The sequence below is a fragment of the Halichoeres trimaculatus genome, unplaced genomic scaffold (genome assembly GCF_033239565.1).
Source record: "Halichoeres trimaculatus isolate MK-OKI-2021-1 unplaced genomic scaffold, fHalTri1.1 fHalTri1_scaffold_10, whole genome shotgun sequence".
NCBI classification, from domain to species: Eukaryota; Metazoa; Chordata; class Actinopteri; order Labriformes; family Labridae; genus Halichoeres; species Halichoeres trimaculatus.
Genome location: NW_027437187.1, coordinates 19,951,203 through 20,091,781, shown reverse-complemented (window position 1 = coordinate 20,091,781; position 140,579 = coordinate 19,951,203). Strand labels below are relative to the sequence as shown.

Below are 140,579 nucleotides of genomic sequence, written 5' to 3'. Positions count from 1 at the left end.
GTATTTTGTCAATTTTAAAATTACACCAAAGAAAAAATCGGTTCCTCCTAATTTGTTGAATGGATAATTTTGGAATTGCATTCCACATATTAAAATTACTTCTAATGAGGCGACATAAACAATTAATTTTGAACATATTATGGCAATGATGTACACGTTTGGGTCATTCTTTAAATGCGGTGCCTTTTGGGTCATAGAAATGGTAAAAACAAACAAACTTTTTTTTAATTTTATTTTGATGTTTCTTCTTAAAAATATGACTCTAAGCCTTATGAAAAGCATAAAGGTCAATTTCAATCTGCTGAATTTAATATATTTTTTAAAGTTTTAAAAATATATGTAACAATGAATGTGTCCATTGTGTTGTGTCCACCGTGTTATCCATATAAGAATAACACGGTGGACAATAACACGGTGGACAATAACACGGTGGACATTTTACAACAAAAATAGCTTTTAGCCTAGCTTCATTAGCATTTATGCTAACAGGATTTTGGATAGCTGACAAGAAATCAACATTTTTACCCAGGAACCTTTTAAAATTATGATATTTGATAATTTTCTTCATAAAACTGGGATAACACGGTGGACATTTTATGATTGACCACATTAGATCTTTATCATAAAAAGTAACTATAATCAAATTAACACAAGAAAAGTGAGTAATCTTATCACTGTTGAATTCCCCTCCTCTGGAATGACATCACATCAAAAGACTGCATCATGCTGATGTGGGTGGAGCCTTCTTAGAGGTACAGTAACTTAGGATAACACGGTGGACACAAAATCCAGGGACAAATATTAAACTGCAATTTTAGACAAAAATATATATTTTTTTGCTGATGAAATTATCAAATATATAAAGAACACCTTATAGCTGAATAAAAATATCCAGAAATATTTTGGACAAAACAACAACAACAACAACAACAACATAATTTTCTTGAACGAAACAGTGGAAAGGGCACAGGAGACAAGGCAAAATAGCACAATTTTCATTTTTTAAATGGTTTTTCAAATTTTTTTTTTTAAGTTTTATGAGTTATATCCTTGTGTTTTTAACAGATAATTAGTGAAATTTCACTAAAATAAAAAGTTTTTTTTTTTTTAAATTCTATTATTTTCAGAAAATACGGCAGGATTTAGGCTGGGGACGCAAAAGGTACCACATTTAAAGAATGACCCGTTTACTTTGATGGCAGAAACGGGCTTCCACAAACCGCCTCTAAAAACCTCCAGCGACATCTAGTGGCCGCGAAGCCATAAAACGCTCGTCATTACGTGTCCCCCCGGCTACGTTAAATCCGCTCCCTGCTTCCCGTTCTGACTCCCACAGGAACAGGCGGCGGCCACTCAGCGGTGTTGTACAGTCTTAGCGCCCAGCAGCTGAGCTCAAAGCTCAAACATGGGGGAAATCATCCTGCCACGGCGCATGTTCCTGTGGTGCATGGCGCTCATTTATCTGACAGCTTTTGTTTCCCTCTATGTGCAGATACCAGGTGAGGCTCCACTCTGTGCTGACTGTTCTGAAACTAGCTCTACACACATACTTCTGCTTGAACGTGTTAGCCTGTTAGCTGAATGCTTGGCGCACTTTCTGTGCTTCTTGCTGTCAAACATGGAAAAGAACAGTCTGGAAGGTTCTGTGCTTTAAATGGAAAGGCTACTCCTAATTTATCAAGCTAGCAGCTGCGTAGAGAGACTCAAGCGGTGGTCATTGCGCACACATGATGCCCGTGGTTTGCACTACATTACCCATGTCTTAGGATTTCAGGAGGCGTCGTCCACGCCCATGAGTTAAAGCAAACCGTGTAAGGAATACTGTAGCATTTTTAATATGTATTTGTTCACACTCAAACGCCTCAAACATAGTTTAGCTTCTGTTCTCTTGTAAATTCTATTATTTTAAGTGGCCTACAAACTTTAGAGACTTGGGACTTGTTGATGGAAATTAAGACGTAATTTTTCAGAGAATGCTGAGTTAGTAGAAACCATTGATAGCATAACTGCAGAAACACTGAGACTTGTTCACATTAAACTAAACTTGTATGTCCTCTCCATGTGAGGCATCTTTTACTATATGAAGCTGCACAGTGAGACCAATGCTCACCACAATGGCTTTAAATCATCATATAAGGGATTATGAATAGTTAGAAAGGTGTAAATCTCTTCTGACTCCTCTCCATGTTTTATTTCCTTGCAGGTCTCTATGGTAATGATGGGGTATTGCCTGCTCGCTGGCAGCTTCGATACAGTGGTAAACCTCTGTTGGAACAGCTGCTGTCCTCTCCCACCCTGCTGTGGCTTGGACCTCAGCTTGGCCTGGACACACATACCGCTATGGAGCTTCTGTGTCTCACAGGCGCTGCTCTGAGCCTCATAGCCACTCTTGTTGAGGCTTTCAGAGACAGTATTGTGTTTTTCTTCCTCTGGGTCTTGTACCTTTCAATGTATCAAGTAAGTATAGTCTGTTTATGTTGTTTTTTTTGTTTTGTTTTTTTACAGGTTTTTGTCATTTTGTTCCTTGTCTCACTTCTTATTTTGTTTCAGGTGGGGCAGGTGTTTCTGTACTTCCAGTGGTGAGTATTTTGTGGATTTGTTTTCTGTAATTAACACAGCAGTGCTCATAACAGCAGCTTGTTAGAGGATAGGTTTATGTCATTGTCAGCCCACTGTTTTTGACATTGCTGTGATGTTTGTTTCTGCTGCTGTGCAACAACACTGTAAACACCAAACTACAACTTTGGTTTCATTTCCTCCAACTCTTAACATCTGTTCTGTTGTTGTCTGTTCTGCTCTGTGTTCAGGGACAACTTGCTACTGGAGACAGGTTTCCTCTGTATTCTTGTTGCTCCTCTTACAATAATCAGAGGGTCACGAGGGGTTAGAGAACATGACCGTGTGACCTTCTGGTTGGTCCGCTGGCTGCTCTTTAGGCTCATGTTTGCATCTGGTGTGGTGAAGCTCACGTCACGATGTCCCACGTGGTGGGGCCTGACAGGTATATAAATGGATATTTTCATGCAAGTATGAAAAGATTCAGCCTTTCCATATTTTGTGTTTGATTACTATCGTGAATGAACAGGATCTGATGTATTTCATGTGATGTTTTCTGTGTGTTGACCAGCTCTGACATATCACTATGAAACCCAGTGTATCCCCACACCCGCGGCCTGGTTTGCTCATCAGTTACCAGTGTGGTGGCAGAAGTTGAGTGTGATGGGAACTTTCATAATCGAGATCGCCGTCCCTTTCTTTTTCTTCAGTCCTCTGCGCCGACTCCGACTCGGTGCCTTTTACCTTCAGGTTGGTAGAAATTGAAATGTTTGCTCCTGATTTCTACAGTTCATCCAGTTTTGATCAATTCATCATTTCTGTTTAGTACCTGGGTTATGTTTTTTTGTTTAGGAATTTATATTATTGTTTTCTGTGTGTCTAACTTCAAAATTATGCAGTTATTATTTCTTCAGGTGAAGTTGGTTGTGTGGTTAGACTTGTGACCACTGAAAGGTAGTGTAGAGAAGACGTGTGTGACTTAAACAATCCTCTCTACTTTTTTGTAGTTTTGTATTGAATATTGATTTGGAAAAAAAAAGAGCTGGAATCAGTTACTTGCTGAAATAGCATTGTTCCTGACATGTCATTTGGTTCATCCTCAGCCTTCAGCATTAGAAGTAGGGCTGAACAATTAATCGGTTTTAAACCGACATCGCAATATAACAGAATGCAATTTTCAAATTGCAAAGGCTGCAATTAGAAAAAAAAAGTTTCATGTACACAAACCTGTAGGAAATAAAGTAACTTGTAATTGTTCTCCCTTAAAACCAGCAAAAGTCAAAATGCTGTTTTTTTTCTGGCAACCCCCCCCCCCCCCCCCCCCCCCCCCCCCCGTGGGCTAAAGAGATCCATCCAGTAGATCGTAGAGCCATACCCCTTGGTCACTTTTTTCTGTATGGTTTGTTACTCTTACTGACAACTGGAGTTCAGTAAAATTTCACAGTGTTCCTTTTTCTTTTTCAATTAAGAAATGCAAAAAATACTTGTTTAAATGCTAACAGTATCTTTTGTTCGTTGGTCATATTACAAAATGACTTAAATCTTGTGTTAAGTGAACAATGTAGAAGATAAATGTCCCCCCCAAAAAATTGCATGCTAAATCGCAATCGCAATATTGGTCTAAAAAAATCGCAATTAGATTATTTTCCAAAATCGTTCAGCCTTAATGTGAAGTTGTCATTATTCCTGATATTTCCGTTTCTTTGTCTCGTAGGTGCTACTTCAAGTACTCATCATTTTGACCGGCAACTACAACTTTTTTAACCTGCTGACTTTGGCCCTGTGCCTGTCACTACTGGATGATCAGCATGTGAAGTTCTGGCTGCGGAAGAAAAACAAGAGCAGTGACAGCGGTATGATATGTGTTACTAGCTGTATTTCCATTGCACCCTTTTGTAAAATAAAAGTGATATCTCTGAAGTTTCGATAAAGTATGATTGCACCTTGCCGTTGTTTCCATTATGACTACAAAGTAATACACATCCGTCCAGACTCTGCACGGATGATGACGCCGATTCGTGAACATTTGTGTTTTTATTTACTGGTCAAACTGTTAGCACAGCTGTCACAATATGATTGGGGAGAACAGTATTTGTGCACCGTGTGTCATTCTCTCTCTCTGTTTATTCTGTCAGACTCCAGGCTGTTGTCATGGCTGTGTTACCTGCTGGAGCTGGCAGTCTGGTCTCTCCTCATCTTTGGATCAATTCTTTGCTTTGACCTTCAGCTGGGTACAAAGAAGAACATCATCACCTCCAGGACAGGTGTTTGAGTTTGTAATTATACAGGAAAAAAGAGAAACTACCACACTTTTCAGCTTTTATGTTAACATTAGATTACATGTCCTTACAGCTTTCACATATCACCAGTTCAACCATTTTCTGAAAACTGTCACCATCCCCTGCATCTGGATCGGCGTCCTCTCCCTCACTTGGGAGATGATCACTGCCATGTTTAGGTAGGAATCCTCTTATGAGCTTAGAAGCTGAAATATTCTTTCATTATTTTTCCAGATTTCAGTGTTATTGTGCAGCACAAGCAGGGTTGCAAATGGGCATAAGATTCCCAGTAAATATTCCCCAAATTTCCTGAAACCTTCCAGTGGAAGTTAAGGTCGGGAACTTTTACAATGTTTTGAATTGTTATGTCAAAACTTACTTGACTTTATGTAGTCCTTGGGTGGAGCCTTTAATTACCTTGTGCTGTGGGCATCATGCACAGTGCAGCTCTGCAGTCAGCAAAGTGCTGCTGTGTGATCAAGGAATGGCTTAGATGTTCAAGTCAACTCACATGAAAAACTGTCTGTTTTAGCCAAAATTGCGCTACAATGTAACATATTTAAGTTCCTCTTTATGATTTCCCAGTTTATTCCCATAAGTGCCTGTGCAAAGCTACTGACGTTGAAAATTCGTGGAATTTTGCAACCATAAACAGAAAACCTCAAATATTAAAATGTACTGTTTTTCTAGGTGTGCGTGTGTCTCTGGTTTCCTAAAGAGGTTTTGCGGAACTGTTCAGTGGACTTTGTTTGCTGCTGCCACAGCTGCAATGTTCACCGTTAGCCTGGTGGGTACTTTAAGATGAACACTAACAGTCTAATTTTATCTTAGGAAGTAAACATCCTTTGCTTTGACTTTAGCTTTCATCAGCTGCCATGTCACGTGTATCTCCAGCTTGGTTGCTTTCACTTGCATTACTGGTTAAAATCTTTATTTCAGGCCGTCACTGGTCATTTTTTTCTGTTAATGTCTTCAGTAATCATTTCACCAAAATATTTCTTCTCATACATCATTTTTACATGATCCAGGTTCCTTTCACATATATAGAGTATGACTCAAATGCCAGGCTGTGGCCAGGAGTACGTCAGGCCTATGACCTGGTGGATCGTTATCAGCTGGTCAACTCGTACGGTCTGTTCAGGAGGATGACTGGGGTCGGTGGGCGGCCAGAGGTCATTATTGAAGGAAGTAATGATGGAATCACATGGACGGTAAAAGAAAACAACATTTTTAATTGTTCATCCACTCTGAATTAGCCTTTAAATAACAGTATGTGATGACAGGATGGCTCTGCTTATTCTCTGTCTTCATGTTTGTGATGCTCTTTGTTTGCACAGGTTTTCACTGTTGAATAATACCTTAAAACTTTAAGATACTTATATCTGTGAGACTGCAGAGCAACTTTGCATGTTGATTTCTGTATTATGTCCTTCTTATTGGTGTGAATCTTTTTGTCCTCCAAGGAAATTGAGTTCATGTACAAGCCAGGCAACCTGAGTGCTCCTCCTCCTGTGGTGACCCCTCATCAGCCCAGACTGGACTGGCAAATGTGGTTTGCTGCCCTCGGAAGCCATACACATGCTCCATGGTTCACCAGCCTCATGTACAGACTGCTTCAAGGCAAAAGAGACGGTGAGTACACCAGAATCATTCAGAGGAAACTGAAAAGAGTGTTCAACGTAGTATTTGATGCCAAACCATATAGGGCAGAAAACCACCTCCACAAAGCTTATTATCGAGTCACACTTCCAGGTACGCTGCTCTTCTTGCATCACACAATTACACCAGTCCAGGGGAGCTTTTTCCACAAGAAGTGGTGTGTGCTGTTCAACAACATGCTTCCCTGAAATGGTGTACGGCCATTTATTTAGGACTTCTCTCTTGTGATTGGTGTGTCAGAGATTTTACCCAATCAGCAACAAGGTTTATGTAGCCCCCATTTCATGATCCATTTAGTTTTTGTTTTATGGGGCACGAATGAAGCCTAGATGTTTGGCCCACTGTTTTTGTTCAGCCACCATATCTATCAGTATGGATGTAATACTTGAACAGGCATACGCTGTGATTGGCCTAGGTATACATGTTTAATAGGTCACATGTAAACCTTTTGGTATGCTTGTTTCTACATCCAAATCTGAGCAAAGTCATGTCAGAGTGATGAATGAGGGTCAGTGTTTGGTCTGGATCAGCAGCATAACTACCTGTTCTTCTAACACTTGAAAGTTTTTCTGTGCTGCCCCCTAGTGTTATTATCAGGAAACAACAGTTACAGACATAGATGTACACCATACCGTGCTTTAATGTTTTTTTTGTTAAAAATTGAGCTCTTAGCTTAGAAAGCCCAGTGTACACTATCTCAAACCCACATCATGAACTTAGAAAAGAGAAATTAAACATTTTATTTTTTTAATTTTTCAAAGAGGAGACAGTTCTTTGACAGCTTTGTTTTGTGTTCTGCAGTGATAGAGCTGATCCAGAGCGATATATCTCAGTATCCGTTCCACCAGGAGCCTCCTGCCTACCTCAGAGCCCACCGCTACAGATACTGGTTCACTGAAACGAAGGCTGACGGGTCAGTGCTCTCGGTTTGAAAATTTATTGAAAAATATCTCTTAGACTTTGTATTTAAAACTAATCAGATTCAAAATAATTTCTGAAAGTATTCAGATTGAACTGAAATTGATGTTTTACTATATTTGTTGGAGTTATAAAATAGGAAATAAAACTGGTGCTCAGGGTGTCAGTTCTACCACCTTAAACTATCCGAACTAGAAACGCTCAGACTTGATGTCAGATTAATCTGCGGCTGGTATTTTTTTGCAGGTCTTTCCCACAGCGTTGGTGGAGGAGGGTCTATGAGGAGGAGTTTTACCCCACAGTGCACCTGGGCAACAGCTTTTTGGAGAACATGCTCAACCAGCATGGACTAAAGGTGAATTTATCCTGAAACTGATGTTACACTCTTAACCATAAATATTTCAGGCAGCAAAAGTCTGATATTGATTAATATTAATCATTTGATTATGTCCAGGACAAATCACCTTCACGAATGTCTAACACCGCTGTTGCCAAGGCAGTGAGGTGGGTACGCTCCCAGGTCAGAGGTGTTCCTGCTCACACACTAATCTGGACCCTGCTTGGCTGTGGGGCTATTATCTGTCTGCTTAGAGGATTACAAAACAAGGAGAAACATACAGAAAGCACACCTTTTCTTCCTGAGGACGCTGCAGCTGTGGGCGATCACAGTGAAAAAATGCCTGATGGGGTGTCAGACGAACAGAAGGTAGCAGAGGAAGAGGAGGAGGAGGAGGAAGATGGAGAGGACAGTGAAGATGAGGTTGAGGTGGAGGAGAGAGACTCTGCTGGTGAAGAGGTTGATGAAAAAGAGGAGGAGGAAGAGGAAGAAGAAGATGACATATAAAAATATTTTGCAGGATGCAGGTAATCCCGTAGCAGACTACTCTCACCAGCTGCCTTCATGAAATGTCCTCGGAACGACCAAAGAAGTTTTATCTGTGTACGTTTGTATTTCCTGATCAGCCAATTGTGGAAGAACGTTGATGGGCTGTCTTCCTCCAACTTCTGCTATTCACTTATTATTTACTGGATGTATCAAAATCAAGTAACACCAAATCATGTGCCCAGGTGTTAAAAGACATTTCAAACTTCTCTGGTTGGTTCTGACTCAGGTTAAATACTTTAATAAAAGCTTTAGTTGTAAAACTGTTAAAATGGAGAAAAATATAAAATTTGAGAAGTATGCTGGGCTCTCTTTGACACATCAGTGGTAGATGTGTGTCTTACTCCTCTTCTATTCATGGTGTGTGTTGTCACTCTTATATCTTTTTACATGTTTATGCACATGTGTGTGACTTCATTTTATTCTTCTTTCTGTGGTCTCTTGCTGTATGTACAGATCTGAAACAACTCTGCACTTCTTTTTTTATTTCCACTCAAGTGTCTTTTGTGTGTGTCAGTATTTGAAATGAAACATCACACGTTGATGTGATACTTTTTAAAGAGTTTTTATGACATTAAAAAAACAATAAAATATATGATCCTCTTATCTTATATGTGAAATTAAATTTGTTATTTTAGGAATGTGTTTTGAAAGGTAGCTGGAAAAGCCTGATGTCAGTATTTGCTAAGAAAACACAAATTATTGTCAGGAAATCATGAAACTGATCAAACTCAATAGATAGACTCAGCTGTTTACATTAATCTCTGTTGTCTTTTTCACCACTTCAGTATTCCAGGACAGTACTTGTCGATCAGAGACTGGTAGTAAGGCTTCAGCTTGTCGATGTCTGGCATGTCAGTTGTCTTTGTGTAAAGGTCAAATTTGCTGCGGAGAAGGTGGAAGATGCAGGGTCAGGCCAGAGGCAGCCAACAGGAGGATTTACATGTAAGAGGAAGGTACTCACTTGAACTCTTGCACCCAGGGCATCATGCGCACGTCTTTTTCATCACTCAGATGCATATAGTCTCCATGGGAGTGCCAGGGGTAAAATGAGTGAAAGCGAATCATGTACAACCCCTGGCAGGAGAAAGGCAGAAAGAATTGGTCCCCTCCTTTGTTTTTAGGCCCGTCAAACAATTTCAACGTGCTTTTAACAAGTGTACTTTTGTTTATGTGAAAACTGTTAAATTAACTTCTACTCATACTTGACTTTACTCACCTCCTCAGGAATGGTGCAGTTGTTGAACTTCAGAACCTGGTAAAGATACTCTGAAAGCAGACACAGGTCAAACAGTAAGGTTGATTAATAATTTAATTCATGACCATTGAAATATTATCATGCATCTCCTCATAAATCTGACCACACAACAAACATACAATCATTCATTAAATTTTGCATTGGATGTTTGCGTGTGGTGTGTAACAGCAGAGTCTGTGTGTGCTTGAACGTGTCTTACCATCGTGGCCCCAGGACATGAGGATATCTTTGAGCCCACAGTTTGGCTTATAGATCCCATATTCAGTGCTTAAATGAGGAAAAAACAATGAGGCAAATAAGACAGAAGAGACTTTTGAGCTTTAAATTAATAGCTTTAACATAAGCTTTAAAAAATTATCAGGATATACTGACTTGTATTTGGGATTATTTTCATCAGGGTTATCCAGAAAGGTAGTGTCTCTGAACACAATGGAGTTTTGAAACTTGCAGCCCACAGGAAAGGTGTCTCCCACTACAGCCCACTGAAGAGCGCACACACAGGCTGCTGTTAGATAATTTAGCTCTACAAGTAGATTTAATGGTGACGTTGTGATACAGCGATAGTGTTTGCCTACCTGAGGTTCATCCCAGAGAGCCATGATCTTCCCAACATCGTGGATCAAACCTACCAACTGGAACCAGTCTGGAGATGGAAAGTGAAAACGTAATCATCATACGTGTAAGTATTTTACATTTTGTGTGTGTGTGTGTGTGTGTGTGTGTGTTTCAATCTCTCTACCTTTGTCAGGGTGTGCTTGGCGGATTCCTTCAGCTGTCTGAAAAGCGTGGAAAGAGTTGGGGAAGTCCACATCAGGGTCAGACTCATCCACTAACTGGTCTAGAGACATGATGGCGTCCATCATCCCCATCTGGGAGTGGTTGCAGCATGACCATTCAGAGTGCTGCAAGAAGGTAAGAGTCACAGCCTCTTAATACTTAACAAAATATTTTCTTCAGTTGAATTTTCAGGGACAATTTGATCAGGTCAGTATTGATGTTTTTGTGCATCTGTAAAGAAAGCCTAACCTCATCCCAAAACACTGTTAAAACAGCTCACTAAGAGGAAACCAGGGCCAGGTCGTTGAAATAACAGCGTGTATTTGTGTAACCTCAGAAAACAGGTTTAATCAAACAACGCTGAGTTCTGACATAGCTCCTGAGGGCTGGGGGACGATTGTTTACTCAGTCTGGCAGGATCACTGTGTCACAAACAAACCAAGTTACATAAAACAGTCGCCTCATCTTTAAAACATGACAACAAGGCAGTTGACACTTGATACTTTGTTGATATTCTCACCTTTTTTTTCACAAAATCCAGCGTCTGGTTGGTGTGCATCAGCTTGTATGTGTTGAACACGCGATCAATGAGACTCCCACTCTGTAACACACATACAGGCACACATACAATACATTGAAGCATTGGAATAATTATTATATTTAAAGAAATTTAAAAAGTTTCTGTACCAGCCCAAACTACATGTTTAGCTGTGTAGGTAACTTTCAAAAACAAGAAAAAGTCACAAAAAGTTGGTGCACAGAGATGAAAAATTATCACACCAATCCTTTGGCAAATAACAACTACAATAACTGCAACCTTTAAAATTACTTGATAATTTTTCAAATGCATTTTTTAAAGTAGTAAACAGTACCCCTGCTAAATTATAAACATCATCACTTTTCTTAGGTGATTAAAAAAACAACTTTAAAAGCTTACCTCAAAGTTTCTGTATTCTTCCTTTCCTTTGGTTTCATTCTTCTCTAAATTTGGCCGATATGCCAAGGAAGGATCTGGACCCTGAATCAGAAATAAGAGACAGAATATATTTTCCAAAGATAGAAAACATACTACTTTTGTAATCCCAAAAGTGTCTTAAGGAGAGGAACGTTAGCATAGGATCAATTATGTCTCAGATTTGCAGGTACCATGTTGATGACCCTCATGGTTGGCAGATTAAGTCGGTGATGGTTTCGTGCAGCTGACTGCCCAGTCTCAGAGCTCCTAATATATATACACACAAACTGCACCGTACAGACCCTGCCCGCTTAAACTGTAATACACCTACAAAAAGTCTGCCCCAGTCTCTGGTCACACTTTAACTAAACGTCTACTAATGGGGTGCCCTGTGTTGAACCTTGGCCTTGTGTACGTGCTCTTGTGTATGTGCGTACATCACAAAGTTTTCCCAGTGATCAGCAGGTTACAAATTTGAGCTGATGCAGGATGACACAGTACTTCTTCACTTCACATCTACTTGTTTATTTTAAATATTGTTATTTTCTTTTCTTAAAAATGTTTTCTTAAAAATATACATAACTAACATTAAAAGAAAATAAGGTTAATATTAATTTAAGGTGAAACCGACCTATTTAAGAATATCTACACATGAAACAAAACTCTGTCTCTCACACACACAAATGCACATAAATAACCCCCAATTTTTAAATCTTTGTGTCTAATTGCTTGGCACAGAATTGATTATGCAAGCCATTTCAACTCTTCAAAATCAAATGTTCTAGTTGACTATTGAAAAAGATCACACACAGCAAATGATTGGAAGAAAATCTACTCTGTTTGTTGATCCAAAGTTGACAAGAGTTCAAACAAGCTTGATGTCGATGACCCAATGCTCTTACTTCATTAATTCCTTTCAGATATATGTACCAAATGCTACAGGCATCTCCTACAGCAGGTAATCATGATCATGGTACACCTCTCATACATTCAGGACCAAATGCAAAAATTAGATATCCTTGAAAATATCTGCTTGAACACAGTGAGAAAATGCGCTCTATATACAAATCTGATTAAATAGTTGATGGATTTATTTTAGATTTTAAAAGATTTAGTATTTTGTTTAAAGCTTTTGTGCCTTCACACACAGAAACAAATATCTGAAACAAATGTGTGCTTCATGGCATTTCCTGATGTTGGTAGTAGGGTTAAGTAACTTGCCAAAAACAGTAAAATCTAAGCTCCTCCATGCACACAATTTAATAAGAACTTTTGTTTTTTGGGCTATCCAGGGGTGGTGGTGAGCTAGTCCAATACTGATAGCTTGTTGTCTGACTTAGATGCCTCGTACAGTACTAACTTCCACATTTCTATGGTTTCATTTAGATGCTTTTTTTTTTTAAAGCAACATACAACACGCTAACTTAGGTTAGCGCTTGACCCAGAGCTGTTGAGTGATAGTTGCACAGAGAGATAAATAGAAAGAGTTTGTGTGGAACAATAAAGAAAGATACCTCTGGTATATTTGTGCTAATCAAGACTGATACTCTGAAAACAAGTGGCCAAATTATGAAAAATATACTTTGATAACATGGATACAGCTTTTTTTTAAAGACCAGCTATATCTCAACCTCTGCTGCTTTGTGCCTTTGTTATGTCTTTTTGTGTGACCATAAGAATAACACCTAAAAACACTAAATATAAGAAATAAAAATGCTTTGCACTGTTTTGGTGAGGCTTTGTGCTTTTACACCAGTTAAGAGACATAAGCATGTCTTCCTTTGCAGTGGTTCACACAAACAGCCACCCGCTCACACACTTGTATATTGTCACTTTCAAGGTACTGCAGAGTTTTTGTTACGGTGAATTTGACAAATTCTGTGGCCATAGTTAGTTATCACTTTTACATGCTAACATTAGAATTACTGTACATTACTGATGTTTAAACACAAAGACATTTGATTTAGACATATGACTTAGGAGTTTCCAGTAGTTCAGTGGTTTGTACTCAGAAACGCTTCAGCACCTAGCACCAAGAGTCAACTGTTTAGTTTCACTGCAGGTGGCCTTTTAACAATGTGTGTGTGTGTGTGTGTGTGTGTGTGTGTGTGTGTGTGTGTGTGTGTGTGTGTGTGTGTGTGTGTGTGTGTGTGTGTGTGTGTGTGTGTGTGTGTGTTAGTGTGTGTGTGTGTGTGTGTGTGTGTGTGTGTGTGTGTGTGTGTGTGTGTGTGTGTGTGAGCAAGATTAAATACACAGAATGTTTGTCTGGCATTTTATTACACAACACTGTTACTGTAAATACAAAATATTTGGTTAAAGCGACACACTTTTGTTAAAGCTTTTTGTCCTCAGCAGGGGGCTGCCTGCACTGGGGGCCGCTGTTGGCTCTGGCTGGGATGTCTCTGTCTGTGGCGGGCGTCGTCTTGGCCAGGTGGGGGTCTGCAGCAGCGTTTTGCTGCAGTGGGCCCCTTGCTGGTCCTGTAGCGAGGCATGCCCGGGTGGAGGCGTCCTGGCTTTAGACTGTGGACGCCGCCCAGTGCAGTCGGCCTCCTGGCGTTTCCTGACCTGGCTCCTCTGTACTCAGCCACACGATTTTTTATCTACACATTTAAAATCATGTATTGTGTGTGCATATGTATGTGTGTGTGTGTGTGTGTGTGTGTGTGTATGTGTGTGTGTGAATGTGTGTGTGTGTGTGTATATGTGTGTGTGTGGGTGGGTGGGTGGGTGGGTGGTGCTTTGGGGTGGAGTTTGAATGGGGGGGCGGGGACTGTTTTTAACATGTATAGCACTTTGTGCTGCATTTCTTTTAATGTATGAAAAGTGCTTTATAAATAAACTTGATTTGATTTGATTTGATTTGAAAGGACACTTGTACAAAGAAATGAAGATTTAACCAAAAGTATATTCACAGTTTCACGGTGTTAATGATTTTAATTTAAATACAGCATCAAATTCAAGTTAAAATATAGGAAAAGAAAATAAAGTGCTCAATAGTTCTCTCTGATTTTTTTTACCTCAAAGATTGAGTGCAGAGAGAAAAGTAGGGGAAAAAAAGCTTCAAATAACTCTTTAGTAGTCAACATTTACTGTAATGCTAAATTTGAATAGTTAAAAGACAAAATATCATGAGTCCTCATGAACAATTTAACAAAATAGGGCTAACACAGACATTAAATATGCATTACAGCAATCACAGAAGTACAGTTTGTAGGTGAAGTGATCCATGGTGTATTTAATTGCTTTCTGGGTTACCTGTTCTGAGCCAAGATATCTGTTAAGAAGCAACCAGACAGTCGAAGGATTAGGGTTAGGGATAGGTTATTTTGACTAACTGGGCACACTCTAGGGTTTTGGGTGAAGGGTTAACTGGGTTTGGTTGGAGGTTATTCTTAGTTTCTGTTCCCATAGACGTAAAGCTACTTGCCCACAGGGGGAGATGATGGTACTTTTGATGGACACAGTGGATTAGCTCTGAGCTCCGGTTAGTTAAGATCAGCAGGGTCACGAATGATGACGACAGTGGACGTTGGTCAGGAGGGTCAGTCTGATGGCTGTGGTTCACATACACAGCTTCTTGTTGGTGTGGTCTTTAAGAGAACTCCTGATCTCAGACTTATAGATAAAATGATCCAGACACTCTTGGGTATACAACAAATATTTTTATTGTGTTGACTCTTGTAGCTAAAGCTATGACACTTTACTCTCCAGAAAATGCCAACGTTAGACAGAGAGAGAGAGACTGTTGAGGCATGTTGGGGGTCTTTCTGGCTACTCTGTGAGTGATGAGTAATTATCATCACAAAGCTTCTTACACTTATGTTTAGTCAGAAAACATGTTCTGACAGTGGTCTGGTTTAAATCCAAAAATACCAGATGCAGAAGCTGAAGGTCTGCCTGCCATCAACCCACATTTTTCCTGTAGCACTTCATTCACTCAGAAAAAAAGAGTTGCGTCTGAAAGCAATCCAGCTGCTCTTACATCCAACTGCAATAATTGCTACTCCGTACACAGCTCAAAGAATCCATCCATCCATTATCTAAACAGCTTTTCCCATTCAGGGTACGGGGGCAGGGGCCTATCCCAGCTGTCAGTGGGTGAGGTCTCCAGCCTATCACAAGGCCAAAATAAAAAACAAACAACCACCCCTACATCTACAGGCATTTTAGAGTGACCAGTCAACCTGACAAGGATGTTTTGGACTTTGGATAATGTCTGAGTACCTGGTTAAGAGAATGCTGTTTACTGCCCACTGACATGACAGGCTGATTACATATTATCGCCACCTCCTGGGGCAGATTGGAAAAGGCTGTTTTTAGAGATGTCCCAGTGTGTGTCAGCATGGCCTTTGTCTCCTTTTTGTTGCTAATGCAACTAGTAAATGTTTGTCATTTAAAGCATTTTGCTGGCTATAAACTACAGCCTTAGCCATAACTGTGTGGACTCCGAGGGTTTATGGGGGAGGAGTCTTCTCTCCCCCTCTGTCCAATCAGCTGGTATAGACGATGGCTGAGGTTTTGAACCTGGCAGGTGCCCAGGACACACCCAACCCTCATCAAGTGGCTGTGGCTCCTTGTGCCACCACTGTTTGCATGACGCCGACCCCGTGATCCACGTCGACTGACTGCTGCTTCTTGGAGTACAGCACCGCTTTCATCAAGTAATGGTTCAGACATCTTTGACTGGGGCTCTTTGTGCAGCAGAGCCCTCCAGATGATATGTCCGTCTCCATGGGTGAGGTGGTTGTCAGAGACGATGGAGAGGTCAGATGGCGTAGGCATGATGGTGGTGAATGAAAACTTTTGGTATTTACAGGGTTTGGAAACAGTCAGCCTGAGATGAAAACACACAGATGGACAGAGAGGGGCGTTAGATGCAATGTAAAAAACATACAACACTATTAAGAGACAGTTCACAGACACATTATACTGGTTGGTCATGTGCCTGCTCTGGTGTCTAACTGAGACTAAATTACTGCGAGAAGATGAAATGCCTCACAGGAAGTCAGGCTTGGACTCCAGGAATGTCCGTTCTGCTCTCTCTGTGGTTTGCTTTCATCAAACAGAGCACAGGAGGTCGATTAGGGAGAAAGTGAAGAGGTAATAAAGAAGGAGAGGTAATGAATAGGTTGTTCATAATACTATGCTAGTTTCTATATCGGTCTAATTGATAAATGTCAAACATTTAGGAGAAACTAACACTTTTGTATTAATCTATGTTACAAGCCAAACAGAAAACCCTTTGAACACTTGAGACAACCAAGTGCTGCTTACTCATCTTCACATGGACCTGTTGAACACAGTTAAATAGTGATGAGCTGACTCTTTTACATTTTTCCTAGACAATGATTACAGTTTTGGACCAACAGTACAAACTTCCCACTACCAACCCATTTTAGGGATAAATTGCTTCTAGCATCTATCCAGACTAAAGCAGCTTGAACCGACCGACAGAAAAAAACATCACAGCCTTCTTCACCATTACTGACACAGCTACAAAGTAATATTTCTGGTCAATCAACAACAGTGTCTGAGTTGACAAATCTTCCACCAGGGGAGCAGGAAGGCCAGGAAGTGACAAAAAGTGAGCACAGTGGTGATGATAAGAGGCTCCTCCACAAACACTCAGATGGAGTGTTTGGTAAGTACATTCTTTATCACCTCCCTGCTGCTCACCTTGCCTTTGTCTCACTCTGTTACAATACAGTTTTTCTTTTTCATTCATCCGGTCTCTTTCTCCACAGTGTCAAAGCTCAGGACATGTGACATGTCAAAAGTTATGTAATAGTATACATTTTTTTAAGCAACTGGGGTAATGATGTTACTTTTACTTTGTTATCAGGCTAGAAACAATTTTAGAAAAATACTGAATTGCCTTAAGAAAAAAATCATTTTGAATCCGCTTATTTACTTATTTCATACTGTGTATCCCAGACTAATCGTGTGCTAAAGAAAAGAAAAACAAAAGGTGTCCGGCTTTTTCTTCTTTGTTTTCGTCTTGTTACATTTGGACGGGTAGTTTTCTGATTTTAATGCAGAAAAGGATCTCCAGAGCTCATATAATAAACTACCTGATTATCAGCCGTTCAGTAATAGCTTACACTGTATGTGTCCTCACACAGGAGGGAAATCCTGTCAATAAGCCTGACTGGTATTCTGATCACTCTCCTGGCTGGGCACCTTGGGCTCTTACTGCCAACACATACAAATACACACACAAACACACTCACCTCCTCTGGCCAAGCTACTGTTGTGAATTTCGACCAGGAAGTATGAGTCATTTCTGGACTCATTTGGTGGGCTTTAATTTGCACACATGCAAATGACACGTGACTGCCTGGTAATGTGCACCACAAAACATGCCAAATCTGGAAACGGGCTCTTCCTGTGTGTCTAAGTTTGTATGCTCTAGTGCATTTTCCACGTGAACACTTTTCCCCACACACAATAACATACTTTCGCTCTTTCTCTCTCTCTCTCACACACACACACACACACACACACACACACACACACACACACACACACACACACACACACACACACACACACACACACACACACACATTGTTAAAAGGCCACCTGCAGTGAAACTAAAAACAGTTGTCTTTAAAGAAATTGGTGCTAGGTGCTGAAGCGTTTCCAAGTACAGACCACTGAACTACTGGAAACTTTAAGACCCACGTCGAAATAACAGTCTATGTCTTTGTGTTTTAGCATCAGTAATATACAGTAATTCTAAAGTTAGCATGTGCAAATGCTGGAATTGACTTTGAAAGCTGGGTGATGTTCAACAGGTGCAAAGTTGACCCTGCTCAACATCACAATAAAGCATGTGTGTGTGTGTGTGTGTGTGTGTGTGTGTGTGTGTGTGTGTGTGTGTGTGTGTGTGTGTTATTAGAAAGTTTGTGAACCTGAGGAGCCCCAGACCATGAGTATCTTCTCCAACATTCCTTCCAAGTTACAACACAGCATGAGGCTTTTCACTGTGAGAGACCCTGACACACACACACACACACACACACACACACACACACACACACACACACACACACACACACACACACACACACCTATACAGGTTACGGTGGTTTATCGGGGCACTTTTCTCAAACCGGCCCAGTGGTGGTTTACGGGGACCCACCTTTCCCTTTGTCCTAGAGAGGTGCAACAAAGAAAACACTGATCCAAAAAAATTGAGAAAAATTCCTGTCTATTTATGAGTTAAATATTGCGAAAGAATCTCAAGCTATGATCACCTGACATTTCACAGGACTACGAGGACGGGGCGGGAGGAGGCGTTTCCTAGCACAGTGGTGACTCATAGGGACACCCCGGTTTATTGGGACGTATACCACACACATACACAATCTGGACAAAACCCTGGTTTGTAAGAACTACCCTGGTTTGACTGGACACTACCCACACACGCACATGTACACACAAAAAGGACAGAGGCATGGTTTGTAAGGACTTCACTGGTATAACAGGGCACTAACCATACACACAAATATACACACACAATCAGGACAAAACCCTTGTTTGTGAGGACTACACTGGTATAACAGGGCACTAACCATACACACAAATATACACACACAATCAGGACAAAACCCTTGTTTGTGAGGACTACACTGGTATAACAGGGCACTAACCATACACACAAATATACACACACAATCAGGACAAAACCCTTGTTTGTGAGGACCTCACTGGTATAACAGGGCACGAACCATACACACAAATATACACACACAATCAGGACAAAACCCTTGATTGTGAGGACTACACTGGTATAACAGGCCACTTACCATACACACACACAATCAGGACAATCCTTTGCTTGTGAGGACCATACTGGTTTAACAGGCCACTAACCATGCACACATCAGGACAAAACCCTTGTTTGTGAGGATCCTACTTGTTCAACTGAACATTTAGATGGTAGTCTTATGTAGCAAACTTTTACTCAAAAAGTACCACAGCATTAGCGCCACAAGTACATCTTTGAAGGGTAAATCAGGAGTTCATCTGGATGAATCTGTCTCCATTTAGCACATTGCCTGCAGTCATGTTAGGCCAGTAGTTTGAGTGACACTGCAGACAAAATATTTTTAAGTGACCGATCAACATGGGTACAAGAAGAATGCAGGCTGGCATTGGTACCTCAGTCATCTGAATTTTCAACAAATGCCCAGAGGACATCATTCATCATTTTACTTCACTGTAAGGCACAGAAAGTGCTCTGGTGCAGAGAGAAATGCTCCCCAAAAGTAAAAGTAAAATCAGCATAAGATCCCCATTAGGTGCCTCCCATTGGCCACAAACATCTATGAGCGCGGTCACACTGGCCATCCAAAACGTGCCTAAGCACGATTGCCCCCATGCAGCGCTGTTCCCCAGCCAGTACGGCCAGCGGTCACACTACCCCAATATGAACCAGACTTTAGCGAGTATCACAGACGCTAACAGCCCGCCTTCGTCATCGTGAAGCATCTGTTTACATGAAGTGTGATCTCATTAGAGTCAGCACAATGAGACAAAGAGAGCACTGCTACAACTTTAGAGACTTTTGGACTTATGGTGAGTCGTTTTCGCCCGACACAGCCCTCACCACCGCTTTGTTTAAAATGATTGTGGTGAGATGCGCTCGTGGTGATTATACGTAATGGATCGCACGTGCTGTCCGTGTGCTTGTGCTCGTGCATGAAGTAAACCGTGCCGGAGCCCACCCCTTCGAAGCGTGCTGAAACACAGAAGGGAATCGTGCTTGAGCACGGCACAGTTGCGGTCACACTGGCCTATTCAAACGTGCTTTACGGCTGAAGCGTGCTTAGGCACGGCACGATTGGCCAGTGTGACCGCGTCCTTAGTCCCTCCCATATATATCATTTGTAGGAGAAGAGCTGCCAGTATTCTAAAGAACCCCTCTCACCTTGCCTATAGACAGTTGACTGCCCTCCCCTTAGGAAAAAGGCAGTGCAGCATCAGGACCAAAACAGCCAGCCTTCTAACAGCTACTCACAGAGGTTTTCAGAACGCTCAACCCTGCAAAACATCACACACATCCAACAAGGTTTATTTATTTTAAATTTCATATTTTTATGTCGGCAATTTAAGATTTACATAATTCTTTTTTTATTGCTATTACTTTTTCTGCTGCTTTTATGTGACCCTCAGTACTAATTTCCTTCCCTTTTTTAATCTTTGTCCTGGAATGACAATAAATACACCTTAAATGAGATGTGACAACTGCTGGTTTTACTGAGTATTAAACTGTATACAACAGCAGGGAATGTCCACAGTAAGAATCGTACAACTGTACAACAATGTAGTAAAGTACAACTGTTAAAACATACAAACTTAAAACCTTGTGCTCTTAACTGAAGGCCCCGGTTATTTACAAAATCCCAAATATTAAAGACTTCTGTTTTCTAAAACTGGGTGTTCAGTAATCTTACATTGTTGGCGCTCCATCTTGCTAGCTTTCTCTTTTCAATGTGTGTCATGAAGTGTTTCATCACAGCACTGATTTTGTTCTTGCTTCATGGTCTTTTCACACATTTTTCTGGATTTCATCTCTGTCAATCAGAAGAACATGCAATATGTTAAGATTGAAGAAAATAGTCGTTCAATGTATTTTTTTAAAGTAACATTTCAGCTACTAAAATATAGATTCATTATGTTATCTACAAAAGTCAAGCACTGTGATTGTTTAATTAAAATCAAAGTGAAAATAGATTATTGTGATGACACTTGGAATAACCTTAACAGCTGTGCATTTCTGGTCTTGGTGTACCACATGACTGCATTACTGACTGCAACATTGCTTTCCCTCAGATGCGCAAAAAAAGTTTTCTGCTTATCAAAGTAATGTGCTTTCAATAGTAACCATAGCAATTCTTGAAAAAGCCACATGAAAAAACAAACATCATATTTATTTGGCTACCAAGGACTGTTAGGGCAGAAATGTGTCTGTGACATGATATGTACTAAACTGAACTACACTTGAAGTTTTCTATAAACATTTTCTTATTTAACTGTGTTAACTAAATTAAGTTTAATCATCTGAGAATTAATGGAATGAATGGATGAATTCCAACCTTTGGAGCTGACTGCATCGGTCTTGGTTGCAAACTTTTCTTTTGTCCTGGAGAAGCAAGAAATGCTACTGTTAGAATAGCCAGTACAAACTTCAAACCACTTTTGGGGACATTCATTCTAAAAACAAACCACTTTACTGAAATAAAGCTGCAACTTGAACTTGACTCTGAAAGTATTTGTAGATGTGAAGAGACACCTCTTATTTAGGTAGACTAGATACACTCCTACAGTTTCATTTAGCAGACGCTTTTGCCCAAAGCAATGTACAACATAAGAAAGAATTTGGACAGAAGGGAAAGCCTTAGTGTGATAAAGTGCTAAAAGTTATTTAGCTGCTGGTGCTGCAACTAAGTGAAAGAACCACAATTAATCACTGCAGCAATATCATACAACCTTCAACAACATTCAATGATCAGTGCTGTAAATTCACTAAGAGCTGGGTCCGAGACCGTCTGACTTATTCTACCCCTGAGGACAAAGAATGGGAGGTGCTTAAGTGTTCCCTAAACAGATGAGTCTTCACACATCTCAGAGTAGAAAGGGAGTCTGGCCAGAGAGCACCAGGTGTCTTTCACAAGCAGATTGTAGTGGGCAAGAAGGAGTGTAGACCTGGATGAGGGACTCCAGGTAGGCAGGAGCCGTTCTTGTCAATGTTTTGTAAGCCAGAAGAAGAGCTTTGAATTTTATTGAAGCTGCTACTGGAAGCCAGTGAAGAAGGATTATCAGCAGGGTGACGTGCTGTTTTGGGCTGGTTAAAGACCAGACGTGCAGAGGTTTAAATGTACACGCAGGGAGGCCTGCTAGAAGGGAGCTGCAGGAGTCCATGTGTGAAATCACACGGGCCTGTACCAGAAGCTGTGTGGCCTGTTGTGTAAGGTAGAGTCTGATCCTCCTGATATTACAGAGGGCATATTGACAAGATTGAGCAATCGAGGCGACATGAACCTTAAAGGTCAGCTAGTCATCAATCATGACACCCTGATTTCTGGCAGAGTTTGTGGACACAAGTTGATTGGAATAAAGCAGGACACTGATCTGTGGTTGAACCGAGGGACATGCTGGGAGGACAATGAGCTCAGTTTTGGACAGATTTAGCTAAGGGTGGTGCTCCTTCATCTATGTGGAGATATCAGCGAGACATACTGATATTTGAGCTGAGACAGTCATTTCATCAGGTGGACTAGACAGGAAAAGCTGAGTGGCTATAACAGTGGTAAGAGAAGCCATGAGAGTGAATCATTGCACCAAGTGAGGTGGTGTATAAGGAAAAGAGTAGGGGACCAAGCACTGACCTCTGGGATACCCCTGTTGGTAAGCCATGTGAGTTAGACAATTCTCCTCTCCATGACACTCTGAAGGATCTGTCTGTGAGGTAGGACTTGAACCAAAACAGCACAGATCCTGGGATGCCAAGTTCAGAGAGTGTGGAGAAGAGGATTTGATCGTTAACTGTGTCAAAAGCAGCAGACAAGTCAAGCAGTAGTAGGACAGAGGACTGGCCAGCAGCTCAAGCCAGTCGCAATGATTCTGTGACTGACTGGAGTGCAGTCTCAGTGGAGTGGTCACAGCTGAAGCCAGATTTATAGGAGTCAATCAGGTTGTTTTTCAGCAGATGTTCAGAGACTTGGTTATAGACTGTTTGCTGGAGTATTTTTGACAGGAAGGGCTGAAGTGAGACTGGCTTGTAATTTTTAGCCTGGGCTGGGTTGAAATTTGGTTTCTTGAGCAGTGGGGTGACCTGAGCTTGTTTAAAAGCTGCAGGGAAGACCCCAGATTCCAAGGAGGAATTAATGTGTGTGGCTGCAGGTTTGGTTATGGGTAAAATGGTCTGCAGGATGCTGGTAGGTAAAGGATCTAGAGGACAGGTTGTGGGTTTGGAGTTAAGGAGAAGTCTGAAGACCTCCTCCTCACTCAGATGAGCAAAAGAGCAGAGTGAGGCATAGATAGCAGGTTGGATCTGACAAAGCTGGTCAGGCTCAGAGAACTGGTTGCTGATGCTGGCCACCTTTCCACTGAAAAAAGAGGCAAACATGTCCGGAGTCAGTGCAGAGGAGGACTGAGTGGTATTTAAACAAATTGTTACAAACATACCTTTGGAACTCGTCACCTCATCCTCATTCAATACCATTCTTTTTCTTTTCCCTAAATACAAACGACTTTCACTTCCGGTCAAATAGAGTGAGCAGCAGGTAGAGGCAGCTCTGTCCTACCAAATAACACGTAACTTTCTAGACCAGCCATTATACATGTATAGGATTGTTTTTTGACCCCGGGCGATAAGACAAGACAAAACATATTCTACCATGAAGAAGGACAGCAGTCGAAGACTCACGCAAAAAAACCTGTCCAAGAATAAAGGGTGTCTCCAATACAAAGATCCCCTGTTTACATCTTCCCCGACATGAGTCCCGAGGTCGGCCAGCTGTGAGCATCCTTCAATCAGGTAAAGGTCAAGCTATGGTCCTCTGGAGTCCCATACAGCCTGTACTATCTAGCAAGACTGATAACAGTGGACGGCTCCAGACGTACATTCGACAACCTACAAGTTAACAAAAAATTCATCAAAAACCTCCCCACTACACCTGGTGATGGAATGGAATAAAAACTGCATAATTAATCGGATTAAGAGGGGGCCAAACTGTTAACTATTAGACTGAATACATGGTCATCATACAGGTTGGATTTCCCCATAGATATGCAAGTCTCAGACGGTGTCTCTAAGGTCAGGTTAGTTGAAATGAAACACTTTTTGTTTTTGTTCTCATAATTACTTTCCTTTTCTTACTTATCTTATCCTTGAAAGGAGAAATTGAAGATTCAAAATTGTATGCCACTATTTACCTTTGAGACAAGCTTCCTTTTTTTGTTGTAGTAATAATGCTAATTTTTTATATTTAATTGACTTATTTATTTTTATTTATTTATTTTTGTCATAATCAAAAGTATGAACCTGGGGGAAAGGAATTCTATTTCATTTTTAGTCACTCAATTGCATTCCTGTTGGAATTTAAAAGGAGGAAAATGTCTTTGAAAAGTATTATTCACTTTCATTAGCTGGTCTAGAAACAAAAACAAATACACTTAATGAAGTTAAGTGATAAGTCATACATCCACATACCTCTTGAAGCAGCAGACACACTTGAGAGACAGATTTTGGAGTGTCCCTTCCGGTTGCTTTTCGGCTGTCTTGCTGCTTGCTCTTTAGACATAGAAAGGTTGTTGTTAAAATTGTTCTTGAATTAAATCTTAACTGAAGAAAAAAAACAAAGAAACAGACTTTTGAAATGTCTTTTTAAAAATCATGAAAATTAATTGGTTAATTACCAGCCAATTATTTATGTTTATGATTGATTCCATCCTAACCCCAAAGTAACAGGTAATCCCACAGCCACTGGGTGCACTTTAACACTGGATTCATATAAAAAGTACATGCAATTTTAAATAACACCATTGAACAAATTCTGAGTACAGCATGATGTATGGCAAATTCCCATTTCCACTATCAGACTTAAAGAAAAACATAAGTAAATAATAATAACGAATTTTTATATTTTAAAAGTGCCTTTCAAAACACCCAAGGACACTGAACATCTAATTAAAAACATACTTAAAAAGACAATGACATAAAGATAAATAAAACCAACAGACAAGCAGGAGTGACATGGAGTTAAAATGGCTCAGTGGGAGTAGAGAACGCAGTTTGAAACAGATGGGTTTTAAGTTTAGATTTAAATAGAGAAAGGGAGTCTATAATTTGATGTGCAGTGGGAGTAAGTTCCAAAGCTGAGATGGGCGGAGGGCACAGAGAGGTGGAGAGAGGAGGAAGACCTGAGGGAGCGTGAAGGGGCGGCGATGCAGATAAGTCCAGACAGGTATGGTGGGGTCAGGTTGTGGATGGCCTTAAAAGTATTCAGAAGGATTTTAAGGTGATTCTGAATTTAACCGGGAGCCAGTGAAGCTACTGGAGGACAGGGGTGATGTGGTGAAAGGAGGGTGTTCTGGTGATGATCCGGGCAGTGGAATTTTGGACCAGATGAAGCTCATGGAGGGATTTATTAGGGACACCAAAAAGAAGTGAGTTGCAATAGTCAATACGGGAGGTGACAAGGCTGTGGACCAGGACAGCAGCAGAGTGAAGAGTCAGAGAGGGACAGAGACGATTAATGCTATGTAGATGAAAATATGCAGACCAGGTTACGCTATTTATATGAGAGTGAAAAGAAAGTGAGCTGTCGAGGATGACACCCAGACTTTTCACTTGAGGAGAGGGGGAGACTGTGGAGCTGTCTATGGTGATAGATAAACTGCTAGCTTTGGATAAGCTTGGTGTTATCTGCAAAAACAGTGGAAGTGGATACCGAATTTGCAGAAGATATTACCAAGAGAAAGGAGGCAGATGATGGAGAGTAGGGGCCCAGGACACAGCCCTGGGGCACACCTGAGGTAACCAGGGAAAACTGTGAAGAGAAGGATTCAAGTTGGATGAACCAAGTGCGGCCTATGAATTTGAATTTGAATTTGAATTTGAATTTGAATTTGAATTTATTTATTTAGAAGGATAGCCCCTTGAGATGGACCGTCTCATTTTCAAGGGGGTCCTTATGAGGTAGGAGTGAATCCAGTGCCGGGGAAAAGCCTATATCTGCTTCCTCCTCCATAAGGACACAAGCATTATTGCCTGCAATAGCTATCTATGGCTTTATTACACATTACCAGAGGCATTGGTGGGCTCATCAGTCGTAATTTATTGATTTTCTGCTGAAAATACATAAAGGCCATTAGCATCTTCAGCAAGAAGATACGTAATCAGTGCCTTACTTTGGTAGTTGCAATGAGTGTTTGTTTCTACAGGGGGGCAAAAAAGTATTCAGTCAGCTACTAATTTTCCAAGTTCTCCTACTTGGGGTGACTCGATGAGATGAGAGAGGTCTGTAATTTTCATCAGAGATACACTGATACTTATTTGTAAACAAGCTACAAGGTGCCCTCTTCCTGTGGACGAGGACCCAAATTATGGTGGAAAAAAAATATTTGGTCTCCCACAAAAACAAGCAAGATTTCTGCCTCTCACAGACCTGACTTCTTCTTTAAGAAGCTCTTATGTCCTCCACTTGTTACCTGTATTAATGGCACCTGTTTTAACTGGTTATCTGTATAAAAGACACCTGTCCACAGCCTCAAACAGTCAGACTCTAAACTCAACTATGGCCAAGACCAAAGAGCTGTCCAAGGACAACGGGAAGGACACTGTAGACCTGCACCAGGCTGGGTAGAGTGAATCTACAATTGGCAAGCAATGGTGTTGATAAATCAACTGTGTGAGCAACTGGAAGATAATGGAAGACACATAAGACCATCGATAATCTCCCTCCATCTGAGGCCCCACACAAGATCTCATCCCGTAGGGTCAAAATGATCATAAGAACGGTAAGAAAAAGTCCCAGAACTACACAGAGGGACCTCATGAATGACCTGCAGGGAGCTGGGACCAAAGTAACAAAGGCTACAATCAGTTCCACACTATGCTCAGAGGGACTCAAATCCTGCAGAGCCAGGCATGCCCCCCTGTGTAAGCCAGTAAATGTCCAGGCCCATCTGAAGTTTGCCAGAGAGCACATGGATGATCCAGAAGAGGATTGGGAGACTATCATGTGGTCGGATAAAACCAAAATAGAACTTTTTGGTAAAAACTCAACCAGTGGTGTTAAGGGGAAGAAGATTGATAAGTACGGCCCAAAAACACCATTCCTACTGTGAAGCATGGGGGTGGAAACCTCATGCTTTGGGACTGTTTTTCTGCAAAAGGGACAGGATGAGTAATCCATGTAAGGGAGAGAGTAAATAGGGCCAAGTACCATGAAATTTTAAGTCAGGTAAACACCTGCTTGATGCCTAATCAACATAAAACTTACTTTGTGAAGACGTGTGGGGGAGGGGAGCCTATAAGAGGTGTCCTTATAATGCAGGTTAGTCAGGTGAACAACTGATACACATCTTAGCTTGCTGCTGGATCTATATAAAACTTACTTTGTGAAGACGTGTGGGGGAGGGAAGCCTATAAGAGGTGGTGTTTCCTAAGCACCAATTTTTGAGCACCTGTGGACAGTTCTTTGTCTCTAAGATCACAAAGAGTTAGTGCTGAGTAAGACACTGGCCTAGAACTAGCACCAGCACCAGTAAAGTAGAAAAAAGGTATATGTGAAGATGTTTGGGTGTGTGGAAAGGGGCCTAAAAAGAGGTGTCCTTATAATGCAGGTTAGTCAGGTGAACAACTGAGACACACAACTAGGCTTGCTGCCAAATCTACATAAAACTTACTTTGTGAAGACCTGTGGGGGAGGGGAGCCTAAAAGAGGTGTCCTAATAATGCAGGTTAGTTAGGTGAACAACTGATACACATCTCAGCCTGATGCTGGATCTATATAAAACTTACTTTGTGAAGACGTGTGGGGGAGGGGAGCCTATGAGAGGTGTCCTTATAATGCAGGTTAGTCAGGTGAACAACTGATACACATCTCAGCCTGATGCTGGATCTATATAAAACTTACTTTGTGAAGACGTGTGGGGGAGGGGAGCCTATGAGAGGTGTCCTTGGTCATTGTTCCACAGTGATTGGCTCTGGCCCAGGTTAAAGTTGGTGTTTCTTAAGCACCAATTTTTGAGCACCTGTGGACAGTTCTTTGTCTCTAAGATCACAAAGAGTTAGTGCTGAGTAAGACACTGGCCTAGAACTAGCACCAGCACCAGTAAAGTAGAAAAAAGGTATATGTGAAGATGTTTGGGTGTGTGGAAGGAGGCCTAAGAAGAGGTGTCCTTTTTATGCACTTTAGTCAGGTGAACAACTGAGACACACAACTAGGCTTGCAGCCAAATCTACATAAAACTTACTTTGTGAAGGTGTGTCGGGGACAGGGGGCCTAAAAAGAGGTGTCCTTATAATGCAGGTTAGTCAGGTGAACAACTGATACACAACTCAGCTTGCTGCTGAAACTACATAAAACTTACTTTGTCAAAATATGTGGGGGAGGGGAGCCTAAAAACGAGGTGTCCTTATAATGCAGGTTAGTCAGGTGAACAACTGATACACAACTCAGCTTGCTGCTGAAACTACATGAAACTTACTATGTCAAAATATGTGGGGGAGGGGAGCCTAAAACGAGGTGTCCTTATAATGCAGGTTAGTCAGATAAACACCTGACACACAACTCAGCTTGCAACCTGGATCCACATTAAACTTGCTTTGTCAAAATATGTGGGGGAGGGGAGCCTAAAAACGAGGTGTCCTTATAATGCAGGTTAGTCAGGTGAACAACTGAGACACACAACTAGGCTTGCTGCCAAATCTACATAAAACTTACTTTGTGAAGACGTGTGGGGGAGGGGAGCCTAAAAGAGGTGTCCTAATAATGCAGGTTAGTCAGGTGAACAACTGATACACATCTCAGCCTGATGCTGGATCTATATAAAACTTACTTTGTGAAGACGTGTGGGGGAGGGGAGCCTAAAAGAGGTGTCCTAATAATGCAGGTTAGTCAGGTGAACAACTGATACACATCTCAGCCTGATGCTGGATCTATATAAAACTTACTTTGTGAAGACGTGTGGGGGAGGGGAGCCTATGAGAGGTGTCCTTATAATGCAGGTTAGTCAGATAAACACCTGACACACAACACAGCTTGCTACCTAATCAACATGAAACTTACTTTTACCCTTTTTTCACCAGTGCACGTTGCTGGTGCTAGTGGTTCTGCTTAGTTGATTCAAATCACATTCTCCTAAGAATAGGTTTGGTTTTCCAAAGGGCAAAGAGCCAAGTCAGGGCCATGCCATGATGTCATTTATAAACTTCAGTTAGTCACTGCCTACTTAACTGCTCTGGGGCGAGGTAGTTGGTGTTGGCTGCCGGTGTATAGGGCAAGAGACGGCAATAGAGTTGGAGCTCGGAGCTTGCAACTAGGCAGAGATTTGTTTTACAATACTTGTTTCTGACAGTGTGCTACACGCATGTGTTTATGTCAGTTAATGGAGCGTATCTCTGCCCTGTGCAATTCAGAGCAGGGGAATAATGTAAACACACATACACATGGCAAAAGTGAACCCCATCATGTAAATTAGATAAATAACATCAGACTGTTAAGTCTGTTAAATAAAATGATGAGGTATAGACCTGATCTATAAGAGACAATGCATTTAATTCAATTTCTCCTCCAGTTCAAGCTTTACACAAGTAAACACCAAGATCCAACAGACAACTCATTGAGCAGCATGCCTTTTCAAGAATGATAAATAGCATTTGGCCTTTTAGTTTGTTAAATAAAATAATAAGATATAGACCTGATCTGTAAAAGCGGAGACAAATCAGTGCTTTAACTTTGCCTTCATCTCAAATAATGGATAAGGAAACAAAACAACTCAACCGGCAGCCTTCCTTCAGACTTTTTTTTACAATGACTGTTTTTTTTTTACACTGATCTTTGGTCATTGTTCCACAGTGATTGGCTCTGGCCCAGGTTAAAGTTGGTGTTTCTTAAGCACCAATTTTTGAGCACCTGTGGACAGTTCTTTGTCTCTAAGATCACAAAGAGGTAGTGCTGAGTAAGACACTGGCCTAGAACTAGCACCAGCACCAGTAAAGTAGAAAAAAGGTATATGTGAAGATGTTTGGGTATGTGGAAGGAGGCCTAAGAAGAGGTGTCCTTTTTATGCACTTTAGTCAGGTGAACAACTGAGACACACAACTAGGCTTGCAGCCAAATCTACATAAAACTTACTTTGTGAAGGTGTGTCGGGGACAGGGGGCCTAAAAAGAGGTGTCCTTATAATGCAGGTTAGTCAGGTGAACAACTGATACACAACTCAGCTTGCTGCTGAAACTACATAAAACTTACTTTGTCAAAATATGTGGGGGAGGGGAGCCTAAAAACGAGGTGTCCTTGTAATGCAGGTTAGTCAGGTGAACAACTGATACACAACTCAGCTTGCTGCTGAAACTACATGAAACTTACTACGTCAAAATATGTGGGGGAGGGGAGCCTAAAAACTAGGTGTCCTTATAATGCAGGTTAGTCAGATAAACACCTGACACACAACTCAGCTTGCAACCTGGATCCACATTAAACTTGCTTTGTCAAAATATGTGGGGGAGGGGAGCCTAAAAACGAGGTGTCCTTATAATGCAGGTTAGTCAGGTGAACAACTGAGACACACAACTAGGCTTGCTGCCAAATCTACATAAAACTTACTTTGTGAAGGTGTGTGGGGGAGGGGAGCCTATAAGAGGTGTCCTTATAATGCAGGTTAGTCAGGTGAACAACTGATACACAACTCAGCTTGCTGCTGGAACTACATAAAACTTACTTTGTGAAGATATGTGGGGGAGGGGAGCCTAAAAGAGGTGTCCTTATAATGCAGGTTAGTCAGATAAACGCTGACACAGAGCTGCATCGCAGACATGAGTAGTACGTCTGCCAGATGCTGGTTGTTTTTTTTAAAATTTTTTTAAAACTTCAGTGACAAATGTTTATCACAAATTTCTTCCAAATTAAAAAAAAATGTTTGGAGTCTTAGAGTTTTCACTGATTTTAAAGTGTTGAAATTATTGTTTATAAGATTTAGTTTTTTAGTATCTTAGAATTTAAATTAAAGTCTTCAACCTTAAATACTTAAGAAGAATGTCCTTTTAATTTAAAACCATTTTGTGTTTTGCTTAAATACCAATCAGTGTAATTATGTAAACTTTATCAGCAGAGTGATTTGAGTTGTTATAGTAGACTGCTTGCAGATTCCTTGATGGAAATGTCAACAACGCTGTGTCCAGTCAGCGCTTTGCATTGTGACAAACCGTACAGGAGTAGACTGGTCTGGTGCATACTGTGGATTTTTTGGTAACTCCGAATACCATCTGGGTATTTTTGGCGTCCTGTAAATCTTAGTTGTCTGTATACTCCATACTACTAGGGAAAGGTACCTTTACAGTTTCGTTGTACTTTGCACCAGAGTCCTGCGATTAGTCGTTTTTTTTTTCCCGGGTTTGGATCTGGGTGGAAAATATAACATGCAGGTCGAGTCGCGGGTTTTAGTTTGACACATCAAAATGAATATAAAATAATAATAAATACAATAAAATAAAAACGTAAGTTGTAAGCTGGTTGTAAGGCTGTGACCATATTGCCACACTATCCAGTTCTTGTAATACATCCATGGTTGTGACTAGGGGTGTAAATCACCAGTTTCATGACGATACGATACAATATCAATTCTTAGGACAACGATATGATATTTGCCGATATCACAAAATCTGTCACGATATGATATGATACTATTCAGGGGCCTTCGATCGGTTTAAGACGATATTATGTCCTCACTGAACATAATCAGCAACATTTCACCTGAGGCAAGAAAGAAATACAAAACAATTTTGATAGTTTTATTTCTGAAATGTGGAACGATGTGCTGACCTTTAGGTATGATAGTTTGTCGAGGATTATAGCCATCTGTATGATCTAATTATGTTTTAAAATTAAAACTGGTTAAATTCAGGTAAGGTGCTTTTTGGCCCCCACAATTACCTTATGGGTCTTACTGCTATACTGTAATGTTTGATTATTTTATCAAGTAATGATGCAACACTATAAATAAAAATTACTGATCACATAAACTTTATTATTGACCTCCAACATTTGACCATTTTCTATCAAACCAAAAATGTGAAGCTTTGTTTTTAATTAAACCCAAACATTTCTATTGTTCAACATTAGAACTATCAACTTAACGAACTTAACATTGATAGTTTTTTTTTTTACTGTGATGCCTGATAACCACAGTTTGTATGTCAGTGTGATCAGACTTTGTTTCACTGTGTAATAGTCGATGTGGAGGAGGAATGACACTAAGCTCTCGCCGTTTGACTTTTTAACTGTATAAAATTTCATAATTCAGTGCGCTACAAAATCAAATTATAAGATAACTCACTGCAGTTGTGTGATGATGCACTCCTGTCTTGTGTGCAGCCTGCATCCTCTGCAGTCAGGTCGACCGTATCTTACCCGGATACAGGAAAGCTATTTTATGATTGGCGGATATGTCTGGCTCTCTTTTAGCTCTGTGATGCTAACAGCGTCTTGCTACACGTTCACGGTGTGACTCGGTGGGTGCTAAACAGTCCATTTCACAGCAGGAGAAATATCAGGCGTGACGTGTCAGAAAGTGAAAAGGTTCAAATGTGTGTCTCATACGCTGAGTGCGTGAGGCCTGAGAGGAAACTTCAGAACGACTCGCCGTTGGACGGAGACGGACACGCGTGTCCAGTCGGGATTTCAAAATAAAGGCGTACATTAACGACCACAATGATGATGGATGTTTAGACTTTCCATCGATGTGATTGGATCATTGCTTAACCAATCGATGTATCGATGTATATCGATGGATCATTACACCCCTAGTTGTGACATGATCACGGCTCATACCTGCTGAGTGTTGCTTAAGTCTGGACAAAAAGTAAGTCTACTATTGCACATGTAAAGGTCCTTTTAAGAGATTAAAAGTTTAAAAGCATTGAGCGTAAAAACCGAGTGATTTTACAGTTGTATGTGAGAAGATCACAGAGGGTTGATGATGGAGCTGAAGTCAGGCTTTTATTGGAAGAGTTGCTTCATTCAGGTGCGTTGTTTACTCACTGGCATCTGAACTATGGCGATATGCCGTTCAATTTTCAGACAATATGACCCAAAATGATTACCTCAAATACAGTTGCAGGTCGGGCTGCGGGTCGGGCTGTGGGTCGGGTTTCAACGGGTCGGATCAGGTTGCGGTACTAATCAGGCTAATGAGCAGGTTTGCGGTTCGGGTGCAGGTTTGTACGTCGGGGTGGGGCGGATCTTGAAAATTGGACCCGTGCAGGACTCTGCTTTGCACTGCAATGACAAATAAAGTCCTATTCTTTTCAATTCTTTCACATTTGAAACAATATGGTACCTGGCAATCGGTACTGGTACTCAAAGTACCAATTTTATGTACTTTCTGTGTTTGTGTGGTAAGAAATATCAATTTGTTTAATAAAACTTTTTTTTATTTAAAATATTTCTTCTTCACTATATATCCTTGCAATGCTCTGTTCACGTCCAGCATGGAAAATTGCCAACTCTTCTGACATAACATGCTGGATGTCACAGAATTTCCTTCAATGAAATCTCAATAAGACGGGGGTTCTGATTGTTGGCCCTGATTCTAGAGGAATTAAGAAACATCTAGGGTCACTTTCCAATAATGTTACTACCAGCTGTAAAAACCTGGGTGTCATCTTTGATGAGAACCTCAGTCTGAACCAGCATGTCAACCTAGTTGTACAGTCTTGTTTTATGCAGCTTTCAAAACTAAGGCCATTTTTATCTAGAAAAAATCTTGAGGTTGTCATTCATGCTTTTATTTCCTCTCGTTTGGACTACTGCAACTCTCTGTACACATGCTTAAACCAGCACAGAGTGCAGAGGTTGCAGCTTGTCCAAAATGCAGCAGCACGACTCCTCACAGGAACAAAAAAGAGAGAGCACATAACTCCTGTTTTAGCTTCTCTCCATTGGCTCCCCATTCATTTTAGAATTGATTTCAAGATTTTATTGCTGACTTTTAAAGCACGCTCCGGTCTAGCTCCTAACTATATTTCTGGTCTCCTCAGGCCATATGTGTTCGCTCGTACCTTGAGATCCTCAGCCAAGACCCTGCTCGCCATGCCGAGGTCGAGGCTGAGGACTAGAGGTGACCGGGCCATCTCTGTCAAAGCGCCCATCCTATGGAATAGCCTGCCCGAGGAGATCAGAATGGCAGACTCTTTGTCCTCGTTTAAGTCTCTTTTAAAAACTTATTTTTACAGATGTGCTTTTACTGGAGATTTTAGCTGAGCGCGTTTTAATTGTTGAACTGCTGCTTCAATACGACAGTGTTACGGGCAGCTTCTTATATCCTTTAACTCTTGTTGTCTTAATTGTTTTACCCTTTTATTGCTTTTATTTTAAAGATGCTATTTCCTTATTTAATGTATTATTTATTCTTTTTTATTGTCTTCTCTGTTGCGCCTCACATTTCTCTCTTTATTCTCTCTGTCATTTCCTCTCTTAATTCTTTTAATGCCCATTTTTATTATGTAAAGCACTAAGTAACACTAAGCACTAAGAAACACTTGTTCTATATAAATAAAGTTTATTATTATTATTATTATTATTATTCTACTCATTCACAGTCACAAGGATGCATTTAGGTACCCAAACATGGCACCTTTTGATTTTACATGAATCGGTACCCTGTACTTTTGACAGAAATCTGGTCGGTACCTATAAAAGTACCTAATTCGGTACCCATCCCTACATACTACCTACTGCATTTGGGCCAAATCAGTATGCACAGTTGGTATAGTATGCAAATATGGAAACAGTCTATAAGTTTGTTCTTGTCCTCACAGGCCACTGCTTTCTGACAGTCCTGAGCTGTATCAGGTAGTTAAAAACATTCAACACTGTGAAGACTCCTGAATACTGTCATGACCAAACAGAACTGAATTATGATTGGATGTAAAAGCATGACATTCAAAAAATACAGGCAACTTACCATGTATAGACCACCTTCAATGGCCCAGGATCAGGACTGACCCCTGTCATCTCAGCATCACTCCCACCAAGGCTTCCTGTGTGAGCCAATGACAAAACCAAATTTGAAATTTTTTGAAGCAAAAACAATTCTCGTTGATTCAACAAACAATATTTCATGACACTGGCCATGTTGATAGCAGAAATGTTAGCTAATATTTCAGCAGGGAAGAAGAAAGACAGGAGTAGTGAGCCTAGAATACATACCCAAAGGGCCAATAACATTTTTGACATATTAAGCCCAGTTAGTACTTGCCTATTTTGGTGCTGGCTCACTTTCATTGACCTTCAGGTCACTTTGCTCTTCACAAGGTGCCTGAAATAGCAAAGGGAAAATGCACTGTCTCTCAAAATGCTGTCACTTAGTTGAGATTGAGGAAAAAAGTAGGATTCAGTGAGGTAGAAAATAATTTACAGGCTGACAAATTTCTACACATCACAAAGATTATTCCATTCACTCACATTTATACCTGGCAGAACAGCTGCCAAGAGCAGTTTGGGGTAAGGTATCTTGCCTAAGCAGGACAGACTCTTGACTGTTGAAGCTAAAATTGAACTTGCAGTCTTACAGTTACAACATGCCTTAATACCAACTGAGCCACAGCCGCCCAATCTCATTAGGCGATATGCAATTCTTTTTATACTGATGATTTCATGAAGAATCCACAGGCTCTGAGGCTCAGTAGAATTTGAGGTCACTCTTAAAATTCTTAAATACATATGAGAGGGTTTGTTTCAAAACTCCAAAGTTTCCTTCTTTCCTCCACTTGCGTGGTTTACTTGTGTCTTAGTCCCTCCCACCAGAGATGCATGAGAGAGACGCAAGGAAATGAAGAGAGGGGAGAGGAATCGTGGCGATTTGTTTTAAGAGCATTGAGACATCCTTTCCTCTGGATGTATTTCACTGATGACAGCAGCAGCTGATCACCTCTAGATCATCTGTCAGTCAGCTCTAACAGCTGTTTGTGTGTCTGCACATGTGCACTGTAATAACTAATAAGACAAACAGTAACAGAGCTTTGTTTGTTCCTGTGATCTGTTTAACACGTTCCCATGGAGAAAATCTGCTCTCTGTTTATTCTGTGTGCTGTTTAGAACCACACGGATCACTTTACCTGTAAAATGCATCATTTTTAGAGTAATTATTCACTGACACTGACAGGAGGCAGTGGCTGCAGCAGAGAAAACAATGAAAAAGTAGGCCAAATAAAACCAGCCACCTTTGCAGCATAGCCAAAAAATGTCACTGTGAGTGTGTCTCAAAGCAATAAACTACAGTCTCCTCTCTCCTCTGTGCCACAAAGAGTACTTCCCAATCGCCATATTAATGCTGTCCCAAAGTGATAATTGTGCTCGGAGGAGAGAGGAGGGAGGCAGAAGAAGACTGACCGGAGGAGCTATGATCGAGGAAACAGGAGAGCTGGCTTTTCTGAAGTCTCTTCACTGACAGACATGCCCCCATTTGGAATATCACTCTCTGATCGGACGCTGCAGCGGCTCAGACTTCTCTACATGAAACTTCACAAACACAACAGAGTTTAATGAGAGAAAAGACGAGCTGAAAACAGGCACTGAGGATTGATCGGTAACAGGTCATAGAGCTGGGATTAAAAAAAGTGTTTGTTGTGAGTTTAAAGCACAAAACACTGAACACAACCATCATGAAATCAATGTAACGGGAGTTTAATACCAAACACTGACACAATAATCTAGCTTATATTAATAAGGGTCAGAGTTAACAATGATGATCTAGATAAAGACTGAATAATTACTCTAAAAATGATGCATTTTACAGGTAAAGTGATCCGTGTGGTTCTAAACAGCACACAGAATAAACAGAGAGCAGATTTTCTCCATGGGAACGTGTTAAACAGATCACAGGAACAAACAAAGCTCTGTTACTGTTTGTCTTATTAGTTATTACAGTGCACATGTGCAGACACACAAACAGCTGTTAGAGCTGACTGACAGATGATCTAGAGGTGATCAGCTGCTGCTGTCATCAGTGAAACACATCCAGAGGAAAGGATGTCTCAATGCTCTTAAAACAAATCGCCTTAATTCCTCTCCCCTCTCTTCATTTCCTTGCGTCTCTCTCGTGCATCTCTGGTGGGAGGGACTAAGGACGTGGTCACACTGGCCAATCGTGCCGTGCCTAAGCACGCTTCAGCCCTAAAGCACGTTTGGAATAGCAAGTGTGACTGCAACTGTGCCGTGCTCAAGCACTATTCCCTTCCGTGCTTCGGCATGCTTCGAAGAGGTAGGCTTCGGCACGGTTTACTCCATGCACGAGCACAAGCACGCGGACAGCACGTGCGATCCATTACGTATAATCACCGAGAACGCGGTGATTATACGTCTTAATATTAGTCCAAAAGTCTCTAAAGTTGTAGTAGTGCTCTCTGTGTCTCATTGTGCTGACTCTGATGAGATCGCGCTTCATGTAAACAAATGCTTCACGATGACGAAGGCGGGCAGTGCGCGTGTCTGATACCCGCTAAAGTCTGGTTCATAATGGGGTAGTGTGACCGCCGGCCGTACTCTCCAGCTGGGGATCGGCGCTGCAGGGGGGCAATCGTGCTTAAGCACAGCACGTTTTGGAGGGCCAGTGTGACCCTGTCCTAAGACACAAGACGCAAGTGGAGGAAAGAAGGAAACTTTGGAGCTTTGAAACAAACCCTCTCATATGTATTTAAGAATTTTAAGAGTGACCTCAAATTCCACTGAGCCTCAGAGCCTGTGGATTCTTCATGAAATCATCACAGAATTTATCAGTTTTGATGGAATCTAATATTTTGCTCTGATGAATCAGAATACATTTTGGTGAAAAGAGTCGCATTTTGACTGATGTCATATCTTAGGGCCAAAGTTGATCTTACTCTATTAAGAACTAACTTTTATTAATTCCTAACTTTTACACCAGGCTACAATAGCAATTCTATGACACAAAGAAAGACAAACTTCAATATAATGAGTGAAAAACTTACCTTTAAAGTTGTCGACAAATGTTCCTTCTTGGAGAGCTTAATCTCTTCCCTCAATGATATGTTCCAGTGCATCTTGTTCAGGAGTATCCTCTGCTGCTGCTCCTCCTCTCAGTCATCTTTGCTGTTATGCCAAGACAATAGCATTCAATTTCAGACATACTTTAGTAAATGGATGATGGCTTGTAAATGTTTAGAATGTATAAATCCTTCAGTAATATTTAAAACATATAAATATGTAGTGGTAGTTTGGTAGATATAAGCACCAACGGTAATACGCACCCTACTCATAAAAGCTACTGAATATTATGGAAGCAAAGTTAGATCAGTCTCACAAAACCAGGAGGGTAGGCAGTGTTCTAAAATTGCATTGTCAGGACTAAATATGGTGGACTAACCTGACACCTTTCATCCCAAGAAAAGCAGCTATCTTTCTCTATCCTGTGATTTTTACTTTATATGCATAACAGAGACATATGCAAAGGCCAAAACTTGTATAAACCTTTCTCTACAACTTTATTGGTATTTAAAGCTAATAACATTTAAAGGCAAACAAAACCTGTCTTCCCTCATTGACATTTACACGTCAGTTATTCCCTGAGTTTTTGACCACCACAAAACTACATGTTTTTTCATTCAGCCCCCTCCCTCATCTCAGCAGACTGATCTGATGTGACCTTTAGGGAACCCGATGTTTCATGGAGACACTTTTCTTAGTTAAGCTTTGCCTCAAACAAACTTATTTAGTTAAGTTACTTAAGGGTCAGCTACCTCTGTCGCACAAAAGAAAACTCAAAAGGAAAAAGGACCACGTTGCAGATTAAACAAAAAGTATTTCATTTACCAAAATGGGCAAAAATAAAACTTAAACAAAATCCAACTGAAAATGAAAAATCACTGGGAGGTTGGTGACACAGGAGGCAAACGTTTTACAATGCACAGACAACAAGAGGGAGAGAAACACAGAGACTGAAGTCACAGGGACAATCAGACACACCTGTGAAAGAACACACAGGTGAGGATGATCAGGGTCATCACAAGGACAAACTCAGGAAGCAAAAACTAGAGGCACACAGGGGCAAAGACTACAAAATAAAACAGGGAACAATAAAAACATGACACTGAGAAGTGTGCAGACACAGAGGGAACCAGAAACACTAAGAAACAATCACAACACTGAAAACTAAAAGTTAAGAGAAGAAAACACAGGGATTACAGAGGCAAAGATCAAGAAATAAAATAAAAACCATTATTTCCCTTAGTCTTAGTCTAAATCCCATCATTAACACATTTCTATTTCCAAATCATCATCATCAATGATGAACATGTCTCACCTGCTCCATCTCAGCTGATGTGAAGCAAACCAACATACTTTAAACACTTCTATCTTCATGAGGCTTTGGCTCACCAACTAAAAATGTTTATATCCAGAAAGATTAATTTGTTGACACCTTAACCATGGCCTCCACACATTGCTGGGATTAATTATTAATGAAATATGAACCCAAAACTGTGTGCTAGTACAGAGGGGATTTTTCAGGTCGAGCGAGGTGCAGAATGCATGAGGAGAGAGAGCGGCGCACTAACAGCTGATCTGATGAGGAGCAAAACCCGACACAACTTTTAACACTTCTATCTTCAAGAGGCCTTGGTCCACAAACAAACAACACATATCCTCGGAAAGCTTAACTTATTGAGACCTTAACCATGGCCTCCACATGTTGGTGGGATCAATAATTAATGAATTATGAATCAAAAACGGGGCGCTGGTTAAGAGTCGGTTTTTTGGCCGAGTGAGGTGCAGAATAAATGGGGAGAGTGAGCGGCGCACTAATAGCTGATCTGACCAGTAGCAAAACCCGACACAACTTTAAACACTTATATCTTCAAGAGGCCTTGGCCCACAAACAAACAACACATATCCTCGGAAAGCTTAGCTTATTGAGACCTTAACCATGGCCTCTATGCGTAGGTGGGATGAATATTTAATGATTTATGAATCGAAAAAGGGGCGCTAGTTCAGAAGGTTTTTTTGTTGTTGTTTGAGCAAGGTAGTACCGAATGAAGCTAGAGAGACTTACTCATTTTTATCCATAGCCTACCTCTGTTATGTGTCCTGTCTCAAAGACTAAGTTTAAAGCCTTTTTCACTCGCTGATAGTTTTGAAAAGTTTAACTTGGGAACACGTCTCCACATGAGGCTGCAGGAGAGCACGAACAGACCGTTAGCTACTATGTTAGCACAGCAGGTCAACTCCATACAACAGACTGAATAAGCACAGTAAATGTCCAAAACATGAAATCAGCAGTAAATTTACTAAATTCAAGCTTATAGAAGACAAACCAAACATTTCCCTTACCTTAGTCCATTTAAATCGCGGCCATCTTTGCTCTCTGTGAGTCTCTGCAGCAGCAGACTGCGAAGCCAATCACGGTGCAGGAGCCTCCCAGACTGACGTCGAGAGCAGCAAATCACTGAGCAGAACATCACGAAAGTGCTAAACCAATGAACTGTGCTAAATTTGTGTGTGAATATCCGGTTTTTGTGTATGAAAACCAAATGGCGCCAAAATTTTTCCGTGTGTATGACTTTGTGTGTGAGACACAAAAAAGTTAGATTTCCGTACTTGTCAGGACATGTCGAGAAAAAGCACGAGGCGCTTACTGGCATCGTCTGTAATGCGTCTACGCTGCTCGACTTATCGGGACACTTGAGGTGTCCCCATAATCCGGTGGTGTCCTGGTAATGTCGGTACGTAAACCGATAAAATGACCCGATAATCCGGTCGCACCAACACACACACACACACACACACACACACACACACACACACACAAACATTGGGTCTATTCATTTTTTTTTCTGATGTCTCCAAGTTTCGACAGGACTCTTATTTTTCCTTTCCTTCCTTCTTCCCTTTGGAAGCATGTTTTTAAATATGAGTGGTTGAATCATTCTGAAAAAAAAGCTTCATCAACTTTCATCAGCAAGGAGCTTTTTAACGGACCTCTTTTCTTTTCAGTAACAATACAAAAACAATATTATTATTTGACATAGTAACATAAAACAAATGACACCACAATACTATCTTTTGTGCTCTAGAGGCGTCTCAGAAACATGTTTGAAGGACTGTAAATCAAATGAAACCCTGTTATAATAGACCCACCATTACTTCTGTTTTACACTTTATCACAGCAGGGTGTCTTCACCACAGAGGCTCCTGGGTAATCAATCCATGCTGAACAGCTCTGCATGTGACAACCCTCAAAATTCACTTACAAGGTACTTGTCTTTAAAAACAACCACAGCACACAATCTGTAGAGACTGAAACAGTTGTGGTCCACCAGTCTGAGAGTTTGGCCTGTTTACTCAGCCCCTTGGTATGTATCCTTGTCCTAAACCACCTTCATCTCTTTCTTACCCCCTGCTGCTAAGAGGAATTACCTCAATCTGCTGTTGGACCTTTTTCTCACATTAATGACTGCCAAAAGCAAAGACAGTGGGTTTAATGTTCCCACATTACTGGGATGTGCCATTTTAAGGGCTGAAACTATTTTCATTCTACCAGGAATGTGAAACAATTTATCAAACCTAATTCGTGTTAATAAAATACTTGAAAATCACTTCAGTAGAAAAGCAACAAAAATGAAACTAGAAACATCATCATATTAGATACATTCACTACAACTGCAGAGCTACTGTAGAAACTGAAGAAACACTTTTTGTAGAAATATCGAATAGCACTTAAACTGACTTTTTATAATTTTTTTTTAGATTTGTTATCTTTGACTATTACAGTTCTGATGCTTGGCGTGTATAAAAAAAGTCAGTAATTAAGCGACATTACCTGTGTCTGTGAGTGAGGCTGTGCAGAGTCAAGGCACGGGACTGGATCTCCAGAGGCAGGAGGCCGAGCAGCAGCCACAGCCACGCCGGCAGCAGCGCACACATGGCGGGCGGAAATGAAGAGATGCTCGGTCCGGGGTGGTTGCAGATGCCAGACGATCAAAGTTTTATCTTTTTTTTTTTTTTAAGTAAATCGCTTAAGAATACGTTAATAAAAAATAAAAACACGTCAACTGTTTCATATTGTCTAACATTAATAACTCAATTTTCCGTGTCAACGAGTGACATTGAACGCATCATCAGTCGTGTCAGTAGCATCCTTCCCCTTCCCGAGTTTCTCGCAGCCAAAACCTGAAAACTCGGACGCTTACTTGAACCCTTCTTGTGCTCTCTGTGAGAGACTGTAGTCTTGAGCTCTTTCATATATAAAGCCTGGCTTAAGGGAGGAGGAAGAGGAGGGGGAGGAAGGCATCTCTCTTAGTCAGCTAACTAACCTGTAAAGTACGCCACAACCTAATTAAGGCACAACTCCTCATTTATTCCTGGTTCTGCAGGTAAAGTGCATTATCATCTTGTCTGTTTATGACGTCATGCTTGCCCCACAAGTTTCCTTTACTATGCTGCCTTATTTTACGTTATAAATGTTTATTTGCTGTTGGAGCAAACTTGACCCACTTAGAAATTGGCCACTAAACTAACCTAGCTACAAATTTTAACCCTTTTTCGTAGAAAAGCTAGCAGAGGTTTAGATCTGGATCTCTGACAGTGTCCAGCTTGTTGTCAGTTATTGAAAACATGGACTGAAGAATCATAGTGAATTAGACATATTATCCCCCTTTTCCAATAAACATGTGTAATTTAAAAATCTAGAATTAGCTTACGACAACATTTGAAGTTGACCAAAAGTTTAAAAGTTATGGACTATTCAGCAAAAGGTCATCCATGTTTTTGAGCTCTTGTGCTCTCAGACTATTAGCTCAGTGTCCAAAAAAATAAAAAATAAAAATGAATTTAGTTGAGTTTAGGTAATAAGAGTTAAAAAATGTGCCCAAGGAAAGAAAAAGGCCTGAACTCTACCAAAAGATGACTAAACCAGCATGGACCATGGAAATGAAAAGAGCAGTCATGGTTTTGGGCTTGAGTTACAAAACAGAAGCCTGCAGGTCATGAGAAAAAATAAATAAATAAACAATTAATACTGTATTAAAACAGCCAGTTGGATGTCTTTCCTGTATTTAAATGTCAACACTGTAAAAGATACCACATGACTTTTAAATGATATCTCATTTCTTTTATGTTTTTTTATTTTCTTTTATGATACTTCTACTTTTGACTTTGTACTATAGTCTTCTTAAAGTCGATACTAATTTTGTTTTTAAACAACTTTCCCCTTTTCCAATTTAAACTTTTAATTTAACATATATTTGATGCTTAATTGCAAATAATTTAAGTATTTATAATCGCATAGAAAGTGTAAATTAATGTAATGCACTTATGTGTGCACAAATAGTCCTACTTTATGCCACACTTATAAAAGTTAGCACCCCAGTCTGGCTACCCCATTGACAAAGGTCTTGCTTCTGCTAAAGGTCTGACATATGATTGTGAAGCCATTAGTAAAATGATAAGTAAAGCCTTTTACTCTGAAGCTTTTAGTTTTGACCTTAAAATCTCCCAAAATTCAAAAAGTGTTTAAACTGTAACTAAGTTATTGAGCGTTGTCAGACAAGATCAATTCCACGTGTCCTTTCTTAAAGCTCTGCCTCTGTGAAGACCGGGCTTCGTGACATTTATAAAATAAACTGCAAAATCTGACATCCTTGTGTCCTTGTATAACGCCAACCAATCTTTTTTTATTGAAGGAGGACACAGACGAGAGGCTCAGACTCTGAACCTGATTAAAAGAATGCTCTGTATGTGGAGGTGGCTTCAGGCCTTAATTAAAATGTGTGTGTGTTTGTGTGTGTGTGTGTGTGTGTGACTCAGCAGTTTGCAGTATTACCTTCTAAGCTCAGTTTCCAACACTGTGAGCCTCGGCTCAGTCCAGCATGTGCATTAACACGTCGCCTATCTGTCCTCAGACAAAAAAAAACCTTTGTGTGTGTGTGTGTGTGTGTGTGACTCATACCCTCTCCCTCTGATCTGCAGGTAAAGATGCTTTGGCTCTCAATAGAAAGGCTAAGTTTCAACTCGACAACACCTCAGGCTGAAACCAGAGAGGATATCAGGTGACTGCTCTCGTTCACTATCTCAAAGTAAAATCTGAGCTGAACTGACCTTCCATCTATACTTTCTCCTCCTGTAAATCTAAGAATGAAAAGCACAGTTTGTGAACATAGGTATCTGCTGTAAAGTTTGAGGAGACTGGATTTAAGATGTGAAAGTGATACCGTCAAATTAAAAGGAAAAGGGATGACTAGGAGCTGGAGATTTCTCCACTGTCAGGTTCAGTGAGTGCAGTAGAAATGTAATAAGAGGTGGCTGCAGTTTTTTGTGTTTGTGCATAAAAGTTTAATTTAGAGTAAGTATCCCACTTAGTCCTACAAGTATGTTTGGGTTATTCTTTAGGATCCAAAGCCTGATTTAAAAAGGCTTTTCAGATCAGACCTCGAATTACCAAGACCTGGACAACTGAGAAGCTTCACAGACTTTATTATTGATGCGTTTTTGTATTTCCTGTTGGTTGGGCAGAGTAACATTTGCAGTTCTTGGCACAAAATACGCCAAATGTCTCTAAGGACAAGCTTTTCCTGTCAGGTAAAGGGACTTGTTTTTTATTGTAGTATGATGGTATTTTGGCGCCTCTGTGTGGTGTAAAGTGGGACTACATACTCCCTCAAAAATGCCCTAACCTACATTTGAGCAAAAACATGTAAGAAACCGAGGGTCAGCTTAGAATTAGTTCATACCCTCAGCTTAGTATCAGCTTCCTTTCAGCCCTGGGCTAGCCTCTTCTTCTCTTTGCTTTCCTGACTGACAACGAAAATCTGATGAAAGTAATGAGAGTCTTTGAGTCTCATGGATTTTTTTTTTAATGAGAAAATGATGAGAAAAAGGCTGCACTACAATTTTGGGAACTCTCACATACGTTAGGTGAATGCAGTGAAGGTTTTTTTTTATCATGTTCAGATATGGAGCACTGGACTCAGTGGCTTACTGAGGGTCTTGTCTTATGTCATGGTTTTAACCTGTTTGTTTGATTTTTTTGGTCGTTTGGCACTACTTTATATTTGCTGTATTAGCCTACCTACTTGTAGAGATCATCTGTATCTACACTCACCCGCCACTTTATGAGGTAAACCTTGGTCAGTACTGGGTTGGACCCCCTCTAACCCTCAAAACTCCTCTAAAGGGGACATATCATGCTGATCCCTGATTTAATACTTACATATAATATAAAAAATTTGAAAACATGACCTTTCAACCCCTGAATTTTCAAAAAATGAGATATTGTATTTTTTCTGATATCCTAGAACAAGATTTGATGCCTCTGAAAATAGGTCATTGACATTTGGCCGCGAGATTTCGACCGTCGTGACGACACGAGGATCCTCTCTTTTTATTGGAGTAATCTGATAAAGCAGCTCCTCCTCTGTGAAGTCAGTTAGTCACACAACGGCCACGGAGGGATACACCCACCAAGAGCTGAGTATAAATAGAGCTCCCTACTAGCTCTGGCTAACTTGACTGAGTGCTGGAAGCAGGGACTCTGCTCTGCTGAGCAGCTCGGCTTTACATGGTGAGTTTGTTAAAACACTGTAGTTTTAGCAGACGTCGTAATACTTGTGAGACTGTGATATTTGCATGCTTGTTCTACCATGCACTGTGAACCTGGACCACAATAATGCTGCGGTAATAACATAGTGACGAACTGACGGTAGAGGCGATCTTTAGACGACACTTTCAGCATGATGTATAAAACAGACAGAGAAAAGTGAAGGAGCAGGATGGAGCCCTGTCATAGAAATAGTTTATTGGTGAAGTCTGTCTATATTTCCACGTATAAACTATACATGTTACAGTACCGGTTTGACTCACCACACTGAAGCTTCCTGAGATGATCTCGAGGTGGATTTTCTTCCTCCTGAGCTGCAGAACCGTCCAGGTCTGACTCGGGGTCCAATACAAAAGGACGTATCCTACACTCTGCCATTTTATTAGTGCTATCAATGCCTTACGGTGAAGTTTTGGCAAACAACAAACTCGCTCGGTCTGCCCCATCCAATGTAGCGATTTTGTAAATACTGCCATGCTGCAAAAACTGCCCCCTGGCTCTACCCCCTCCGCCCCTCTGATAGAACTGACCAATCAGAGCACAAAGGGCTGTGACGTTGCGAGATTACTGGAGGTGATTCTCGAAACGGAGAGTTTCAACGAGATCTTCAGAATGGCCTAAACTGAGGATATTGAGAACGCTATTGTGGGGCAATGAAGGAACTAAATGACTTGTACTGAGGGCAGAAATGCTTTACAGGCATCCTAGTCTGGTATAGTGAAAAGGAGAAACAAGCATGATATGTCCCCTTTAATTATTTGAGGCATAGATTCACAAGGTGCTGGAAACACCCCTCAGTGATTTTGGTCTATTTGAGACATAGAGTGTTATCCTATTGGGAGTATCCATGAGAAGATGGGTACACTGTGGTCATAAAAGAAGAACGTGGTCAGCAACAATACTAGGTAGGCTTTGCATTTAAACCATATACAAATGGCACTAAGAAGCCCAAAGTGGGCCAAAAATACCTCCCTGAATGTGGCAGTATCCAGATTCATCAGACCAGGCAACGTTTTTTCAGTTCTTTAGTTCAGTTTCTTCAGTTTTGGTGATCCCGTGTGAACTGTAACTTCCGTTTCCTGTTCTTAGCTGACAGGAGTGTCCCACGATTTGGTCTTCTGCTGCTGTAGCCCGTTTGCTTCCAGTTTGGACATGTTATGTGTTTGTGCGTTCAGAGACCATGTCTCAAAAAATGTGGTTGTACCAAGTGGTTGTTTGAGTTACTATTATCTTTCTATCACCTGAACCAGTCTGGCAATTCTCCTCTTTCTGTCTACCCATACTAGCGTGGTTTGAAATTCACCAAGTCCATATGCCGAAATGTAGGAGCTGCTGCCTTATGATTGGCTGATTAGATTCTTGTGTTAACGAGCAGTTGGACAGGTTTCTTCATTGCTCTAAGTTATGTTTTAGAGTTACAGGGAGTTATATTTTTGGCAGATTTATGAACATTCATTCTCAATACCACTCTTCCTGCTGAGCTTGGAGATAAGCAGGTCTTTTTTCTGTGAAGTGATACAGTTTAATCTACCAGTATTTGAACAGCTGAAAATCTTTATTCTTCTGGCTTTGATCCAAGACTGGGTATTTGAGATTAAAGGAGGACAAGGGTTTACAGTAAGTGCTGACTTTCCAGCTTAAAGGGTACAGAAGGATGTTAGTGCAAATCGTAAAAAGTGAAGGATTGGTCGCTCTTTGATACACTGTGCCGTTATTTTTTACTACACCTTCACGCAAAAGGTGAAATTCAGCACTCTACTCACACTATGGTTATTTTATTGCAGATCCACTGTGCTGCAGCTGACCAGTCCAACTTTAACTCACTGCAGTGTACTGCAGCAGACCGTGAAGGTTAAAATATAACGCATGCAGAGTTCCAAAGGGAGGTACGTTCATAGCAACATCACTTATACAAACACTGATTTAGCACATTTAATGCTAAATAATGTCACCTCAGTTATTCATATTATTTCATATCTATCCTTAAGAGAGCATATTTTATTTTTACCTTAGTGTTTATTATAAGGTTAGGTACACATAGAAATGGAGGTAAGCTGATTTATGCAGATGCAGTCACAACAATAAAATCACATTGGCATCGACACATCGCCGTTTGTGATTTGGCAAATTGTAACAATGTCACAGTTCATTCGTATGAAATATGAACTCTTTGTGTCAGTAAATGTCTTATAGGAAAGAAAAACACACTGGCTACAAACGATCCTGAAGATCTTGACCTTTTCAAATAAAACAAATGCCAGCTATGTGTAAATACACAAACATGCAGTATAATTTCACACGGTATCATAATAAACGATACAGCAAGACCAGACAGCACTGGTCTGTTATGATTTGATTGATAGCTTTTAAAGCAAAACTCCTTCGTTCACCAAAACCTGTCCATTAAATATGTGACATACACGTATGTAAGAAGAAACGAAATGTGAGTGCATGACATGTGTCTGCTCAATGAAATCAGCCTCACTGTCCCAGAGCCGTGATGAGGTCTTGCATTGGTTTTGTGTCCTCCGGGTCCAGCAGGCCGTGCTGCTGACAGAAGAGTGTGAGGTGTGCGAAGAGTGTGTTGAGGTGTGCGTGCAGGCCAAGTGCAAGCGTCTCTGTGTAGTGTGACCAGTAAATGTGTGCAAGAGTCCTGAAAAACAGCAGAAACACCTTCTGGACCAGAAAGACGAACCCCGTGGGGAACACTGAGCCTGGGGGTAAAATGAATAAAAGAGTTTTAAACTGAATCTGGGATGATGATAATTCAGTCTAGATTCTGTTGTTTTTACCTGCTTTTGTGGGGAACACGTCTTCATCAGTCAACAGCTCCTGAATGTACGACATGGCGCAGTCAAAGTAAACCGGGGCAGGGCATTTCAGCTTCCTGCCGTGGTCATCAGTCCAAATGTAAACCCTGAGAATACCAAACACACATGTTCATTAATAAACAACGTGCTGGAGGTCGGTCCGATGAAGCAGATAGGAGAGACTGTTTTAGATCCCATGATCTTAGTCTGGGACAAATACAGGGGATTACTGGATTCAGGATTGCAATTAGGGATGGGCATTGACATGATTTTATCGATATCAATGCCCTTATTGATTCTGCTTATTGATTCAATTCTTTATCGATTCCTTTATCAATTGCTTCTTTTTCAAGTGAACAAATATGTTACTGGCCACTGGATCTGGATATCTCCTGGCGTAAATATACAGAAATAAGTAAAAATTGCACGTGATGTGAAGCTGACGTATAGTTCTGTAATATGTTATTGACTCAAGTAAGCCATCTAGAGTCTCAAAGTGGTTGTAGCATTATTCTAAGTTGTTTGGGACCATGAGCCTAACTTTTTTTTTCTTAGCTTGAAAGTATTTTGACATTTGGAGTTCTCAGTGTTGTATAAAAAGAGTAACTGTGATATGCCTCTATGATGAAAGTTGAAATTCTACCCTGAAGCTAAAGTTATCCCGATGTATGCTAACCACTAGCATATCAATGCAATTTCCCTGTATACATTAGCATCAAGCTAGCGCTATTTTGTTTATTTTGAATGTATTGAATTGGAATTTCCTGTGAGAGTCATATAGATTTCTGTGTTCAGTTCGTCAGTAAAATTTCAAGCTAGGAATCCTTAAACAGGGTTTTCTTGGGAAATGTAATCTAACTGCCAAGCTGAGATAGCTGCAGCAGACAAGTCACATACGGTCCTGAAGCTCTGGCATAGTGTAAAGAATCGATAAGGGAATTGTTAAGCACAAAGGCTAACATCTGACATATTTGTGCATTTTCTTTACAACCCTGAGATTTGGAACGTTGTGGAAAATGTTGAAACACAAAGATCAAGCGGTGTTTGAAGAACAGATGCTTGTTTTAGATTTAAAATAAATTCTATTGCCACAAATTAAGAGTATTTAGGAAATACAGTAAAGCTCCATTTTAAAGTTCAACCAAGTAGTAAAAACAAGAGATGTTCCAATCAGCACTTTTTTACCCCAATATCAGCCTGATTTTGTAACATTTAGTATCTGCCAATACTGAATCCGGATCTAAAACTTGGGTTTGCACAGAAACTATCTGTGTGAGTTTAGTAAACTTAACTTAAAGAGGTAAAGCTACACACTTTTTATGTTGTGTATTAACTACAATGAATAGTAAAAAATAATAGAGAAATATGTCTTGAGCTTATTGATTTCACACAACTAAGTTCAGCTAGTTTTGATGCTAATGTCTCCTAATTTATGTTAAATGCTTTCCTGTATGAGGCCCCTTGAACTTGTGTGCATGCAATACAGCCAGCTTAAACCCTGAGGCTGCCCTGAACGCAACTCTCACAAGACGGCGCGAGCCCACAACATAAATATTAGACACTAATGCGACTAACTTGTGTTTTCCTTCTGTAATTAAGGTGTTTGTTTCTTTTTTTTTGCCTCAAACTGGATTACAACTAAAACTGACCTGAAAAATCCCAAACTCGAAAGTAGTGAACAATCCAGTGTGCTACGAGGTTCAGCAGAAAAAAAGGACAAACATGTTTAGATCACTTGGCCTGTTGTCACTGACTGCTGTACAGCTCCGATGAGGCAGAATAGGAAACAAAGGGTCGAAACCTTTTTTTCCTCTTCAAGTCCAAAGTTAGTTCACACAGCTGACATTACGACAGGGATCTTGTCCGGTCTCACACTCACTCTAGTTTCTGCTCACATGTCAAGTGATGCAACTTTCAGCAGCCTACTTGGCTATCTCTTAATGGCATGTCCCGCAAAGTAATGTTTGTGGCTTAAGGACTGGATCGGAAAACTTGTACTACAGTTCAATAGAGGTGTGAAAAGATATTGATAGATCAATTTATTGCAATGCTTTGACCTGTGATAAATTATTGATATTTCAACTTTTAATGTCGATATTTTTGTTGAACTACAAATTCACATTTCAGGTGAGTTAGAGGTACAATATAACTTCCATACCTCCACTGTGGTAGATAGCGCTGAAGAGCCACTCCGCTGTATGTTGCCTGTAAACTGTATAATAATATAATCTCAAAGTATACAAGATATTTTATTTCTAAACTTGATGATGTGGTTTTTGATGCTGTAAACATCATTTTTTTTCTCTATTCTTGGGTCAGTTAGTTTAAACCATTTGAAGTTTGATTTTTACAGTGTAGTAAACTGATAAAATAATAATTATAGTCATGTTTTGTGTAATATTAGATTTTTTATAAGTAACATTGGTTACACCATTCGACATTTATCAGTTTCACTGACTGACATTAGTTTAATGTCACAGTAGTTAAAGTGAAAAACTTGATGCACTTTATGTTTTCACGTTAAGTGTATGTTTGAAACACTGCATCTGACTTTCATTATTTCAAACAATCAAATAGTTAAATGGGTACAATATAGAACAGACAATATCACAATATTGTGATAGTTAGTTAGCCACCTCATGTTGCTTATCCTATCGTGAGGTTCTTGCTAATACTCACCCCGACAGTTTAATACATGTGATCCTGTATTTTTGGACCGATACAGATATCGAGTAACGGATAGACCCTAGTAGAAACTCTAAGCATCCTTCCTCAGTTTTAAAGTGTCCTCATCACCTACAAAGAACTATAGGAATTCGATAATGGCTTTCAAGCTGATAGCCTTAAGCAGAGATGAGCAGAGCTACAGATACTCCACACACCTGGTTTCCCCCTCCCTTTTTAAACTTGAGGCCCAAATAATACTGACTTGAGTGACATCACCTGAGGCAGTTAATTTAATATCCAGAGTCCCACGTAACAGCTTCACAATTTGATCTGTACTACCCAACACAACTCAAACTAAATCTCTGAATCTTTACAGCTTAAGTGTCTTGCTTACAAGGTATATAAAAACAATTTTATGGAATGATCCTTTAAGGTGCAGAGTGGTGCCACTTACGTGTCGCCTGGTCCACAGGCTGTCGGGCAGGTGCTGGGAGTGCAGAATTCAGACAGAGCACTTGAGAACAGGTTGATATGCTTAAAAAACGCCACAGCTGAAAAGATCAGAGAAAACGGGTTAATGAAAAGAGAGCAAGAGGGTAACAGTCTGACATATGTTTTGTTCAAAGGGCCTCACTCACTGTTGCTGGCGAGCCACTCTGCCCGATCGACACCAGGTGGCAGCGCTGTGAGGGCGACCATGTCTGTGTGTGAGATCTGCTGGCTCACATTCTGCTGCTGTAGATACGGACGCTCCTCCAGATTATTGTTGTTAATTCCCCTTGGGAGGACAGTGAAAGAGTAATGAGGCAGAGACAGAGAAGAGAAAAGAAACCATCCCACTGCAAAAAATTATCAGTAGGTCAGTGGATGAATTACTCCAGCTGTGACCAGCAGATAACATAGTTTACACTCAGACCCTATCATCTGTCTCTCTCTCTCTCTCTGTCGCTCACACACACATGAAAACACATGCAGACTCTGCTGTAACTGCAGACCTGAGTGTCCAATAAACAAGCAGTTAATGCAATGGAGGCAGTCAATTCAGAGCTGGAGTAATTACTGCTAATGAAGCTCTCTGCTGTTAGGCTCAGTGCTACCAAACAAATAACTGCAAAGACTTATGCTGTGCAAGATAATGTAAAGAGCTGGGGCCAGATTCTACAGGTGGAGCTTTATCATGACTAATGCTGCGCTGGCAGCTTGGCAACCTGTGATAACTTTAGAACATGAATGCATGAATGATGTTTGTGAGTGCCTACATGTACTGGAAAGTCAAACTTGGAGGAGGAATTTGACTTTATGCAAACCAGGAGGCCTTTTTGATGCAGGGAGGGTGTTTTGATGGTAAGTGCCCCACTCTGTGTCTCTTATAGCTCCATGTTAAGACGGTGAATATTTCATAGTGGAGTGGAGTCAGGCAGCTGCTGTGCTCAAATTTTAGATGTGTGCACTCCCAGCAGCTGAGAGTTTGTTCAGTGTGACCTTGCATAGTGAGATAAGGGAAACATAGAGCTCTCTATGGGGGTTTCACTGTACATGGGCTGAGCACAGAGAACTAGTTTAATGGTCTACAGCGAGGCTTTGTCAAAGTTAAGGTCAGGAGAGGTATAGGGGAGGGGAAGTGACAGAGGAGACTGTTTACATTAGCTATTCAAAGGTACAGTAGTGTAACAGACTTCACCAGTGTCCACAGGAACCTCTTTTGTTAACATCCTGTTCTGCTCCGGCTCCATGGCATTAACTTAATTACCGCCTCTTGGCTACCAGCCGCTGTCAGCACACAAACACAATGAACCCGGAGCTGCTTGTGATGTTGTGTTTGTGTGTAAACACACTCCTCTGCAAGTGACCCTGTTCTCCCACTCCTGGGCATCTGTTTACCTTCACCTCTGCTGAGCCGTGTGGGGGAAATAAACAGGCCTCTCAAGCACAGCCAGCTGCCTCGAAAAGATTCATCCTAGAGAAAATGTTTACACGGGACACATAAAGTCTGTCCTCCTCCAAGTTTGAGCCCACATGTGTTCGCGCTGTTCGTGGAATCCACTTCCACTGATGCCATCAGGCAAATATGTGACCCACACGCACTCTTATCTGGAGAACATTCCTCAGTTTACCATGTGGAGCCAGCTCTCCCACAACTACATCAAGCAGACCCTTTCAGAATAAAAGAGCGTGCAGAGCGTGAACTTATCCCCAGACAGGAAACAGGAGCACACGGCAGATAAAGAGAGTTAGGAAAGTAGAAATGCAACTTACAGTTTTTCATCGCTGATGTCAGACAGCTGAAGAGTCTTGCTGTCTGCCTTCTTAGCTGAGGGGTAACTATGACAACCCCCCATGGCACACAGCTAAGGGTAGAGCCTTAGGTCACACCAGCCCCACTTTTCCATCCCAAACATACTAACCCACACTCTTCTGCACACTACGAGCAGCATATGTTAACCACCGCTCAGTCATCTTAAAGCTCACAGATGAACCCATACAGCTGACAAACACAAGAAGACTTTCCAAAACACAAAAAGAAAAAGTAGTCCAGAAGTTGAGCACAGTCTCTTGTGTGAGAGGAAAAAAAAAAGTGAAGCTCCCCAGCTGTCTGCCTCTCCTTCGCTCCAGTGATCCAGTGTCAGTGTGTGTACGTCTCCTTTGTCTGGAGTCCCACACCCCACAGGCTCCTCCTCTCCCTGCCCCGAGCGGACAGGCAGGTTTCTCCACAACCCTATAAAAGTACAAACACACAACTCCGCCTTCTGCTCCTTCTCTTTTTCCTCCCACTGCATACACACTCTTCCTCTGCATGTGTGTGTGTCGTCTCTTGCACAGAGAGCAGGCAGGTGTGGATGACAAAGTGAGGATGATGGTGAGTCTGAGGAGGTACGGTGGGAGATATGTGGCTTTGCTCACAAACTTGAGTGGAATGTGTTGACGCTCATGAACTTGAAACTGATAACACACACACACACACACACACACACACACACACACACACACACACACACACACACGCAGATACACATACACACAGAGTGAAAGTGCAATGATATATGGATGGGACGCCAGGGTTCTTCAGCTCCTCCCCACACTGTAACACAAACTCATTTCCCCTCCGCCTGCAGCTAAGTAAGATCTATGTGACAGGCGGTTGAATGTTTGCACTTGGGGAGCTGCAGCGTTAATTGTTAGCGTAGAAGACTTACAGTAAAGACCAGGAAGCTCACCTGCCCCAAAGGCAAACATATTTGTACCACCAAAAGATCTGCTCTTTCTCTCACTTTGCTCAGTACGTGTGTGTGTCAGAGCAGGATTCAGATGAGAAAAAACACAGACTCACACTTCTTCTTTGATCAGACATATTTATTAGATTCATATCTGAATTTACAAGCTAAACTGACAACAGGTAACAGACACATTACTTTCTAATTGAAAAAAAACATACACCAGCATCAGTCTACTTTACAAAAAAGGCATTTTTTTACAACACAGCTGTCTTAAACACCCTTCAACAAACACACACGCACTCTCTCTCACACACACACAAATATGACACACTTAGCAGGAAAGATTCAAACTTTGAAATGAACTCAGTGTAACAGATATACATAAGAATCTGGTCACCCTTTGTCTCTGAAGTTCTGGGTTCAGATTTAACGGTTGGAGTTGTTCAGATTCTTGGTCAGTCAAAGCAGGGAAATCAAAAATCTGTGTGCAGTTTATTTTTTATCCCAGTATGTGTTGTAAAAATATCTGAACATCTCTGATCAATGCTCACAGGATGAGATGAACGAGGCTAATGTGCAAACTTAATGGCACTTAAAGATGACTGTATGGTACCTCATGTTATTGTGCATAAAATCTCAACACAAACACACACCACATTCACACACATGCTCACATATCATATGCCAAAACCATAGAGATAAGGGTCAGAAGCAGTGCTGAGGTTGAGCAAAAGACAGGATGATATATTCTGACCCTGTGCACACCCTGACATGAAGCAGCTCTGTTTTTTTCTCGTCTTACCCTGACTTAAACAAAACACTCTGCACAGCTTCACTCCAAACAGCTCCAAACTGACAGAAGCAAAAAAAATGAAATAAAATAAAATATCTGTGGTCATACACGAATCTTTCTTTGATGTGTGGCATCCTCCACTACTACTGATTACACTTTCACATGACGGTAACGTAGATCTACTCCTGTACAACCGTTGCAAGAAAAGGGAGGCTACTTCACAGATATGAAACCCAGTTGTAAACTGGTCGGGAAGACACACTTTGGCAGAAAGCATTGAAGATAAACTACAGTAAAGTATCTACATGATTCACTCATTCAAGTCGAACATCTCCACCTCTCTGAGTGGGGATTAATGTGGCGGCACTTTCCTCGACTAAATACAAACCAAAAGTGCTTTTTGGAAAAGTGCTTTCAAAATAAATACAATCTAAGTAAGTCATTTCACGTTGCATATGAATGCAATGAAAGTCAACCCTGCCCTGAGAAAGAGAGAGATGAGGAGGAAGAGAAAGTATAAAGCATGGCTCACTCATGCTTAAAACATAATTTTGGTTAATTCAATGCGATTTCTTTCTCTTTTGATTTTTTTTTCTGAGTGGTCAAGAAGCTGATATTATCAATCAGAAAAGGGTGAATGTTAATTCCAATTGTAAATTGCTTGTAACATTCAGGTGTTTTAAAGCATTGATTGACAAGAAAAGATGAAAACTAAGAAGCTGATTTTTTTTGTTTTTCTTTTTTTTTTTCCTAAAAAGTAACTTCCAACTAAGATAAAAAAAATAACGATAACGTTTTTCTGATGAAGTATGTACTCAGAGAAAATTTGCCCCCCCCCCCCCCCCCCCCCCCCCCCCCCCCCCACACACACACACGCACACGCACACGCTCCCAGACCTCCACAAAGGACACATTTATCAGAGGAGCAGGAACTGATGCTGGGGTATTAACCGAAACACACACGTTATTATTGCCTCATTTCAACAGTACAGCACACACACATACATGATACACACGGTGCAACCTGCAAAACAACTGCCTTTCCATACACTGGATTTATTCCAAAAATAGATATAATGTTTATATATACTGTTTACATTAATATTACGTTTACATATTACCAAGAGTAGCCACAACCTAATACAGGTTCAAATGTCACAATATTACATTTAAACAGCTCTTAGGGTGATATGAAGAAAATGTGCACTTCATTGTGTCCTGTAGGAGTTTTTTGTCCTTTTTTTGCACGTTTTTATAGAATCGGTTGTGTACACATGTAGATGGCTGTGTGTGTGTGTGTGTTTCTGGTATGCCTTCTTTGTATCTGCATACCTCACCTTTGACCTGAGCATGTACCATGTACATCGACAGAGATCTCTCTCTCACACACACACACACACACACACAAACAGCTGTGCACACACACATACACACCTCTGAACAATATGAATATGTCAGAGGTTTTGAGGAGGAAGTGACACATGATGCTCCAAATGAACCAAAAGCGATATGTTGTAAATGATCAAAGCAAGGAATTGTAACTTAAACTTGATCAAGGTTGCACGGTTAAAAGAATGAAGCCAAATTATTATCACTTTTACATTTTTTTGCACTAATAAAATCTGCCTGTTGCATACACTAAAATGCTGAAGTCAAATGGCAGCTAGCCTTGCAAGTATCACGTCTTTTAACTCTTGGCTGATTATTTAGGTACAGTCTTTCACTAAAATGTAAACAGTCATTCGCTCAGATAGAAATAAAAAAAAATCTCTGTTCTGTGATTTTATGCCCAGAGAGCCAACATACTCAAACAATCAGAAAGTCTGATGTTGAATTAAATAAAAGTGTTTAATTTCTGCCTCACGTATTTCTCCTCTCTGTATTTTAAGTGCCACAGCTGGCACACTGTGTTTAGCAACAGTATAAGGTGTTTTCACAAAGGTCAGTGAGTAAATCCCAGTTTTTACATTTGATAAATGTGTAACATAATTTGGCTTTGGGGTTCTGGCACTACAAAATGTTTCTCTAAAAACACACATCCTCTTTAAAGCCATTCAGTTGTAACTATGACAGAAAGGTGTGGGGAGAGATCAGGGTCACCCATGTGGAGCTTTGTGTTGTCCAGTGTACGTACTGTGAAGGGCTGTTTGTCCTCAGCTCTGAGGGTCTCCCCCTTCTTCTTCACACACATGAGGGCTGTTGGAGAGCTGCTAACAGGAAGCAAAGGTTGCATGTTTGTGTTCTCGATGAAGCATATGTGTTTTGTGTGTGCCTGTGCTGCATTGTTAGCCTGGTCCATTAGCTGAGGGCTGCGTCTCTGTAAGGAGAATAATACAGGAACATAACTTAAGTTAACATTTTACATACATATTGAAGAGTAATCTTCAAGGTAACAACAAATAAATTAGAAGGCAAATTTTGGGGCTTTTTACCCTGATGTGAAGGATCACAGAGAGGTTTTGACTTGTTGCAGCAGCAGTTAAAGCACAGGAGTAACTATCTGCATCACTCTTTTTAGGTGTGCCAGTAAACCTCACCTGTCAAAGATGCAAATGACACACACACACACACACACTTACTGTGTGACAGCGGCCGGTTGCGTACTTGGACTGGCTGTGTTAGGGTTTGGAGAGTTTCCTTTTTCACTCTCTTTGTCTTTGACGGATAGTCCCTCTGCTGGCACCTTATCTGCATCACTGTAAAAAGAAACACCATGCAGAATACACGGTAAAGAACAAACTGCTGATGCTTGCTTTTGCTTCTGGCTGTATTTCACCTCAGTTATCTGCTTTAAAGCTATCCTCACTGCCTGTTACCACGTCCGGGATGTACAGCAACCCTTTAAATCCCTTTTATCAGCTGAGTGTGAGTGACCCAATCTCTGAGGCCTGTGTAAATAATGTTACTTGAAAATTTCCCCTTAATTTCTTTTTTAACTTGAGCATGCTTTGAGGTGCACTGCTTGTTAGTAAAAAGCTATTGAAGAGATTTGTTAGAATGCTGATATTTTGGTTGCAACCGCTGTTCACAGCATGCTCTCTGACATACTGTTAGTAGAGGTGGTGCTCTGAAAGATAAAACAAATCACACACACTGAGGCCTGTTTAATGTTACTGGTGATAATGACTTTTTGTGTAATTCTAAGCATGATTTCAAACCCCGCTTGTATATTTTGGCGTAATGAACAAGAGATAATACCCTGAAGATGCTGAGTGGACTGTTCCATGCCAAAGGAAGAGTCTGTCTGGTGAATATAAATGAGGCTTGCCAGAGGAGTAGAGGTGGAGGAGCTCAACAGTTGTCAACAGTTTTGAGTTAGTATATTTCTGGGATGAATTAGGTCTGTTCTGCATTATGGTGAAAGTAACTGTTGCATCACATCCTATTAAATTCAACAAGCAAACAAAACAAACATGTGGCACATCTGTGCTCATGATGGCTCTATTTAAAATCCTTCACACAACTTCAGGAAAACATTCCACGCTCCAGAGCAGAGGACCTCAAGCACAACATACCGTCTTACTGCTGGTCTGAATACTCTGGAGTCAAAGGGGACAGACAGGAAGAGGGCAGTGTCAGAAGAAAAACAGAAAAGGTGGACGCAACATTGTGGGGGAAAGTGTTTTAAGTGGAAAGGCTCTGTGAAGAGAACAATAAGAGAGGGGGGAATACACTGTACCAATCAACACAGAGCACACACACATCACTGGAGTGTGTTTTGTGTACCTGCTGAAGACTGCCCTCTCATTTTTGGCGTCCACAGTGAGCCGAATGGTCTCCTTGCCAGCCCCCGTGGTGATGGTCTCACTGGTTGAGGACTCTGTCTTGCCCTCTTCCTCGTCGCTGTCTGAGCTGTTGGAGGAGGAGGAGTCTGATGCCACCAGAGGAGCTTTTCTTGCCACGCACACGCTCCACACACATGCTGTAGACAGGAAACACATAGTAAATACTGGAGTGCAGTAAGGTGCAAATTTACAATGGGGCTTTTCTTGATTAGGCTTATTTTTGTTAGAGTGAGCCAACCAACCAAATGCCAACCAAATGAAGGCTGAAACCAAATCTATACATTTTGCATAAGAGCACTGAAGCTGTATTTGCTTGGGAGCCAGACCAGGGATGCATTTTACAGTTCGTTGTTGTGTAGGAAAGGCCACAGGTTGGATTTGACCCTGGGCTCCTGGCTGAAAGGCTCGCCTCATAGGACACAGTTTCAAAACTACAAGGAACACCAGCACCCAATATAGTGTTGTAAGTTTTAACTCAATAAAGTTAACTTTTTGGCAGCAACTTACGGTTCTGGTTAGGTTTGGTGTTGTCTGATCCACTGAGCTCGGAGTCTACAGGAGAGCTGCATCTGGGGCCTGTTTCAGAGCTGGAACAGAAGTTATACAAATAAAAACAAAGTGTTTAATTTTCTGATAATTCTGTAAAGCTTCTTAAAGACATACACACAAAATCGAGTGATTTGTGTTGATGATTTTCTTTCCCAAAAACGTTGTCAGGAAAAAAATTAACAAGCCATAACCTAATGTCAGCTGAAGATGTTAAATTACATTATGTCAGTGTCCCAAAGATTTATTTTCTTTATTGAACTTTTCTTCAAAATACTGCCTCAATTTACAGTTTTCCAATTTCTGGCTCCATAATGTGAATAACTCAAGACTGACCAGCAGAAAGGCTGGAAGTCTGTGAACTTGGCCCATCCTTTATCTTCAGTATCTGTGGCAGCTGGTTGGGGGTCTGTAGTGTCCCAGGCTGAAAATCCTGTTCCTGCTGCAGGAGCCTGCGAGTTCACCTCTCCAAAATCTGCTATCCAGCCTGAGCCTGAGTATGAAGAGCATCACAAATACACTGTACTTTAGATAACATGCTTATCTCCAACTAAAAGAGCAAATCAATCATAGAACAATGGCATATTCCTCACTCTTGGTTGCATCGCTTTGGGCCAGGCTTGAGAAAGGATCCAGTTCATCTTTAGGGTCTTCTTCCTCCTCAGAGTCTGAGTTTGGTTCTTTGACAGGGGCCCCCGTGCCAGGAGCTACTGTCTTATCACATGCCTTACTGGTTGCTGAGCCCTGGGATGACTGTGAACCACCAAACCTTGAAACAATCAAAACATTTGCATGACCAAGCGAGGACTCAAACGACACGAAAAACAAGCTACAGAGAGCATCCACAATAAGTGTGGTGTGTCTACCTGTTACGGGACTTGGCTTGTGTCGCAAAGTTGATCTCTTTTTCCTCCCAAATGTCCTCTTCATCATCGTCAAAGGGCTGAATCCTCTCCTTGGAACAAGCCTCAAACACAGCTGTATTAGTCTGAAAAGAAAGGTTGATGCAGATGTGTTAGGTTTAGTGTTGAGATAAATTATCACAATTGTGCATTACCAAGAGGAAATTTTAACAGTTTATACCTTTTATGTTGGCATTAACTCAAAGGAAATGACTTTGAACATAAAACTATCAAGAGAAAATTAGTGATCAAATTAACACTTAAACTCACACTTTCCTGGCCGGCATCAATGTTAATATTGATCTCTGCAATACGATCAAACGTTGCCCTGCAAGAACAGTAAAAAGCGCTTGTTAAAACCCTATACAAAACTGTGTGCTTGATATGGAGATGACTGTCAACAAATTTACCCAATGCTGTCATCGTGATCAGTAAATTCCTCGTCATTGAAGCCAAACTGATCAACAAAGTTAGCTGTCATCTGTTGGATCTGATAATCTGAGAAAGCCTGAGACAAACGAACAAACAACTTCAATAAGACCAACATCAACATGAGGACTCAATATTGTCCATATGTGTGTTTTTCAGTCACAGTTTTTGAACCTGTTGTAGTGTCAGCTCTTTAGGGAATGGACTTTCCATATCATCCTCTGAGGAAGGGCGTGGGTTTCCAGTGCCGACCTGGATACGCACGAAAGCAGAGCCCACATTTTACGTGTGAGTGTTTACAAACAGCTGTATCTAGGAGAAGGATGAACGTGTCTGTGTGTGTGTGTTTACCAGGTCTATAGTGTTCTTCCTGTTAGCTTCTGACAGTGTCTGGTCTACAAAGGTTTCCCAGCGCCCTCTGCAGTCTTCAGGGAGCTCTACATCAAAATAACAATATCAAATACAAAATGCATTTTCATTACTTTTTCCATTTAGGAATGTAAGTGCACTTCATAAACACGCACACACACACCTGAAATCAGGGTACTGATCTGGGTGTGAACTGGGCCCTTCTCCAGGTTGTGCACTACTGTGTTTGCGATTCTGGTCAGATGACCCATGTACCCTCTTCTCATACCACCTTCTGACCTGAACACAGAAAGTACCACACTTAACAAACCTCACATTAGCAAGAGAAAAGAAAAAGGTGCATTATCAAACTTTCTTACTGTAATTTATCATTCTCTTCCCAAGCCCCAAGAATCCTCTGGACAAGGCGGCAGTGCTGAAACAACTTGAAAGAGACGAAGACAGAATCAATCAAATCTTTTGATTTATGAAGAGTTAATAACAGAATCATTTTTTACAGTGGATACAATATCTCTGCAAACCCAGCAGAGACACTTACATGTGTCACCATGAGATTATGTGCCGAGTTGTCAGGACTGATTGGTGGCTCAGAAGTGGTTTCAGGCACAGACTGTTCCTGTGAAGCCTCCTGGTCAGACTTGAATTTTTCCTGGGATCCCAAACCAGTCTGAAGTCTCATTTCATGGGCACAGGGCCGAAGGATGGCGGCAACACAGAGCTCTACTTGCAGGTGCAGGAAATTGTTCCATGTGTACTTGAAGAATAAGTCCTGAAAGACACAAACATTTTCCCATGGTAACTTCAGTATCTGACTCTTTTTTTTGACACTGTGTTCTATAAATGCAACACATCTGCAAATCTCACAAGAAGCAGGTCCATGGTATTGAGACAGCAGAGTTCCTGTGCAACGACCGCATGGCTCGCGGAGCTGGTGTAAAGCAGAGAGGCCACCAGCCTGGCTACATGCAGACGTGTGTTTCCAAGTGGTTCTTCCAACACACCCAAAGAAGTAAGCATGGGACTTCGCTAGAAATATGATGGCAAAGGGGAAAGAAGACAATCTTATTACCAGATAGTCTCAGCTTTGTAGAAAATATGATATTTCAAAACATTCATTGACCCAACAGCTTGTATAATGGCATAAACTGTTTATTCTCTGTTATAAAAAAATGATAATAAAAATGGAACAGGGGAAAATATCAAGATGACCTTTGTCCTTCAAGGGAACACTGATTTTTCAACCAATTGATACAGAACAAATAGATGATATCTTTGTTTAATTACCTTGGGTGGCTCCAGAAGTAGCTGGTGGAAATGTTTCAAGTGTGGCTGGATGGCCAACAAAATGCTGCTGTTAACAGTGTAACTCCTTTCAAATCCCTGAGCATCCATTACACCATCCACCCTATCACAAACATGGACCAAAAAGAAAAAAAAAACAAGAAACAGATGATTTCAGTCTTCCGTACAGGGTCAGAAACAAACCTAACAAAGGCCAGAGGTCAGTGAGAGAATTGTGTAAATTAGACTTTGATCAAATTTACAATGAAAGATTCAGAATACTCACACAGGCCTTCTGATTTCCAGTAGAGTGAGAAGAACTTGAATCCCGTTGACGATACAACTCTCAGTACGTTCCCCTGAGAACATATTCTGCAACAGTTGTTCCACACTCTCCTGCCTGTAGAAACCCACTGCAGTCAGTCATCACATCCACCCCCTGTTCTGAACATGTGTCTATTTGTGTGTGTATGACTTACGACTCTAGCACAGTTAGCAAAGGGTCCGGCTGTGAAATCTCTTGGAGCTGATTGGCCTGGTCTCGGCTCAGGCGTATGATGTCACACAATGTTTGTGATGCATTAGACTGCCTCTGCAGAGGCACAAAGATGCACATAACAAACCCAAACCATCAGTCCCGTAAACTACTGATCAAGGGTCTGTGAATGCTTGTCACAGTACACTTCATCACAAGTGTTTGTTATAGACTAATCTAAAAATAATCCTAATCCTATCTACCTCTTCATCTCTCTCGGGATGAATGAGCTCTATGAGTCTCTGGGCCAGCTTCTCCTCATTCAGCCACTGTTAAGACAAAAAATGAATTATCTGTAAACTATCAATGTTGTCTTGTGTGATACGTGAAATGTGAATGTGGGTCATTTTGTCTCATACAGTAAGTGTCTCAAGTCGAAGGGGAGGAGGCTCCACACAGCTGATGAGTCTCAGGAGCACATCCATCATGGCTGATGTATCGATATGCTTCAAGACCAAGGAGAGGAATCCCTCTTTACGTCGCAAGAAACTGATAACCTGAGCAAAACAGAGAAGCAAGGTAACAGTTATTCTGATGGTCAAGGTTACAGGGGTCACCTGAGTAACTGAACATAAAACATGACACATAAGCAATGAGGATGCTTTGTGCACTGGAACATCTGTGTTCTAGCATTAAACTTTATGGTGCTCTTTTGGGAGTAACTCCCAGTGAAAGCACTTTCAATTACGCTGCTGTAACTATCTGCCAGGCTCTGAATCAATCAGCTGTCTGACATGGCTCTGTGATTTTCTGATTTTGTGAGTGTGGGTTTGAGCATGTTACCTGCTCAGTCTTCCGTGTGATGAGGTTTCCAACAGTCTTGCTAAAGAAAGATGCCAGGAGGGGGTTAAGGGGGGATGGCTGCTCCAGGAAGGCATACAGAGTTTCCAGCAGAGGCTCATCATTACCCAGCTTATCGTTGATCACTCCCACGTCACATGTCAGGAGCTCACATGCTATATTTGAATACCTAAAATGCATGAAGAGAACACAACTGCAGTTAAACCAAACAAATCAAATTATTATATTCTGCTTTTGCCTATAAAAAAAGTAGAATGTAAAAACTGGACTGTGTTCATTGTAATGATTAGATAATACAACTGGCATAAAAGTAACTTTATATACATTATGCATGAAGTGATAAACCCATTAAGCTCTTGTCTCTACTATAAAATGGCAGGTGAGAGATATGATGGATTGCAGAACCAGCAGCATGCTTTTTTTCTAAATACAGTGTACAACATCAGCATTTTCTGCCCAACACCTACTTGAAGCGCTTTGTCTCCTCTACACCACCAGGGGGCTCTGTTGTGATCATCCGCACCAGCTCTTGCATACACTGGTCTTGGCACAGGAACAAGAGAAGTCTACAATGTGATAAAAAAGAACCTGTTAGTACCAACACTGGCAACTAATGGAAATTTAAATGTTACCGTATGACTGTAAAGCTGAATTGCAAAAGTCAACAACACACAGACCTCCTGTTCTGGGCCTTGCACTCCTGCAGCACATCTTCCTCCTCCATGAGCTCATCCAGTGTGACATCTTCCTTGTCCAGTAAAGCCTCCAGATGAGAGGTTTGTAGGTCAAACTTCCAAAACATGGCTTACGTCACAAGTACACACACACTTAGCTGTTGAACAAACAGACATCGTATCATGACATAGTAGCTTAAATGGTAATTGTATGTTTTTTAATGTGTGGGGAAACGCTGTATTGTATGTGAGCATGGCCTTACGTTTAGACAAGGACTTGTACCCTTAGTCAGAACTTCCTAAACGACCGTTTGCCTTATTGACATTGCTCAGCCTGAACGTCGGTGTGTAGGCAAAAGAAACAAAATGTAGATACAAAACACAAATCCAGAAGAGACTGCCTGCAATCTGAGAAGAAAACATAGGACAGGATGAGAGGAATAAAAGTCAGTGCTAAATGCATAGATGAGGTTTGCACTTCTCTCTGGAGCAAACAGGAAGCAATGCATTTGTAATTGAGTTACTGTGGAAGATTTAAGCCTAGGAGGTTTCGAAAACAGCCTCAAACAAACAGTCCTATGAACAGCAACATGAATGGAGTAAAAAATATGGAACACCCCCCAGATGGTGAAAGAAACTTATCTCTATAGAGGATTACAAATTCCTCTGCTTAAAAAAATGTCAGGGAGCAGTAGGTACATTTGCTGACAATCTTGTGAACATAAAATGAGGAGGGTGTTGATGACAGATGAGGCAGGCAGGAGCTGTTGCTGGCAGTGGATTTATTCAGGAATACCTGAATTACTTATACTAATACTTACATATTAAGGAATTAATTCTACCAGTATTGCGCAATGATTTAGTCAATTAGTCATTACATCTTATATGCTGATTGACATCATCATCATGCCACAAATCAACCATGCCTACCAACATAAGGGGACAATTAACGTTATTTTGGATGTTGTTCGGGCAAAAGTAACCTACTAGATCATGTGATGTATTTACATCATTATCAGTGGAGTGAAAACATGAAGGTGCTTATCTAAAAGCATGACTGAATAGCAGCATCCCAGTTCCTTCAATAAAAATGATGAGGCTTCATAAACAGGTGTTTAGGGGCTCAGACTGTGCATCACAAATGATCCTCTAGAATTTAAATATCAAATATTTTTACCATGGTCAGCTAAAACTAAACCAGGCCTATATTGCGTGTTAGGACCATTTGTATTAGGACCAGCTGGTTCCAGATGCCGTTAGCTTTAGGTGGGCATTGGTAATAACAGGTTAATATCACTGAATTGATGTTAGCATTAATTAGCTTACAGTTATCGCTGGTCCACATTAAGTGAGCTAGCTTATCTTCTTTTGCCAGTCTCTATCAGTGCATTTGCACAGCTAAACCACGATCCGTTTCACTTACCATGCATGTGAGTTGTAACCTAGCAGTATTTCAGTCTTGTCGCTTACATTTAGTACCAGGAGTAAATAACGGGTACATTAACACCTCACATCAGTTAGTTGCCTGGCTAACGACAGGGATGATGTCCTCCTCATTCAAACGCTACGTCCCCATCTTCCGACGACTTAGCAGAGAGACACACCACATAAGGTTGAATCACGGGTTTGCTAACAAGTTTCTTACAAAAAGACAAGCGTTTGTTACCTTACGTCCATCATTTTATCAGTCGTCATCCAGAAGCTTAACGGCAACTCGGCGACTTTGGCTGTCAGGTCACCCAGAGGCCCATACCAGCCTGTTCATGACTGCGTTGTTAGCTTGAAGATACTACTACCCTTTCCCGGTTGCAATGTCACTTACGCTGCCGTTACTCGGCGGTTGGAGTGTCTAGCGGCGGAGTTGACACAGCGCAAATAAATTACACTTTAGCAGGCAGACAACAACATTTCAGTCAGATTTAGAAATCAAAATGGCGGATACCTAAAACGTAATCAAAAGTTTGGCTGTCCATCATCTATGTAAACACCAGAACAAGTACGTGTTTATTTTTTGTCACACTGAAAAACTAATGTTACAGGGAACATGAAGAGCTGCAGTACACGGTGCGTGATGTGCGGATTCAAAGTCCTACTGGCAACCCCGTGTGACACAAAAAGTAAACAACCATCATCAAAACGTTATAAGGCAGCTATACATTAACATTTTGCAAAAACAGCTGTATACATATTCGTATCTATGTGGCTGAGACTTAAAGGTTTATAGTTACTTAAAATGCTCCTACAGTAAATTTTAAAATGAACTACAGAAATAAATCAAATGCAGCTTACCCAGGAACACCTGTTACTGCAGCGGATCCCAGCTTGTTGTGGTGTAAGATTGCATGCTTAACATTTATTATTCTACCACTGCAGCGCTTCAAGCTTTATTTCCTGACGAAATGAAAATGCCTTCAACATCCATGTTCAAAGGAAAATAACGCTGAGCCCAGGTACTTCAGTTTCTCCATTATATTTACCCTTAAAGCTCCCATGAGGATTTTTGCGCCACCTTAGGCGATTGTGTGTATGAAATAATCGTCTTTTGGGGAAAAAAAACACCTTGAATTTAACAGTCAAAAGTTGCATATTAAAGATTTCTTGTGTGGGAATTGTATATTTTTTGGAACACCATTGGCTAAATTTTCCAATCAGACTACTACTACTATTACTCAGAGTTATACAGTTAATTATTATTTTTGATACTGATTTTGTAGGTCATAAAGAGGAAGCAGTGTTGATTGACTGTTTGGTGACCTGTTAAAAACCCCTAACGGCGGGTTCAATATCCAAAAACAGTGTTAAAATATTTCAAATTAATCACACGCGAATCCTGTATAACTTTGGACAAGACTGTTCAGATACTATCTTTAATTATGATGTCAGGCGCATTTTTGTTATGCAACTATTTTAGCCACACCGGCACTCAGACACTTAATAATAAATTACTTATAACACTTATAAATAAAATGTCAAATAAAATCCATAAGACTCCGTGTTTCTCTACCAGACTGAATTCTTTCTGTGCTTTGTTTTGTAATTTTTTTTCGTTCGTCATCTGTTTCAGAGTGAGTGCTTGTGTCTGTCGTAGTATCTGGCAACCCTGGACAGTCCCAGCCGGCTCCTCTCTCAGCCCACCCGCCGCAGAAGCTCTCTCTCTGTTTAGCCGGTTAGCATCATGGCGAACGTTGTGGATACTAAGCTGTACGACATCCTTGGAGTTTCACCATCTGCCTCCGAGAATGAGCTCAAAAAGGTACGAACCACTAAAAGATTGTGAAATGTGTTGAAGTAGGACCAGAAAAAAACAACACAGGAAAGATCAGAAAATAAAATGTGGCCTATTTCGCGAGCTAAAGATGCTCAGCTGCAGCTAAGCTAACGCTGGCTAGTTATGCTCACTACTTTGGGGATTTTCGAAGACAGTCAAAGCTAACCACTGCGTCGTTGTGATTTACCGGCAATGCCAGGTATTTCAAGTCTTTTAGCACAACTTTTGAAAGTAAATCAGGTCTGTCTGAAAATCAAGAAACACGCGAGTGACCACGAGTGTGATAGCTTGCCGGCCGCTAGCGTGGGATGATAGCTCCTTTCCAGGAAATAGCCTCCGCCAGACCGAGCAGGAGCTACTCAAGGAGCGTTAGCAAAATATCTCTAATGGGATAATATATCCTGCTTATATCACTATACTGCTCTTGAGCCTAAGCCAAATAGCCAGACTGTTTGTTGTCCAAAACATCTTAATTTGTATTTATTTAAAGGAAACAATTGATAAGCCTTTTAGGTAGCTAGTTGCAGTGTTATAAGCTGTTTAGCTTGAAGTACATCGTTCGCTAATATGCACGCCGTTGAAAAAAGTATGTATCTAAACATATAGCATCTGGGATTGTAGTGCTAAATAAGGCTTTGGCTCTTAGTCAGTTGTATTCAAGCAATTGAACCGCATGGTTATTTCCGCTTTTTATTTTCATGTCATAAATCTTGACCAGCAAATAATAAAAGTCCATCATGAACTAATGTTAGACCAGTATAGCTCATCTCATTTTTCTTTCCTTTTTATACTATTCAGCTGTTTAGTTTGAGAAACGCCACATGTGAATTGATAGTGTTTGCCTTCATTATGTTAATCCAAAGTCATGTTTCGTCATATTGTCAACTCTGGAGTTGCTAACAAACTCATGCCATTAATTCAGGGTCTTTACACTCCTGCTGCCAAAGCAGGTGACTTCACAAGACTCTGATTTGAAGCTTTGTTAAAATTGTCTGAACAAGGAACATGCTAAGAGACGTCAACGGCAGCTAAGCTCTTGCTGGTGTCCTGATGTTTTTGACAGCAGGCCCACTAGTCAGGTCCTTGGCTCATAAGGCTGTTACAGACAGTCAGTGGACATGGAAACTTGCTTGCATGGCTATTTATCACAGTTGGAGTTTGGCCCCATTCATCAGGATATTTTGGTTTGTTTCAGGCCTACCGTAAACTGGCCAAGGAATACCACCCTGACAAGAATCCTGATGCTGGAGATAAGGTTTGTCACATCACAGACATGTCATGCCAACGTAGTTAGGAACAATACCAAACAGCAGTTAAGATACTCAACAGTTGTGAATGATGATTTATTATGTCATGATTACAGCGTAACTCAGAGAGAACAAACTCCAGACACAAGCTATGGACATGAAACAGATATTCCCAAGGGAGAAGCACATCACTTTTTTTCACTGTTCAGAGACGTAACCCCTCTTGTTCTGCTTTAATGTGACACAAGACTAAAAAGTCTTCTTTAGACTTTATAAAGTGGGGTTATGAGATGTTTTTGTATTCCTCACTCTGTCACGCTGTAGCATTGTTTTATTTGTTGTTGTTTTTTCTATTTTTCAGTTCAAAGAGATCAGTTTTGCTTATGAAGTCCTGACAAACCCAGAAAAGAAAGAGCTTTATGATCGCTATGGAGAACAGGGGTTACGAGAGGGAGGAGGTGGAGGACCTGGCATGGATGATATTTTCTCTCATATTTTTGGCGGAGGACTTTTTGGGTTCATGGGTGGGCAGGGCAGAGGTCGCAATGGAGGCAAGAGGAGAGGAGAAGATATGGTTCATCCTCTGAAGTAAGTATGTCACCTGGCATTGAGTTTTGCTGCTTCAATTGGAGAAGTTCAACAAATTCAATAACTCTTTGTTCCCACAGAGTTTCTCTTGAAGATCTCTACAATGGCAAAACCACTAAACTGCAGCTCAGTAAGAATGTGCTGTGTGGTGCTTGTAATGGGTGAGTTAACTTGAATTGTTATCATTACAAAACAGCATGGTGCTTAAAGTTTGAAAGCCACTGCTGCTTCAGTATTTTGTTGGGTAGAAATCTCTGTTGAGTGTGTCAGTTTTTGATTTTTGCCTTTTAGTCAGGGCGGCAAAGCGGGAGCAGTGCAGAAGTGTGTAGCATGCAGAGGGCGGGGTATGAGAATCATGATCAGACAACTCGCCCCAGGGATGGTTCAACAGATGCAGTCAGTCTGCACAGACTGCAATGGAGAGGGTAATGTCCACGTTCATAAACACCAACACTCACTGTCCAAATACAAATACAAAAATGATGTTGCGCTTGAGGAAAAGTGTCTCTACGAAATGGTCAAATCTGTGTTTGTTTGCTGGTGCAGGTGAGGTGATAAATGAGAAGGACCGCTGCAAAAAGTGTGAGGGTCATAAGGTGTGTAAGGAAACAAAGCTGCTGGAGGTGCACGTGGACAAAGGCATGAGACACGGACAGAAGATCACATTTTCTGGGGAAGCTGACCAAGCACCAGGTGTCGAACCAGGAGATATAGTCCTTGTGCTGCAAGAGAAAGAACACGAGGTAAAAAAACAACTAGCCTCTGGCACTGAATCTTTAGCAATCATGGTTTGCATACCACTGTCACAAACACAGTTGTGTTTATAGTGTTTTTCTAATGCTTTTATTTAACATTTTATTTTGATATAAAGCAAATTTTGGTGTGATCTGTCTCAGGATTTCCGCCGTGAAGGCAGTGACCTTCACATGGTCCAACGTATCGGCCTGGTTGAGGCTCTGTGTGGCTTTCAGATGACTGTTGCACACCTTGATGGACGTCAGTTGCTTGTCAAATACCCTCCTGGCAAAGTCATTGAGCCAGGTAAACACGTCAGTCTTAATATTCATAAATGTGAAATGTCATTGGCTTCCAAAGTCCCTGGGAAAATAAATGTTAGTGAAAATACAGTCATCTGATTGAATATTCAATCAAACAGTGATGTTGCCTGTAAAAAAAACAAAGTATGGTGAAAATTATTCCCAGCCATGAGCCTAATTACTGCTCGACCTTCAGACATAGTAACATTATTGAGAATAATGTATCTGCCTTGGTTTAAAAATATACCGTACAGGAGCCAAAGCCTCGTACTTAATGTTGATTCTTGCCTTTGTCAGGCTGTATTCGAATGGTCAAAGGAGAGGGAATGCCTCAGTACAGAAATCCATTCGAGAAGGGAGACCTTTACATCAAGTTTGACGTCCAATTCCCTGAAAACAACTGGATCAAACCAGAAAAACTGAATGTGAGTTGGCATCTTCAGACCTCATTCAGACAATTTTAACTCCACAAGGTTGGCTTTGGTATCTTTTTTAATCCAACCATTATCTTTCAGGAACTTGAGTGCTTGCTGCCTGCCCGAGCTGAGAATCCTGTAATCGCAGCAGATGCAGAGGAAGTTGACCTGACAGATTTTGACAGGAGTCAAGGTTTAGGAGGCGGAGCCAGGAGAGAGGCCTACAATGATAGTTCTGATGAGGAAGGAGGCCATCATGGCCCAGGGGTGCAATGTGCACACCAATAGAAAGACTCATACATGAAGACATGCACACACATAAAGACATGAACACCCCTCAAGTCCCATCGCTAACACCATTCAAGACTTGATGCTCATACATGCACACTTCTCTCCTTTCATGATTCCCATGAAAAAGTAGAGATTCACAAATACACTCATACAGGTATATCAGCCCTCCTCAGTTCTGTGGTGCCCATACATCAGAAATATGCTGGATGTGTAATGACTGTTTTGTGTTAATGGACAGTAGTGTTCATCAAAGCCTTCAGCAAGAAGGTGGTGTCATTCTTGGAAGTTCACTAACTGAGCTCGACCTGGACCTTTCTTTTTTCCATCACAAGCTTTTACCTTCCACTGTGGGAAACACCAGTCCAGTAAATAAAATGCAATAATGGTGATCTTGTATAAGGTGTAGTTTAGTCTGTCACACACAAGCGCATGCTGCTTTCTTGCTGAAGATCTCGCACATGTAGATCCAGCATCTGGACACAACTGAGAAATCTGACACCACACCTGTTTGGATTTTAGAGTCACTGCTATCTAAGTGCCCTGCTGTAACAAAAGCTGACCTGTTTATACAGTCCTTAAAGCATGTCCTCTGCTCAGCCCACTGAGACACACACAGATTGAGTCCACCTCATTCTTAAAAAATGAACTGTTGTAGTTTTTAAATGGGTTCTAAAATGGGACAGGTCCTGTTTAGTCCCAAGCTGACACTTTGCTAAAATATCAAAGGTCTGCCTCTAGCACCAGTAGGCACCATGTTTCCTTAGTTTGAACTTTCAGCTTGTTTGTCTTTGTTGGCGTGAATGCTATTCTGTTCAAGACCACAGAACTTGAACCTAAGCTGTGTACACTTCGTTTGAGGACTCACTTATGTACTTTGTATGTGTGTATTGCAGTGGCTCAGTGTGTGTGTGAGCTGCTGTGGAATGTTCTGGGCCCTTAGAGTGATAGATGTTTCTGTTTTGCGTTGGACTGCAGTGTGAGTGGGGACAATTAAAGAGGTAAAAACAGAATGTTTATTCACTAAAACTATCTCCCATGTAGACATCTCCCCTTCTACGCACCAGGACTGAGATCCTCCTCTCTTGCAGGAAAACCACCATGTACATACACCCCCCATTGTAGAGTTGTCAGCTAAATATACGTCCTTTGACATGTTACAATATTCCCATCCTCATAGACCTGTAAATAAATACAGCCATAGTCCATAGGTGCAGTCAGAGTCTACAGCAGTGTCCTTTCAAGTCAAATTATTTCTTACGCAAGTGAGTAATGGCCACCAGTGCCAATATTAATGTTATGTTCACATGAAGAGAAGTTGCTGGAACCTCTGTAGACTGTTTACATGCACCTCTGTGACTCATTGTGTATGTAATTTAGGCCACAGAGGGGTGATGTGTACACAACTAAAGGGGGTCATTGATAAATGACATTATTGTTGATGCTTATGTTTGTCAAGATGCTAATTAAACTGTCTAATAAAAAGTCACTTCAAGTTTGATACTTTTTTATGGGCAAAGTCTGCATTTTACACTAAAGATGGGCTAACATCACTCAAACAGTATGTGTGAAGTTTCAGCCTCTGACTAACTTGGAGGTCTTGTAGTTTCTCAGTCTGCTTCATCATCTGGTTTTCTGCAGGGGAGAGCTACTGGACCCAACAGCTCCTTAAATCCTGCAGTATTCCTAAGAGATTAAAAACAGGAATAGGGTCATGGTGGTCAAAATTAATTTGGCATTCATGCTAAATTTTACAAGACCCCTCACCTCTCTCGTTTGGACTGCATGATGTAGGAGCGCTCTCGTCTCACCTGCTCCAGTCGCTCTCTGACTACTGTCTTCTGCTGGTTTTTATCCTCCTGAAACATGTTGTGTCATGGAGACAGATTGTAAGGATTATAAAATCCTGCAGCCTGATTATTTTTGTGATGTTTTACCGGTGGTAGATCTTGTGTGAGGTGTTTAAGCCGGTCTGTTCCTTTAAGGCCCAGTAAGTCTTCCTCTGCCTTCCTGTGCTGGATGATGGTCAGACGCTCCTGAACCTAAAAAAAAAACATTTGTTAGACTGACGTGTTTATTTTGACTAATGTGTCTTCTTTTTCTTACCCTAAGAAGTTGTCTCTCTCTGTCCCTCTGCTGTCTCTGTTCCACCTTTCTTTGCATGTCCACCAGGTTTCGCATCGTCCTCTCACGCTCCACTGCCGAGACTGGCTCCATTGCTTGCTCCCTCTCCATCATTGAGGATGCTCTGCTTTTCTCCTTCAGGACAGAGTCTCTTTCAACCTTTACAGTAGGAGACAGCAGTTGAGGAGTGTTTTACAACTGCAGAATTTTTTGCTGCAGAAATGTTACTCTATGCTTACAGAAGCTGCTGAATCAGAGTCCTGCTCTTCAGAGTTGGTGAGTTCTGTTCCTTCTAATTTCCACATTTCTGACGCTGTTTCAGTGGGACATGTTTCCACTTCAACCCCTGCTCCGTCCACATGCACGGCCTTACTGGTCAGAGCAGAGCAGAGGTCAACAGAGATCTGCTCAATCACAGGAGGGTCAATATAATGATGAGCTGAAAGGTCGAACTGAGAAACAGCTTCTCTCTGCTCTGGTTGATTAGCTGATGCTGTCCCTTTAGCGGTCACCTTAAGGAGATTATAGAAGTAAAACAAGAAAATCAGATGTGGCACACACTGATGCAATGTTTGATGGGAACAATTCAGTACCTGGGAGTCAGGAAGATCTGTCTCTTTGTAAACCTGCTCAAACTGAGTCAAGTCCTCAGCTACGTGGCTCTGACAGACTTGAGTCGTCAAACTGCTTCCAGCATCCTGACTTTGTCCTGTGTTTTCCTCTGCAGCATCAGCCTCGCAGTCAGTGTCATCATCTGGAGGTTTACTCCAAGCAAGAGTGATTAGTGAGCCCTGTTTCTCAAAGTTCTGAGTGCTCTCCATTGCACCAGCTTCTTCTTTTTCTTCCTCAGCTACTTGTTTACACTGTTGAGGATTATTGGTTGTGTCTGACACACATAAGATCTCCAGGTAGGGTAGGTCCTCCATCATTGCCCCACAACCTGAAGAAGTGTTAGGAGTTGTTAAAACAGCTGTTTCCACTACTGGACCTTTCTGGTACAAGGGACTTAAGGACGTACAAAGTGCAAGTGGGTCAAAATAAGTAACATGATCAAGTAACTTAAGTGGGATTACCTGCACAGATGTCCTGTTTGTTAGTCTCATCTGCAGCTTGACCTGCATGTACTTCTCCCCCGCCTCCTCTGATTGGATCAACCGTCAGAGTCTCAGCTGACCCACCACTGCTGTTTTCAGCATCAGCTGCTCCTCTGCAGCTGGACAAAGCTTTCATTTGCTCATTGCTGCTTTTTTCAATGAGATTTTCTTCAGGACTGAGGGAAGATCCCAAAGTAGAAGGGACTTCTGACACCAGCAGTTTAAGAGTGAAGCACTGTTCACGGAGTTGAGACTCTAACTTATCTCGCAAGGCTTGGACACTTTGTGCACTCTAAAAAAAAGAAACAAGTCACAATGTCAAGCACAGTTCTTTAATGATCTTTTAACAGGATGCTGTGACTGTTTTTTCTCACCTTGTCCATCAGCGCAGGCAACAGTTTGGTAGCTTGGACCTCTTGAAGCTCCATTACTTGGATCAAGAGGAGCAGAGAACAACCCTCCAACTGAGGCTTGGACCACATTTCCAGTTCACTGCTTATGTGGTCCATTTGGAGTTGTGGCTGAGAGTTTGGAGACTCTTTGTGTGTTTGTAGGTCAGCACGGATCTGTCTCAGCCTTGTCATACAGTCGTTTCTAAAAGAAGTTTGCTCTTGACTCTCTGCGAAAGAAACAGGAACAGAAAAGATGGAGGACTTTTGCCATAGATGCTGCAGAATGGGAGAGAATATTGATTTACCTTCTTTTTGAGGCATTGTGCAACCTGGCTCCTGCAAACTCTCCATGGACACACTGTGTAACAACTTGATCAGGTGTTTCCTTTGCTGCTCCTGAGTCAGCACCAGCAGCTGCAGGGCTGCCTACAGGGACAGGGTCAGGGTTGGAGTGGTTCTTTTACAGCTGATAAAACTACAGTAATGGTCCCTTTAAGAGATATCTAACCCTTACAACTCAAGTATAAATTCATATCTTTGTCATACTCAGCCGCCCATACCTGCTGTGGTGATGCTGAGATGAAGTCTTTTTTCGGCTTCTCCTCTTCCTCATGAAGCCACAAGGCTGCCAGCTCCGCTCTGCATGGAGTCGTTACACATGGCCTATTCATAAACGTCACACAGACAGTTGAAGAGGATGACCTGGTGGTGTTGAGTTCATTTCTAGCCATGTTACTGAGCTATTCAAGAGTTGGCTCACCATGCCTCCCAGGACTGCCGAGCAGCCAGAAGAGCTTTGTAGGACAGATTTTCTCTCTGAGCTCGGAGAGTTGCCAACCTGATGAACAAACACATCAGTCTCAGGTCCTCCCTGTCCAACCTAGAGGTCGAAAACAACAACAACAAATGAGCTCATAACATCATTACTCAGAGGCATATACAAGCAAGATCACACAGATTATCTCCCATCATGCTGATTTTCACTATGTTGACACTGCAGCAGCTAAAATTTGTGTGAACTGTGTTTGAAGCCTGTACCTCGGGCCCAGAGCTGCCAGTGCGTCCTTTTCCTGCTGACGGCATGTTTGTAGCTCATACAGGAATGAAACAGCTGACCAGGACTCTTCTCTAGTCTCAGGGTGGTTTTTAAGAGCTGGTCCCTGATAGGCCCTGCAAGACAATCTTTTTTTATACATGTTTGAAAGGCTTAGGAGCCACAAAACATTATTTTTAACTGCATTCTGGTGATCTCTGTTTTCCAAGATGGTTTTGTAAAATTGTGCTTAATCTCAACTAATAACTTTTGACCCACCTGTATATTCTAAATGCCCCAGGTAGTTCAGCCAAACAGAGCACGTCACCTGACTCCAAAGCCTCCTCTACAAGCCCCTCCAGCTCCTCCTCTTCCTGCTGTTGTTGCTTTGGTGTTAATGTCTCCCAGATGCTCAGTGCTTTGGTATCAACAAATGGAAGAAGAAAAATATAAAACCTGGACCGAACAAGGTTCACTGATGTTAAGAAAGTTGTTGTGAGAGTCATAATGTTCTTCTGCGTTATGCGTAGTTCTTACTGTAGTGCTCCTGAAGCATTTCTGTATAAAACAGATGGGTCACCACATCATACTTCACTTCTAGGAAGAGGAGGACTTCTGACAGGGACAGAAAGCCCCAGACCTGACATCCAGACCCCAGGCTTTCACCCAGTGTTGGATGGGGCAGTATACTTTGCACGCCTTCTGATGCCAATCTGAGAAGATATGCAAAAAGCATCAACAGCATAACCCCAAACAACTCTGTACACAAGGGAGGGGTTGTGAAACATACGTCTGTATACCTGAAATATTTTCTTGATTAAAAAAGGATGCAAGCATGGAAATGTATACACAAAGAGTGATACTATGTCGCCTCAAAATTAGTCCGGGGTCATTTGTGCTTCAGTTTTAAGGGGGAAGAAAGGTATCAGCAGGAAAATATGATAATTTAACCAGACTTAAAGTACTGTCTTGTTGTCTTAAAGGGATAATATCCAAATGCAGCAATCCATCTTCGGACACTTCTGATAATCACCTCACCCAGCTCTGCCTGGACGCCTTCTTCAGCTTCCTCACAGCTCTCACACTGCCATACAACTCATTATTTCCCATCAGTCTCCCCCTCTGTGTGAGGAAAGTAAAAGTTAGGATGAATGGAGTGATTCTTCCCAGGCAGCACACACATTGCTGGCACATACCTGTTGGTTGTCTGTGTCACAGGTATCTGGATGGAGAGGTTCTCGCTCTGACTGGCTGTGAGATTTTCTGAGAGTAGAAAGTTCTGCTTTCTGGTGTAAGGTGTTTTTTATCAGGGGATCATTTACTACTGGCTCATTTGTGAGATTTCCAAGATTTAGCAGCTGGAGGTCCCAGTAAAGCTACAGAAGACAATACTTGCTTTTAGGAGTAAAAACTTAACATCATCTTCATTTCTCACACTTATCTTGCTTCAAAAAAGACACTTGTACCTTGTCTTTCTTTTCTCTCTCTTTTTCCATTTCTAGGAGAACATCCAGCACATTTTCACCAGCACAACACCAGCCACTGTCATCTCCTGCAATCTGAACACATCCAAACCCCTCACAGGCACATGGAGCATGCCATAAGCAGTGATGAGTAAGGCAAAGCTGCCTTCAGTTCCGAGTATACTTACCTTCTCCATGGCCACATGTGCTGCATCAGTGCTGGAAGGAACATGAAACACTTTACTGAAGAGATCACTCACATCTGCAGGGGAAAACTTTGCTCCAACAGACAAACCCAGGGATCGGTATATACCACGGATACAATCCTATGAACAGAAACAAGGACATGAGGGTGGCTCTTCAGGCAGCACATTGTTGTTTTCAAGCTTCAACATCAACACGTCTTACCTGCTCCATGTTTTCACCGCTGTGGGCTAATCAATTATACAGGGTATCACTATGGTTACAGCTTGATCAGGTATCTGTCAGAGGGACAGAGGAGTGATAGGTGATACATGGTCATGTGACATGTTACAGCTGTTTGTGCAGCATTAAGATAGTGAAAGCTCACATCACTAATGAAGGGCTAATCTCCCTTGAAGAAACACTAAATTACTGCTACTGGAATTCAAAATATAAACAAATTTGTGACTAATTTTTCAAGATAGACTTTAAAGAAGAAAAGTTTTTATGCAAACTTTACAGATACACATTTTTCTCACAGAGGTGCTATTGTTAATACAAAGTTAATATCTTTATTTTTTATAATCTTTAAGAAAATTGATTTCTTTGACCTACCTTAGCTTACTTAATGTTGTAAAATCACATTTTTTTTTCCAAAATCCTATGAGGAAATCAAGATTTTGTGAACTGGTAAACTATGACATTACATACTCCACACAGCACCACGATTAATAAAGCAAACTGATTGCAAAACAGAAATGAAATCGTACAATTGTTTGGGTAAACTTTATTTATTCATTGGAGAATGAGAGAACCTGAGGTTATGTGGCTCACTGTCTATCACCACAGTCAGTCATCACACAGTGCTGAAATCGACCTGTACAGAATAACAAAGCTTTGGTAATATATAAAAATTGTTGAACATGTTGTGTACAGTATCCTCTCAAAGTGTTAAGTACAATGGAAGTGACATGAAAACAACAAACCCACGTGTAGTATAAATATTCAGTGCTACATATCACAGAATGAAAACTTGTATAAAAACAGTCAATTGTAGATTTTCACTTAGCCTCTTTGTTATATCCACAGGTCATAGAGGTTCATCTGTTGAGATATGTTTCTTTAAAAACTGTGTGTACAGTAACAGAAGATGATTAGTGCATTTAGGTGTGTTTACAGGTAAGTGTCCACTGGTGCAGCTTTATGAAGGCTTCTGATGGATGATCTTAGGGCACTTGTCAGGCTGTATACAGTAGTTGTTGTGAAGAACCAGACCAGCAGGACACTGGCAGCCTGGAACACAGGGCTTGAAGCAGTGGCTCTCTATCACCCCCAGTGGTACGTCCACGTTGAAGCAGGTCACAGGACAAGGGGGGCCACACTCGTCGAATACAAAGCCCCTCTCCACCGGACAACCCACAGCTGTGGAAGACAGACATTGACAAACACGGCAGGCTGTTACAAGAGGAGCTATAATGGTTTACTTTAACCAGTAACCAGCTTTACTGAATAAATTACTGAAAAAAACTAAAAGATTGATTCATAGGTCTGTGTGTGTTTGTTAGTTGCTAACCACACAGTGATGGACTCCTCCACTGCAGGATGACTCCAGCCTCTCTGCACTGACTGGCGTAAGCCTCCAGTGTGTCACACAGACACTCGTCAGTGTTGGCCCCACAGGCACAGAGGTCGTACACGCAGGCTCCGTACCAGGGCTCAGGCGGCACCACACGATGGCACGGCTTAAACACAGCAGACTTCAGCACCTTACAGCGAGCGTTAGCGCTCTTCTTGGCCTGGTATCCTGCATCTTTGCAGGGGTCTACGTCCTTACCCGCACGACAGGATGAGAGGGCATGGCTTCCATTTGTGACCTAAGATGACAAATGGGCTTGAGTAATTTTCCTGCAGCTTACTTTTACATCATTTTTCCTGGATCCCCTTTGTGTTTACGCTACCCTCCAGCTGTTTCCAAAGTCAGACTCTGACAGACTGAGTCGTCCACTGGGCATCTGGAGATCATCCTGGTGGTAGTTGTTGAAGTTTCCACAGAGCCCACAGGTGTGGCCCTTATAGGAGCCGGGCACACTCACTTCCAAATGTGAACGACCGCTCCACTGCACCTAGAGGTGAACCAGTGATAGATCAGTCTATTAAAACTGGGAGTATCTGACCTGATATCTCCAGTGATATGTTGAGTGATAGTGAACAGGTTTTACCTTTAAACCAATGTTAGTGTTCACTAAGATGGTGTTGGTTTGCCGCTCTACATAGATGTCCGGTTCTTTGAGAAATGGCAAAATCACAACCTCATCATTCACCTGTGGAGTAGGAAAATGTCTGAGTTGACACAGAAGAGAAACATGTTAAATCATTTGCAGGATTTGATGACACAAACCTTTACAATCCAGTCCTGCAGTAGTTGCACTGTGATGTCTCCGATAAACACAGTCACCTCTTTGGTCCAGGACACACCTTTACGCCCTCGGTCTTCATTGGTGGCATGGATACTGAACAGAAAACGAGGAATCATTGAGTTTGACATAAGAGTACAAGTGACTGTTCACATAATGTTATATTATATGATATTTAAAAGTGGTTGCACCTGAAGTCTCCATTCTCACAGTCCTGCGCCAGGACGTAGGTGCACGCTCCCTGAAAGTGCAGCATGCGGCCATCAAAGGTGTGGTAATGAGGATCGCCGAAGGCAATGCAGGTTGCTGGACGAGGAAGGCAATGTGGGCAACACAAACCAGGGACGATGGCTGGCATCTCATCCTGAGCATAGACACACACATGGACAGGCACACACACTGCTTCACTTATTGTGTAACTTTGAGGAGCCTGGTGACTGAGGGGGAACCAAATATCTGCAGTGCCAAAATGAGCTCAGATGAGCCAACAGGAGTGGAAATACTCATGAGAAACATCCAACATTAAAAGTCACTGCACAGACTGGTAGTCAGTGAAGCATCATGGGAAAATGTGATGAAACACATTGAAAGATTGTCTATGTGAGTGTTTGTTGTACTGACTGTTGCACAGGTGAGAGGAGGGCAGCGTTCACTGAAACAGTGCACATCTCCAGACACACAGGTGCAGCTGGTGCACTCATCCACATCCCACTGTTCGTTGGAGTGATACACCGTCCCCTGGTGCAAACAAGATGCCCCAGAATCTGCAACACACATGCACAAGAACAAACCAGGCTATGCTAATAGATAGTTTGATGAGGCACTACAATCAGTGCTCTTTGCTCCAGCTGGCAGTGGTACCTTGGCACTCGTGGCAGCATTTCCCTGGAGTCTTCACTTGTTTTTGGCCAGTCAGACAAACAGCAGGAGGACACTCTTCAATGCTGCACTCGATGTAACCCAACTGAAGGGAAACACACACACACACAAAACACAATATCCTAAGGTCACCTGTGTTAACACGCACTCCACTGTCTCAAAAAGTGTTGTGCCAACATTGTTTTTGTTATAATTCTTGCAGACTCACAATACAGCTACATGTGACACAGTCATCGTCGCTGTCTGTCCATCTGCTGCCATTCGCCACACGTCTGTTCTGTCCCTCAATCACACAATCTGTATGAGACACAGGAGAGCCGTCAACCCTTGCAGATCAGTTACTACCATTAAAGGCAGACTGAACAGAAGAAGTAGTTTTGATCTTACCTTTACACACAGGGCAACATGAGTCTGGAGGGGTGAACTGTTCTTCAAAAGGGCAAGTGAGTGGAGGGCAGTTTTTGTGTAAGCAGGTCCATGTCAGGTCCTGAAAGAAGTTTTTTTCTGAAATTATGCCTTTAATGGTTGTCTAAATTATTTCTTGGATAAAAATGTGAAAAATCCCTTTAGGCTATGTACAACTGAAACAAATCTGACACCAGGTCCACACATAGCTGGGTATTTTCAAAAAACCTGATAACCCCCCCCACTTTGTGTTTAAAAATACTTTAGTCAACATGCCGCAGGAAAATCCATCGACAAGTGCAGCTTGAGGAATGCCAAACCCAGATTTGGCCATGTTTTCCAGACGTAAAACCCCTGTCAGCCAATCAGAATGAGCCCTCGTTATTCAGCTGTGACGTTTTAGAAAGTTTCCAAAATCTTCTCTTTGGCCAGAGTTTTCAGAATACATGGTTTTTGGTGACGTAAAGCTGTGGTTTCGTGTGGATGACAGGCATAAACGTATCGGTTTCTGAAATACCCGGCTACGTGTGAACAGAGCTAATATGTACTGTCGCTGCCTTACTCTGCACTGGCAGGTGAAACATGGATCATCAGTTGCCAACACCTCATTTCCAATCAGTGCAGATGTGCAGTTACTGAGAGGCTCTGTAGATACAATCAGATAACACAGCATTAGGAGAAAATGTATCACAGAGATGACATCACAAAACGCAGATTGGTACTGACGTGCACAGACAGGACAGCAGGAGTCAGGTCCAGAGAACAAGATGTTGCTCTTGGGACAGTCAACCAGACTTGGACACTGCTTCCTGTAACACTTTAAGTGCTGCTCTCCATCTGGCATCACCTGTGGTGTGAGACACAAAGTTCAATCACAGCTGCTACTGTCAGGAGTAACACTTCTGAACCATAACCTCTGCACTGTCTTATCTGTAAACAATTCAAATGCTTTGACCATTTAGTTATAAAAATGATTAACGGGGTGATTGAAACACAACTCTGACAACATATTGATCAAGTTGCAAGGTGATTTACTTGATCTTTACCAGAGTGAGATCTGAAGATTTCTGTATTTTTCTGTGTTTTTTAAGCTCGTTAATATTCATGTTTCTGTGGTTTTTTTGTGTTGTATTTTTTTTAAATGTTTTTCATTTACTTTTTGAGGTTTTAAAACCTAAAGATTAATGAAGAAAAACAAAGCTGAAACAGAAGCATTGTCTGAATATTCTGTTTTTTTCTGCCATCAGGTGTCATTGTATTGTACCTCACATGTGCAGATCTGACAGGGATCACCGGCCGGATGGAAACTGTCACCTGGTCCATACACCTGGCCCTCAAATACACAGTCTGTCAAAAAATATTATTCATTTTTTTGGGCTCCAAAAGCTTAAGCTTCCTCATGCAAATACAAACATTCAAAGTGGTTTTTCTCACCAGCACAGACAGGGCAACACTCCCCTGGCACATTAATGAAGTTTGTGCAGGGGGACAAACAGCGCACCTCAGAGCAGGTGGTCACCCCATCAACACACATGCAGGTCATACATGGGGTAGTATCTGCAAACCAGCTGCTGCCCTCAGTGTGCTCCTCCCCTCCATACATGCAACCTGCAGATGAAAGTTCCAGTCAGTGGCTGAACTTTTCCCTCTTTTGACTGTGATATTCAGTGTTTACCTCTGCACCGAGGACAGCAGGCTCCTGGATCAGTCACCTGATGCATGCAAGGCAGTTTGGGACACTGAGGAGCTGCACATTGCACCTCACCGGCCTGAAAGACACAGAGGCTGTTTTCCAAACCACCTACTGCATACTACATGTGAATGTAGTATGTAGCAGGCACTGCATACTGCCTACTGCTTTTGCATGTAGTATGAAACATGATTGTCTGTCGGGTCTGTTTTGTAGTATACTCTGGTTTTCTATTTTGGAAAATTGAGCTTCAGATGAATTTTTTTTGCCTTTATTATAAGTGTACAACACAAACTTGGGGTAGGTCTTGGCATTTTAGTTATTTTGTTAATCATATCATAGAAGAATTATCATATTTGATTTTAAATCTTACACCAGAAGTTATATCATTAACTGAATATAAATCTGGAAGGGATTTTTATTTTTACAGCTAATAAAAAAAACATTTCTATATATTCCAAGTATGGTTTAAAAAGTGAATTAGTGGTTTATATGGGCTAATAAATTTGTAGAAGTAGTCACCTCTTTTACAATTAGAAATGACAAGAGTTACTTATGTTTGTTTTGCAACACTTCACTTCTATCTCACGAACCGTCTAACATTATTGTTGTATTGCAGTTATAGTGCTGACACATTCCAGTAGATGGCGTTAATTCACCAAAACCTGCCACCCACATAGACAAACAGCATTAGTGCCATGCATTGTGGGAAACAGTATGACAGGTAGACTGGTCTGTTGCATACTGAGAAATTTTTCTGGATTAGTAGAACATTCAGGGATTTTTGGCATACAGCAGATTTTTCAAGTTTTCGCTACCTACCTACTACATACTGAATTTCAGCCAAAGTAGTAGGCAGGTTATGAAAACAGCCAGAGAGTTTAAGAAGTGAAACAGAAAACAGCTACATGGATGAAGAGAAAGAAGACAAGATGGAGGTGTCAGACCTGGCAGGTGCAGGTGGAGCAGGGATTTGAGCTTAGGGTCCACATCTGCCCATCATTGAACTCCAGACCATTAAGTGTGCACACTGAGAGAAAAGACAGACAAAAGAAAGGAAAATTTGAATCAATTAGATTTTTTCCTACATGATCAGTACAGTAGCATCTTTGGTGGGGTGGATATTTCACACTTTAAACACACATGTAAGCTCAGCATTGTAATCATTTAGGTGTGAACTTTCTGTTCTCAATAAACCAGTCTGTATTATATTTACCTCCTGCTGGTGAGTAGTAATCCATGTGTAGAAAGGAGTAGAAACATAAAACTCCCAGTTTTACTGAGTCAATTAACATTATCTTCAAAATAACCATATAAACTCAGCAATCATATGTTCTCCTTCAGATAAAATGTACCCAAACAGTGGGAAGTACCTGTGCACTCAGGGCAGCACTGTCCTGGTTTGGTAACCGGTTGATAGCAGGGTGTTGGAGGGCAGACCATGGGCACGCAGGTGACAGTGCCTCTAACACAGGTGCAGCGTTGGCAGGGGTTGGTGGAGGGTGTGAAGGTGTGACTGTGAGAGTGGACGACACCCTCATACAGGCAGGAGTCACAGACAGGGCAGCAGGAATCTGAAGGGACCGGATGGGAGCATTGGACCGGACAAGGTCTCCTTTGACAGTTCACAACTTCATTCTAACCAGAAGTAAGGGACAGGAGAGGAGTTAACGAGGAAATGTTAGTTTGGATCTCTTATTTTTTAACATTTCATCCTTGTCTCACTGACCAGACAGGAGCATGATGAGCACGGATCAGATGGTGATGTGAAGGAGGAGCCTGACTGATATTCTTTCCCTTGATGGAGACAGATCCCTGTGCAGACAGGACAGCACTCACCAGGCTGGGTCACTGGACGCAAACAGGACACACTGGGACAAGACACACCTGTACACACCACACCACCGTTCTATACAAAAAAACACACAGACAAAAAAAATTAGATGACCAAATGTCATTTTGCATTTTATATTTTGTAATCTTGACGTTCTAAATCCACAGCGTTTCATTAAAAACTATAAGCGAAGCTACCAGACAGGAGCAAAGCTGGCAGCGGTCTGTTGGGTGTGGGAAGCGTTCTCCGTTGAAACAGCCTCGTCCGTTAAAGTTGCAGCCATCACACACTCCACATGAGCAACCATCGAGGGCAGGATGTGTACATGGCACAGACGGACATCTTCGCTTTGCACACACCACTTCACCTCTCTGTAGAGATGGACAAAACAGAAAAGTTTGTTGGTTGAAATTTAGTAGGCCCCAACCTCGTTTAGCTTCTCCCCTCCTTACTGAGCATGTGCAGTCCTGGCATCCACCCTCTTCACCTGGGAGCGTTTGTCCATCAAAATAAGTCAAACCTTGGAAATGACAACCTGCTCACCAAAGGAAACCAAAGTAATTAAATTAATTAAAAACAAATCATGTTACTTGAAATGAACTTATTATATTGGTAAGTTCATACCTTCACACACAGGACAGCCACAAGCGTTGGTGACAGGGTGAGGACAATGTGCTGCTGGACATGATTTCCTCGTGCAGCGCACTGAGCCCGTCTGTCAGGCAAAAGCATGGCATGTTGTCTAAGAAGAGTAATCAGCAGGAATGTGTGTGTGAACATGTGGGTGAACATGTGTGTGCTCATGCTACCTGGCAGGTACATTCAGAGCAGAGGTTTCCTGGGTCAGGGACTGACTGTCCATTTGTGAGGACTGCGTTGTTAAAGAAGCAGCCTGTTGAATAAAAGGTGGTTGTTTAATTTTTAAGAACATAAACAAACAAAAAATAAGAATATGAGTTAATGATGAGATCTCAATCCCCATACGTTGACATTCTCCGCAGCATTGTCCAGCTGGTTTGTAGGGATGGCTACAGTCTCCGTAACAGGGTAACTTAGTGCAGACAACCTCCCCTCCATAACAGTAACACACACCGCATGGGTCTTTGTCATCACCAAACTCTGTGCCATCAGGATATTCTCTGCCATTAAACAGGCAGCCTGAAAGCAGAAAAAAAGACTCTTTGTAATGGACTTGTTATAGATGGTTTATTTTTTTTTATACATTACTTCACTCACCATCACAGGACATGCAGCACTGCCTCTGGACAGGGTGTTTGCAGTTCACTGGTGGACAACGCTTCCTCTCACACCGCACAGAGCCGTCACGACAAGCACACGCTGCACATGGGTCTGATGGATTGTCCCATGTTTCTCCATTAGCTCGTTCTCGGCCATCATAGAGGCAGCCTGCAATGGGGAATAAGACTTAATAAGCATTCTGGCTGACCAACTACCAATGCAACTACTCCTTTGTGAGACTGAGAAACATTACCTTCACAGGTCCGGCAGCATTCCTGTGTGATGGGGTGAGAACATGCAGCGAAAGCGCAGGGTTTTCGTTGACAGTGAACGCTCCCGTCGGTGCAGACGCATGATCGACAGCTGTCAGATGGGTGGTAGAAACGCTCATTGTGTCTGTAGGGTCGATGTTCATACACACAGTCGGATGGGAGAGCTGAAGGGAAGTCAATGAAAAGGATGTTTTCAATAAATCACTTTGTAATCTTTGTTAATCACAAATTAACATTGTAGGCAAGCACAGAGGGGATTCCTGACAATGAAACAATATTGTTTGAAAAGTTTTGCTGACCCGTGTTAAGCTTTGTGATACAATGCTGTTATTTTGTTTATAAATACAAACTACCTATACAAATAGAACTAGAAAAGCACTCAGAGAGCGCAGATCTCCACCAAGCATATTGTCATCGTCACGCAACACTTAGGTCCTACTTTAATGTTATACTCCCTTTCAGCAGACTGTCTGCTACAATTTGGTGTTCGTTGCAGGTTTGATAATTTGTTTTCTGACAGTGTTGAAAATTATGATGACCCAGTACATATTTCATGTTCTGGATCTTAGTATCCAGAATATTGCCAGGATCTGGATTGTACTTTTACATTTGTCAGAAATTATTGTGACCTTGTCTTGTATTGTTTTGCAAAGCAATCCAACAATTTATAGTGTAGTTATATACACATATAATGAAAACGTCCCTATCCGACAATGATAAAGAATCCTTTAAAAAAAGTCCTGGATCCAGACGGTGATCCGGATCACCTCCAAAGTTTAATCACTTCTTCCTAATCCCATTTTGAACATTTCCTGAAAACTTCTTCAAGATCTGTTCCTTAGTTTTTGAGTTATGTTGTTCACAGACAAACAGACACAGACAAACAGACACAGACATACAGACAAACTCTCCCAAAAACATTACCTCCTGGGTGGAGGTAACAAAAAGTAAAATATGAGAAGATAACTTAACAGGGTATGTGTTGTATAAAGTTGTGACAGAGTCAGCTGTTGCTGCCCCTATCTGTCACTCTCACCTGGACACTGAGGGCAGCAGTCTCCTGGCAGCATATTTGGGTTGGAACACGCCAGTGGTGGACACCTCTTCATCAGACACTGAACATTGCCATTCTGAAACAAACACAACACTGGTTGAAAGGAAAACCTGCTCGAAAACCCCCACAGATATCAGCACTGCAAGATGAGAAGCACTTGATATTCTTACCAGACAGCTGCATGTCCTGCACTCGTCTGTGGGATGTGGAAAGTCCTGTCCGTTTGGATATTCTTTCCCAGCATAGCTGCAACCTTACAGAGAAAAGGACAAAAGTGCCTGCTAAATGAAAATGAAAACGTAAAAGTAACAAGTTAATGTGAGATTCATCATACTTTAGGTAGAAAATTGTTATCTCCTCACCGTTGCAGTTGTTCCGGCAGCATGTTCCAGGCAGCGGTGCGTTACAGTGAGGATGAGGACACTGTGTCCGGTGACAGTCAATTGTACCGCTCACACACTTACACTCCTCACACACACTAACTGGATTAGGAAAAGCCTCTCCATCCACAAAGACATGATTTTCAAACAAGCAGTCTGATAAAGACACAAACAATCATGTTAAACTAAGATGACTTTGGATAAGATTGATTCAAATGGACTACCATTTGATTGACTGGACACATATTCTGGTTTTGGGTACCTGGGCATTTGGGGCAGCAGTCTCCAGGTGGTGGGTATGAGTTGGAGCAGTTAAGAGGAGGACAGGGTCTCCTCTCACACTCCACACTGCCATGCTGAGGAGAAAAGAAAGTTTTATCTGCCTGATTCTTTTCTGAAGTTATTTTTTTAAACATTTTATTCTGTATTGAACAGGAGAGACTGGAAACGTCTCTCTTACATGAGAATTGAAGCGTCTGTACAGCTGCTAGCTCAAATGCACCCCACATCTATGACATTTTTAGGCCAACAGTTGTGTTTAGTGTGAGTCAGAGGCATACCTGACAGGTGCACATGTGACAGGGCTGTTCAGGGCTTGTAAACCTCTGCCCGTTGCTGTAGATTCGGTGGTTGTAGGTGCAGCTTTCACATACGGCACAACAGGAGCCTGGGGCAGAAATCAGACAGTATGTGATGTGGTACAGATTCACATGGTTGAAAAGAGCTCACACACACACACACACTCTTACCAGTCAACTTGGTGGGATGCAGGCATTCTGTAGGAGGGCAGCGTGTGTGTGTACACACGGTCTCGCCGTTCACACAGGTGCATCTAGAGCAGGGACCCTCAGGCTGCCAGCTTGAGCCTTCCTCATATTCCACTCCCTCCAACACACAGGCTACGATTAAAAAAAGAGAAAAGGGATGTCATACATTTAAGAGCTGCAAATATCTGTGTGAACCTGTATGTGTGTTTGTTCTGCACTTTTTTTGTGTATTATTGCCTTTGCATATTGGACAACAGAGATGTGGGTCTATGATTGGGTTGGAGCATTGGACAGGAGAGCATTTCTCCTCATGGCAAATAACAGTTCCAGTCTGCAACATAGAGGCACACGATCATTCTGAGTTTTTAGGATCATAGGAGCATTTCAAAAGCAGCTTCATACAGGTAATATTTGTGAAAACATTATCACTTTTTAAGACATTTACCCCTTTTGGAAAGGTTTTCTCACACTCCAGGTCCTTAGACTAAACATATTTTGAACAATACACCCACCTGAGTCTTTACCACCTTTATATACGTACCTTACACCTGCACTGCAGGCAGGGTCCACTTCCAGCAGGGTTAAACACTTTTCCATCAGCATACACCCTCCTGTCATACTCACAGTCTGAGGAAGACAGGAGAAATTCTAAACAATGCTGTTTGAAGGTGTAAAAGGTAAAACAATTTAGTTTACAGATAGCCTCACCATCACATGAGGGACAGCACTCTTCTTTGCGTTTAGCCGGATGGCTGCAGCTCAGTGTTGGACATGATGAATCAAAACGCTCGCAAGACACTTCGCCTGCCTTGCGAGACAAATAGAGAGAAACTAAAACAGAAACTCTGATTTCATGGATCAGCATTTCCAAATTTACAAAGGTTTAAGATTTAGCTTGACAGGAAAATCTAACAGACCCAAATATTAACTGATATGAGATTAATAAAGATGATTTTGTATTTATTTGGCCAATGCGTTTCCTGAAGAGACAGTGAAAAATGCTACACTTGGAAAATGTAGTGAAATACTTTTTTGGTTACATTTAAGGCATTTATGTCTTCATTAGTTAGGACAATTGATGCGTTTTCTAAAATTTTGGATGAAGAGCACGGTGGAAAATATGGAGCAAAGAGTCAAAGCTAAAGGTTAAAACAGCGCCAAACTGGAATTGTGGCCTCTGTATACGAGGCGTGATTTGATTGACAGGATTTAGCACTTTTAACTTACAGAGGGAGAGGATCATGTCTTAATCCAAGTTTCTTCTACTCTTTACTGTTACAGCAGTGTTTATCAATAAGTTTAACAGTCTGTAACCTCACCACTAGATGTCCCTAAATCCCACACTGATTCTTTTGTCTCACGTCTTCTGAAACAGACATTCTCTCTTATCACATAACTGAAAAATGAAAACAAAAAGCCCAGCTGAACTCACAGAGCAGCGGCAGTGGATGCAGGGGTCTGTCCTGGAGGGGATCTTCTGTCCTTCTACATATATTTCTGAGTCATATTCACACTGCTCACACCTACACACAACATTAACACTCATAAATAACACACAACAAAAACTCTCTCCCACTTGCACCTAAATTTGTGCATTTTACTTTTATACTCCCTGCACAATCAAAATGAGGGATTAAGGAAAAGCAGTGATACAGGTTTGAGAACGACATGGGTGAGGTAAGGTAGGTGGGATACCGTGGACAACAGTCTCCAACTCGATGCACAGGGTTACGACAAGACAAAGCAGGACAAGGAAGGGGTGAACAAACCACATCTCCATTCTACAAGAAAAACAGTTTCACAATAAGACATGAAAATTTTTTTTTTGTGGTTATATGATTTTCACAATGACCATATGTAGCATACCACACATGTACACTCTTGACACCGGTCTCCAGTAGGGATCACAGCTCCATTAGGAAAGTCATGACCATTCACACCACATCCTGTAACACAGCACAAGACCCTGCTTGGCACTGAACACTCACATTTTTTCTGTGAGAAATCAGAGACACTCACCCTGACAAACTGGACAGCACGTGTTGGGTGGAGGAGCAGCTGGGTTTTTACATGGAGTGCTGCACTGTTTCCTCTCACAGTGAACTCGACCCTCCTGGTGTGAGTAAAGAACAATGTCAGTGAAGATGAAAGATGAAGGTGATGGACGGTGAAGCTGAGAGTACCAGACTCACCGAACAGTAGCAGACATCACAGGGACTCTCTGTCGACCTCCACTGGGCTCCATGTTCGTACTGAACACCAGAATGGCTGCAGCCTGAAAACACATTTTACAGACTGTTGTGGTACTATGATGATACTGCCTCTTTAGTGACGTGTTCTGTTATTCTGACTCTGTTTCCCATGAGCACTTTCACCCACTGTCATAGGGATACAATGCCTTGCTGATAGGGATGCACAATATTATCGGCACAATTACACGTTTATTGGTATCGGCAGATATGAAAATTTCTGCCAATATGCACAGCCAATAAGGTGCTATTCAGTTAGGATTATCATTATTTTCCATCTGATAAATAAGCTCCTTAAATAAAATGTAGCACTTCATGTATTTGCACTGCGGAGCTCTGTGTCTGTCACCAGGTTGTTACAGTAGCTCTAAAATAATCAAATGCAACTTGGTTATGTTTAAGAATGCATTGTACATTTAAAGTTCATATGATCTAAGGAAATTATTTTTCTGTATTTCAATACTGAATGTCTTGAGTTTGAAAAAATAATACATTTCTTATTTATGGTAAAATCAAATGTTTTTTTGTCTTGTTTTATGTGTGTTTCTTAAACAAATAAGACTGTCACAATTAGAGTAACATATAAATTCCAGTACAGGATAGACTTAGCTTTCTTTACAGTGAAAAAACAAACAAACTTGTGATTATTGGTATCAGCCAAAAGGGGTTTTGATATATCGGCAAATCGGATATTGGCAAAAATCCGATATCGTGCATCCCTACTTGCTAAGGCATGCATTTGTTCAGGAAGTGAATGAATGGATGCTACTTTTTGTATGGTGCACAAAAAGTTGTGTATTCATATGTGGTTATGTAGCACTATTGTAAAATGTGAGAACAATCAAACTTTGTAAGCTTAGTTTGTACTGCAGTTTAGAGTCCAGAGAGTGAGTAGACTTTCTGTTTGGTGTTACTCACAGTCCTTCTGCTGTTCAACTACCAACTACAGCCTCACAAAGCAGAGCAAAAAAACCAAAAAAAACTCACACTTCATTTTATTGATTAACTCTCAAGTTTAGACAGATCACTGCAGGATAACTGCTGCATGTGGGTTGTCATGAACATTATTATAAAGTGCTTAACTTGTGTTTTTTTCTCTGTCACACTCCTTTTAAGCTTTCTTTTTAATGTCCTTCTTCTTTTCAGCCACTTTAGCTCCAGTGTCCAAATGAATCTCCTTGGGGTGCTTAATCCACAAGTTTTTACCCTTTAATTTCCCCTTGCTGTGGGATTAATTCTAGGTCTTGACTGGATCTGGTAAATATTAAACTGAAAAAACACTATGCAAATAGAAGACAGAGGAACAATGATTTTTCTTTGCCACATGAAAGTCTGGTTTGATTTATATGACCAATGAAGTGTGACTTGTATTTGTCAATGAACTAATGATTTGTGACCATCTTTTTCAACTTCTCATTGTTCAGACAATAACACAACATTGTTGTACTTTTGAGAATCTATTGTGTTTTTTCTTCCATACGGATGTCAAAATTTGTAAACAACATGTCAGACAGCTTATTAGGGTGAGATCTTACACAGACCTCCCATGTTCCTACCTCTGCATTGCTGGCAGCAGTCTCTCGCTACATTGTCCTTCTGAGTGCAGTCCAGTGCAGAGCAGGGCAGGGGGGTGCACTCCCTGTTACCTCCCTGACAGGAAGGAGAACATACAGAGAGAAACTCTGAGCAGAGGGGGACTACCATCTGTTTAGGCTTGAGTAATATGTTTGTATTAATGCACACATCTGTAAAACACTCACCTTACATGTGCATGTCTGGCAGCCATCCAGAGTGCTGTAGGACACATTATGAATTATACCATCCAGCTCACACTCTGAAAGTAAGACAGAGGTTAAAGTGAATATGGATGTGAAAGCTTCCTGCAGGTTATCTTCACCTTTCCTCTAGTCTAGGTCACTGTGGAACATCTGGCTCTGCTTTCTTCCCAGTAATGACAGAACAGCATGGTTCTGATGTTGTATACACATGCCTGCTCTCTCACACACCATGTTTTATAGACCGTTACAATAACCACTAGTGCCTGCAGCCTTAAGACTGCAACCGGCAAGTCTGTTAACACTGAAAAAGATTTATTGTCAGAGAAACAGAGAGAAAACTGAATAGGGAATCAGTTTTCCGGAGGATCCCCAGCCCAACGAATGACATCACTGACGTTGCAACTCAATTATGCGTTTGTTTTCACAAGGAAAGTTGAAAAAAAAACAAAACTGAGAAATACTCAGTCATTTTTGTCATCAAAAATCGTCAGAAACCTCTTCAGATTATTTTTGCAGAGTCAGGACTTTTCAGTGTACACTTATTTTAATAGTGACCCTCTGAAGGATGAGCAAGATGTGTTTGTTGGTGAGACAGGGCAATAATCACATAGTGTGAGAGGGGCCAGTGGAGAAGCCCACTGTGCCCGCAGTCAACAGGCATTTCCTCTAGCAAGCCGAGCATGCAGGAGATCAAAGATGTGAGTGTGTGTGAGCTTGTGTGAGAGTCTGTGAGTGTGTATCTACATACTGATACAATTAAAACGAAGATGAGAAAAAGGCAAAGACGATGACAGAGAGAGCAGTCAATGGGGAGTTTTGTGCACATGTGTGTTACATTGATGAAACAATGAGCAGGACAGAACAAAGTTTACATAACTCTGTGGGAGTGAGGAGACAGCTTAGGGGAAGAGAGGGGGACAGAAAAGATGGAAACCTAAAGAAGGATAATGGATGTAGCCTCTGGGTTTGTAAAGTAAAGCTGATATTTAAGAGCATCAAATCTTCATTCAAAGGACGGCAAGAGGCAAAAACGAAACAAAGCAAGACCAACAACAACAAAATCTGATATGATAGTAGTGTATGGACATATTGCATTTCTTGTTTGAAGTATCATTTGAGAAATTTTCCTAAAAGGCTCATAATCTAAACTGCTGAAAAAATCTGAAAAAATCTACTTTCAGGTCGGTGAACTGGGGCCAAGATGACTGCCTGTCAATCAGGACAACAATGCTTATTCATCCTCTTGTTTAAATATGGTCACATCTGGCTCCAAAAACAAAGATGACAACAACCAAACAAAGACCTGGAAACATGCAGATCACCCCGACCACTGTGACAGTGTGACTAAAAGTTGATGAACTTAAATGACAAACATTGTCAGCAGTCTTTGCCCTATTTATTTGTGTAACTGTCTTTCAGACGTTAACAATTCCTTTCTATTGCTCTCACAGGAAAAAGCTTAGCACAAAATACCCACTGAATTTACAATCTCGTATCACTGCCCTGTAAAAGTAAGCTGCTGCTTTTCTTTTTGTGGCAATAATTTCATATTTACCAGCCATGGCATATTACATTGTTTTTAGTAGCTGGTCCCTGTCACGTAAAACAGGAAACACAGTTAGGCACATAGCGGACTGCCTCTGGGTTCTTGTAGCAGCAGGCCTGACGGCCAAGATTAGGACAGGTGTTGGGCGCAGAGCCAAGGGGACAGCCTCTGAATCAGTGAGGAGGCTTGAAAAAAAACTAAAAACAGTGTTTTTCAAAGCAAGACCACTACAACATTGGTTAAAAAGTCTAACTTACAATTCACAACATGGATTTTGGTGTAGCAGTCTTCTTAACCCGTACTTAACATGTTGTGATGACTACATGACTCACTGACTCAACTTGAGAACTGTTTAAATTCATATTTTAAGAGTAAAATCAAGCATAATCAGCAGAAATCAAAACATACCTAAAACAGTTTAGTGAGTGTTTTCTCTGCCCGTTCAGGGGCCTGCAGGTCATATTTTGGTTTCTTGGTAAAGAGGGTAGTGTACTGTCATGAATTTCAAAACCATGAAGTGATATCTCACCCAAGCATCAAACTGTTGACCCTGGACTGGTTTTACACAGCTACTTTTGTTTTTACTTTATTGAGCTGATGCCTGGGACCTGCCATGCGATGCTCTTTCCTCTAACCCAGCCCTTAACCTCAACCTGCCAGGAGCCAAAAATAACAAAGGAAAAACGTACACAAAGCACCGCCATCGGTCACACTCAATGAAGCAGGCCACCTGATGGTCCAGAGCTAAATCATGAACTAATAACAGCCAATCACAGAGAGATCTACAAACTAAATCAGTTACATTAAAGGTATGAATTATTGTTGTGAGAAATGCAGTGGTTCACATCGTCTAGAGTTAGAAGAGGTGGTTAATCACTCTCTGTGCCTTCAGCTAGTAAGTCTAAATTTAGTTAAAAGAAAGACTAAAAACAAGAGAAACAGTCATTGTTTTCATTTCTCTGATCTGACTTGTAAAAGAATGTTTGTCTCTGAATGTACAATCTCTGCCCTTTTGAATATGCCAGTAAAGCATAAAGAAAACAAAAACCTCAAAAGAAAGTCCTAAAAGTAGTAAGCACTTTGAGAAAACTACAGTCTCAAGACACCAAACAAAAAGGTTTTTTGAAAGTTTGTGTTCATTTATGATTATGACCCACCTCAAGCTTTTGAACAGCTTTGGAGAGCTGCTGGCTAACAGAACACAAAGTAAGGACTTATTTGTCAATAAAACCAAGAAAAGCTCCCATGGAGGAAATCAGGAACGCTACGAGACGCCATGGGCTACATTAGCTTGCTAATATACTTGTGATTGCAACACTCATGTGTAAAATGCAAACCATTTTCTCTAGCTAGGTATGAAGGTTTGGATTAAAAAAAACACTGATGACTTTGAACTGCTGGAGCTGTTGGTTATTTCTACAGCTTGAGAAATATTTAGTCAAAAGCCAAAGCTGAAACATTTAATCTGGTGACACAAGATAAATTCCTGCTCATCGAACAAACAACCTTTCAGTTAATCATAGTCCATGTACCTTTTATACAATTTACATGTGTTTTTGATACTTTTATACTCAACTTATCCTCACATGAAAATCATCCTTTCTCTCTGTGTGACACACTGGTTCTTTGCTGGTGGAGAGATAAAAGCAGTGAAACCAGGCAGGGTCAGAGGTCAAGATAAAAGACACCCCTCTGCTTTGATAGAGAATAGACAGACAGGGGCCTGTGAGAGAACAGGTCATCTGCAAAACTTGCAACTAAAGACGTTGGATGTGTGTGTTGAGAGGAGAAAGAAGCAGCTGAGTTGGAGTTACCTTTAATATTAGCTTGGCATGTGACCTTTCCAGATTTGCATGTACACACAGTGTTTCGGTCTGTTTGCCAGCTTTGACCATCACCAACTTCACGCCCCTCCCACTCACACTGAGGCCTGACACACTCACATCCCTCCAGATAAAGCACACGAGACTGTAGATCTACATTCTGTAGAAAAGAAAATATTGATGTCACTCCACTTAGAAACACTTGGACTTCTTAAACGACTTATTCATGTATTTGTTTTATAACATATCCACCTGAGTTTTCACCATGTCCAACATAAAAGCCAACTCTTCAAGCTGCCTCTCCAGCTTCCTCAGCCTGTCATCTGTCTGTGCCTGAGAAACAGACTTTACTCCTTGAGGAGATCCTGGGGGGCCCAGCAGCACACCTCTCTGCAGCTGGTCACTCTGGATGTCAGGAGGATAATGGTGGGTTTGGACTGCTGACCTCTGGTTTGCTTGAGGTTTACTGGGAGCTGCATCCTGCTGGGTCATTGGGCCGCTGTCAGTCCGAGAATCCGAGCTATGAGAGTGAGTGTGCTGAGACGGAGGATGGGCATCTGGAAAGGGAAGCACAAGTTGGTGGGAGAGGAGATTCCTGAATAATTCTTAAATCAACTTGAGTCCAAAATTGAAGCTTAAACAAACATCCTGGGTAAATTAAGTCAAAATTAAGACCACTGCTGAGGAGAAGGCAAACAGGCTATTTGGAGTAATTTCTGCCTCAGGGACAGAAGATATAATCTGAGACACAACAACCGAAGTGATCCTGAAACTAAGTTAAAGCCCCAAGAACAGGACCAGAAAGGATTCAGAGAAAGAAATAAAATAAAGTTTGACTGTTTCTCTGAATAACTTTTTCAAACAAGTCCTTGGTTTTAATAGAACATTAGTGGTTGAGTCAGCAACTCACATATTTATAGGTGTTTTAAAATAGTGTCTTCTTATTTCTAGCTAATGGTTCTCTTAATATTTCCACACTGTGTGCTCCAATGTGTTGCTAAACTCTTTACCTGTAACGTTGTCACAGAGCCACGGGCGCCTTAGATAAGCTCTCATTGAAATCTCTGCCACCTTCAAATACCCCTGCAGAAAAAAATGATGATTGATAACTAACTTTACAGAGCACAATTAAACTGAACAGACATAAAAACTCTGAAGTGATACAGACAGAAGACAATGTGACGTATGCAACTGCATGACGTACTATATGTACAAGAAACTCACACTAAATTTACTCTCTTTCCTCCCTGGGGTGCTGGCAAGAGTGACAACAACATCTTCAGGCAGCTTCAGGTTGAGTTTTTCCTCACCGCTCACAGGTAGAACCACAGCTTCTTGGCAGTCAACAAAAAATATTAGCCTTTCAGTCTCCAGACTCACAGCCAACTGCACCCACGCATCCCTGGAGAAAGGGTTTCTCCCTGGGAGACGAAAGCTGGTTAAGCCTTTGGCACCTTCTCTTGCCTGGTAATCTAGACTCAGAGACTTATTTTGGGTGGAGGAGAGGATTTGGAGAATGGGTGAAGACGCAGTGGAGAGAGAAAAAAGAGTAGCACTAGAGCCTGATGCCTGATGCATCACCAGATGAACCCCCATGCCTCTCTGAATGCTTGAGTACAATTTGTGGTTGTATTCACGTGGAAGAGTCAGATGAGGGGCTCTGGGACGTATTCTGTACACCACACCGGCAGGACTCTGCAGCCTGGACACCCCGTTTATGTGGTGTGTCATGTTCAGCGTCAGAAGTAGGTTGATCACTATGAAAAAGACATAACAGAGAGTCATAATTGTGACACAGTCTGAGCTATAATGCTTGTGGTCATGGTTTGTCTGATGGAGTACAACTGTGGTTTTTGGGTTGTGATGAAAGGGAATTAAAATGAAGTCAAAGCTGCCCATTCTGACCACAAACACAACGGACCAAAACGTGCAGTATAGTCTCTTCCTCTTTTTTATAAAGGATGAAATGTAGTAACTGTCATTTAAAGCTATGGATCTCTGTATGTGTGGCACTCTTAATTCTGGGTTATAGTGAGCATACTTTCCACCCAGAGAGGTAAATATGTTAAAAAAGCCTCACATTCACAGAATTTTTACTAAAACGCTAAATCAACATTTTTGAATTGGATAATGTCTCAAACTGCCTGAAAAAAATGTAAAACTCTTCAGAGGAATTCTATGTTGACCACAACAACAGTGACATTGACATGACTTCACTGTGTGATGATAATTATGTGATATTTGACACTTTTACCCACCAAATGTGCATTTTAAGACTGTTTTCCTTGACAGTTAATCACTTTGTTGGCGGAGGAAAAATGTTTGCTTACTTATTCTGCAAATCACAGTGCTTAGAGCTACATTCATCAAAATACTTTTGTCCCAATTAGCATGCTTAGTTAAGTGACAGTTGCTTAAGGGTTTAGTCTCTTTAGTAAATACAAAAATTAGTTTAATGAACTGAAAAGAAAAAGATAACTTACCATTTTCTTGGTTTGGACTAGTTTGACCCTGCACAGACAGCGCGAGCACCCAAAGCAGCACGAGCGCCCTGAGTTTGCCGCTCTCCATTCTCCACACATCAAATTGAAAGCCCAGTTATTTTGAACAAGAAAAACTCAACTTTTTACCCAGAATGCATGCTGTTCATAGTCCTTTTAACCTTTTAAGGTGACATGGGTCTTGGAGAAGACTTTTCTTTTCCCCTGCGAGCACAGACTGCTCCGACGAGCGCGAGAGGGAAACATGAAACATCTGGATGCAGGCAGGGCGTCACTTCACGGCAGTCACACACACACACACACACACACACACACACACACACACACACACACACACACACACACACACACACACACACACACACACACCCTCCTCGGGCTATCTGTCTCTTCAACACGCTTAACTTCATCACAAAGGAGGGTGGTGGGTTGCCTACTTTATATGTAATGCTATACTGTCTGATTAATGCTGAACGTTCAGGTGTGCAGTTCGTGTGAGGTAACCTTTAATGCTGCCCCTGCCTGTTTTAAATCCCTGTGAGATGGTGAGTGTGGTCTTCTCTTCCCCTCTTTCCTCTCTTTTTGTCAGAGGGGAAAAAAAACCCTCTCCACTCAGTGTGTTCATAGCTGTTGATTCCCAAAGACTGCCGTCTCGGCAATCAGCTAAAACCTGGACAGGAAACTGGAGGGGAGCCATGCAGAGGTTTGTGTGTGTGTGTGTGTGTGTGTGTGTGTGTGTGTGTGTGTGTGTGTGTGTGTGTGTGTGTGTGTGTGTGTGTGTGTGTGTGTGTGTGTGTGTGTGTTGAGGAATAGGGTGGGGGTAAACACAAGTAGTCATGTTTCACTGTTGTAGAAAAGTTCCAGTGTAGTATCCCACTGTGCCCAACTCCACCTCCCATCTGTCTCCCCAACTTTTGACTTCTCCTTTATGTTGTTGTTCTTCTCATCTCTGCTCTGTTTATTATCTCAGAGACTTAAACTCAAACACTCATCGGATACAGCCTTGAAATTTGCCTGAAGGACAAAGGCATACGTCTCCCAGTTTGGTTCAGAGGGGTTCTTTCAATGGATGCTCTCTACTGGAGATTCCCTTGTGTCTTTTGAAGCAAACCCAGGCTCAGTGAAGAACAATGAACTGGATTTAAGCTCATATCTTTTTCTTGCCACATACCAAACAAAAACTCATCCATGACTCATGGGAGTTAGTCTACAGTATAATAATCACAATTAAAAAGTTTTCCCTCAGGACATGCTCTCCTTGCTTCAGTGGGTTTTCAACATAAAGTAATTTCCTCTCTGGCACTTCAAGGCCAAGTGGGCTGGTAGAAGAGTGCGATAAAAGCAGTACAAACTGGAAGACTGTACATTTCCACTCAAGGTTTTACTGTAGATTTCAAAGCTTTGGGGGGATGTTAATTGTTCTGTACTAAAACATCTCCCCGAAGAACACTGATAGGAACAAATTTTGTTCGCACGCCCACTTGTACCCCCAGGGCCTTTCACTAGTTTAGGAAGATTTGTGTTACACCCAGCCCGCTGTGGGTCAATGTGCAGGACATTTTCAGAAACTTGAGAAGCTTAAGCTTTACAAACATCTCCATGAGGCTGCTGAAACATACTTAAAACTGAAAGAAGATGAACCATGTTTTCCATTTGTTGAACATGCTGGATGTCCATATTAAGTGTGTGTAAATTTTGAAACTGCTTTGTACTCATAAGTTGCAGAAATCCCTGAAACTGTCTGTAATTTGCTCGTGTGGGTCCATTCAAAACTGCACAAGATCTTCACAAGACTTGCTGAAATGATGAGGATCTTCTTACTGGTTCATGACATGTTGAGTGGGCGGGCCTCAAACACTAAGGTCTGCCATTAGCTCTGCCTCTAGAGGGCTGGCCAATCAGACTGAAGGGGTTTTGTTGAGCAGGGTACTTTAAAGAGACAGCAGCTAAAATAAAGTATTTCAGATGGATTACTAAAAATACTGTAGGTTTTCTTTAACACTGTGGAAAAAATGATTTTTTAAAAATTGTTAATCATGCTACTATGGTAGTACAAGAGCGACATTATAAAGAAAAAAGGTAAAATACCCCTCTTTAATGCCACAATTGGCACACACTCGTTTAAAAAGATTCAAGGAAAGGGTTGTGAAAAGCCTTCTGAAATTAAATACTGTTTACCACTGCATATTTCATTCATTACTGTAAAAACAGATTTAGTAAAACATCCAATAAAACCATGCAAACAGAGTATGTTTGATTTGTTTTCCACATTCTACTCCTGCTCTAAACTACTCATGCTACAACAGACATAAAACAGCAGTTGTTGATGGATAAGTGCTTTGATGAGTTTTATATAGAGGCTGAACTAAAAAAAGGAGGAGAACATAACGTGTAGATTTCTGAAAACGTATGTTCTCATGCTGAAAGTGTCCTGCCCATCAGTTAAAAAAAACATTTCATGTCACCTTTTCCTTTTAACCACATCTCTGCTGACATCCAGTGGTCATATCCAAGCACAGCATACACATTCAACAAGTCCAATTCGGTTGAGTTCAGACTATTATGACTGCTTCAGTCTTCCAAATCTTTGGCATTAAAGCCATAAAACAGACCGTGTGTTCTCCACCCTTGCCTTGAAGCCGGTTCCAGTCCCCAAACATACCTGCTCCCCCTGCACTTCTTCTTCTCTAACAATGGAAAGCACTCACATGCCCTTGCCAACCAAAACACTTTTTGTGTTGTCAGACATCAGCTTTCATCACAGGAGCCCAGGGGCTTTTGAAGACCTCTAAGTGGGTCTCTGTGTGTTTATATGCGTCCATACATGCCGGGGCAAGTGTGAAAAGGGATGTGGGTTAATCTTGAGAAGGTGTTCAGCCATGTTTAATTGCTAATCCCATGTCAGAACACATTAAGGAATGATCACATCCAACAGCACCAGACGGTGTATAATTCAATTACCATGCTCAGTTTTGTTTTGTTTTAACAAGATCTAAACAAAAGAGGCAGGTTAAATATTTATCATGTGGCTTATATTTATTAAAAAACTTAAAATTTATTTTTCTGCTCTTTTAAATGAAGCTTGAACAGGAGTCGAGTGGACACTGACTGTTGAGCTTTGACTGCATCTTGAACTGTTTATGAAGAGCAGATTTCTTAGAGCCAGACAAATCTCTTAAATTCACTTGGCCTCCTTACCTCACTGACAGTCTAATCTGATTGGCCCTGTCTTTGTCTCTGACCAGGTAAGCCCCGCCCCCAGGCTTTAGTCACAGGGCTGACATTTATCCCAGGATACACACCATAAGCTGCTGTCTGCTTGTTAATGTATGTAGGCAGGGGTCAGTGTGTATGTTAGTGTGCGTCTGCATGTATATGTGTGTGTATTTGTGGTATTTATTGTTGTCACTTGACTTGTCTTTTAAGGCTCAACCTCTAAGAGATGTTTGGAAGCTTTTTTAGGAGTTTGGGGATCAGAGATGTTACTTCCATCGCATGTCAGGATGATATGGAGACTGACAGATGAGCGGCAGAGGATTTGACAACAACAGGTCAGTCTGTCAAGGGGCAGATTACAAAGACTGTCTGTTTTGGTACTGAATATTACTAAATGTGTGTATAACTTTCAGTCAGTGTATTTACATTCCACTTCACGCAGTAAAGTTGTTGATAAAAGAAGTTCTGTTGTTTATTTTTGGATTTTCCAACTTCCCTCCCTGTTAGTGCTTGTGATGAAATTAACATCCGAGAATACAGCGTTGCAATACGATTATAAACCCTGCCAAATGTGTTTTTAGCACCTTAAGATTAGCAGTCTAAAGTTAGGATAGTTCCTTTTTGTGAAGAGATTGGCAGGGAAGGGTATTAAGAAAATCAACATCAGAGACACCTAATGAGGAGAAAGACAACATGTCTACTCTTACCTTTGGTTTCTCTGACTGGGAGAGGCCTGGCAGAAACCCACTTAAAGGGGATTTGATGGATTTACAAGACAGGTCAGATAGTGTGTGTTTAACTCTTTGCACATTGGAAGAGGGTCTTAACCGTTCGCTGACTCTTAAGATGTGTTGGCATCAAGGCACAGAGTAAAGCTGAGCCCAGTCCTCTCATTCATACTATCCTAGGAAAGAGGATGACTGAGTTTAATTACCTGTGTTTGTTTTCTCTCTCCTCGCTTAGAAAGATCTGGTTCCTGAGGCCTGACTGAGCCCAGGAATGGCCGTCACCGACCTGAAATGGGATTTGTTTCAGGCCAAAGCTTTGGTCAGCACACTACTGTTGCTCCTGTGTCTGCACTCATCCACAGGTACAAGTTTTAATAGATGTTTTCATTAGAGAGCAGGTCACGGCCATGATGAAATGTTCCTTAAAAGTTCCTTCCTTCCCTATGTGTCACTGACAGGCATGTCAGGGTGGGGTGGATGTTTGGATGGTCAAGATGTGTTTGCAACAGTCAGAGAAAACAGCCACTGGGGGGAGGTTGTCACTGAGCTCATGGCTGACACCAGGATGGAAGGGGTTCACTGGAGACTGGACGGAAAGGATGCCGATTGGTTCTTCTTGGATGAGAGATACATCCGACTCAACACATCAGCCGACAAGATCCTGGACAGAGAGGTAAAGACACAGTTGAAACACTGACCTGAATGTTGGCGCTGTCCTATTGTCAGAGCCTTGAATACAATGCAAGGATTACGGATTGAAATCCCATTATGTTGAGTTGAGGTAAACGGGTGTAATTGTGTGGGGGTGTAACAGACAAGTAGTCTAAGTTAAGAACAAACTATCAGAGATTGAACCCCCGCAACCTCTTTCTTGGACTGAACACAATCTCTCTTACCCTCATCCTCTCCCCCCCAGCTGTCTGACATCATGGCAGCTGTTACAGGGTCAACAGGATTAGTAAATTCTCTCTGTCTGTCCATGTCTCTCTACCTTTGTAGTTCAATCCTTAAAAAAATATAGATCATCCCAGACTCAAAAAATTACTTCATCTTGCCAAACTCCTGGGTTGGGCAGCACTCAACTAGCACAAAAGTAGTGCGACAAACTCTACTGCACTTTTAACTGTGCACTTTTCCAATTCTTGTGAAGTTATTTTACTGATAAGAGCTTTTATTTTTATTTTTACACCAGTTTTCTTTGTCTTTGTTGTCCCATCTCTCAGGTCCAGGGTCCTTTTTTAACAGCTGAGTTATCGTGCTATGAGGAGGACATATTCCAGGTACGCGTCATCTCATCTTCTCAACTCTTTCCTATGTCAGCCTGATTTCATATCTTTGCATGAGTGTCTTTTTGTGTCATTGTTGCTGTTTTAGAGTGTTTACAGAATCATGGTGGAGATTCTCAATGAGAATGATAATTCCCCTGTGTTTGCAACAAACACTGTACACTCTCTCACAATCAGTGAGGTAAGAAACTGTCAGAAATACATGCATATCACTCTTTTTATACACACAAAACCCAAAAAGGTTTAACTTCTGAAACATTTCTCTGTCTGTGTTCTCCAGCTGACTTCGGTGAACACTGTGGTCTTTACTGTTCTAGCTACAGATGCAGATAACGACAAGATCATTTACTCCATTGACCAGACATCAGTGAGTTTAACTCCTTCATTCTGTGGCTCAATAAACTCAGAAACACAACCATGCCTCATGTACTTGTCTGTGTTTTTCACAGCCTGATGCAGAGTACTTCAAGGTTGTTCTCCCCAACAGTGGAGAAGTGATCCTGTCCAAGCCTCTTGACTATGAGACCAAAACCTCGCTCAGTGTTACCATCCACGCCTCGGTAAGCGACAAAGTACGACCAATTTCTTCTGAATCGTACCCATTATCAATTCTTAACTTTCAAAACTGTATTGTACCTCAAACACGTTAGGCCTACCGTATGTTTTATTCCTTGACTCAGGAAATGACCACAGCTGAGCGCTTCAACACCAGCACCAACATTACCATCTTTGTCCTGGATGGAGATGACCAGTACCCACAGTTCCTGCCGTGCATGCTGCTCCTCCAGAATGAAACCAGTCGAATATGTGCCAGCCCTGTGTACACAGTTAATGTCACAGAGGGGGAAGAGGTCAGTAGAGACAGTACACACAAACGACCAGTGTCAAAAAGGAAATCACACAATGTATGTCTATTCAGTGTTATGTTATTTGACTTCCATTGTGCTTAGCAATTAAAGAAACATGCTTGTGTTTTGATCCACACACCAAGAAGGAAGAGTGCTGTCCTGTCAAAATCCTTACGCACTAGTTGATACAGGTCTTTAGGGTTTATTTGCCGTGAATCGACCTGGATCTGACTTGTGTTAATGAATACTGTGTTGCAGGACATTGTGCTTGACTTCAATCCTGGTCCCATTCAAGCAGTGGATGGAGACAGAGGACTTAACTCTCCAGTCAGCTATGCCATTGTCTCAGGTATCACACACGCTGATGCAAGTTGAAATTTGAAAAAAAAAAAAAGAAAAAAAAAGGGGGTCTCCATTAAATCATCTGATACTTTTTTTCATGTTAGGAGATGAAGATGGGCGTTTCCTGATTGACAGAGAGACTGGAGATGTGAGGCTAGTTCATGGGGTGATGGACAGACTCTTAACTCCACTGGTGCCCCTTCAGGTCATGGTAAGACCCAGTGTTAGCTTCAGGCTTGAAAAACAGCCTCTGTGTATATTTTAAATCAATCTCCTTTTTTATCTTTGGGCCTCTTTGGCTGTTTTGCATCCAGGCTTATCAGGATGATGACCCCAGGAAGTATTCTGTTGCTACTGTGTTGGTTCGGTTTGTGGCGGTTAACCAGTATCTTCCAGAGTTTGAAATGGATGAATATCAAGGCTTTGTGACAGGGGGAAAGAGCCCTGTTTCTCTCGTCAACACCTATGGAAACAGAGCATTGATGTTACATGTTGAAGATCAAGACTTTAACCACGTACGCTCTTCATAAACACATTTACACGTACTTCAATCGTGCTCAAATGCTGAATACTTTTTATTTTGATTTACACAGTTTTCCTTTACCTTTTCTACAAATTGACAGGGTTTCAATCCCATGATTTACTACACCTTCAGTCCTACATCTAACCACACAGACATCTACAGAATCACTCAGGATGGTCTTTTGATTGCCTGGACCGATCATCTCCAACCACAACAGAAACATGTTCTTCAGGTGAGTCTCAATAAAAACAACTACAGTTTCAGTGACAGCCAGTCCTGAAAGTCAACTGCCCCCCTCTTTGAAAACATTTCTCCTTTGAGCTTTTTTTTTTTTTTTAAATATCTTTGTAATATTCCACTAATGATATATCTCCTTCTGCTAAATATTCATATTAGCATCATATTAGCCATTTAATCAAGCATCAACATTCTATGAAGCAAAAAAAATAAATAAATGAATGAAAACCAAACAAAACAAAACAAAAAAAATCTTTTCACTGGAGACAAACATTTCATAAAACATATTGATAATTTATGAAGAAACATTTCACTCAATGCAAAACATAAAAAGGATTCAAGAAACATTTCATTAAACACTCTTCTTCTCCTTTTTTTATTTTTTATTTTCATTTTTATTTTTTTTAAAGGAATTATTTAAAATTGTGTGAATTATGTTTTTTTTTTTTTAATTATTATTATTAAAAGAAATGTCTGGTATTTTGTGACTGAGAAATGTCATTTGACCTTCAGGGCCACCATAACACTTTAGAAATTTAGTTTAGATGTTTTTTCCATTGAATAATGTCTTATTTAAAAGATGAAGGCAAAGGAATTACACAATGAGGAAACCTGAATGTTAAGTGTGTGCGAGCTGCAATGTAAAATTATGCAGAATGAAAATCAATAAACATCATCTACCGAGTATTTTCAATTTATTTGTCTTAATTAAACTTAAAGTAAAGTATGAAATAAAATAAATGGCTGAAATGTTGGAATATATCAGCTTGTTTCTAAACAATAAAAACATTATGGAAAACCAAACTATGTTTCAGGTCATGGCCATTGACCAGGAGTCTGGCGATGCCACTGTTGCCACTGTACTGGTGAAAGTCTTATCTGATGGTCAACCAAGTAAGACAATCTCTCACAAACTCACATAAATCACGTATAAATTATGAGCAGGTTTATTGAATAAACATCCTGTTTGTTTTTACTCTGCAGTCCCGTATGGTGCACTTGTTGAGGAGCGTTTGACTGGCTGCACCGTGGGCAAAGCGTTGTTCCTGAGCATGGTGTTCATAACTGTGTTTGGAGGTTTCCTGTATTTGGTGATATGGCTGAGGAGGAGACATAAGGGACAGATGGATCCACTGGAGAGAGGCTGTGTGGCTCAGGGGAAACACCCCAATGTGGTAGGATGCTTGTTATTACTAAACAGGCAAGTGTTTACAGAAAGGTTCATTGGTGAGTTTCTGAATTGTCTGTACTTCATGTAATCCTACAGAGTTTACGCTGGTTCCAGTTGGTGAGTTGTCTTTTCATTACCATGGCAAATTTTCGTGCTGGTCCTTTACATTTCCAAATTAAAACTTTGTAGTAATCTTGAACCATGTCACCTGTAGCTTCCTCTTGATATTTGAGTACTGGTTGTTGTTTCTAAATCCTGAATCCTTGACTGTGGTTGCTTACAGTTGAGTCACCGCAGCTCCATGCAGCAGATGGAGGAAGATCCTTTCTCCAGTGAAGACTTAGGGACCTGCAATCCTTCCTTCAGCCTCCCAGATAACTCCAGCATCTACACCCAACCAGACCCTCCCTCCTGCCAAGGAGCTGCTCCAAGTGAAATAACTGCTCTATCGGACTCCAGCTACATCCCTTTTGAACCCTCGCTTAGCCCTGTGATCTTCAATAATATTGTTTCTTCACCGACCAAAAGCTCTTGCAGTTCACCCAGCTTTCATCTTGCAATTGTGGATGTGAGTCCCATTCTCTTGACTCGAGAATTGGCTCCATCCAAAGAAAACCTTGTGTCAGGAATAGATACTTCTCCTGAGCCTTCAGAGGAGCTGCCAAGCACCAGGCCTAGCTCTACAACCCGTGTTACCAGTAGCACTCCCACTTTCCCCTTTCCTGATTCACAAGCAACACTGACAACGCCCAATGACCCCACTGACCCTGTAACCAGCCCCTCCTCTCAGTCCAGCATCCCTTACAGTGATGCACGGATTGCTTCTGCAGAAATAGACAAACCCATTCGAAAACCTCGTGTGAAGACACCCCCATACTCACCTTTGCTGTCCTCGCCGCTGCCTAAGCAGACCAGCACCCCGCCTCCCACTCCAGAGCTTGCACCTGTAAAAGCGAAGCTGGTACATATAGATACTTCTCCCCTCTACACACCCCCAGAATCACCAGAGCGAACAAGCCTGAGTCAAAGCATGGAAGCAAATGAACCCTGCACATCACTGGACACACCAGAGCACCATGCTGGGGTAACAAACACCGGATGTCCATCTGAGGACAGAAGACCCTCGCTTAACTCACAAAACACACAGGACAGCCATCGGGCCGGGGAGGAGGAGGATGGTTTTCTGGGAGATGAGGATGCTGACAAGAACATCGATGGTGAGGATGAGTTAGAGCCTGACGAAGAAGAGCTCCTGAGAGTGATGGCTCGTTGTAATCCAGTTTTTATCACATTTAGTAAGTGATGTCACTATGATATCGCAGGCACTGAAAGCGGTGGAGTGGGTGGCACAGAATGGAGGAAGTATTGTGACGACGGAGGACACGGACAGCGGACACAACAAGAAAGAAACACCAGAGGTTCTTCTGTACTGTAGGTACCTCTGAGACAAGTAAGAGGACAAAATGTGTACACAAGATGAAGCACACGGACCACAGAGGAGAAGGTGTGCATTATGTATATTTACACAGTGTGTAATGTACATGAAAATATATAACACAAATTATAAAGTGTAATGATGTCAGGTTTTTAACTTGTAGTTAACCTAAAGCGCAGGGATGAGTAGCCTTGAGTCCATTGTAAAGAAAAAAAGAGAATATATATATTCAAGGTTACTACACACTAATCCATCACAAGGCTAGTACAAGTTTAGCAGTCAGAGATAATTAATCATGAGTCCGATACAAATGCATATGTTTACGTATAACTTGAGAGGGTATGTGGGAGTTTTTTTTAAGTGAAATCCACAGAAAATCACAAAGTGTAGAAAACTCTTTTCTAAAACAAATGACAGAATAGAACAGATCATCTGTCAGCAGCAGATGTTCACTCTCTCGTAGTGTCCTGCAGCACTGATTATTTTGTGATGCCTACTTTTGAAGCTGCCTCAGTTTTTTTTCTTTGAAAATTAAAGTTGTCTAAAACAAATAATGAAATGAGACTAGTTATTGAAGCAAAATGGATCAAACACATGAGTGTTTGATGTCTGCAAAAGCAAAGGCAAGAATGCAATAACACTGATTGTTCTGTTCAAAGTGCTGTTTTTTATGGGGATATAGTTAAGAAAGGGTTGTGAAGGTTGGGAACTCTGCTCCAAAATGACATGACTCCACAAATCTTTTCTCCTCTGCTTATCGAAGGCAAGATCACATGCTAAGGACAAGAAACCTACGTAAGTACGCTGTGTTTAAAGTTGAAGCAGTTGCTATGAGATGTGACCAGAGGGCCATCAGTGCTTGCTATTTCTGCAACCTAATAACCTGTTAGTAAACACCAATGACAAAGGTGGTCTTTTGGAAGGAAAAACCGTTTGGCCTTGGTCAACCCAGGGGGATTCAAAAGGCAGGAGACTGTTACTGGGTGACTCGGGGGGGCTGAGGCTTTTTTGGTTTAAAGAAGCAAAAACAGAGAAGCTTGGGAGAACTTTTAGTTGGTTTCAAGGAAGCTTTTAGTTGATTCAAGCAAGATAAGTATAGCTTGGTATAAGCTCTCTTCTGTTGGTAACGAGCAACCGACCAGGCTTAAGAATATTTTTCCGCTGGAAAGAGAACATTACAACTCATGAGGAGGCAGAGATCAAAGATCAACAGGAAGCTTTACCTTTAGTCTCTAAACTTCTTCATCAGAAGTTGTAGAAGTCAGGAGGTTCCCCAGTGACTGGCTGCCTGTTTGGCCTTATTCATCCAGTGTGATATGCCTACAGATGGTGGCCAGTTGAATGGTTCCCAACTTGTAAAGGATAGTCTTAAGGAGTACTTCAACTACCAGGATGTCTGGTAGAAACTGTTTCTGAACAAAACGGCACTAGACCTTGCGTGCAGGTGAAGAAGAAGTTTGCCTGGTGGCCCTCCTCAGCCCCACCTCTTTGGTTGTTTCTTTGCCGACCAAATGTTATGTTAAGTCAGCATTTCCATTTTGGAAACCATCATCATTTGGCTTCAGGCTAATCTCAAAAACCAACTGGTGATGTCATGAGACTATGCCCAAGATTTACATCAGGGATGGCCAACCAGTCAGAGACCAAGAGCCAAAAAAATCACCATGGTACTACAAAAAGCCTCATCACACCTGTGGTCTTACAAACACACTTCCTCTCACACATATATGAAATGACATAAAATGAAAATCAATACGTTTCCAATTTTCAAAGCAAGATTTATTGTGTTTTTAAGTGTGTTTATATTTATGTTTGGAGCTGTGTCAAAATCAAATGCCTGTTTTACTGCAGAAGAGACAAATTTCTATCTAATTTCTTCTATTCAGATAATCAAATGTATGATATCATAACTGTGGCATATATTTTAAAAGTAGACCATCAGTTCGAACAGTGTGGTCTTGAGGATCTTTTGAATTAAATCTCCTACCCCAGTTTTGATACAGAAAGACTAGGAGGTAATGAACTGTACTGAAAGAGATAGTGAAAAGGAAAAAAAAACTAAAACAACAGTTCAGAGGTGAAAGGGTCAACAGCCTGAAGAGGAGCAGGAAATGGCATTTCCTTTAGTGGAAGAAATCTGAGCAGAAAGGGAAATAAACTGATCTGTGAACATAGTTCTGTTAAACAAGGAGCTGTTTTCTGGAAAATTTGACACAGAGAAACCCATGTGATGATTCCTGGCCAACACTATTCAAACCAAAAGAATACAGTGAACTAAAAGTTCCAATTTTATTTGTTTTTATTGAGACACTCTCAACCACAAAAAACTGGACCTGATTTTTAGGGTGCTCCATTTGCAGACCAACACCTTATATACAACAAAGTCACTCATGAAGGGTGGCTGCTGCAGTGAGCCTGTAAAAAACACATTATCATATACATTATAGTATACTATAAAAAATTCAACAGTGGTTATAAATGATAGGAGTGATATTACAGGTATATCAAATTGAAAATGGAAAAGTGTTTGAAGGGAAAAAGTTGTTTTTTTTTAAACTGCTGACGAAACAGGACAAAAAAATTACTTGGCACAAGATTTAGTTAGTGCAGCTGAATCAAACAAAACACAAAATGTAACACTCCAAAAGGGAAAGCACTCATTGATATAGATACACACACAGATTCACACGCACGCACACACTATTAGGTGAGTGGGAAAAATAAAGTAGGCAGCTTAAATGATGTTGCTTTTATCACTTTGCTGATTCATCCTTCAACGTACACATGGCACAATCTGCCTTTTTAGAGTTCACTTGGATGCTTTTTGGACCGAGGGGGTTAACAGTGTGGTCCCACTGATGGCATGGTATTGCACTAATCTAAATTGGAAATACCCATTGATTAAAACTTCCTGCAACCTGAAACCCAAATAAGTTTTAAGAAAGACATGAACAAGTACAAATAAATCAGAAATATGGGTTTTAGTTTGGGGCTGGTTACATGAAAAGACAGAAGGACAAATTCTTATGTTAAGAAATTTGTTTCTCATTGCAGTCCAAGTGCATCCAAAAAAAAAAAAAAAAAGCAATGGTATGATAAATTATTCTGAGGATTGGCGGCCTTAACATTCTCCATCTTGTTTTTCAAACAAAGCGTGGCTATTTCATAAAACCCTCTCTTTAAAGACAAAATTACTAACACTGTTTATCCTTCACCTGTCCTGAAAAGGCTGGTGTAGTGTGTGGGAGCAGAAAAAAAACACACTGGTGACATGTCCCAATCGTGAGCACATGAGAGCACACTGGTCGGGCATGTACACATCAAGGAGAATGTTATTGTGTGTACAGTGGGACATGTTCGAGAAATCAAATAAATTATTGTCCGTGGCATTGGATCAGGGGAGCTCATCTTGTCTGAAGCACTCCATCCACTGTCAAAGCAGGAAGGTGGTACACAAGACGAGCACAAAGTCTTTGGAGACAAGCAGGCGTTAGAACTCATCGTGTCGAGTCAGAGCCTCTCCAAAATCGGTTGCCTGGCTGCCCACAAACAAATCGTACTTCTCCACTATTTCTGCTTTGGTTAGACGGCCATCCTGATGGAAAGAAGGAGGTAGGTTAATGTACTTGTGTTTGTTGACAACACATCAGTGATTTGCATATGTTACTCATTGCAGACAATAAGACAGAATTTTCCATCACAAATTATGCAAGAAATATGCTGCAGCTCTGTTGTAGATCAAATAAGTCAGGTCATCTTTGCAACATCTGAAACAGGCTGGTGATAACCAAAATATGCAAAGTGTTAAAGTGAGGGAAAGTCCCTGTTAGCAAAGAGGACTTTGTTTACGTGTGCAAGACATGAGTGAGAAGGAACTGCAAAGAACAAACTCATGAACTCATAAATATTTGTGTTTAAGCTGAATGCAGGTTGTGCAAAAAATCAAACAGATGTTATTGTAAAAACACTGTCAAACATGAATTATTTCAAGCAGTGCTGCCCCCACAGTATTCATGAAATATGACAGCAAACTTCATAAAAACAATGTGGAGTATTATAACACTTACCTTGTCTGCATCTGACTCATAGACCAGATGTTTGGCCTCAGCCTCAGCATGATCATAGTCAGTAGGCAGGATCCAGTCCCTCGTTTCTTCCTTGTCCATCTTCCCATCTTTGTTTTTGTCTCTGAATTCAGTGAACTGTTCCCTCTCTGTCTTTACCCACTCGGGTTCTGAGGCGTCTCCTTCCTGATTGTACATGTCACCTTAAAGACAGAGAAACACATTATCGAAAAAACTTTTTTTAGAAGGAGTCTTTAGACTGATAATAATATCACTGTTTCTCACATTTAAAAAATCTATTTTGCTCTCTTTCTTGATTTACTAACATTAACCCAAAATTATAAAGTTTGCACAACAATGGTTTAAGAACTCACCTATGTATTCATCTAAGTCTATCAAACCATCTCCGTTCTTGTCAATATCTTCCATAGTTTCCTATGAAGAGAATTAAAAAAAGAAAAAGAAAATGAGGAAACAGTAAAGTTTAGTAAATTAGCTTGACATCTGTATGAGTGTGTGTGTGTTTTTGACTCACCAGCACTACAATGTCTTTCATGTGATCGTACTCCTCTGGATGAAGGAAGGCTGTGAACTCCTCCTTGTTGGCTTTCAGGTCATTGTCCTCATCAGCCATTTTGAATCTCCTCTCATCCCGAGCCATCATCTGCCTGTAGCTGTAGCCATCATCGGGGTCTGGGTCATCTGCAAGTTCAAAGAACACAGCCTCATGTAGTACAGGCATTTAGAGCAAAGTGAATGTGTTTGTTTCACAAGAGGGTTAAGATAACATTTCATGGGCAGATGGGCAGTTGTACCAAGGATGTATCCATATGTGGCGTTTTTGTACTCCTCCCAGGACACCAAGTTATCCCCGTTGAGGTCATGACTCTTCCACTGTCGATCCACATCATCATAAATCCACCGTTTCTGAGCGTGCTTGATCCACTTCTTCATCTCCTCAACTGTCACATAGCCGTCCTTATCGTCGTCTATACGTTCAACCAGCATACTGTTAAAAAAAGGACACCAGTTTGGCAAACATTCATCATGTTACCCCAAGGTGAAACTAGGTTGTCAAACTGCAACACAAATATTGAATAGAAAATCCTCCTCCTGTTGACTTCACTGAAATCAGGGCTCTCACATTATTTGGCATGCAGCTTACCCGAGCCTCTCCTTGCTCTCTTCTGGTGTGAGCTGGTCGAAGGTCTTTGCCTCTTCTTGTCCCAGAAAGGCTTCATGGTCATAGTCAAAACTCTCTGCATCATCATGCTCTCTGTTACTGAGGGGATCATCGTGGTGAACTCTGTCCTTCTTCTCTGTGGGCTTGCTGGTGGCATAAACCACACAGAGGGCAAAACACATGACAAGCGGACGCAGTTCCATCCTGCGTTTAAAGGGAAGCTTTCTGGAGGAAAGATACAAAAGTATATGAAAAGGGTATGATAACTACATGTCTACAAAACCTATCCTGATATTTGATAACACGTAACACTTTCATCATGGGTTACAAAATGTTGCATATACCAGAGTGTGACTCATGGAGCAAACACATACTTGGACTGTGAGAAGTATCACAAAGCTAATGCCATAACAGCTGACGCAATCTCAGTTCGTACATTCTTCAGAAAAGAAAGCAAAATGTGTTGTTGTTGCTGTATGATAAACCATAACGTCGCCAATTGCATCAGGTTTCCCCAGCTAACATGTATCAGTTATGCTTGAAGCGTTGTGGATACATGCTAGCCATCTAGACTTCTGAATTGTATTCCCTTTAACTTTCAGAAAAATAACTTGCTGAGACAAATATTCTTGGCACTACAGAAAGTGTTAAGAAATCCCAAGCCAACAACTTCACTGGTGAGGTAGCTCTGAGAGGTATTAAAGTCTCGCTGCTATCTTAGACCCCCTGAATCTGTTCATTGACTGCATGTTATGAGAAAAGCTCTAGTGTACGATTTTATTTACGTAACCATCCAAGTCTAAGGTTGGGGTCCAACATTGGTCTGGCTAAGACAGAATACCGTTAGTTTCTCTGCGACTGACCTGTAGCGAAACTCTCATTATTGCAAGAATATCCACTTCGTGTTTACTTATACTGCGTTTCTTTAATCGCAATAAAAATGGTACAATCATTTACGTTATAATTTGAATTTCAAATCAAAAATGATAAAGAGAACTCACCGGTGTCTTCAGGGAAGTTATTTGATGGAGTCCAAGACCCTCCCCTCGGAAACACACCCATGCACTTCCTGTGCCAGAACGCCAACTGACCAGTCAGGCGCTGAGAAACCGAGTGCGATGTCGCGCGCTCATTGGTCCACTTCAAGAGACCACCGATGATTGGATTGGCCGAGAACCGCCACGTCCTCAAAGTCAACAAAACCCCTTCATTCACAAAATTTATCAACCAAGTGATTGCGACCGATTGCGACAGGTAAGCCTCACAGTAATCCTTCAGAACAAGTACTTTTCGATTATAGAAGTAAACAAATTCAAACAGATACTGCAGTAAAACAAAGTTTTTATTGGTTGAATTCATTCATGGTCTCTGAAATCCTACAACGGATAAAGAATTTTTACATTTACGTTTCATTGCAGACGCAAATAAAACACTCACTTGAGATGCTGAAATTTATTAACATAGAAGAAAAACATTTAAAAAATACTTTTTTTCACGACATGCCCCATAATAAGGACATCTGGTATGGTGTTCTTAAGACTCTCACAGAAGTGTTCAACCAAGACTTCCTGAAGGATGTGAGGTGGCATTGTTGGATAAACCACCAGCACCTTTCATTAATAATTCTGGCATCAGTGGTAATATAGATCATTACTATGTAGCCAAAACATGAACCACCATCACAGCCACTGGTCAGAGGTCTCTAAAATACCCTCTCCTCTGTTCATTCACTTTACAATTAACATAATTTAATACACGCCTTCTTCCTTTTTTAATTTATTAGATATTATTGTATTGTTATCATTCTTTGTGAATTTTGTCACAAAAGAAACAGCAAAATGCAAAAATGTTTAAGTGGCCAAAACCAAAATAAAATCTAAGTATAGCTGAGGAAACAGCTAATCACAAGAGTGACTTCATATCAAATTATACATTCATTTTCTGTAATAAATACAAGAGTCCACTTTTATGCAGCACACTCCTGATGCAACTCTCACTCAAATTTTTATTACAAAATGTAGCTTCCCAAACATACATCAATACCAGAGGTAGAAATGATGGAGAAATATTAGAAACTCCTTATTTGGATCTTACCAGGAAAGGGATCAAGATCATGATTTTAAAGATTGTTTTTGCTATTGATTTTGATTATGCTATCCAATTCAGTGATTTCCATGTTTTGACAAAGAAAAGGCAGTACATGGCTTAGGAAAAAAATACTGTAACATTTGGGCAAGCCTGATAGTAATACAGACAAATCTCATTATTGCTGATGTATACAAATCCAATGGTCATTGGATTGTCTGTTTCAGACACAGAGTCTTTAACAGCCTTACCAAAGCTGTAATCTATTCACCTGAATAAGGGGTTATAATGCTAGGCTCCACGTCAGCAGCCTTCTCTACCAAATCATTGTCTTCCATGTGCTCATCTGTCCCTTTTAGTGTGGCGTCCTCCCTGTCCCCACTGCCATCATTTCCTTATGGGATACAGAAAAGAAGGCATTTTTAATTCTAAATCTATTTTGCAAACTCAAGTAATTTCAAGTGATATGAAAGAGCTAGCAAAACAATAGCTACACAACTATCAAAAAAACTTAAATAATAATAAAAAACTTTACATGGTGCTTGTAGCTTTTTAGACTAACCTGTGCTTGGTTCACCCTCTTTCTTTTCTGTGAGGAAGACTCGTTGCATCATCAATTTCTTCACAGTGTGGCACATGTACTTGAGCTCTGGATCACCATTTTCTTTTCCTGGTGATTCATCGAGAGTAATAACATGACAAAGTAAACAATAATAAATAAAAATGGAAGAACCTTCAAGTATGACTGAAGCTCAAAGGATTTGACAAGACCTACTTTTTGGCTGTCCCTCTTCAAACAGAACACAAGTTCCCAAAGCGTCTATGAAGAGTAAACAGAGTTTTAAATTACAATTTTTTAAATAAAAATAATAATGAAACTAAAATAAAGTAAAATTAAATAAAAATGAGATATAATTTAATCTAGACAAGTTGAATAAGTCAGTTTTCTTCTTGTTAAAATAAATATCATCCCATTTATGAATCCATTTCCCTGCCTTCTTTTTAAGTTAAATTAATGATACTATTTCTCATAAGCAACTTTAATTAATCGTCTATTGAAGGTGAAGTTTTCACAAATATACATAACTGAATTTGTGAAAGGAACTCACTTGCCAGTTGCCCTATCCCAATCTCCACGCTATAAACTGTGTTCTTGGCAAGTGTGCAGACATATGGTGAAACAATGGATTCCTTAAAGCCTCTAACATGGGCCATATCACAGGTTCTCAGACTTTTCTCGACCAAGGACCTCTTTCAGGTGAGATATTTTTCCAAGGACCTTCACATTTTTGTCCCATACTATGTAATGAGGTACTATGTAGTGCTCCGCAATGACAGACCTAGTCCCCATTTATACTTTCCAAGCAATTCACTTTGTGAACTTTTAAGACAATGTTGGAAGAACCACTGGGCTATATGATGAAGATTTGTTCCATTCCTCGTATTTTGTTCCATCCTTCCATCAGTTTAAGCACTGTATATCTGCTCCCATTATTAATCAATAAGACTCATCAATAAGCTGTATACACAATACAAGAGTTACACTAAGTGCTGCACACACAGAAACAAAATAATAGAATGAAGTAACCAGACAATACCCCTGCCCACACACACCTAAATAAAAACAGTACTGAGGAAGCACTATTAGATCTTAATGAAGAAACACTGAAGGTTACGATGAAGAAACTAAAGACAAGATACTAGAACAACCAAAATAAATAAATATGATAATAAAATACCTTAAGATTAAAGCTGTTGAGGAGAATAAGATGTTGTACTAAAATTAAAATAAAGGTCTTCAAGGATTCAGTGATTAGACCTTGGGGAGGAAAATGGGATTAGGCCAGTATTTGGAATTTAAAACAGTTTTTTATGGTGTGACAACATAACAGCTTGCTGATAAGATGGATAAAGGGGGAGAAAGCTCTCACCTAGACTAGACATGTTAATATTATACTTTTTTTTTTTAACTGTAAGTCTTACCCTGATATTCCCCCGCAAACACATACTGTCCAACCTGCATCATGGGCATCTCGCTGTCAATATCCTGAAACACATAATGATGAAAAGAAGTGAGAGAAAATATGCAAAAAGTAAATGTTAGAGTGAGCCAAGCTACATATCCTCATTGGTCTTACCAGTATCTTGCATGTGCCACGACACTTGGTCAGAAAGTCATTGTTGATGATACCAGAGAGCTCCACCAGAACCAGCTGCTCCTACAATAACACAATAATATAGAAGGATTTTTTTCCAGAGCCTGAAATGTACAGTACACATACAGACGTCTATCCTTTGCAAAAATAACGAGGGAGAATCATTGCCCTCCCATTTAGGTTGCTTAAATTAACACAAACTGATAGACAAAGATGAAAAATCAATATTTCAATGGACACAGATTAAGGTGCTAGTCACACGAGGCTAACGCTAGCATCGCAATGTTGACGCTTGTAACGTCACGATGGTTTGACTTCCTACCTCTTCTTCCCATTCATCATCCATACTGAGAACCCTGAAAAAATATCCTTGACTTTAGAGCTTATGAAACATTCTTGTTATTTTCACTTTTCGCATCTGATACCATTTTAACACTACGATGCTATGATAACTTCCGCGAATGTACGGTGCCCGTGAAGCTTTCGGTTTCCCCTGCTTTGGATGTTTTCAGTTACGCGCGGCGACCGTTCAGAGGCGCTGTTGCACAGTCTTACAGGCATGTATTGTACTCAAACCATTTAATGTGAAATGGAAGTAAAATGAATACACCCCCCTTCAACTATCTGACTGTATCTCTGCTCACTCTATTTAAGGTCGATGATGATTAGATCTTAATATTGGCTACCTGTAGACACACTCATCTACATCTAACACTAATGGTTTTAATGTTGTCCTGCAGCAGACCATAGCTAAGGTGACAATATCAGAAGAGATTAAATGAGCTGATACACTTTTATTGATCCCCATGGGGAAATTTTTCTGTCAACAACAGATAAATAATAATAATAATAAAAAACAACCAAACAAAAAAAAAGTACACACAGAAAACATATCAAAAACAAAGGGATGCAGTTACACTAAAGAAGGCCAGAAGAGGAGTAGAGCAGAAAATCAGAGTGAACACGGAGAAAAATAAACATTGCATCATTAACAAAATTGTTAATCGATGCAGTTTTGACAGTTTTTGTATTAAAGTGAATTTGTAGGTCTCTTTCAAATGTAGGTCATCCTATGAAGCTAGCTCTGACATAGACTTTAAAAGAAAAAATATTAAAAAAAAAACCCCAAAACACTTCAAACACTTGGCTACTGATTTTTTTTCTATCTTTTAAGAAGCAACCATCATGTTTATGGGCAGGAAATTGTGACTCAAAGATTTTCTAATTCATAGAAGAGGTTTCATAAATTACCTGGCATTACTTTTTTTAGCATTATGAAATGGTGATTAATTTTTTTTTCTCAGACAAACAAATTGTGCTTGGTTTACAGATCAGATGTTTCATTCTTTCAGTGACCGACTTAAGCCTTTCGGATAAGAGGTACATTTTTACAAAAAAATTTAAATACATGTATTTTTTGTAGCTTTTATTGAATGGTTTGTAATGCATATTACCCTGTTAAGCGTTCACATGCATGTTGTACACATGAATGAGGCAGCGGATGAACTCACGAAACCACATTACTCATTGACCCATGCAGCCGGTTTCCCTTATTTTTTGCTGTACGGAGGAGTTTGAGATCAGGGTGAGCAGCAGGGCAGGCCCCTAGATCTGGTTGAGATTCCTCACCTCACTAAGCACTTTTCACTGTTTCCTCCACAGTCTACTGGCTGTATATGAAAACTAGATGTTATCAAATTAAAACTGGGTAAAAGAAAGTCAATAAGGGATACGTAATACAACAAGTGATGGGGCTATCCTTTTCTGTTAATTATAATGATGTCTGCATCACTGAGAAATATATCTTTTTTCTATACACATCAAGTGAAACTAAAATACAAAAATAATGCAGTGATGAACACAATTGTAAAATGCCCAGTTTTGCTGCTACCGCTACAGAAAAGTGCTCAAAACTGGTCAACAGCATCTTTGAGCCTTTTTTTTATGGACGTTTGTTTTGAATATCTTATCATAAATTCAACAAGTTTTCCTCTTGTTTCCTGCAGATAAGTTATATATCTTTTTTCTTTTGGGAGGAAAAAAATCCTTTGTTAAGATTTTTAAAACAAGGCATAAGATATTAACCTTTATCATTTGACATTTCACTTTTCTGGCTTTAATGGCAAAGTGGAAGAATATCTTGAAATATTTTTTCTAGCCTTTCCAATGCATATCCAAGTGCCGTGGAGCAAGGCACCATCACCTAATATGAGCTGCTTGGAGGCCCTGCAGCATTTATGGATATAAATATAAGGTGGAATATAATATTATATAAATATAAAGCAGCTCTGACTTTGCCTCAGTAAAAAGAAGTATTTTTAACCAGATAGGTGAACCAAATTAAACAGGGTGCAAATCCCCTCTGCGCTGTCTCCCTCCCCATTTCTGACCCATCATCTATCTTTGGACCATGGTGGGGTTGTCATGTCGACCAGCCCACAGGTTTCTATGACAACGGCTCAAGGGGAAGCACTTGGTGGGGAGGTTATTGCCTCCTTGGGGATGTAAGGAGGACGGGGGGAATGAGCACAGACACAAAGGTACAGGGACTTATAGACACAAGCAAAAAGCCTTCAATAGAAGCGGAGGTCAAGTTTGAGTGTGTTGGTTGAAAGTGTGTTTGTGAGTGTGTGTAAGGGCCAGTTTACATTTACAATGCAAAAGTGTGTAAATCAGAGTTGCCTCATTGACTCTTTGGATGCAGGGGTAAAGTTTACTCTCCAGGACAGGGCCTGGGCCTCTCCTGTACATGATATATTATACTTCTTGCTCCATGCCATACCCTGGGGCAGAGAGGGGCGGGGGCAGGGGTGGGAGTGACATTAAGGACCCTCCGAGGTGTCAGATGGGTCCCAAGCTTCCCCCACATTTTGTCATATAAATGTCATAAAGACAAGTTTGGAGTTGGGGAGCTTTTGGCTCTCCTGCTGCCTGGGGGGTATCACAGTGGTTAATTGCCCCATTAACACTGACAGGGTAAATTGGTGGAAGGGCTAACTATATATTACAGTGGAAACAACAACCCCTGGCATACACCTGAGGGCATGGAAGGATTGTGTGTTTTACAGTGTGACTCATGCATGTTTGAGTGTATTTGTTTGAGTGTAAATGCATACATGCATGAGAGTGTCAACATTTGAAGAACATTAGAGTCCTACATTTATTGCTAGAAAGGAGAAAAAAACTGACTGTGAGCAGGAGCTACTACTGTTATATTGTATATTATGATATGTTATACCTTTGTTAAATTCAGTCAAAGCAGGTTCGTTTATCCTCTCTATCTTGTTTTATTTCCATATCTGTTTTATTCTATGTGACTTTACGTGCATATGGTTTTAAATGTGTGTATACGCGCTTCCTCCCACACATACATTGATATGAAATCTGTAAGCGGTTGTGCTCACCTACCTTCAATCATAGGCTGCTATTAAATGCAAGTGCAAATTTATACAAATGGAAATTTACATCAACCGAAAAGAAATGCAAATAATATAAAGGCTCATTTATGGGTATTTCAATAATACACCAGAGAACCTCAGTGTAAACGTATTTGTAATAAAATTTAAGCAGGTTGCATACCACTTGAAATCAAAGCTAGGTTAACATTAATCATTCATATCATAGTCCTATTTAATCCTATGTTCTTTTTTCATCCGTGTGTATGTTAACAGGCTTCTTTTCTTTTACGTGAATCTTTATATTTCTTTAGCATTGTTCCAGCTTTTCTTTATCTTACCCAATAAGGCATTGACTGCACACACACACACACACACACACACACACACACACACACACACACACACACACACACACACACACACACACACACACACACACACAGTTGTATTAAAATTCTATCACCACTCAAAGTCATTGTCTTTTGCTCATAAAATAGCGTTAAATTGTCACCATTCTAACCCCAACCTTAGCTACTGCAGAGCCACACACGCAGGCATAAAAACAAGAGATCAGTCTCTGATTTATGTTTGAGATAACACAGTCTTTGCTTGGTGTTATGTGCCAATTAGACAATCTCTTTAAGCATTTTCACATGATAAAATAATTATTGCATGTGCTTCAAATGTAGGAGATATCATAGCATACATTTATTTGGGCATTTATGTGATTTTACATTTGTTGTTGCATAAAAAGAAGGAAATAATCAGACCAAACTGAGGCACCAAATGCAAAACGTCTGTGCACTGTAAACCAACATTACGAAATAGCATTAATATTCATGTACTATTGCGATAAGGCCTTATAGTGCGGTTGTTTCACGCAACAGTAACCTTACTGCTGTTAATGCTATATCATTTTGAACTCCTGCGGTAATGCCATTATATTCCTATCATATCTTTTCCCTGGGACTTTTACTGTAATATTGGTGCCTCGCATACCTTTCTTTACATGTATTTACATATCAGTTAAATTAGGACGAGGTTAGCTTTTACTGTCACAACCCAATAAAGCAAAAAGCTAGTATTTGATCTTACAAATAAATGCAGCGTTCAGCCTTTAATATATGGACGATGGACAGATTGCACATCCAGCGTGAAATTAACAATAGTATTATCATAACAATAGAGACGAGTGGCGAGGATGGGACGGCCTGAGCAGAAAAACCAAAGATCTTCTGTGATGAGGAATGGACACGTCAATTTGACTTAAATACACACATATATATTTTTTGTTTTCCAAAACATATGACTTAGCCTTACCACCAAGAAACATCCAAATCTCCAGGAACAGCTGCAGTCCACAAACTATCGTCTCATTTCACAATAGGTATTTTACATGGTTTCATCTTTAACGTATTCATTGCAAAGCCTCTTTGTAAGACGCCCTCAGGCTTCTTCTAAGCCAAATACTTTAAATAAAAGGCAATAAGTTTTCTAACGTGGATGAATCATTCAAGGAAATATTAGGATTTCATAAAATTACGCTCGAAGACTGCATCTAACGTTTAACTCTCAATTTCTATTGACAAACGCCCAACAGAATATTAGTTAAATAATACCCGAGGGCCTTGTAGTGTTTGTTGATCTTTTTCCGAAACACGCTCATTGTGTCGCACTGTGATTTTTTTTTGTCATCTGTCTTCAGTGGATCATCTACATCACCTGAAGTAGTCCGATGTGTATTATTTTGCCAGTATTGAGTCAGTTGTTTTTCTTAATGTCACTTTATGGACAATATTTTTCTTTTTGATTTTACATTCAAATGAATTTTATTATCCTTTTGTAGATATAAACTGTTTTCGGTTTCGTTAACATTTTATAATTCACCTTAATCTTCAACCTTTATTTAGAATGGTTTATTATTAAAATTCATCGTCTCAGGTAAAATTTCTATCGGTTTAATAAATATTTTCCTTGTCTCCTCTTTTGCGTCCGCTGTAGCCTCTCCCCCTTTCTCCCTCCCTCCCTCTCCTCCCTCTCTCTCTCGCGGAATCCTATTGATCCAAACGGGCTAATTAGCGGTGTCTGCGCAATTACGCACATGCGCACTGAGCGTAATCTCAGCCATTTTTTGAAGGAAACTAATTAGCAGGAATAAAGAGCCAAGTGTTTTTCCCCCCACAGTGATCAGAACTCATTCTACCTCTGGAGCTCGCACAAACCCCTCCGTCCCCCATCTTCTGTTTACTACAGCCTGTATGTAGCTTTAATTACTCTGTTGTTTGCTAACAACTCGGACCCCGCTGCTCTCTCTCCCTCTCCCCATTTTTCCTCCTGGCTCCGTAAAAACGCAGAGGATCATTCATAAGGAATGAGTGGACTCTCTATACGATTGTTTTCTGGACTACTACACATTCAGCGTACGGAGCTTTGTACCAGAGCCGCTGCAGAAATGTAAGTCTATTTGTTTACGATATATCAGGGACATGGGAGGAAACAACCCGGTGCTGGGGAGGAGGGAGTGTTTGCTAATTCGTAAAAAAATCACGCTTTGTTGATCATCTTGTGCGTTGAGTCACCTGTTACTGGATACAAAACGCGATCTCTCACTTTGTTTAGCCGGATCGGAGTGTGGTACGGTGGTCCACTGTAAACAAAGGCTGAAGTATAAAGTGTGGGCTGAATGTTGGTCAGTGACTTCACAACACAGAGGCAGGGAGTTAACTTCAAGTCGCTGCCCGCACAGCATTCTGAAACATCCAGGAATAACGCAAAACACAGCTTAGTGCTTTTACCTCAAGTGTGGTAAGGGCTGCATGTGGTCCAAGAGTTCTTCTTTCGCTGAAAACAATATCCGTACCTGGTTGTATTTATTTGTGGTCCACAAAAATGCTTTTTCTAAATGAACGAACATCACTTCAGCCTGTCTCTTTCTCTCTCTCCTTCACTCTCCCGTCTCCTTATTCTCTCTCTCTTTACACACACACACACACACACACACACACACACACACACACACACACACACACACACACACACACACAGATCCAAAGAAGACACTTTTTGTTGTAGACATTTATGCACAATTGTGTTGCACAACCTATTATGTGCACCTTTAACAACAAACATACTAGGTATTAATTATATCCTGTTTAAAGTACCATGTGTGTCCAATTTCAGGTGTTCTCTGTGTGCACTTAATTGACATTATCTGAATCAGTTTGCACTTCACAACAGGATGTACACACATTAACACACAGAAGAACACACACACATAGGCATTCTTAAATGATGGTTTCCCGCACTTGTGATCGATAGAGAGCCAGGAATGTTTGTATAAATAGTTACATTGCCGATAGACCTGGGTTATTGATTGCAGTGTAAATGAAAATCTTTATCAGATTAGAGACTGTTCTCAGCTGCTAGCAGGCAGGCAGACAGGCTCAGCCCCTCATTGCTACCCGATGGGACAGTGGACAGCTGCAGTGGGCAAGGGTCTGCGGCCTGTGACATAAACACAGTGCATTAAAGCACTATCAGAGTGCCGATATGAGCCATATATCTTTAAGGTGCAGAGAGGCGAGAGGGGGTGGCTGCAGGAGGAGATAGAGGGGGGTGTTTAAGAAGGAGGAGGAGGGGGTTGGTTGGTTGAAGGAGAAGGTGAAAGGGTACATTAAGGTCTCTCCTTGATTAAAAAAAGGTCAGTAATGAGATTGTGGCACACGCACAGTCAAAGAGATGTATCTGTCTCACCAGGCATCCATCTGTCAGTCAGAGAAGGGGAGGAGAGGCCGATTGGTTCATTTTAGGATGTCTTCAGAGGGGTGTGCGATTGTGCTAGTAATTCTGGCTCTTGGTGCATCCTTATTGTCCAGTATTTTTGACATTTAAAAAAAACAAAAACAACAACAACAAAATCAAACAAGAAAATGGGGCACACAGTCTTGAAATGTAAAGCTTTTTAAACTTTAATTTCATTGTTTTTTTCTTTTTCATTCCCCCATCATGTATAACCACAATTCTATAAAACTTTATCATATTATTAAATCAGATCAGTTATTCCATTCTTACTGTTGATGTGTTCAAGTGTGTGTTTATAGTGTGTTTGTCTTACAGAGGCAGGCACAATACGATGGGTGTGAATACAAAACACTGCAACTTCACAATTGGCTGTTTAATTTTAGTTTTTTTTTTTTTTTTTTTTAGCAAAAATCTTATCACAGTTTGTCTCTGCTTCATATTGACTGAAATGCAGTTTAAATAAAATATAAAGGTGTTTATAATTTGTCATCCCCTGTGTTTGCATTATCACTTCTTAAACTGCTCCTGCTCAACAGAAATCTCCATCTCCCCACATCATACCTCCGTGCTAATGAACACCAAGATGAAGAAAAGGATAAACTGGCTTTGAAAATGTTCTTTTATCCACTTTTATCTAAATGTGGCAATTTAGTGGAAGCCCTTTAGCTCACAAGCGTTCAGTTCTTTATTTAATCCCATCCCCGGAGGAATATTATAGACCTCCTGCGCAGCCTTTACCCGCATTCCTCTACCTAGTTTAGCGCTCATGCTATTGATTTTCCCATTAAGGGCTAACGCTAACCCCTGAGTAACCAGCCTCTGTATTGCGCACAGTGAAAGCAGTATTGAACAGATGCTATCCAGGGACTGTAATCAATGGCCTCCACTGTTACGCAATATTATTTACATGACTCATGTTTTTCATTTTCGTCTCTTTCTCCCTTTTCCTTCTTTCCTGTCTCTGTCCTGCTATCCTTTCCTCTTCCTCTGTATCTGAAACACACAGGTGGGGAAGTGATGTGTGGCAGCTGTAGCCTCTGGTATGGACAGCAGTGAGGGAGGAGGAGGGGATGGAGGGGGAGGAGAGGAGAGAGATGCTGACCTAAGTCCCCAGGCTTTATCTCTTCCTCTCCTGGCCCTGGCGGTCAGCCCTGAGAGGGGGTCATCCTCTCATACCTCAGCCACAGCCCCTGCCAAAGAGCCCCCGACCCTGCCACAGCAGCAGGAGGAGGAGGGCGCAGAGGGGTCACAGGCTAGAGAAGAGACCCAGGGATGGGAGCAGAAAGAGGGAGGCCGGCATCCACAGGAGAATGGAGCATGTCAAAAGCAGGGGACGAAGGAGGACTCGGTGCAAGGATATTTGTCAGGGCAGAGGAAGGAAAAAGGGGAGGTGCATGTAGGTGTGGGAGAGGCGTCAGTTACAGGGGGGCTTCCAGCAGCCCTTAGCAGCAGCAGCAGCAATGGAGAGGAGGAAAAGGAAGAGGAGGAGGCCATCTCAAACCAAAGCCAAACCAAATCCAAATGTTCTTTATTACCTCAACAGAGCCAGCACAGCTCTTCTTCCAGCACTGCAAAGGCCAGTGGCACACTCGACAGCAAAACAGCCGCCTCTCCAAAGCCCCCCCTTTCTCCTTCCACCTCTCCAAAGCCCTCCCATTTTCTTCCCACCTCTCCAAAGCACTTCACTTGTCCGTCCTCATCTTCTGCCCTGCTGAGCGAGACAGAGGTAAAAGACATTAAGGGAGATCAGGGCTGGATTTCTGGGTTTCCTCAGAGCTTTAAATCCCAGCAGTCTACTCTGGCTTTTTCACTGGCAGGTACGGAGCCTGCCAGTTCACCTGCTGAGGATGATGGGCTGACAGGGGTTCCTCACTCTTCCATTTCCGATGGAGATGGTGCCAAAGCTCCAGAACCAAATGACAGCCAGCTAGAGACAGAGGTGGATGAGGAGGGGGATAAAGAGGAAGAACAGAAAGAAGCTGTACTTAAAAACCTCAACCAAGACCTCTCTCCTAATTCACTGACGAGTCACATGACCATAATGCACTCACGCAATTCCTGCAAGACGCTGAAATGCCCCAAGTGTAATTGGCATTATAAGTCACAGCATACACTGCAAGTCCACATGAAAGAGAAACATCCAGAGACTGGAGGCCAGTGTGTGTGTGCTGCCTCTGGGGGAAAGTGTGTTTGTGGGGCTGCAACACGAGACGTTTGTGGATATTGTAGTTCGGGGAAACCTCATCCTCGCTTGGCTCGTGGTGAAACCTACGCCTGTGGCTACAAGCCCTACCGCTGTGAGGTGTGTGACTATGCTACCTCATCGAAAGGCAACCTCAGCATACACATGCAGTCAGATAAACACCTTAATAACGTTCAGAATGGGGGACACTCAAACGGTCACCTGCCCACCTCTCACATCACCAACAATAGCAGCTCCTCCAACGGTCACACAGCAGAAGAGGCTGCATACAAGCTTCCACTCTCTATTCCCACCTCTACAACCCAGCCTGTTAAAGTCACACCACCTGCACACTCTCATGGTAAGCGGTGGCGGTGTGATGTGTGCGACTACGAGACCAGCATTGCCCGCAATCTGCGCATACACACCACCAGCGAGAAACACACGCACAACATGCTGCGGCTGCAGAGAGGTTACTATCTGTCTCACTGCAGAGGCCTTGCTCCGCAGCTCAAACATCTACAAAACGCAGGTGAGACATGAATTTTTTTAAGTGTTAACACTGAAAAACCTGATTGTGTGTTGATTCTTAAAGTGTTTTTCTCTGCATCACAGGCGCTGAACTCTCCTTAAACATGCGACTGACCAGCCAACAAGTCACTGAACAGCCAGTCACCCTGGGGTCGACACTTACTCCTTCCCCTTCCCCCTCTCCCTCACCTCCTCCAGCTCCATCTCTTTCCCCCACAGGTCCCCTCTCCCAAGGGGTGTTTCAATGCCTTGTCTGCTCCTGTTTCTCATCAGACAGCTTAGAGTTGGTGGAGCAGCACCTGAACGCCACTCGCTCTCTGCCACAGTCTGAGTGGTGCTCCCTGGTAGCAGGGGGCTGCCACTGCCGGCTGTGCGGCTACACCACCCCACTGAGGGCTAACTTCTCCTTGCACTGCCAGACGGACAGACACCGCACTCGGTACCAGCTTGCTGCTCACCTTCAGGAGGGCGGAGACAGGGGTCAGGAGGGGGCTGCGCTCATTGCTAAAGGCAACCCTGTCCAGCTGCGATGCACCCTATGTGACTACATGACTAGCAGTATGGAAAAGCTACGAGGACATTCCCTTAGTTCACACCACAAGGCCAGCGTCCGGGTTTACCGAGTCAGTACCCTCTTTTTGTCATAGGCCTTGAAAAGTATATGTATCTTACAGTTTCTGATAATCACTCTTGATTTATATAATGTTGTCTTTCCTTCCTCATTTTTAGTTCCTGCAGCAGTATGACGGTGAGGTTGATGGTGGTTCATGGCTGTTCCATTGTCTCCTATGCAACCACTCCTCCTCCTCTAAACTCCAAGTCCTGAAACACAGTCAAACCCCAATCCATCAACAGAGGGAAGGGCTACTCCAGCTGCAGCCCATGGGTGGCGAGGAGTTGGCAGCCATTTTTACCATCAGGAAAAGCTCTGATGGGGACCAAGGTGAGACGTTGTGTGGTTTGTTTGGTTTCATGTAAGGGCTGCGGCTGAGTGCAGACCAGGGATTGAGATAGAAAGAGCGAGAAAATGAGTAATGGCTGTTGCTGAGATATTGATCAAGTAGATTGATTAGTCAATACACATCCTTGTTATATCCCCAATAAGTCCTGACAACAGCTAACTAGCACCTGCTAATCGATGCACCAATATGAGTACGCTGTTCATTAATGGCAGAGGTGGAAATTGGCAGATGTCTGCAGCGTCTTTAAGATGAGACACAAACTTGACTCTTCTGAAGTGAAAACACCTAAAAAGATAAACTCATCGCTGATGTTGTGTACTCGGTGCATCATGTGATTTGTCTCTGAGCTGATTAAGACTTATCGAGGTGAACTGATGTGTTGTAAGTCCATATTACGTCTACTCCACCTCTGAGGAGTATCTAATGGAGAATCAATGATCAATCAATAGCGTAGGGATGCACACAAGAAGAATGAAGTGTTGCTCATACGTCTTTTGGAAAGATGCTGTTTAGATGATAGTATAAACTATAATTAACATGAAAGTTAGAAAAATCCTTATTCATATGGAAGATTTTTTGAAACATTTTTTCTTGTTCCAGGAGAGTTCAGTGAGGATTTGGAAACTTCAAGTGAGACCACAACTAGTCCTTTGAACTCAACCAAAAACAAATGTGACTTGATTTCTGAAGAGACAGGTATTGCTGCTTTTAATTGAAACACAGTTTAACTTGTGTTTAAGTTACATACTTTAATTGCATAATGGATTGCGTAAAGATTAAAAAAATTACGCTTGTATCATTTTTAGCTGAAGTAGAAAACAAGGGGGAAGAAAGAGAAGAGAGAAAGTCTGTGAAACGCTCATCCTCTGGATACGAGGAACTGGAAATCTCCATTACAACCAAACGCCCCAGACTACACCAGCAAAATGAGAACCAGCAGGTAAGAAAAGTAAATCCAACAATAATCACAAGAACTGTGGTTCAAAATATATCTAATGTCACAAAAGCATACAGTCTTCTAATTCATTGTTTCCCTCCATTCCTTAATTTTCTCTCCTCTCCCCAAGACTGTCCAGTGCCCTCTGTGCCAGGTGAAACTCCCCTACTTACACCTTCAACAGCATCTCACACATGTGCACAGTGTGGCCCAGGACTGTGTCGACAAGCTCATCAGCACAGTAAGTGTATGCCACTGTGTATTGTTGTATTTCTGTTTGTTGGGAAGCAAAAGAAAATGAGAAGGCAAAGCGATGGGGGATGGGGGAGAGTGAAATGTAGGGAGACAATTCCATTAAGAAGGCACCAGAGAGAAAGGCAGCGCTTTTTTTAATGCATGTTTAAGTAGCTCCCCGCTATCATCTTTGATGCAGCCGTGCATTCTGTGTGCATGTGTATGTGTGTCTTTTAGAGTGGAGGAGAGAGGGTTTGACTGAGTGAGTGAGGGAAAAGCCAGTCTTTCTATAATGCATGTTTAAGTAGCCCTCTATTACCAGAAGTGCAGTCAAGCTAAAAAGGGGCCCCCATGCTTTTTACTGTGTCTCTCCAACTAACAAAGACTGGTCATCTATCCACATCACCATCCTCCATCTCCCTGGCCCGTATGCTAAGTGGCCTTTGTCTCTTGCGCTCTTCGCCTCCACTTGACTGACTGCTTTTCACCCTTTCCTCCCTCTGCTGTCCCTTTCTCCCCCCTCAAGCTACTCCTATCATTCCTATTCAGCAATCTCTGCTTCTGCCCCTCCCTTTCTGTCTCTCCCAAGCTCTCTCTCAATTTCTTATGCGTTACCCCTCCCTTACTTGGTCTCTCTCTCTCCAAAGCAGTTTTTTTGTTCATTGCCCCATACTTCCTCACTCCCTCTCCCTGCTCTCTCTCTCTTTTTCATAAACTAAAATCCTAACCCCTCCCAATCATCGTCCTCCCTCCTTCCCTTCCACCCACCCCTCACTCTTTCTGATAGTAATTGAGGTTCATTAATTCAGACTGAGGTGATGATGGCCATTATGTACCTTGCTTTCCAATTACGCTCTCTAGATTAAGCCTGACCTTCAGTTTTCTCTGCAGTGTGCATGCGTGTGTGTGTGTGTGTGGTTGTTCTTCCCTTTCTCTCTTCTGAAGCTGTAACGCAGAGAAAACTCTTGTCATGTAAATCTCATCTTTAGCTGTCCGTCCTTTCCTTAGGGTAGCTAGCTGCTCACATAGATATAGTATTTGCTTTCAGTGCTTGAAGCTGTGGAGATGGAGGCTCTCTATATGAAGAATGATTTTGAATAAATTCATTATTCAGCTCAGTAAAGTTTTATTAAACCCTTGGGGCATGTTGGAGGATGTCGTGGGTGCTGAAGGGCAGAACCCACATATCTCTACCATATACGCTTATTACCAAATTGATGTTCCCTGCTACCTACTCTGCTGTGCAGGCAGGTGCAAGATTTAAAGATACACTCACAAATTCATACTTGAATGTTTTGAGGCACTGAAACAGAGAATGTGCAGCACTACGTGTTTGTCGCATCTTGGTGTTTGTGCCATGCATTTCATCACGTTTCATTCCCTATTTTGAATTGGGAGACAACAGAGATAGAAGCTGTTTAAATAAAAGATGACAACTCTCTTTTTCCGCCAGGTTGCACCACCTATGAAACAACCACCACCTTCGCTGCAGACGGAAACACAGCCAGAGAGGAGTGCAGACGACAGACAGAAGGATAAAAACCTTAAGACTTCAACTTGTTCTGAAGCCGCCGCACTTGATTCACAGAAAAATGAAGGTGTGTGAAAAATGCACAGCGCAGTTCCTCATATGCAAATATTTATGAATTATTAACTTTGTTGTTGAACTGCATGTTAGACTCATTGACTTATTGGTGTAATATTCTTGTAAAGTAATAAAAAACTGTTTTTCACAAATTTTATACATGTTGCAGGTATTTCAGTTGAACGCATTGAAGGAGAAGAAGCCACACCCAAGGATGTGACAGCTCTACTAACACCACCTCTTGAAGACAACACTACTCACCATTCAAATGGCAGACTGGATCCTCAGTCCCCAACTCAGATCCCCCCCTCTTCTCCGCCCACTTCCCCAGCCAGTGACCCCCCTTCATTTTCTGATCGCCATGGTTACCGGTTTCGTTGCAGCAGGTGCAGCCTGGCGTTCCCCACTCAGGAGAAGCTCCAGCTGCACTGGCAGTACCATGCCATGAGGGCGGCGACAGAATGTCCCATCTGCTCAAGACAATGTCGCAGTCAGGAGGCCCTGCAGAGACACATGCAGAACACACACTCACAGCTGGACAACACACAGGGACAAAATACACTCCTACCACCTCATACTACACAATTTACAGAGCTGAACAAGAGCTCATCTCAGCAAGATTTAAGTTTATCACCTCAAGTGGGTCAAGAAGCAGGAGCGGCTGAAGATGAGGACTTAGAAGAGGATGAAATGCTTGACATGGAAGAAAAAGAGGGTAAAAAAGAAGATGATTTTAAAGAAAAGGATATGGTTGGTGAGATTGATGGAAGTGAGGAGGAAGTGATGGAGCAAGATAAAACATCACATGAAGAGATTGTTTCTGAACCAAGTTCAAGCTTGCCCATTAAAAAGAGTTCCAACCCTACCATGGACCGGTACCTTGATCCAACCAGGCCCTATAAATGCACAATCTGCTCTGAATCTTTTACCCAGAAAACCATTCTTCTGGTCCACTATAACTCAGTGTCCCACCTTCATCGGGCCAGAAGAGCCCTACAGGATTCTGGTACATCTGTTGCAGCTCCTGAGGCTTCCCGTGGCCAAGATTCAAGGCCTTACCGCTGTCGACTATGTGGAGTGGGTTACAGCCAGAGCTCCACACTGGACATACATCTTCGCTCTGTTCTTCATCAGACCAGAGCTCGTGCTGCCCAGAACTCAGCACCACAGACTGTAGCATCTAGTGTAGCTGCTTCTGTATCAGTCTCGACTACTGTGACTCAGGCTGCGTCCACCAGAGAAGACAAAACATCCAAGAGTTTGCCCTCAACCAAGAGGCCAGATGTGGCTAGCTGTTCAGCATCTTCACTATTAGCCCCGGGCCTCCCAGCTGAGGCCCAGTCAGCCCTCTCCAACCCAAGTGACAACCAACAGGCTAAGAAGAGAGTGGCAGAGCTTCTGGCATCAAGAAACCAGCTTATGTTAATACAACAGCAACAATTAGCCCAGGCTCAGGCACAGGCCCAAGCTCAGTTACAACAACAAACAGCACTGCTACAGTCTCAGTTAATGCAGCACCTTCCTTTGGGGCCAGAGAGTCTCCTCAAACAACACTTTCCGCTAACACCAGACAACTTGCTTACTCTGCAGCAGCAGCTTCTTCTTCCCTTCTACTTGTCTGGAGACATGACGCTTAACCCAGAGTTACCTGTCAAGAGTTCAGAACTGCCAGTACTGGACATCCCCATTCCGAAAGAACAAGTTGAGACAGAAGCGAAAAGGGGATCTCAGGCAAAAGTAAATGAGAAACAACAACAGAAACAAGACTCAACCCCAGCTCTTAGTCAATTGAAGGATCAAGGACACTGTGAAAGTCCTGCTGAAGGCTGCAGTGGATCCTCCATGAACCAGACAGTAAGACAACTCAGCAAATCGAAGCTGGGGGAGGAAAAAGAAGAAAAGCCTGTCAATTCTGTTAAAAGTGAGAACCAGAAAAATGAAACAGATCCCTCATCATGTAGTCTTGGTCTTCAGTGCCCTCCTCCAAGAGTTCCTTATGCTGCGGTAAATGGGGAGCCTCTTAGATCCCTGCTGCAGAGTTATGGCTTTGAGTTGGCACTACAGTATATACAAAGTAGACAGAGACACCAGCAACAGCTATCAACTCTCATAATTACAGATAAATTTGAAAGCTCTTGTAAAAATGAAATTGACATGTTCCCAGAAGAAGAAAAGGACAAGTTTAGTGGACTGCAGGATGTAGAGATGGGAGGCTGTAATGATGACAAAAGCAGTGTAGAAGTCAATGGTGGGGTAGAAGACTTGCCACAAGAGAAAGAGCAGAACAAAGATGAGGAAAAAACAGCAGAAACAGAGAAAACATGCTGTGAAAGAGGAGAGAAATGCAAAGACTGTGGCAAGTTCTTTTCTGATGCCTTGATATTAAAGAGCCACCAAGAATATATTCACAGGTCTCTGTTTCCAACGGCTGCATTGGAGAGGTTTTCCAGAGAATACAGGCTGCAGTATGACCAGATGTATCCCCTCCCACAGCCTAAATCTGGGGAGGATTTAGCTACTTTTCCCCAAACTGCAGCTTCAGCACCATCCCCAGAACCCAAAATGGAACAAGTTAAACCACAAATTAAAACCCCTGCACCCTCACCTGATCTCCAAGTTTCAGACGCCTTAACAAAAGCATGTACACCAGTTACAGAACTAGCATCAAACGCTCCTCCGCCTTCTCCTCCATTACCCTCTCAGCCTCATGATTTTTCACAAGAGGTACTCAATCCAAGCACTTCTACCACAGCTACTTCTCACACCACATCCCAGGCTACTTCCATACCTCTGCCCTTGCCTATGCTTCCTCTTACCCTGCCTCAGCTTCCAATGCCTCCACTGACTTTACCTAATCTCTCCTTACCTCCTATTCCTTTTCCAATGGATCTCCCTCTCCTCCCTCCAGTTGTCATGCAGTCAGTAGCTCTCCAGTCTAAACCGTGGTTAGACTCAAGTGTGAACCCTGAGCTGGCAAAACTCTACCAATCTCAACTCAACCAAGCACTGCTCGGGCAACAGCCTCAGCTTAGTCCAGCTTTGTTATCCCAGCAACCTCAACTAAGCCCAGCTTTGCAAGTTCAGTCCCCCCAGCTTAACCCTGTGCTCCTGGGTCAGCCACCTCAACCAAACCCTATCCAGACAGGACAGCAGTCCCAAGTCAGCCCATCAATACTTGAACATGGCAAAAGAACACGAACTAGAATCTCTGAGGACCAGCTGACTGTTCTGAGGAAACATTTTGATATCAACAGTCTCCCTAGTGATGAAGAGATCAACAAGATGTCTGCTTTGTCTGGTCTGCCTCATAAAGTAATCAAGCACTGGTTCCGCAACACCCTGTTTAAGGAGCGTCAGAGAGACAAAGATTCCCCTTACAACTTTAACAACCCTCCTACCATATCTCTGGAGGTGTCCAACAAGGAAATGGCACAACCCCAACCTTTGTCACTTTCCCCAAGTTCACTGTCTCCATGTCTTCCAGCCAATAATGCCCCACTGCCCCAGGCAACAGACCTTCAAAGAGGAGAGCCCCACAGGGGTCGACGCTCTTCCCGAACCCGCTTCACAGAACAACAACTAGAGACCCTGCAAAGTGTGTTTGAAGCCACACCTTATCCTAGAGAGGAAGAATATGACAGGTTGTCTGCTCAGCTGTCTCTTCCAAACCGAGTCATTGTTGTGTGGTTCCAAAATGCCAGACAGAGAGCTCGCAAAAACCAAGATCGGGGAATTGATGATATGTCAGAAGCTAAGAACCAGCGTGACATCATTCACAGGCAGAAAAATGGTTGCCGGAAGGATGATGATGATGATGATAATGATAATTACAGCTGTGGAGATGAAGGACAAAGTGAATCACAAAATGAAAACTCCATGGATTTGACTTATGAGTATTACACCCATCCAGATTCACCTTTTATTGATTCTTCTTCTCCCTGCCCAGAGAGTGAGCATTCAACAGCCAAAGGTGAGTCAACACCTGTTACCAGGAAACCAGAAGATAAAACAGCTCTTGTTCAAACCCAAGGTGGAATTTCAGATGCAGACACTGAGCATAAGGACATTGCTCTGGCTATGAAAACAGGTTCTTCTCCAAAGCCTGAGTCCAACCTGGAGCTGCAAAATACTCAAGAAAGGCCTGTACCTTTCTTCGCCTCCTCATCACTAAAAGCAGAACCCACCACCATTTCTGCATCTCATTCCAGTCAGGGACTCATACACAGCCCCCATTCTGGTCAAGCTGTTGAAAAGTCTTCTGATACACCACCCAGCCTCCCTGCTCCTCCAGAGCCTGAAAAGAGCCACTTTCAGCTGCCTGATACTAACTCTGGCTTATCCATGGAGACCCAGCCTAGCAAACAGCTTCCACCCCAAGCCCAGGCTCAGTTCCAATGCAGTGTTTGCCCAGTGTCATTGCCATCGTTCCAGCTGTGGCAGGAGCACCAGACAAGGCATCTACTGGCAGCACAGTCCCATGTCCAATTTCTGCACTCTGGCTTCACAGACCGAACCATGCCTTATATGATGCTCCACCCCAACCACACTCTGATGGCAAGCCAAATGCTTTCAGGTGCTATGTCCCAAATGCACCCTAACCCATCACATGCAATGATGTCACACTTAAACAGCATGCAGATTAAGAATACACACCCTGATCACTCAAGTACCCCTCTCACCAGCCTTACCCAAAGCCCCCTAGCTACCATTAGACAGAATTCAAAACAGCTGGCAGAGAGTAGTCTAGAAAGCCAGAGGAATGGTAGAGAAATTGAGGAGGATCACAGAAGGGATAAGCGCCAGAGAACCACCATCACCCCAGAACAGCTTGAAGTGTTGTACCAGCGCTACAGCATGGATTCCAACCCCACCAGAGGTGTCTTGGAAAGCATTGCACGTGATGTAGGCCTTACAAGACGTGTGGTTCAGGTACTTTATGGAAATTCGTTGTCTTTATCTAAATATTTTTGAAGAGATAAACTGAAAAACAACACACCAAAACAAACTAATGCTTTTAAACACTGTTCTTTCATACACAGGTTTGGTTTCAGAATACACGAGCCAGAGAGAGAAAAGGACAGTTTCGTTCACTTGGGCCAGGATCGAGTTTCAGCTTGGGTTTCAACCACCTGCGCTGCCCCTTCTGTAGGGCTCTTTTCAAGGTGAAGAGTGCTCTGGATGCCCATATGAGGTCACGCCACTGGGCCGAAGCTGAAAGAGCAGGCTACAACTTGTCAATGAATAATGGGTCCAGTGGGCATATTGGGATGGTGCCGTCATCTATTAGGGACAGGCCTGGCCCCTCTGTCTCCTCCAACCCAAACCAGAGCTACGTCATCAGCAGCAAGGAACCAACTCTGAAATCACTTATGACCTCCATGCCTTCAACCACTGATTTGAACAACCCAGAAGAAGAGGAGGACTATGAGGAAGATGAAGAAGAGTACCCATGCGAAGAGGGTTCCAGCTTGGCTGACCAAGGTTCTCCTAGTCCAGAGGGATCTGGGGGTCCAGGTGCAGATTGGGGTGAGACACAAACTCTACAGCAGCAACACCAACAGCAGCAGCGCCAAAGGACACAGATGAGCCACTACCAGTTGCTCCAGCTCAGAGACTTCTACAGAAGCCACCGTAACCCCAACCGACATGAGTGTGAGGCACTGGGCCAGGAGTTGGGACTACCTCACCGTGTGGTGCAGGTAAATGCTAAAAAATCATTAAAAAGAACTGTTTGACTGCATTTATTTTTATTAATTTTCCAGGATTAGTGAGTGTATTCAAGAAAATGACATGTATTTCATGAATATCTGTTTTTGCAGGTGTGGTTCCAGAATGCAAGGGCCAAGGAGAAGAGGGCCAGGAGCCTGAGCTCTGATGCTGCAGAGAGAGAGCAGGCTGAGCTGTCCGCAGGAGCAGGGGAGAGGGACAGAGCTTAGAGAGAAAAAGAGACTAAGGCCTCTTGTGTCCTTCTTCCACATCCTCCTTGAAACTCCTGCACCTGTTGTCAGCCTCTGAACATATACTCTGTCCACTTTGCTGCCAAACCTGTTACCCTAACACCCCAAAGATGCAGAGCCACCTTGGCCCAAAGAGAAACTCTCTCAACTTTAAGTACGAGAGAGCCCAAACCAAGTCCTCTCTACAAGAGCTTTCCTCTGTTCATTTTGTTTGAAAACTCTTGCCTGGTCTGTATTTTCTTGTCAAACAGCACTTCTGTCCCTTTCCTGTCAGACACCTTACTACAACCAAACACCATCTTGTTAAACCAACCAGATGCCACAGAGGCCAAAGAGCATTCTCCAAGTATGTGACCTCACTGCCCAGCTAGACCTGCAGTCTACCTCTCAGTCTGCATGACAGACTCACAGTGGGCCCTCCAACAGACAGTGCTAGATGACTAGCTGTGTAGCATGTAGTGCCAGTCTGTAAGAGGCTGGAAAATAAATTGTCAAAGAGATTTAGTGTAAATAGAAAGCTCCAAAAGATAAACTTGAAGAAAAACAAAGCTGTTAACAGTGACAGAAGATGGGAAAAAAAAAAGAAAAATATCCTTGAAATAGACGGAGGTATTCGCATAGAGCTTTTGTAAAGACTGACTCAGATTCCAAAGCTCGTAACCAAAATTTTACATGTCTGTGGATTTAGTTTCAACATGTTTGTTTCCGATAACAAACTGCAGAGCTGACGTCTGTATGGTGAAAGGGTGAAACCTGCAGCCGGCCAAGGAAAGCCGGGTACCAATGGACTGATGCGGTGCTCAAACGCAGCTTCACCCTCCACAAGCCAATGATGAGTCTTCTGTTGTACATGTACACCTTCTATGTTTCTTTAGCGGATAACAGCCCAAATAGCACAGAAAGGAAAAATGTTAGTTTGTCCTGAAGGGGGCAAACTATTTTTTATAGCACTCAACCATTTAACTGTATATGAAAACTTTAACCAAACTCAAATTTACATTGTGTGTGTTTAGTAATAGTTTCTTAATATAAATCTTATGGATTGAGATGAACTGTCTTGCTTCGATATAATAGTGTCATGACTATGAAAAGAGTATGACAGCTTTGATATGTTCAGGCAAGGTGACTTACTGCCTTTCCGTTCTATTTGAATATACCAATGGCTGACCAATGTTATGTGATTGATGTAAAGCTTTCTATGCTCAGGTCAACAGCTCAACATGGCTCCACTTTAAATGTGACCCCAACTGAACTTTTCTGTTTTCAAAACTAAAGAGTCATGGTACAACCTTGGACTAAGTATTACAAGATATCAACAAAACATCTCTGTATTTCAAAGATCTGAGCTTTTCACCACTGAGTACTAGATTGTTACAAAACCTTATTGAAACTAAAGTGTTTAATAGTGTGAGGGGTAAATGTACAGTATTTAGCTTTTGTATGGTTGACTCAAGACTTCATTGGATGATTGAGACATGGCTCCCTTTTCCACTCACAGATAGAGAGCTACTGCGCAAAGAAGAACTTTGGATGTTATTGATGTTATTTTTATACACTTAATTTATTTTCCCTATTTCTTCCTCCCTTCCTACTTCCTTCATTTTGTCTCTACTTTTCTTCTTGTGTTAATTTACAACCAGTCCTTATTCTGGCTGTAATAATGATAATATAACAATAATAGCTGAACAATAATTAATGCTTTAAGACAAAAATCCAAAGATGTGATAATACTTTAACCATATGACCTACAAAATAAGCGCTACTGTTTACTTGACGATGTATTGCTGTTTTTAAAGAAGGAAGGAGTCCCTATATCTAAGCTACTGTTTTCTGCCTCTCATAAGCACACTGGAGACTGTAACCAAAACCCAAAACTAGAGCCATGGCAGTCTGTAATATAGCGGTTAAAGAGTTTTACTTCTCTTAAGAAATGTTGCAGTTTATTTTTCTTTCTTTCTTTTTTTTACCATAGTGTTGAACTTCAGCCCTTAAGGATGTCCAGTTTGCTGCTAATGTACTGTAGTTTCTAACGATACTGTAGAAAGATGCATGCTCTGATCGCTTTATCACTAGGCTTTAATGACTACAAACTGTAATGATACCTGTGATGCTGTTGATAAACTGCTCCTCTGTTATTTTGTTGAAAACACGTGGATATGTGGGGCTCAATTCCATCAGGCTTATTTTCAGTATCTATAATTTACCACAATTTAGAAAATAAAAATAACACTCATGATAACAGAAATATATTTCAAACTTTCACAGAAACCTGTTTGGGGCATTATCTTCTAAAAGTACTTATGGAGATACTGAAAAGCTATTTGAAGGAGTTAAGACCCCAAAACCCTCAACTGATATGTGTCAGTCCTTCTGTGTTGCATTGTCTCTTGTCAATATGTCCAACGACAACAGCTTTCCTGAACTCTGACATCACAACCTGCTTTCCAAAGGGTGTGGACTGACTAACTTCATCGAGTTTTGTTTTTGAACTAACCAATGTTTACGACCAATACCAATGAGCTTTCCTCTGTACAGTAATGTGCATTCCAAATACCACAAGGCAGTTTTTTTTGTATACTGATTATTTTGAATATCATTTCTCTCGTGTTCTCTCGCTCTTAGTGACTGTAAGATGTAAATATTGAGGTTCTCTATGGTGAAGGGACTCTGTTATCTTTACTGTAGGTAAAACTATTTTTTTCCTTTTTTCCTGGATATATTGTTGCCATAGTGATGACCAAAAAGATACCTGTGATGTGCACCTGTCCTCATGTCCTGCTCCAGTGGTTTATTGTGTCTCTATACTCCCCCTTCCCCAGTTCTCTCCTCCGTATGTGTGTTTCTCTTCCCTTCCCTTCCCATACTCCACTGAGCTAAATAAAGTCTGCTTTGGTGCATGTTCTGGTCTCATCCCTTTGGTCCAACTAAAAGAAGCCATTTTGTGAATGTTGTGGTATTTGCATGGGTTCACATTTTTCTGTTTGAAGGTGCGAGGGTGGTTTTGTCTGGCTGGAGACTTTTGATGTGCAATAGAGTGTGTGCATGTGTTAAAAACAGCAGTGTGTGCAAGGCGTTTGGTGAATGGAGCTGTGACCTCTGGGGTCACTTCATTAATTACATCTCTGACATTCAGCCAGATGAGTTTCCTTTGTGACTAAATGATATGATGAATATTAACGACCTTGGATGAATTACACTGCTGCTTCTGCTGCTGCTCCTGATGATAATGTGTTTTACGACTCTAGGAGAGAGGGGAGCAAAATTGCACACTACAGCACATTTATGATGCACAGATTTTCATATGCAATGTTTCAA

General features: G+C 41.5%; 10 protein-coding genes and 1 long non-coding RNA gene across 17 annotated transcripts; 4 read left to right on the top strand and 7 right to left on the bottom strand.

Moving 5' to 3' along the window:
• The first annotated feature begins 1,394 nt into the window (after positions 1-1,394).
• On the top strand, positions 1,395-8,885 carry lmf2a (lipase maturation factor 2a). The gene is made up of 14 exons (XM_074678621.1): positions 1,395-1,499; positions 2,204-2,457; positions 2,551-2,579; positions 2,808-3,001; positions 3,128-3,306; positions 4,271-4,409; positions 4,692-4,820; positions 4,909-5,014; positions 5,526-5,622; positions 5,864-6,046; positions 6,299-6,467; positions 7,296-7,407; positions 7,659-7,767; positions 7,867-8,885. Exons 1-14 carry the CDS (start codon positions 1,406-1,408, stop codon positions 8,254-8,256), a joined length of 2,184 nt encoding a protein of 727 aa, XP_074534722.1. The 5' UTR covers positions 1,395-1,405; the 3' UTR covers positions 8,257-8,885.
• An 83-nt stretch (positions 8,886-8,968) lies between these two features.
• miox (myo-inositol oxygenase) lies at positions 8,969-11,494 on the bottom strand. Its single transcript, XM_074678002.1, has 10 exons — positions 11,477-11,494; positions 11,268-11,348; positions 10,851-10,931; positions 10,293-10,455; positions 10,129-10,196; positions 9,926-10,035; positions 9,753-9,820; positions 9,515-9,564; positions 9,260-9,372; positions 8,969-9,180 (listed from the first exon to the last, which is right to left on the bottom strand). The coding sequence occupies exons 1-10, from the start codon at positions 11,492-11,494 to the stop codon at positions 9,072-9,074; spliced, it is 861 nt and encodes a 286-aa protein (XP_074534103.1). The 3' UTR covers positions 8,969-9,071.
• A 9,909-nt stretch (positions 11,495-21,403) lies between these two features.
• LOC141796041 (uncharacterized) lies at positions 21,404-40,438 on the bottom strand. 5 transcript variants are annotated; one of them, XR_012598864.1, is made up of 6 exons: positions 38,014-40,438; positions 35,279-35,342; positions 34,989-35,060; positions 33,127-33,301; positions 24,508-24,588; positions 21,409-21,435 (listed from the first exon to the last, which is right to left on the bottom strand). It is a non-coding gene; the product is annotated as an uncharacterized LOC141796041 (long non-coding RNA). The 5 variants fall into 5 exon arrangements; XR_012598866.1 differs by lacking the exon at positions 33,127-33,301 and having other exon boundaries at positions 21,404-21,435; XR_012598862.1 differs by lacking the exon at positions 21,409-21,435 and having other exon boundaries at positions 22,607-24,588.
• Positions 40,439-47,230: 6,792 nt separating this feature from the next.
• LOC141796653 (MOB kinase activator 2) lies at positions 47,231-53,774 on the bottom strand. The gene is made up of 5 exons (XM_074677884.1): positions 53,366-53,774; positions 51,748-51,887; positions 51,564-51,660; positions 48,425-48,549; positions 47,231-48,346 (listed from the first exon to the last, which is right to left on the bottom strand). The coding sequence occupies exons 1-5, from the start codon at positions 53,446-53,448 to the stop codon at positions 48,114-48,116; spliced, it is 678 nt and encodes a 225-aa protein (XP_074533985.1). The 5' UTR covers positions 53,449-53,774; the 3' UTR covers positions 47,231-48,113.
• Positions 53,775-55,986: 2,212 nt separating this feature from the next.
• On the bottom strand, positions 55,987-66,749 carry ppp6r2b (protein phosphatase 6, regulatory subunit 2b). Of its 2 annotated transcripts, none has more exons than XM_074677006.1 (25): positions 66,729-66,749; positions 64,703-64,847; positions 64,443-64,597; positions 64,233-64,331; positions 63,748-63,934; positions 63,324-63,461; positions 63,168-63,233; positions 62,909-63,021; positions 62,716-62,829; positions 62,433-62,553; positions 62,013-62,174; positions 61,687-61,917; positions 61,508-61,572; positions 61,312-61,427; positions 61,131-61,216; positions 60,954-61,031; positions 60,761-60,858; positions 60,621-60,678; positions 60,315-60,436; positions 60,042-60,217; positions 59,785-59,941; positions 59,410-59,489; positions 58,844-59,039; positions 57,697-57,813; positions 55,987-57,434 (listed from the first exon to the last, which is right to left on the bottom strand). In XM_074677006.1, exons 3-25 carry the CDS (start codon positions 64,565-64,567, stop codon positions 57,416-57,418), a joined length of 2,724 nt encoding a protein of 907 aa, XP_074533107.1. In that variant the 5' UTR covers positions 64,568-64,597; positions 64,703-64,847; positions 66,729-66,749; the 3' UTR covers positions 55,987-57,415. The 2 variants fall into 2 exon arrangements, with proteins under 2 accessions (XP_074533107.1, XP_074533106.1); XM_074677005.1 differs by lacking the exon at positions 66,729-66,749 and adding an exon at positions 66,106-66,474.
• Positions 66,750-67,510: 761 nt separating this feature from the next.
• Positions 67,511-72,766, top strand: dnaja2b (DnaJ heat shock protein family (Hsp40) member A2b). The gene is made up of 9 exons (XM_074677007.1): positions 67,511-67,692; positions 68,903-68,962; positions 69,316-69,542; positions 69,623-69,703; positions 69,834-69,967; positions 70,089-70,285; positions 70,439-70,583; positions 70,877-71,004; positions 71,095-72,766. Exons 1-9 carry the CDS (start codon positions 67,615-67,617, stop codon positions 71,281-71,283), a joined length of 1,239 nt encoding a protein of 412 aa, XP_074533108.1. The 5' UTR covers positions 67,511-67,614; the 3' UTR covers positions 71,284-72,766.
• A 5,592-nt stretch (positions 72,767-78,358) lies between these two features.
• kcp (kielin cysteine rich BMP regulator) lies at positions 78,359-98,593 on the bottom strand. The gene is made up of 46 exons (XM_074677632.1): positions 98,386-98,593; positions 97,127-97,659; positions 96,913-96,985; positions 96,155-96,459; positions 95,894-96,062; positions 92,516-92,589; positions 92,312-92,405; positions 90,699-90,781; positions 90,526-90,619; positions 90,373-90,452; positions 90,202-90,287; positions 89,939-90,029; positions 89,215-89,314; positions 89,048-89,133; positions 88,744-88,837; positions 88,489-88,638; positions 88,300-88,406; positions 88,002-88,095; positions 87,722-87,895; positions 87,530-87,612; positions 87,342-87,435; positions 86,287-86,469; positions 86,031-86,201; positions 85,779-85,952; positions 85,604-85,686; positions 85,419-85,509; positions 85,247-85,329; positions 84,992-85,165; positions 84,690-84,869; positions 84,334-84,598; positions 83,908-83,990; positions 82,946-83,039; positions 82,705-82,878; positions 82,535-82,617; positions 81,997-82,117; positions 81,833-81,915; positions 81,253-81,352; positions 81,074-81,162; positions 80,848-80,950; positions 80,608-80,750; positions 80,178-80,350; positions 79,971-80,082; positions 79,792-79,893; positions 79,531-79,695; positions 79,146-79,446; positions 78,359-78,994 (listed from the first exon to the last, which is right to left on the bottom strand). The coding sequence occupies exons 1-46, from the start codon at positions 98,471-98,473 to the stop codon at positions 78,774-78,776; spliced, it is 6,303 nt and encodes a 2,100-aa protein (XP_074533733.1). The 5' UTR covers positions 98,474-98,593; the 3' UTR covers positions 78,359-78,773.
• Positions 98,594-102,618: 4,025 nt separating this feature from the next.
• On the top strand, positions 102,619-108,057 carry LOC141796027 (uncharacterized). Its single transcript, XM_074676888.1, has 15 exons — positions 102,619-102,709; positions 102,806-103,020; positions 103,571-103,627; positions 103,722-103,814; positions 103,914-104,000; positions 104,083-104,205; positions 104,314-104,484; positions 104,740-104,830; positions 104,928-105,034; positions 105,138-105,338; positions 105,447-105,578; positions 106,399-106,477; positions 106,568-106,758; positions 106,851-106,871; positions 107,038-108,057. The coding sequence occupies exons 1-15, from the start codon at positions 102,619-102,621 to the stop codon at positions 108,055-108,057; spliced, it is 2,679 nt and encodes an 892-aa protein (XP_074532989.1).
• A 2,441-nt stretch (positions 108,058-110,498) lies between these two features.
• calub (calumenin b) lies at positions 110,499-114,534 on the bottom strand. 2 transcript variants are annotated; one of them, XM_074678627.1, is made up of 7 exons: positions 114,438-114,534; positions 113,419-113,661; positions 113,069-113,262; positions 112,789-112,955; positions 112,628-112,688; positions 112,257-112,456; positions 110,499-111,784 (listed from the first exon to the last, which is right to left on the bottom strand). In XM_074678627.1, exons 2-7 carry the CDS (start codon positions 113,637-113,639, stop codon positions 111,680-111,682), a joined length of 948 nt encoding a protein of 315 aa, XP_074534728.1. In that variant the 5' UTR covers positions 113,640-113,661; positions 114,438-114,534; the 3' UTR covers positions 110,499-111,679. The 2 variants fall into 2 exon arrangements, with proteins under 2 accessions (XP_074534728.1, XP_074534729.1); XM_074678628.1 differs by lacking the exon at positions 114,438-114,534 and adding an exon at positions 114,300-114,426.
• A 265-nt stretch (positions 114,535-114,799) lies between these two features.
• Positions 114,800-118,163, bottom strand: gtf3c6 (general transcription factor IIIC, polypeptide 6, alpha). Its single transcript, XM_074678533.1, has 6 exons — positions 118,000-118,163; positions 117,660-117,740; positions 117,505-117,568; positions 116,297-116,341; positions 116,084-116,191; positions 114,800-115,915 (listed from the first exon to the last, which is right to left on the bottom strand). The coding sequence occupies exons 1-6, from the start codon at positions 118,021-118,023 to the stop codon at positions 115,785-115,787; spliced, it is 453 nt and encodes a 150-aa protein (XP_074534634.1). The 5' UTR covers positions 118,024-118,163; the 3' UTR covers positions 114,800-115,784.
• Positions 118,164-123,195: 5,032 nt separating this feature from the next.
• Positions 123,196-140,145, top strand: LOC141797107 (zinc finger homeobox protein 3-like). The gene is made up of 11 exons (XM_074678532.1): positions 123,196-123,529; positions 125,883-127,590; positions 127,674-128,212; positions 128,319-128,532; positions 129,152-129,247; positions 129,358-129,491; positions 129,619-129,729; positions 131,176-131,320; positions 131,477-136,236; positions 136,347-137,006; positions 137,127-140,145. Exons 2-11 carry the CDS (start codon positions 125,919-125,921, stop codon positions 137,241-137,243), a joined length of 8,448 nt encoding a protein of 2,815 aa, XP_074534633.1. The 5' UTR covers positions 123,196-123,529; positions 125,883-125,918; the 3' UTR covers positions 137,244-140,145.
• The last annotated feature ends 434 nt before the right edge of the window (positions 140,146-140,579 follow it).

What these genes read in the sequence shown, in the direction of transcription:
- lmf2a (XM_074678621.1), top strand. Translation starts at nt 1,406, where the DNA reads ATGGGGGAAATCATCCTGCCACGGCGCATGTTCCTGTGGTGCATGGCG. An exon ending in CCTCTATGTGCAGATACCAG is followed by an intron (nt 1,500 to 2,203) that starts GTGAGGCTCCAC and finishes ATTTCCTTGCAG; the next exon opens with GTCTCTATGGTAATGATGGG. An exon ending in CATCATCACCTCCAGGACAG is followed by an intron (nt 4,821 to 4,908) that starts GTGTTTGAGTTT and finishes ATGTCCTTACAG; the next exon opens with CTTTCACATATCACCAGTTC.
- miox (XM_074678002.1), bottom strand. An exon ending in AAGAATACAGAAACTTTGAG is followed by an intron (nt 10,932 to 11,267) that starts GTAAGCTTTTAA and finishes TGTGTGTTACAG; the next exon opens with AGTGGGAGTCTCATTGATCG. An exon ending in CCAAGCACACCCTGACAAAG is followed by an intron (nt 10,197 to 10,292) that starts GTAGAGAGATTG and finishes TTCCATCTCCAG; the next exon opens with ACTGGTTCCAGTTGGTAGGT.
- LOC141796653 (XM_074677884.1), bottom strand. Translation starts at nt 53,448, where the DNA reads ATGGGGGGTTGTCATAGTTACCCCTCAGCTAAGAAGGCAGACAGCAAG. An exon ending in GACATCAGCGATGAAAAACT is followed by an intron (nt 51,888 to 53,365) that starts GTAAGTTGCATT and finishes TGTCCTCCCAAG; the next exon opens with GGGAATTAACAACAATAATC. An exon ending in CGTGTTCCCCACAAAAGCAG is followed by an intron (nt 48,347 to 48,424) that starts GTAAAAACAACA and finishes TTTTACCCCCAG; the next exon opens with GCTCAGTGTTCCCCACGGGG.
- ppp6r2b (XM_074677006.1), bottom strand. Translation starts at nt 64,567, where the DNA reads ATGTTTTGGAAGTTTGACCTACAAACCTCTCATCTGGAGGCTTTACTG. An exon ending in ATAATCTCATGGTGACACAT is followed by an intron (nt 61,573 to 61,686) that starts GTAAGTGTCTCT and finishes GTCTCTTTCAAG; the next exon opens with TTGTTTCAGCACTGCCGCCT. An exon ending in GAAGAGAATGATAAATTACA is followed by an intron (nt 61,428 to 61,507) that starts GTAAGAAAGTTT and finishes TTCTGTGTTCAG; the next exon opens with GTCAGAAGGTGGTATGAGAA.
- dnaja2b (XM_074677007.1), top strand. Translation starts at nt 67,615, where the DNA reads ATGGCGAACGTTGTGGATACTAAGCTGTACGACATCCTTGGAGTTTCA. An exon ending in ATCCTGATGCTGGAGATAAG is followed by an intron (nt 68,963 to 69,315) that starts GTTTGTCACATC and finishes TCTATTTTTCAG; the next exon opens with TTCAAAGAGATCAGTTTTGC. An exon ending in TGCAAGAGAAAGAACACGAG is followed by an intron (nt 70,286 to 70,438) that starts GTAAAAAAACAA and finishes GATCTGTCTCAG; the next exon opens with GATTTCCGCCGTGAAGGCAG.
- kcp (XM_074677632.1), bottom strand. Translation starts at nt 98,473, where the DNA reads ATGGAGAGCGGCAAACTCAGGGCGCTCGTGCTGCTTTGGGTGCTCGCG. An exon ending in CTGCTGCCAGCAATGCAGAG is followed by an intron (nt 90,782 to 92,311) that starts GTAGGAACATGG and finishes ATGTGTTTTCAG; the next exon opens with GCTGCAGCCATTCTGGTGTT. An exon ending in CTGCCGGAACAACTGCAACG is followed by an intron (nt 87,613 to 87,721) that starts GTGAGGAGATAA and finishes TTTCTCTGTAAG; the next exon opens with GTTGCAGCTATGCTGGGAAA.
- LOC141796027 (XM_074676888.1), top strand. Translation starts at nt 102,619, where the DNA reads ATGGCCGTCACCGACCTGAAATGGGATTTGTTTCAGGCCAAAGCTTTG. An exon ending in CAGCTATGCCATTGTCTCAG is followed by an intron (nt 104,831 to 104,927) that starts GTATCACACACG and finishes TTTTCATGTTAG; the next exon opens with GAGATGAAGATGGGCGTTTC. An exon ending in AGGGGAAACACCCCAATGTG is followed by an intron (nt 106,759 to 106,850) that starts GTAGGATGCTTG and finishes GTAATCCTACAG; the next exon opens with AGTTTACGCTGGTTCCAGTT.
- calub (XM_074678627.1), bottom strand. Translation starts at nt 113,639, where the DNA reads ATGGAACTGCGTCCGCTTGTCATGTGTTTTGCCCTCTGTGTGGTTTAT. An exon ending in CACATATGGATACATCCTTG is followed by an intron (nt 112,956 to 113,068) that starts GTACAACTGCCC and finishes TTGAACTTGCAG; the next exon opens with ATGACCCAGACCCCGATGAT. An exon ending in TGAAAGACATTGTAGTGCTG is followed by an intron (nt 112,689 to 112,788) that starts GTGAGTCAAAAA and finishes TTCTCTTCATAG; the next exon opens with GAAACTATGGAAGATATTGA.
- gtf3c6 (XM_074678533.1), bottom strand. Translation starts at nt 118,023, where the DNA reads ATGGATGATGAATGGGAAGAAGAG. An exon ending in GTTTGCGGGGGAATATCAGG is followed by an intron (nt 116,342 to 117,504) that starts GTAAGACTTACA and finishes TACTCTTCATAG; the next exon opens with ACGCTTTGGGAACTTGTGTT. An exon ending in TGAAGAGGGACAGCCAAAAA is followed by an intron (nt 116,192 to 116,296) that starts GTAGGTCTTGTC and finishes ATGAATCACCAG; the next exon opens with GAAAAGAAAATGGTGATCCA.
- LOC141797107 (XM_074678532.1), top strand. Translation starts at nt 125,919, where the DNA reads ATGGACAGCAGTGAGGGAGGAGGAGGGGATGGAGGGGGAGGAGAGGAG. An exon ending in AAGCTCTGATGGGGACCAAG is followed by an intron (nt 128,533 to 129,151) that starts GTGAGACGTTGT and finishes TTCTTGTTCCAG; the next exon opens with GAGAGTTCAGTGAGGATTTG. An exon ending in TGATTCACAGAAAAATGAAG is followed by an intron (nt 131,321 to 131,476) that starts GTGTGTGAAAAA and finishes TACATGTTGCAG; the next exon opens with GTATTTCAGTTGAACGCATT.